The sequence below is a fragment of the Ixodes scapularis genome, unplaced genomic scaffold, assembly GCF_016920785.2.
Source record: "Ixodes scapularis isolate PalLabHiFi unplaced genomic scaffold, ASM1692078v2 PGA_scaffold0__279_contigs__length_252992795, whole genome shotgun sequence".
In the NCBI taxonomy this organism is placed as follows: domain Eukaryota; kingdom Metazoa; phylum Arthropoda; class Arachnida; order Ixodida; family Ixodidae; genus Ixodes; species Ixodes scapularis.
In genome coordinates, this window is record NW_024609835.1 from 73464346 (window position 1) to 73608524 (window position 144179).

Consider the following 144179-nt stretch of genomic DNA (forward strand, 5'->3'; position numbering starts at 1 on the left):
CTTTCAGATGTCGTCTGGAGAGAAATATGTTGATTCTAGTGTGGGACCAGCCTGACAGACATGATATACTCATGCAGAATCGTGAAAAAAACGACAAAATGCCATTGGCAATTGTAATGCTTCGTGGGCAACGAACGGCACACACAAAACGCATGTCCGAAGCACTTGCACAACAAATTCAGTCCCCCACTTAAAAATGACTCGCCAAGCATTCAAACAAACGACTATGGTATGTTCACTGCTAGGCTGACAGGGCGGTAGAAGCTACATGCTCGTATAGGACAATCAACAATAGGTCGCCATGCATACAGCTTGGTCATACTCTCCGGGTAGTCAAGGGGCATAGAGTGGATCAGGCACTGAAGGACAGGCGACTGACTGATCTAAAGACAGAGAGTACATAGCTTTCACTGCCCATCAACTTAGCAGTGAATCAAGTACAGACATTTAATACCGATCTCACTAACATGTGCTATGTGTACGATGCTATGTATACTTTGTGGGCCAATGGGAACAAATCTGTAAAACAAGAATCGTAAAAATTTGTTTTGGGTGGTATGGTACTGTAATTTGTCATTTCGTTTCGAGAAGTATTTTTTAAAATGCTTGGCTCAATCGAAAGTTATAATTAAATACGATCGATTGTCTGAAGGACACAAATGGCGTTCAGCCTTTTCCATACAACCGAGAAAGAACTTTTTCGTGCGGTGAACAAAAAGAGGAATAAAGGCGACGCAGTGATCATCTTCCTTCCTTCTCATTTTTGGTTGAAACAACCGTCAAAACAACGCAAAGACGTGAAAAAAGAACAAAAAAAGTTTGGGTATTTACAAATACTTACGTCTTCGTCTGTCGATCTCTGAATATGTTTTTTCGCAATATTGTTACAAAAACAACCCAACACCATCACATATCAAGTAAACTATACGCGCAACAAAAAGTGCGAAAACACGATGTCAGGGGATGCAAAACCGCACTTAAGCGGGAGACACATGTACGACGAAACCTTCCGATCCGACGTGCGGACTGCCGGAATGACCTTGGGGGGAGAGGGTTTTCGTAGCATCGGAGAGCGTTGAAAACCCTCGCCTCCGACCGTCGTATTGCGCGGTCGGACGTCGGATCGGACGGTTTCGTCGTACATGTGTTTCGCGCTTTACAGCGCAGGATGTCGAACAGAAGGGCGATCTCCTCCGAGACGTTCTCCCGTTTCGGGTTCTTTGTCGTCGCGCCGAAGCTTCCCGTACAGCCAAGGGTAGTTCTGGACGAGCTCGAGCAACGGAAAGCACTTGCTTTGGTCATCAAAGACGGCAGCGTCTGCGGCCTTCTGCGCAGCTTCTTCTTGCCTCTGCGCGTCCGCAGCAGCCTTCTTTTCGGTCACCTGCCTCGCGTCGGAAACGGGGGGAAGTTCATAGATGCAGCAATACAGGCCATACCGCCATACTCGCAGGCAGCTGCGAAGATAATCTGCTTCGGCCGCGGCGGCTGCGCCGCTGCGCTGGCTGCGCCAGGACCAGGGTGTAAGATAGACAGGTGGGGAAACGGCCCATAGAAACCTACCGCAGCGCCGTGACCGGATTGTGTACTCGTCTGCTTGCGGGTATCCCTGATTTGCGACAGATGGCGCTGCGGCGAGAAGAAACAAATTGGAATCGAATTTGCATGGAACTTTATGGGAGAATGCGCAAAATAAACCGAGAGCACGACAGTCCTTCATTGAAAATCTACGAGAAACCTTTTTCGTCAATTTAGCCGGTCGCCACCGGTCGCCCAACCGGAGTGAGAGTTCGCGGTGCTCCACATAGATGGCGCCACAGAAAAAGAGAAAACCGAGGGGGACACAATCCGGTCGCTCATTTGGCTCTCGTTTCCCCACCTGTCTATCTTACACCCTGGCCAGGACAGTGAAGATACGCGGAGCATGCCCTCCTCCAATTGGCCGGGAGACAGGAGCGCCCCACTACGTCAACGCGCGTTTTTGTGCGCGTTGAGAAAGAAGTTGAAATCAACCAACTTTTTCATGCGCGCCCGGAAGGAGCGAAGAACCGGCGCGACGTCACGAAATACGTCACATCCGGGGCGCGCACGACTTACAGCCGCAAAAAGAAGCGTTGGTTTGGATCGCGCTTTAGGCGCCCATTTCTAGCTCGAGCGGCGTCGCGGTCACCCTCGGCGTAACCGCGCGTTGCATTATGGGACGTTTCCCATAATGACGTCATACGTGACATCACGTGTGACGTTACGAGAGTCACGAGTGACGTCACCAAAGTCACTCATGAAGGTCACGACGAAAGTCACGACCTTCACAGTGACGGCCACGTGAAGATCTTGGCCTTCACATGACCTTCACTCGTGAAGGTCACGACCTTCACGAGGCCCTCCCGAGTTACGCCATGAGGGTCATGAGTGACGTCAAGATGGAGGGCGAGAAGGAGGGTAGGAGAATGAGAGGAGGAGGATGGAGGAGAGGAGAGGAAGGAGGAGGGAGAGGAAATGGGGAGAAGGAGAGGAGGGGAGGAGAAGAGTACAGAGGAGGAGGGGCATGCCCTCCTCTTTGCACCCTCGCATCCTCCTCCTCAAAGGCTGCGCTCTAATTTGGCATTACAAGGAATCCTAAATGTCTTTCATTTTTACTCTGAATGACGGATATCCGACGTTTTTCCGGGGCACTACTACAAGCAGCTGCTTATATTTGACAGTTGCATTCTCGAGCCTTTATTTAATATTTATTTAGTACATACTGCGGACCTTTAAGGTCCAAGCAGGGTGGGCGATAAAAATAAATAACGCTACACAAACAATAGTTGCACATAAAACAAGAAAACAAAGGGGGGGGGATGCTGCACAGAAATACAAGACATACAAAATATACATATCAAAATCTAGTAAATCACAAAGTTATAACAACCAATCAAAATATACAATGACAGATTACTCACTAGTAATATTTCAGATTACTCTCAAATTCTCTTACATAGTTTACAGAGATTGAATGCCATAGCAGTCACCATATGCCTAAATGCACTTTTTTTAAAGGGAAGCTACGGAGCTTCTTGGAAAAAATGAGTTAGAAGTGAATTCTAGTGTATTTTTACCCCGTGAACCCGAATACCCAAACCATTTGCTGCCTAAGTATTGTTAAACGCGAGAAAAACGCGAAAGACAGTCGCTGTCCGTGACGTCATCGACGGCTCTTTTGGCTGCCCAAGGCTAGGGGGGCGGGGCTTCAGCCCTATTTTGAAATTGCTCTTGTGGCTCTTTGGCGCGTCGCACTGAAATATAATTTTGATATCTGTTATTCTAAAGGCCAAATGAACGCAATTCAAGCGTTTTTTCTCAATTCTAGAAGTGCCCCATCTTCCCTTAAAGGGGTTTCCATTCAGTACCATATCATCAACAATCAGACCGACTGACTGGTGTCTTTTCGAGTCAATCTTGAAAAAGCACGTAAATCAGTTAGCAGCGACGGTGAATTCTACCATGGTATCTGAGACCTTGTGAAACAACACACAAAGACACAATCTTCCCCGAAGGTCTGTTATGATTGACGCGGAATCCAAACGTCTTCGTGCGCTTCGCCGGAGATACGAACGAAAGGCTAGAAAAACACGTGATCCTGAAGATACTCGTAAAGTAAGACGCAAAAAAAACGCATAACACACCTCCTAGGTAAACTAGCCCAACATCATTGGAAGCACCATTGCGCAACATTAGATCCTCGTAAGCCTTTTTTTCTAAAATATAGTCTTGCCCGTGGTCTAAGGAAGACTCCACAACAGCGTCACCCTTTTCACGCACTAGCCCTGCGGTTAGATCCTTCACAACTAGCTGCGGCTGAAGAGTACTGTAAAAGGCTCACAAAGAACGTCGGAAATCCAGCCATTCCACTTGTTGAATTTAACCGTCCATTGCGAGCATGTCCATACATTGACGCACTGTTCGATTTACGCGAACTAGAAAAGGCCCTTTCTGAACTAGTTTCTCATCGTCTCCCGGTCCGGACGGTATAACTTATGCAGTCTTAGTTCAGCAGGGCACCAAGGGCAAAGTGAGGCTCTTGAAACTGTACAACACAACGTAGGAAACGCGCTAGGTGCCCCGGAAATGGAAACCATAGCGCATGATACCGATCGTTAAGCAAAGAAAATCCACCCCAGACCTTTCATCGTTCCGTCCAGTTGCTTTGTCATCTTGTGTCGGAAAAATCATGGAAAGGATAATACATACACGACTTGAATGATACCTAGAGCAAAAAGACATACACGCTGAGGTTATGGCAGGTTTTCGGATGAGAGCACCACTCCCTTGATAATGTCATTGACCTCCCAACTAGCATCGAAACGCAATAGAAATTCCGAAGAATCACCACAGCAGTGTTCCTCGATATTGAGGGCGCTTTTGACTCAGTAAGCCACAAGGCTATCGGCGACGCACTCTGCTACGCCTGGATAGGAGGACGCTTTTATGTATGGATTTTAAACTATCTTGAAAACAGAACAGTATACATGGTGTCGACAGAAGGGAAAGGGGCTGAGAATATTATTGCTCGTGGCGTGTCACAGGGTGGTGTTTTCAACCCACACTTTTCAATATCACCCTCATAGGACTTGTATAAACAAACTTCCTCAAAACGTCAGAATAACTCTGTACGCGGACGATATCCGCATATGAACCTCATCAATCACGCAGTGCGGCTTTAATGTAATTCGCTTAGAGAAAGCACTCGAGATAATTTCAATTTACTTCAAAGCCGTGGATTATCACTATGCCCAACAAAGACCGCGGTTATGGGTTTTACACGAAAAGGTACACTTAGGTATCGGCTCACTATTGATGCTCACCTTATACCATATGTCCAAACTCAGATTTCTTGGCCTTATCCTAGACAATGGTTTAACGTGGACACCACACGTTAATCAACTGAAAGTAAAGCTTACTTACATTACCCACCTCTTACGATTCCTAAGTGAAACTACGTAAAGTGCATCTGCAGCTTCACTTATCCAACTATATAACGCTCTTTTTACCGGCTTCATTTGATACAGTCTGCCTATGTTTCATAAGATGTGCCGCACATATATAAGAGTGCTTGAGAGTATGCAGGCTCAAGCCCCATGTGCATGTCTAGGGCTCCCGAAATATACTTCCAATGTTGAAACCGTAGCTGAAGCAGGGCTACCCCATACGTTTTCTTGGACTACAAGAGACCCTTCGAAGACACCTTTGTCATCTTACCAGACGCAGAGAATACTATCTTGCAGATATAGCACAAGTGTGTGTGAATTCGCTCAAATTATTCATTTTGCCAGCTTAGACACTCCAGGAGATTTTGAACCAGCAGAGTTCTCTTCATCGCCCCCTTGGGCCTATATAATAATTAACATTAAAAAATATGGCGGGCCTACTTTTGAGGTAACACTCCTTGGAAATAATTAATGTTCATCACCGTTCGCGAACGCTTGTATATACCGACGGGTCCTGTACTGATAAAAGCTCCAGTTGCGGCTTCGTAATACCATCAACCAATGAAAGACTTTACGGAAAAATAGGCCACACGACATAATCAACAACATCGGAATTAGTAGCGATTCGAGAAACACTTAGCTTTATTTCTGCAAGTGATTCACATATTCGGTAAATTCTTACCGATTCTAGGGCAGCTCTTCAGAGCCTCAAATCGACTAAAAGCAAAGAACGTCAGCGCACAGCTTATTCATCAGATCCTGAACCTTCGTCAGGAGGCTATCGACAATGGGCATTCTCTGATATTACAATGAATCCCAAGCCATTCTAATATCCAAGGCAACAAAAGTGCTGATTTATCAGCCAAGGATGCTTACGGATGTAATTCTGGTTTAATAATCCCGTTCACACAAACAGATGCTAGGGCCAGAACCAACCGTTGTTAGGACACTGATAAAATCCTTCTGGGCCAATCCACTTTAATATTAGACACCTGCGCGATATTGACCCTTTCCTTGTCTTCCGTTCACCCCGCGGCCTTAAACACTGGGTCGAAACTAATATCCAGCGAATATGACTCAACGTAGCTTCAACGGGATTCTATTTCAACCTCACTGGCCAGCTAAACTCTCCTTTCTATGAGAACTGTGCTGTCACAGGCACACTTGAGCATGTCATGTGCCGTGTAGCCTATACACAAGTCAACGAAATAAACTGGCAGACTCTCTTCATCTTCCCAACGGAGGAACTCTTTCCTTGACTCACCTGCTCGAACCATGGGACTCGGTATCGGAAAGGGTCAAATCAACGACCTCCTTCATCCGCTTTCTTCAGAAAACAAAACTGGACCGAATACGCTAAACTCGGACATACTTTTAAATCAACAAACAACAACGCACGAATTTTTCTTGTATATATATATATATATATATATATGAACGAATATGTGCAGATGAATGAACCGTACTTAATCCAATGAATCAAAGAATCAAAGTTTCCAGGAACCCGCCGAAAGCCAAAAATTGGCGGAGCCAGGCGGAGCCAGGGTGTCTTTAGTTATTCTTTCAGAAATGTTTTAAAAAAAACGTGAAACCTGCACTTATGCAGTTTGCGCAGGTGAGTTATACGGCCAAAAGGACATAGTATAGGGAGATAGTCGCAACTATTAGTCGGTTAATTACGTACAATTTGTCAATTAACTTTCTAGTTAGTGCAAGTAGACATATAGATCCAATTAAAAACTTGCTGAGCATCATCGAAAACCACTAAATAAACTCTTTTTAGAAGGATATAATGCCGGGGCAGAATGTTACGGCGTTCTATAAAAACGCTTCCTTTGTACTCGTTACTACAGTTCGGTTTCTTATCGGAGTGCGTCTTCACGCCCACAGTCCTACCCCCAGTGGCTGTGACGCGCAACACACGTCCGCCCTACTTCCCTCCATTCTACGAGGGAGGCGAGGGGGTGGTTTCGCGCCGCGAACACCAGGGAGCAGGACCGCGGGCCCAAAAATGTGCTCCGATAAGGAACCGAACTCTAGAAACGTGTCCAAATGGAGCGTTTTTACAGAACGCCGTAAAATGCTGCTAAGGCGTTATAACCTTCTAAAAATAGCCGATATAGTGGTTTTCACCACTAAATTAACCGTGATCAATCAATCAGTGGTCAACACTAAATCAAGGTGGATCATCACGTTGACGTGATGATGAACTCCGAGCACCTGCCATCCACGGGAACTTTCTGCCCTAAGAACCCGCAAGTCTGGTTTACCGAGGTCGAGGCCCGTCTACACCTGAGAAGGATCACGTCTGGGTCACCAGCCTGAAGAAAAAACATCAGGCGACTCCGATGTCTCGGGTGGAATGTCTTTAATCACGCGCGCTCGCGACCATATCAGCGTTTGTGCATGGCGATGGTGCTGCGAGCTAAAAGAGAAAATAAAAAAAACAACGAAGTGTCTAGCACGGGGCCCCCAATATATGTATATATATATAGAGAGAGAGAGAGAAAGAGGAAAAAATAAATAAGCATAAGCATATATGTAGGTATGTTTGTGTGTGTGCGTACATGCATGTGTGGACATGTGTGTATATATATACGTATACTGCTTGTATATACATAATTTTTAGAGCACAGCTCTTAGGCGCCCGTTTGCGGCTTGAGCGGCGTCGGCGTCACCGTCGGCGTAACAGCGCGGTGCATTATGGGTAAATTTCCCCGCTAAATCTAGCGGAAAAAATTCCCCGCGAAATCTAGCGGGAAAATGTCTCCACTAAATCTAGCGGAAAATTTCCCCGCTAAATCTAGCGGAACATTTCCTCGCTAAATCTAGCGGAAGCATTTCCCCGCTAATTTTAGCGGACAAATTTCCCTGCTAAATCTGGCGGAAAAATTTCCCCGCTAAATCTAGCGGAAATATTTTCCCGCTAGATCTAGTGAAAAAACTTCCCCGCTAAATCTAGCGAAAAATTTTCCCCGCTAAATTTAATGGAAAAATTTCCCCGCTAAATCTAGCGGAAAATTTCCCCGCTAGATTTAGCGGAAAAATTTCCCCGCTAAATCTAGCAGAAAAATTTCTCGGGGGGTTCACGTGACCCCCGAGGTCACGTGACACCCCCAGTTCATGTGACCCCCTTAGGTCACGTGACCTCAGGGGGGTCACGTGACCTTGTGGCCTTGGCTCCTCCTCAAGAGCTGTGCTCTAATTCGGCGTTCCAGGGAGTTGTAAACAGCTTTCATTTTTTTCTTACTCTGATAGTTACCTCCCCTCTTTCCCTCCCCCAAGTGTGAAGTAGCCATCCTGCCAATCTTCGCGGGATAACCTCTTAAAGGGATGGTGAAAGGAAATTTGTATTTCAAAAAAACAATGCTGGAGATGAGGCGGGAAGCTACAATCCCTAGAACACTACTAGTAAGGCGATATCTCAAATGGACGGCCGTATTTTTGGAAAAAGAAGTCGAGATTGAACCAGGCCGACGAGGCGCATGACCGTCAAGATACCTAGTTTCCTCCTCTCTTCGCTTCGCTCCCTCAAGGCCGCGAGGCGGAAAAGACACGAGGTCGTTCCCTCTCCTTCTCGGAGAAACATGACGTCAACATTCCTGCCAAATGCGCCTCTCTTTTCTTGAAAAATACGGTCATCCGTTCGAGATATCCCTGTATGAGTGATGTTTTGGTGTTTGTAACAACCCGTTGCACGCTTTTGCTGCGTGTTTTGGTGAATCGAGATTTCGGTTCAGCATCCCTTTAACCTTTCCAATAAGCAAATTTTTCTTTCAACGACATAAGGGATAATTTAATAATACACCCTTTTCAACAGTTCATCAATCAACACTGGCGGAAGCCTAACTTTGGGTGCTGCTTCGTGCGCGAAACGTGGGATTGGGCCCGAGTTTACGCCAAGCGCTGACGCAATACTTCTGTCCAATACATGCTCAGGAAAGACGACCAAGATGAGACGGCAATCGATAATCGACGCAGCAGCTTTTGCACTTTTTAGCGATTTATTTTCAAGCATGTATTTAGGAATATGTATTGCTCTTTTCTAGAGACAGAGTTTGCTTTCACGACTGTAGCTTGGCGATGTTTTCTGGAATCCAGAGAGTGTAGGCCGGCACCCTGGTGTAGACTCCTGGAGTAACGGCACAGCCTAGGCCGAACGAGACCACACCGACGAGGATGGATGAACCGCTTTCCTTCTGCACGGCTGGACCGCCGGAGTCACCCTATACACAAACCCGACATCATAGCTTTGTTTGCATTGTACTCACACAAGGTAATGTCAACCTAAGTTATACCGACTAAGTTGCTGGCCCACATGAGCTCATGCAATCCGCCGTGTAGTTTTAATAGGAATATTAATTTATGAGATAAAAATGCAAACCCTGGCCAGTATTTGTGCGATATGTCCTACCTAGGCCTTCAAGTACTAATCGCTAGTGACTCTAGTGAAGGTCCCCCGGTTCTCCTGCTCAGTGGGCACGGCGGAACTGCTCGTGATCATGGCTCGCAAAATGTCATTTCCGAATGCAAACAACACTCTTCACTGTCCCAACGTTGTGCTTCAGTCGGTAGGGGATTGTACCTTATTAGAGAGTTTTAGTATTGCGCATAGAGGCAAACGCAAACACTGTTACTTTGCGTTAGAGTTGCGTGCTCCATGCTGTGCATGCGCGTCGTCGCCATACTCCACCCCAAGACCACAATGTTGGGCAAGCGCATTACGGAACACGCAACGCTAACGCAAACACACATTGCGTTTGCTCACATGCGCAGTACTAAAACTCATAACTGGTTTATCGGTTTTCAACGCCAACGAAACGTGCTGCAGTGAGCAGACGTGAAAGCGAGTAAGCGTTCCTTCGAACTGGAAAGGCTGAAATTGGCAAAACGAAGGCACGTAAAGATTGAAGAAACGAAATAAACTAAAAAATTCAACAACAAAAAAAATATCCGTTCTTTTTTTTTTTTGTTGTTTTTTTTTGGGGGGGAGAGAGGGCTTTTAATTTGGATGGATTGCCATGACTTTGGAAGTTTTGCCAATTGCCAAAAGTCGCGACTTCGATAGCTTTATCCTTCTCCAGGGATTATTTTCGTCCTATTCTTGTCCAGCTCGCTTGCAGCTTCGCATTTAATTACATTATGACCCATTGCAATTTGTTTAATTGTGCATGGATTTTTCAGATTTGCTATAGAATGTTTTCATTTATTTTTTAGTTTTTATTTTATACATTGTTAATTAAAAGTACTGTACTGATGATAAATTGCACATTTTTGAGTGCCATCCTCCTTCGCGCGTTTAAAATTTGATCATAAGCGACACTTTTTTACTAGGTCTTGAAAAACTATGTATTAAAATAGTTTAAGTGTATTATTATTGATAGCACAAATTGCGTCAATGTAGACTTCCAATAAATGCACAACCACAAAATATGCCATTTAACCATAATAGTCTTTCCAGGAAGGTCTGATTTTGATTCCTTTTTAGCATATAAAAACTCTGACATCATTATCAACATAAAGAAACAGTCATAAACTGGATGTAATACAAAGTTCTGTGCGTCAAGCTTTGCTTTAAGGACACACGCACACACACACACACACACACTTTTGCTGTCTGATTTGGATTCCGCCTTTGGGTATTGTATTGAGAACAGCGTTTCTGACTTTATATGTTTTATGGGAATATTCTAAACTCATCATCCGAGACAATATTTTGTAAAATTGGGTTAGATTATGTAATGTTTGTGCTTTGGAATAATGTTAAAGCAAATAATCATCTAAATACCTGCAAACCCAACAGAAGGCCCGCGGTTCATTATTTCACATGACAATTATTCAAGCAAGAAAGGGTAACAAGAACGCACATATATCAGCACAGATTTTTTCAACAAATGCAATATTTTATATTATCTCTAAGGGGTATAAAAGGACCTGTTTCTAAAGGTACACTGGACTCTCGCAAGATATTTTGGAGTGCTTAAATCGGAGACGTACGTCACAAAATAAATTTTACGCGAACAACTTTTTTAGCTCAATAATTACGCTGTGAGACACATCTTGAGTTATGAAAGGATCCGAAATTAACACCTATATCGAAAAATTAAATTCAAAATAGAGGTTCGTTTTGATTTTGTTTCAGAATTGAAATGTTTCTCCTGGCATAAATAATACGATAAATACAGTTTTTGTTTTCAAGATAAGGATGAGACCTATGCTCATAACGCCGTAGTTTCCTCGTATAAGCAGAAAAAATTTGTCTAGCTCAGTGAAGCTAGCAAACTAGACAGGCTCAGCAACTGGTATACCGGCACGCATCTCCGACCCTCTCTAAAACCGACATTTTAAAAAACGAGTAGCGCCAATAGTGAATTGAGTCGCGAATAGGTTCATGTGCGCATTTAAGAAAAATATGATCTGCGTAGTGCGTACATCCAGTTCACCAACCCAGTTGCGTCACTCCACGCATGTTTTCACCAATTTGTCCAAGTCAATTCATGACTAACGAGTTACTCAAAATTGTATCATTGCATTTAAAACCACATCTAGATATTAAGCTTTAATCAACAAAACGTGCTGGCTTGCAGTTAGATGTGTCACTCAGTAGCCGATCAGTTGTGTGAAGGGCAAACCGTCGTAGTCCTCACATGGGAGTTTGATATTTCATTCAAGGGAGCTTCAAGAACCCTATACTACTGGAATTCGCGCGAGCCAAGCCTGAACCTGACAGATGTTTCTCACCTGGCACGAGTCCTTCCCGGGGCTTCCGGCGCAGAACATGGTCTTGGAATCATAATTGCCCATAGTTCCAAAGGTACAGATGAACGATGATCTTACCGGAACTGATACAGCGAGCAGATGCGAAGAACTAGGCCCGCCTGAAATAAGAAAACTCAAGATTAGATTTTCCCGTACATTCAGAAAAAAAGTGCATGAGAAGATATTGTTGGTTTCTATGCTAAAAGGTCAGCCAAAAAAGTACATACGTCAGACATACCTGCCAAGGAATAGCCATAGCTGGCAGAACATCTCCCTAAATTCAACCTTATATTTAATTATCTCATAACGCTATCAATAAGAATTTACGAAAATGCTTCACGAAACTGCATTTTACAGCTGCTGATACATTTCGTTGCCTCTGAAGGAAATTGTGAAAGCAGCAATCACGCTTATCAATACAGTTCGGTCTAACATTCATGAGATAGGAATAGATTTGTGGAAACCAAGAACTCCCAAATACCTTCGCCAGTACAGCCTTAAGGAAATATAATACACTGCGAACGATCAAAGGATATCGAGCGCTCAATTACTGTTGGCTCGCAAACTGAAAGACTCTCCTTCTTTGCTTTACTTTTAATTTCTCAATCGCCAGCGTTCTATCTGCTGTAAGTAAGGTTCTGGAAAAATCAACGTTCTATGAATGACGAAAATGATTGTTTATTCTGTACCAGCGACAACGAATGGCTATGTCTCACGAAGCAATCCAAAGGTGAACGATATATGACAGTGAGCGATGGAAAACCCAGCTGGTCAATAAAAAGGCTCGTCACGGAGAACGGACACTAAGGGTGTGTCAGGTGTGACGTGTTTGTTTTCCTTATTCTATTGCTGTTATTCAACAGCTTGACCAACACTCAAACTGACAACAAAAAAATCAGCTGCGACACACGAAATGAACACAAAGAATGAGCATCAACGAAGCGACTTTTCTTTCTCTTATGCACATCTTCAATAAACTAAGTAAAGGTATAAACGAGTGGGGATTGCGTAAAAAAGTGACAGATAATTTTATTATCGCATTTATTATACATTAAAACGAACCTAAAAGCACATGGGTCTACGCAAAAGCACTCCTTAAACAACTCCCGATATGACATGTAAAAGAAAAAAATGCAGAATTCTTGGAGGACAAATTTTAGTCTATAACGTCAGCAAAGCAAAGCTGAAAGTTAATGCAAATAAAACATTCCAAAGATGTAAACTCTACAGCCCAGATCAGTCCGCTTCATCAAAAACGCGTGAGCAATCGCTTGATATAGAAATAGTTATCGCAAACAAATATGGCCCTAGCGCGAACAGCAGTAAAGTTTTCAGTATCACTAAATAAGACTGTGTATTTTGGTCTAAACGAACACGGTTACAGTGTTTCCTTTAAAATTTCTGACACACGTATTCTAGAGCTTTGAAAGCTTGTATAGTCCACGTAGTACTGTGTTATACAAAAAAAATCCATTTATAAAAGTTTAAAAAAACTGCAAAACATAAAACAAAATAAAAATTACAGGAAGACACTTAAGACTCCTTACGTGTAGGAAGGCGAAAGCATTATAGTACCGCGGGTGAAATATTTTCGAGTGATATGTTTCTAAACGTATTAAAGTTTAGGACGACGTAAAGGATGACGTCCTAGAGATGGACGTCAAGTACGGCCTCTAAGACGACCTCTAGGACGACGTCGAAGACGACGTCGAGAACAGCGTCTAGGACGACGCCAAGGACGACCTCTCAGACGACCTCAAGGACGACGTCCGGGACGACGTCGAGAAACGACGCTTAGAGGACAACCGCTAGGACAACCTCAAGGATGACATCTATTACGACGTCTAGGATGACCTCTTTTACGACCTCAAGGACGACGCCTGGAGACTCCAGGCGTCGTCCTTTATGTCGTAAAAGAGGTCGTCCTAGACGTGTAAGCGTTCTACACGTCGGTCTCTAGGCTAGAGAGCGACGTGTAGAATTACCTCTAGGACGACACGAAGAACGGCGTCTTCTTCGAGCATACGACTGATGGCGCGCGCTTCATTAAGTATTTTTATGGCCATCGTTGGGGCACAACGCCGCCGCCTTTTTGCGAAATGGGACAATTAAGGCTTTTGCCTTAATATAGAGCACATGTCATTCTACTACGACGACACACACTGGTAAATAATATCACATTACTTCTCATAACTTCAGCTCTCTACCCAAGTCACCCGCAAAAGTGACACCATATGTCTCTCCCTTAATTTCTGTGAAAAAAAACTAATTTGACTTGTGAGCTATGTTTATAGTCTTACGTCTTTCCAGAAAACAGATGATTGATTGACTGAAATCGTGTCTATATTGATGAGAAATGTTCTCCTGCCTATGGTCTGGTGGACCTGAGGCAGGAGGGAGGTGGGTTGTGAGAGTTGTAGGGGAGAGGGGATTATGACGATGATTAGGTTAGATGAAGTGACGGATCCCGGATGTCCTGATAAAACGTATGAGTGAATTCAGGACTTGCTTTCTGTGTTGTGCCTGTTCTTTTGGGTGGGTCCAGGCTTCTAAATTCCTTGGTTTCGCCTCACTCGTTAGCGAGGCCCATGCGTTTTGTCTGAATTTCTCCAAACTCTTGCATGTGTGTTGTTGTCAGCAACCCTCCTGCGATGCATTTCTTGCACACAGGGTCGTTGTCTTCATATCCTTCTTTTTGTAAATGTTGCTTTTCTTGCCGGTGTTAAGGCTGTACCGGTCCCAATTCTCCGTAATCGCACATTCTCCCACCTCGTGTGCCCTTGCGGGATTGGGTCTTCTACTGTCAGTAGAAAGCCTTTCAGGTAGAGTTTTCGTTTTAGAGCGCAGCTCTTAAAGGCCCGTTCCCGGCTTGAGCGGCGTCGGCGTCGCCGTCGGCGTCGACGTAACTAAGGTCATCCCAAGGTCACGTGACCCCCAAGGTCACGTGACCCCTCCAGGTCACGTGGTCCCCAAGGTCACGTGACCCCCGAGGTCATGTGACCCCCAAGGTCACGTGACCCCTCCCAAGGTCATCTCAAGGTCACGTGACCCCTCTGAGGTCACGTGACCCCTCCAGGTCACGTGACCCCTGAGGTCACGTGGGGGTCACGTGACCTTGAGGTGACCCCCATGTGACACCCAAGGTCACGTGACCCCCATGTCACGCCTCCCCGAGGTCACGTGACCCCCTCCCCGAAGTCACGTGACACTCCTGCCCCCCCCCCCCCCGAGGTCACGTGACCCCCCCCCCCGCAGCATATTAAAGAATGAGGGGAGGAGGAGAAGGAGGAGGGGTCTACCCTCCCCTCAGTACCCTTCACTCCTCCTCCTCAAGAGCTGCGCTCCAATTCGGCGTTACAGGGATTTGTAAACGGCTTTTTTCTTTTGTCGATTCGGCTCTTTCTTCTGGGTCAATGGGAGGAGTTTCCTCGGTTGCTTCTTCCCGAAAGGTTAGGCCAGTTGGAGGGCTGGTGCTGCTAGCTGCCTCCACGGCGGCCTGTGCCCTCTCGTTGACGTGGATGCCAGCGTGACCGGGTAGCCATTCAATTATCAGTGTAAAGCCTTGTTTTTTCAGCCCCTTTACGATTATTTTGATGTTTTTTGTTCTATTGTTTCTGCACGCTTTAAGAGCCGGCTGCGAGTCTGTGAATATCCGGGCTGTGTGGCCCGGCTGGAGAGTTACTTTAATGTCTTCAGCAGCTGCCAGTTTAGCTTTCAGTTCGGCCTCTCTGACGGACGTCTGTTTTGAGAGTTTTGCTGTTTCAATTTTGTTCCCAGTTTCACCTGTCCATGCTATAGAAACGGCCGCGGTGTTCTTCGCGACATCCTTTCTTTCTTCTTCTGTACGTTGTTCCAGCCACTTGTTGTGTTTCTTAGCTGCGAAGGATCTTCTGCCCGTCCCTTTCTCGGGTATCGGTACAAGTGAAACAGGCTTTAGTGTCCATTCTCCGGCATCCACGCGGAATGAATCGCCGGATGTTACATTACTCACGCCGCGTTTTGCGGTGTAACGAGCCTCGTTGATTTCGCTGAGGACACTGAAGTAATCAGACATTGCCAGGAATACGTAGAATCAGCAATTCCAATGCGAAAAAGAAAGCGAGGACTCATACCGACGCCGAAAACATTCCATTCCAATGGTTTGTTTATGGGCGACGGCGAGCTTCTCGCCCACACCCTCATCGCGCATCGTCGGTGGCGTACGCTAGGGGCGCTCCGGTTTGTTTGTAAACATGAGTTGGTGTGTTGCGTCTTCTTTGGAGAATGGTACCATCACCATTTCTTCTAAGTAGTTAGTAACCTCGTCACATAACACAGATGATTTAATAGCAAAAATATAATGTTTTTGTTGCTATTGTGGTTGTCGTTGCTGTTGTCACTTTTGTGGTTGTTGTTGTTAAAAAAATTTAAAAATTGTGAAAGCTCTAATAATGCGGTTTGTGAGGACGAATTTGCAGCCAAGGGGGACAAAAGATAGGGGGCTAATCGTCACGGTAAGTCGAATAATTATATACAACGTGTTCATTATATTTCTAATTAGCGGAAAATAAGCATATGGTTGCAATTAGAAACTTGCTGAGCGTCATTAAAAGCCACTATAGATGCCTATTAAAAAACTCTGGCAACAGCGAAAATCTGCTGAACCAGTCTTACAACATTGGACAGCCGATGCCATGGTGAAGGACTACGTTATGGCCGGTACAATTGTTAACACTGCGTCGTTTTTGCGCTTCCCTTCGCGTCGGTATGGCTGCAGGAATCGTGTTTCCTGTCACGGGCTTGGTAAACCACATTTCCTAACTCCCAGCCGTTAGAGATGACGAAGTACGTAGCATCTACAAGAGCCGATCGGAGTCAAAGCGCTCCTTCGATAGAAGCTAAAACTTCCTCATTGAGCGGTTCGTGTTCAATTACGTAGACCCAAATGAACCATCGTTAGTACACGGCCATCGTGGGTTTCATGTACGACAAAGATCGTGCACAATAAATAATACTAATACAAGTAAAACCTTAAGTTGCTGGACAGGGTGCTCCAAAATCAAGTTTTGACTCTAAAATCGCTTGCAAAAACCAGGTAAAAGACGTATCAAGTAGAAGCTTACCTCGGATACGTATTTTACTGGTCGGATTTACGCACTGAGCTTTTTAGTCCCAATTTCAGACAAAAAGACTGCTTTTAATAGGGTCAGATTTTTTCTATTTATTTGAAGCAGAGACTTCAAATTCTAATGTGTCAATTTGACTAGTAAAATACGTATTCGAGGTAAGCTGTATAAATGAGATTAGTAAAATAGCTCTCAGGGGTAAGTTTCAACTTGATACCTTGAGCCCCTTATTTTTGAGTGTCTGAAAAAAAAGTTACAAGCTACAATTAATGGCCTGTCAGAAATTAGCGACTGAGTGTATCAAATTGAAACTTGCCTCAAAGACGTATTTTACTTGTCCCATTTTCGCAATAAAAAGGAAAGTCTCTATTTAAGAACAAAACAAATAAAATATAACTTTTGAAGGCTTTTTCTTTTTACTTGTAATTAAGATTTAAATTTTCGAATCAAATCAAATCAGTTTATTTTCACCTTGTACAAAGATGAAGGAGCTGTGGAAAAAAGCTGCAACATTGCAGCTTGACGAGTCCACAGACCCTTAGTATTGGCAGCTAAGCAGCGTCCTGCTAAAGTACTTATAAAAGAGAAAAAAAAGAGAAAAACAAAAGAAAAAGGCGGGAAGAAAAGTAATCTTAACAATACATTGCAACAACACACTCACCAAAGAACAAAACAAAAAAAAACATTGTGATCATAAATGTTTAGGGCGCACACAATTAAACAAAAAACAAACCGTAAAAATCATACTCTGTCAGTTCCATGCATTCTACGGAGTTTACTGTACTTACAGGTAAATAAATCAAAATGCACAAGATGATATTGGCAGTATGAAATTTAGGCAATCTTTTCCATAGTTCGAACGAGGTGTATGCACTACCCAATTTTCTCTATGTCTTGTTGAGTAACTAATTATGTTCTTTATTTGAAGATGAGCCAGATCACGTAAGTTAGTAATATTGTTTCGTGTTTCTAATTTATACCTGGTACTTAATCGATATCTATACAAGTTAAATGCACTCATCACATGGGAGCGGTGGAACAAGTTAGTACTTGGTGCTCCATAAGGCTCATTGTGAATATGACGAAGACATTTTTTTTTGTCATATATGAACACGTTGAAGGTTTGAAATTATTGTTGTTCCCCATACCAATTGACAGTAGTTTAAATGAGAGTAGAAGAGCGAATTATAAAGGAGTAACTTACTTTTTGTGGAAAGAAGGTATTTAATAGGACCTATAATGCCTGTGATCTGGGCTATCTTAGTTACTATATGGTTTATGTGGCTATCCCACGACATAGTGGAAGAAAATACGAAGAATATTTTGCATGCGCAAATTCGACCATTCGAGGTACGTTTTTACTTGATACGTCGAGTCCCTGATTTTTGGAGGCAATTTCGAAGTCTAAACTTTATTTTGAAACACCTTGTACTCGTAGAGCACCAGGTTTGAAGGGAAGCGGAAGGCTGCAAACACGTGCGTGTTGCTTTTCATAAAGCATGCGCTGAACAAGTGTGTACGCGCTACAGGCAGGTTAAAGCGTAAGGTCGTAGAGCTTTGTGCGTATCTGACACATAATTTACACGCGCAAGTTGGAAGCAACGCGCTCACGAAGATGTCATGTCCGCAAGCGGTACCACGAGCAACATTACATTTGTATTTGACGCTTTGATTTCTTCAAATAAGCTGGAACCTAAGAAACTCCACCACACTCAAACGCCCAAGCAGCGTTGGTTGGGAACCGTTCGTGTTCCGTTCTTGCACTTGAGGAGGCAAACGTCCGCGCTGCTACGCCGCTGAATATCCCAACCCGACCGGCGCACGAGTACAATTACGAATATGTACCTAACTTGTCCAGATACCCACTTTGCTTGCAGATGGATACGTAGCACTATGTTGGCATCGTGAGCCGTAGAACTGATGTAGTCAGATAAACATCCGCCGGCGTTGAAAATACAAAATCGGTTAAAACCGAAAAACATCGTTTTTTTTTTATATTTTCGAGCAAGCGCTGGTTTTTTTCTCCGAAAAATTGCTGTATGCTTCCCAATTTTAAACGAAAAACAACAATAAACGTCCGCCGGTGTCAGAAATAAAAATCGTTAAAAAACGCCGATTTCTAAAAAAAAAAATTCATAGCAATGTTTTTTTTTTATTCTCATTTTTACTGAAAAAAAAATCCTACAGAAATTTCCGCCAAACACATTATTTTAGTTGGAATCATGCACTTTGCCTGCCTTTCTGTTGTGCCCTAGGTTGTCTTGAGAGTAGCTTTATTCCACTGTTCTCCAAGGTCAGTGGTCCTCCCGGGCCGCCGAGCTTAAAGATCACTATCAGTGGCCCGAGAGGCCAGTCACAGGACAGCTGGCCAGTACTGTCCCAAGCCTCGTAGGACGTCTTGGGGCTTCCCGTGTCCAGCGGAAATATTGAGCGAGCATTTTGGAATTTATACTACAATAATCAATAATGAAAGAGATTGTGCAAAAGATGTAAATAAATTTCGGACTGTTTTTCGTCTTCAGTGGTTGCTGACATTCACAATTTTCCCCCGATAATCTCCGTTTTTAGCGTCTGGACGAGAGAATTCACCGAAAAGCACCGGTACCGGTGAAATGAATAAGCACCGATAAACATCCGCCGATTTTTGCCATAAATAAACACCGGAAAGTATGCACCCTACGCCGATCTACAAGGGGTCCGCGAAACATGAATGGTAGAGACCCTCTGCCCTAAATTATGTCCCCCTGGCCCTGGCCTATAACTTACCTAAATAGGTCGTATTTATATATACGGTATTCACGGGACGCCATTTTGTTGGACTTTCCTCGCAGCGCATTCTCAAAACGATGATCGCGGACAACTTTGTCTGGCTTTTCAAAAGAAGCGAACATCGCGCCACGTGCTCAGGTTTGATCGGGGCTCAAGTTCCGCGAGCGCACAGGTACCCATAGCTTTGGCTTCACTGCCGGCTAAGAATGCAACAGTGTGCACGTTAGCCGTCCATACTACACAATCACAATCGTAGTTTTTGGAAGACGATAAATGGGAGTGGCGTCCGAAAGACGCCACCATGTTATGCTGTCTGCACCATTTACGCGATACGACCATGAAAGCGGCGCGTCCGATTATGCATGTGCAAAGTTCGAATACAGGCATGTCAGCATCTGTAAATAGACGATAACAAAATTCCCCAGAAAGCAATAAAAAAATTATGCAGCTCGCGGCCTCAGCGTCTCATCATTCCTTTCATGCTTCATTATATATGTTGTTTTCTTTCATAGCCTCCGTGAGCACGTATGTTTCACTTTACGTGAGAGCGAAGCCGAAGCTACTTGCAAAAGCGTGTTCCCCCGAACGATGCTCACAATGCATGAGCGCGAGTGCTTGGAATGGGACACTGAAAGCTCGGAGTGGCTCAGAGCTCACTCTTGTTAAAGTCAATAGATCCTGGGAAAGTAGCGTCATTGACTTCCCTACCTGCTAGTCGGACACAAACAGATACTAAGATACAGACGACCAAATGTCGCAAGGCGACTGGCTAGTACGACTACGTTAACATGAAAATCGCCATCCGTCCATTCAAATCTTCGAAACTTTAAGATCCCAAAGGATCGTTCTAAACCAATCCCGCCAAGATCACCATGGAGCATCATCGTACTGGAAGCGTTCCTCACCAATATAAGCGTCTTTGGCAGTGTGTATGCAATCAACTTATCAATCATGCCCATCTCCACGGATCTTTTACAATTAAATTGTTCATTTTGCGTATTTCAAAACAGTAAACTCATTTTTCAGTGCCTCCAAGCACCGACAAAGCATGTGGTGGGGGTACGAAGATGTACGCTTGCTTTGCCGGTGTGTGGCTAGCGAAATCTCGATATACAAGAAACGTCTCCATAAGCTACTCGTCACCAGCGAATTTAGATCGGCTCACCCAGAACGGAGGGGTCAAGGAGAAATTGCGCATTTCATGGACCAAGATGAAGACCATACGGAGAGCTTGGAGCTGCTTTCCAAGGATGCATTGACTTTACGCGGCGCTGGCACTTATAATGGAACGGAGTATAAAAACAAATATTGTGGGGAATCGTAATGACGCATGTTCGAAACGCGAGCTGCAAATATTCTATTTTGCTCGCCTGGAGCGCCGCTCAAAACTTTAGAGCTACGGACCTACAGCTTTCAAGATTTTTTTTTCATTTTTTTTTCTTTTTTTTTTTAGGGGGTAGGGGGTTATGAAACAATAACAGGTTGGAATGTTCATGACATTGCAAAGGCGTACTGGTCCTAGTCTGGCCCAAGTACACTCGCACGAACCGCCACTGATTAGAAGCTTGTTGATGCGGTGAAATTTCGAGAATAAAACGAGACTTTTTCGTTCACTCTTGCCCTTGCAAAGCTTGATGACGTATTTGTGGGATCAAAACCTCCCGCCTGACGACAGTCGAGCGCGGCTCAAGGATTGGACACGAGAACTGCGTGCAGCACTCAACTTCGGCTCGTAACAGTCAATGCCTCTGCGGCCATCTCAGTTAGTGAGTGGCTCGTGTCCAACCATTGCGGTGATGAGAATAGCCGAACTCTACCAATGTCAGCTCAGCACGCCCTTTCTACTTTGCCAACTTAATTATTAATCTTGGCGGCACAGGATAGGCACCAGGCCACGTGGCCGCTTGACTCTGGCTCCGAGTGAGGGGATCAACGACGCTCACATCTTTCGAATTTTTGTGTCGACTGCCATTGCCTACAAAGAAAAACTAAGGCAAGATTGTTCATTTATTACCGTCACAGAGTGATTTTAAGTAGTATTTAGCGAAAGTATTAAGAACATTTCACGGCTCCTGTAATAAATCTGTAAAGCGTGAGGCCGCGACGCCGGGCCTCACGCGATGTTTGCCCTCGACGTCTTCTATTTGGTTAACTGCTTTTGTTTGTTCCTGGATGTGCTAGCTGTCATGAGAGGGATCGTTGGCCAAAAGAAATTGGGTTGTGTGTATGTTTATACAGCCTAGAACTTGGTCTACCTCACAGGACCGGTGGCCGAGTGGGCTAGCGGAGCGCACACCAGCTCGGAGCACGTGAAGCGAAAGCGCGCGCTGCAGAACCCAGAGATCCTTAAAGCCTCTTCACGCTCTGAAAGTAGCGCAAGGTGCGTCGATGCACAAAGCACGAGCAACGTGCAGCCCTTGGAAAGATCATTGCGGCACAACGTAGCACTGAGCTAGATTTCAAACGCCATGTCCTTCCGAGAAGTGTCTCGAGCATTTCCACAACAATGAATGCCGCCACTTTTCCCAAGATAGAGGAGCTTCAGGGACCTGAGTTCAATCCCCAACCCTGCCCACTTCGATCGGTAAGAGCGTCGTACCAGCGTGCGGTCGTGTATCACTACTGCGTGGTGCAGGTTAAAAACCCCAGACTTGCGTTTGTACTGCACAGGCTAAACTGCTCGTCTACAGCTGAGAGACAAGTCGCCCGTTGAGGCAGTCTAACTTCAGGTTGTATAGTCATACACACAAAAACTCAAAAACACATGCTGTCATGAGTACTTGAAGGTTCCTAAAGGGCTGCTGCTTCTCAACGCGTGTACCATCCTTCTCTCAACAATACTGAATTTTTAGTGTTTTATCGGCATCATGCACCACTGAAACGGGAGGTGACCAACCGATACCCAACCCGCGTTGGTGACAGCTATACTTCGTTTCAGCTTAAATCCACTGGTCACTGGTCTTTTTCTGTTTATGATTAGTTCAGCGATGATAGAACGCGGACAGAAACATAACGAGCATCATGATGGGGCGCTTTTGACGCGTTCTGATTGGTCCCATCAGCTAGTAGCATCGGCCGGAACACAGTGCTGACTAGAAAGGACTCTCGTATGACTCTAGTAACGAAGGGAAGCGACCAGAGCAGGCAGCAACAAAACGTAAAAGTTAATTGTGATTGCATCGAAATGCAACTGCCTAAAAATGACCACACCCGGAATCAGCTAAATTGAGCGTGAGCCTTTGCGTCGCAAGTTAGCTCTGGCGAAATTTTATTAGTCACTAATTTGCTTCAAATAAGTGACTTTATACTGCTTCAACACATTTATAGACAGACCAGAATAAGTAACCTAAATTTTAAGCTACTATATTTCATTTTCGAGAATTTAGTGGTTTCCAACTTGGTCTGAGAGGCTGAGAGGATCTACCGCTGCGTAATATGGGGCAATAAAGGGGCATACCAGCTTCTTTTCGACGGGTTACAATATGTTTGGTGGTGTAAAATGAATGATAGTTAAGCTCAAGTCAGCAAAAAAAGAGAAAGTAAAAACACACGTGCAAAATGTTGAGTTTTTATGGGACTCCTGCTCAGCATGCAAGTTACGCAACATCATCTTACTGGAGAGCGCGGGAAAATTGCAAAGTTGGCAAGCAAGAAACGTGATCAGAATAGTTCACTTCCAGGTTTATTTATGTTGTCAGTGACTATACTTGCGTGAAGACCTATAATTTTACATCAATAAAATCTTTCCAGTCGCACAACTGGGAAAATCGGAAGTCCTTAAATGTGAGAATTGTGCACCTCACATTCCCAAGTTTGTAAGATTAAAAAAAAACGTTTTAAGCAAAATGTAAAAACAAAAAAGATTAATGGTTAGTTTTGAAGGTGCTAAAACTGACCACAGCACTGTCTCAATAGGCACCAATCCAACAGCTGCAACAAGTCAAGCCTCCGTTACCGGATGATGTGGTTCCCCAGCCGGTGACTTCAACGTTGTTCTTCAACGGGCGATCCTTGGCGGGAAGACAGACAGCACCGATGCGCCCCTGGCTCTCGGCAAAGTCAAAAGGGGTAGCTAACTTGAGAAGAGCTATATCGTTGGCCAGGTCTGCATACGACTCGTGAACGGCAATTTTTTGCACCTGCGTACAATGACAAAAACGGACAATTTATTCTTCACAATCGTATAATTCGCATCAGAGTCTTAATTGATTTATTCGTTCATAAAAGTTACGTATCGAGAGCCACTGCAAGTGCCAATAAGAAGCTTAGCAACATATCGCTGACATATATGTACACGTTACCACCAAAAAGTAACTGAATACCATTACCCGTTACGCAAACAAAAAGTAACTAAATACGTTACTCGTTACAGATTCAAAAAAGGAACGTGTTACTTTACCTCAAAAGTAGCGAGTTACTTTTTTGGTTAATTTGACTACCAAATACACAATTGCTTTTGCTTCATTGTTTATTACATTCTCTTCAGCGGCTGTTGCACTTAAGCAGTAGCTGCCTCTCTAAGTTTTCATCAGTGATGTTTCCCCGCATCTTTGAGAATACATCTCCGGCGACGCTGAAGAGTCCTTCTACTGACGCGTTCAAATGAACGGCAGTGTTGTGCTTCAGCAAGAGCTGGTGAATCTGCGATTCCCTTCTCTCTTTTGTTCTCTTTGCTTTAAAAGTTCGAAGTTGACAATGGGTCTTGTGGCTCCTGCTTTGGCAACATCCATGTTTACATTCGATCTGTACACGATTCCAGAAGGTTCAACCAATGAACCTTATTGTTCTCGCTGTGTGAAGGACATTCCCAGCTGTGGAGTTCTACTGACGTGTTCAGCAATTAACGTTGCTATATTGTCATACTGTTAAGTTGTTTTTATAAGTTGCCCATCCTGCCTTCGCCGGAATAAATATATACTCAGGTAAGAAATAAAAGGAGGATTTTAAATTTGGTTGTACACGTTACTCCACAAAAGTAACGAAATACCATTACTCGTTACTTGGCTTTAGAATTAACTAAGTGCGTTACTCGTTCCTTTTCTAAAAAAGTCACTAAATACTTCACTCATTATCGAAAAAAGTAACTCTATGTAGAAGTGACTCGTTACCAGTAACGCGTTGTGTATTGTGTACATATCTGATCACTAGTGTGTAGTGATCACTGATCACACATGTATAGTGATCACTAGATCACTACACATGATCCGTTTCAAATCCTGGAGCTGCTGCTCTCTTGTATAACATGCGAGCTCATCCACATGTGAATAATAAAGTGAGCGACGCAACCTTTGAGCGACAACCCTTGCTCAAGCTTAACAAGATCTAGAACCCCCTCCGCTCCCCACCCCCCACACACACAACACACAGGCGAACGCCCAAATCATTAAACGTCTTCAAACGAATTCTATGCTTGTGTCCGCATTGTGAAGGTGCAACGACCACGAAGAGGGAGCCAGTTTTTCTTCTTCAATACTTGTGCAAATGTGAAATATAGGTTGGAAGTAGTTCATTGTTACGAGCGCTAAAGATGTGTCTTCACACAATAAAGTAATCGGAAAAGTAACGATTACTTCTTTAAGTAATGTCCAATTACTTTTGCCGTTGAGTAATCAAGTAATCTAATCGAATACTTTTTAGCCAAGAGTAATAGTAATTATAATCGATTACTTTTTTTTTAGTCACGTGTACAAGACTGCGACGAGCCCACGGAGCGCTAAGCTGATTCGAGACATCGGAGCGCTGCGACCGTGGGAAAGAGCGACGGCCGCCGGCGCGCGAGCCTCTCCCTTTTACCTGCGCGCGGGCCGCAGCGCCAAGGACAGCGCATCTCTGTGGGTGGCGTTCATTGGAACTATGACGCGCCGCAGCCAATGGGACTTTAGGTGCCGTTTCGTCCAGCCAATTAGGAAATGGGACTTCAAGTGCCGTTCCGCTCCGCTAATGGGAAAAGTGGAATTTATGTGCCGTTTTTCCCGGTTACAGGCGCCGCCGGCTCCGCCCAATGAAACAGTTATTGATTTCGCATTAACAAAAAATTCCGTCATTTTTCTAACGGAGTTATACTTACATCGCGCAGTTGACTGTAGCTGGGCGGGTTATTGAGGTCCAAGAGTCCAGCTCGGACTACTATATCCGCTGGATCGGTCCTGGGAAGGAAAGCACACTGCTCACCGCTTTTCTCTTACCAACCAGAGCGTATACGTGCCCGTTTACACAATGCGCAGCGGTCACAACGAAGTCCGGTTCGATGATGGATCCTCCACAAAAATGAAACTTGGAGTTCTTGGTCTGGATAGACACCTGCAATGGAACAGAGTGCCAGCTAAAGGCCTTTTCACACACGCAGTGGAGCGGCACACGCATAGCGCTGAACTCGCGCCAAGCGCGCGTGTTGACGGAAGCGTCCACCAGCTTTGTATCGCATCGTCAAAACTGTTGATCATGGCACACTATAACTAGCTGACGACAAGAGACCAGCGCAACATCAGCGCTTCGCTGCATGTGAGACCCTTGAAATAAACAGCTCCCTCCCTCCCCCTCCCCCTCCCGAAAAGAAAAACAAAGCGGACATAATGTGAGTTGCTCGAATAACGAGTTCGTCCCCATATAACGTGTAGGAAGTATTCACTAGGCGCCATATTTGTGGGTGTTGTTTAGAGCGCATGCTCAGAACGAGCTCACATCAATAGGCTGCTAAGACCGGCACTTTTGATGGTGTGGAATGCACGTTGCAAAAGAACTGTGGAAGCTCGCCATCAGCACGCGCTCAGTATTCGCACACACAGCTATGGCCGCCAGTGAATACTCCCTATAACGAGTTCGTTCCCTACAAAATAGGAGAAGCATATTTCATTCAAGATGTATGAACGTGACTTCTGTAATCCAGGGGCTGCGCGCAGTTGCACGCTTTCACTCCATAATTTCCGAGTAAACTCTATAGAAGTTGCCGGTAATTGAATTTTGTCTTTTGTTTTGCATTTACCTAGTAGCTTTAACAAAATATTTAATTCACTAATACCCATTCAGTGTTTTGGTTTCATTTCGTATAGACATCGTCGGTCAGTTTCTTCTCATTTCGACAGAAAACAGTCACCGATAGAAAGAAGTGTACGCGTATTGTAGTCAAGACTTGACTATTGTAGTCAAGAATAAAGCAATCATTGAAGCCTCTTATCGGTCAGGCAGACGACTGTAACAGCCTTAAAGCGACGCCCAATACCCGTCGTAGTACGCTCACCTGCCAGGGAAATTCCCCTTCAGTGGCATTCCGTCCTCCAACAATGCGTCCCCCTTTGGCAAGGCTCGCACCACATGCGTCACCTGGCGTTTCAGCCGATGGAAACAAAAATAAAATAATGACGTGGCCGAAACTTATTCAATATTTAAAATATGTTTTAGGTACATACTTGGCCTAAACGCATATCTCATTACGGTGCACTGAGGGTGCACATCTCACAATCTAAAGAAGGTCGGTCCGTCTACTTTTTCGCAAAAGAATCGGCAAGCTTTCAAAAACCCCCATGGTATTGTTCTCCTTAATATGCTGAAATCATGATTTATGACTGCTCTTCCTTTAATATTTCTTCATCCTTTAAATGCTAGCGGATGCATGCGCGCAATGTCTCACGCAGAAACAGACTCTGTAGAGAGGTCCTATTTATTTCGTAACGTGTTTCATAAGTCGCGGATAGATCGAACATTAGTGTCGCCGCAATCTTAGCCATGGACTTAAGATAGTAGTAGTGTGATGTTTAGAGAAACCATAATACAAAAGTATGGTCTGTCTCCCACGAGGGATCATCTTCGTCACCCTAATCTCGCACAATCGGCTTTTTGAAGTCAATAATAGTTTTTGTTAAATGATCGGGTAGCCAGCTCCGATTACCTTCTTATAACTGCGCAGACTTTCATTTTAAATTATCGCTTATGATAGCAATAGGAATTAATCGGGAAAGCGGCGGACACAACAATAGTTTGCCACATCGTGCGATACCTTCGTTGTAACAGAAATAATTACTGCAAGTGGTGATTGCCGCACTACATTTTAAGTTCTTGCTAGTCTGCACGTAAAAAGCAAGTTGGTGATAGGTGCTTCTTTTGATCTGCAGATGTATTTACCTTTAGGAATACTACCTGGTTTATGCTCTGTCCTCCATGTGTGTCATCGGTTTGTGATAACAAGGCGGGATTACGCCATCTTACTTTGCTGACTACATTTGCTCACACTTTGTTTCACCGAATAAGAATGCATGACACAAGTGAGTATATGCGCGCTGATAGGGTACTCCAATTTAAGGTACTGACCACGTAACTTCTTCGTATAACTTTACACATGAATACGAAGCAATAACATTACCGAAACTGGCGCACGAAAACTATGACCAGAACACTCAAATATGACACGCGAACCATGTGTTTTACAATAGAACAAAATAAAGACGTCTAATCAATTCCTCTCATAGGTAAGAGATAAATTAAGCCGCTCGGATGCTCGTTCGCTTATTAGGCAAGTAATCTAGAACGAAGTAATTATATTCACAAAATTACAAGAGAAATGAAATTGAAGCAAAATATAAAATGGGGTAGAGGTCTCAGGATGCTAATTCCTTTTCGTTTTCAATTTGACTTTGCTAAACATTCGTCATTACCTTTCGCTTCCAACGTTAGCGTCGCAACAGCCCAGAACAGGATTATGAGAACCATCTTCGCAAAAGTGACGGTCCGAATAAGGAGTGCCGCTATATGTCGACTGGAGGGGCAACGAACCTGCTTGCCGCACGTGCGTGCACACCGGCATGAGGGCCATAGCGGCGGCAGCCTTCTGTCACCGATAACAAACTGTACCGCCCCATATTCCAAGATGTCATAATTCACGAATAAAATGAGACATTCGGATGCGTAGGCACGTTCATTACACAGTGAGTACAAGAGAGTGGTCATAAAAGCATCGGCACATGACACAATCACTCGAGTGAATGCGATGAAGCACAAAAAGAGATACAACGCACACCCGAGAACAACATATCAACATATAAAACTTCAGATGGTTGAAACTCTGGCGAAAAAAAGGCTTTGTAACATTTTGTTTCAAAGCAGGGGAATCTGCATTTTTGAGCAGGTGGGCAGCAGAAGCATGCATAAGGCTGAGGAATCCGTGGCGTTAGCAGAATCTTACTTCGGAGTGTACATAATACCGGACTCGCGAGAAGAAAAGAAATGAATAAAACGTGGCTAAATGTAAGAAAAAAAGAAAGAGAGAGCGGCGATTGACAAACGAAAAACAACCCTATCTGTCAGTTCCCGCTATTTGTTTTTACCTGACTTTAAACTTCAAATAAAGACCGTTTGAAGTTACTTGGGAGCAGGGAAGAGTTAAGTACAAAGTGTTGGCGTAAATTTCAAACAATGAAACAGTAAGAATAGGCAAGCTGATAAACGACTGCCATACTTCAACCCGAAAAATACCAAAAAAAAAAAAGAAGAAATTAAGGAACATACAAGTAGGCATACCGTCTCGAAATCAGCAAATTTGCTCAGATTGAGATAATTTCTCTGCCTGTTTTTTTTTTTTTTTTTTTCGTTTGTTTGTTTTTGCGTGTTTTTTTGTTTCTTTCGTGTCTTGGGGGGGAGTATGAAAAAAAATAAAAGACGTTTACAATTTTAATGTAAGGCCGAATTAGAGCGCAGCTCTTGAGGAGGAGGTGGGGAGGATACGGATGCATGCCCCCTCCCTCTCCCCTCCATCTCTCCTGCTTTCCACCCATTTAGCGGGACATTGTCGCTAAATTTCACGAAAATTTCACCTCTAAGTGTAGCGGGGAAATTTTTCCGCTAGCGGGGAAATTTTTCGCTAATTGTTTTCTGCTAATTTTAGCGGTAAACTTTTTCCGCTAAATATAGCGGGAAAATGTTACCGCTAACTTTAGCGGGGAGATTTCCCCGCTAAATTTAGCGGGAAAACGTTACCGCTAAATTTAGAGGGACATTTTCACGCCATTTTAACGGGAATGTTTCCCCGCTAAATTTAGCGGGGAATTTTTACGCTAAATTTAGCAAGAAAATGTTACAGCTAAAGTTAGCGAAAAATTTCCCGCTAAGTTTTGCGGGAAATTTAACGAAAAATGTTTCGCTAAATTTAGCGGGAAAATTTAGCGAAAATTTTCCCACTATATTTATCGGGGAATTTTTTTTCCAAAATGCAACGCACGGTTACGCCCGCATGCATTATTCCCATAATCCAATGCGTGCGGTTACGCCGACGCCGACGGCGACGACGACGACGCTCAAACCGGAAACGGGCGCCTCAGAGCTGCGCTCTAATATTTCCAACGGCCGTAGCTTCTAGTTAGCGGCGATCATTTCTTGCCAATTCCTCTGACCCACCAATATTCATGCACTGCAATTTTCTTGATGGCTCTACAGATTGACGGTGCAAAAGCTCAGACTACAGCTACTTTTTATATAACGAACGATTAACATAATGTACATTTACTCGCTCCAGAAACATTCGAAACGCAAGGACATTGCGTCTCCCCTCAATAACGACAGAACCATTGTACTTAAAACTGAATAAAAAAAAAGAATAATATTAGGAGCACTAGAGTCATATGCGTGATTATTTTCGATTTGCCTGAAACTCTAGGGTCGGTTTTCAATTTCTATTGCTCCACGGACGCCCAAAAATTATTTTACGCATGAGACAGGTCACAGGTCACATGTCCCACTTAATGCCGAAGAAGAATATAAATATTCAAATGAAGTACGAACATTCATATCCTATTTCAACCTTTAGCTCGCACAAATCTCGTTCTCCTTCCGACGAGACGGTGTTGCCTTGCGACGTACAACCGTAAAAAAAAAATATATATATATTTTTTTTTATTTTCACTTTCCTCTTGCCAGACCTAGCTAGCTTCGGCAACGGACTGAAGAATGTGAATGTGCTCTTTTGCGCGTCTATCATGCAACGACGGCTCCGTCATGTCTGGGTTAAACTTCGAACTGAGCAAATATTTGAAAAGAACGAAAGTACCGTCTGTTGCAAGTTTTTGTTGTTGCCAAGGATTGAGTGGGTCGGAGGGGACGGGGGCAGGGAGTGTGGTTGTTTGCCTGGGTTAGATGGCCTTGACGGAGATTCCGATTACGTTGTCGGGTAGCTTGGCGGCGGTTATCTGCTGGTGGTGTGGTGTCTTGGTGGAGATACGTCAGTCTGGCTCGGTTCCGGTAACTTTGCGGTGGCATGTATTTTTGTCTTCCCTCTTTCCTGTCCGTGTGGACGGCTATAAATTGTTGTTTCCTTGCGAATAAACACCCCTGCGTTTGAGATTGTGTGTCGTTGTGTAGGCTATTTTATTTCTCCTTGTCTCAGGGTTCAGATAGTGATATAAACTATTTGAGTCGGCTCAAGACACTTTCCAGCATCGACCCGAAATCCGAGCACTGTGATTTGCCAAGTTAAGGTGCCACACGAACGTAAACCTATTTTTTTGTATACAAGCAAGTGTCCCCTGGCCTGACTGTCACTTTTCCGTACACGACGCCTCGGTTGCAAGAGCGAAGTGAACTATGCAAAATCAACTGCATAAGAGGCTTCGTTCAATAAATATACCTGCAACATTATGTATTACCGTGGGAACTTTGCGTGGGTGCGACATATGCGAACAGTGCTTGACAAAAGGTACTTCAAAGAAGTTGCATAAGGGGTTGACCATTTGTGGGTTTTTTTCACTAAGACGCTTTGTCGCTGATCGTCTTCATATAGAAAAGCGACCGTCTGTGTGACTCCGATACACTCCCCCCCCCCTTCCCCTCTCCCTCTTTCCCTCCTGAGAAGCTTAGGCTCCCTTCGCCCACTGAGCGGAGCACCTATCCAGTTGCGATTTTTCTCGAGAAACGTTGAACTTGAATAAATGCCGACACTTAAGCGACACGGTAACGACAATGTGCTTGCTCTCGTCTTGTTTTATTAAAAAATGCAAGCACGTTAGCGGCGCGGTGTCAATTTCAATCTTGTTATCACCCCAGGGATGAGCCCAACGTAGTGTCCTAAAAACGCCCAAGTGTAGTCCGAGTGTAGCACCGAAGAAGAAAAGGGAAGAACGTGAACCATGCGATCCCCGACAGTCAAGAAATAAGCCAATTTTTGCCTTGAACGCCCTTACAAAAAAACTGTAGAGGTTTTCTGTCGAAAGACTGTTGAAAAAAATCCTCAGAGCTTATAAACTGTCAACAGTTTTTCACCTAACGTTCTCTAGCTTTTCTGTTGATTTTCTTTTGAATATTGGCCCACTTTTCAATAGAAAGTCAACATACATTCTGTCACCTACAATATGCTATTTCTGTAGCTTTTCGTTCGCAAAGTTACAGCTTTTCAACTGAAAAGCAACAGCCGTTTAAAACGAAACAAATGTTTTACACTTTAGCTAGTCATTCAACAAAGTTTTGGAGGCTTATTATGGCTTTTCACTCTGCTACAGATAAGCTGCCGCAAAATAACGTAAAAACAACCTCGCAAGTTTTTTTTTATTTATTCATTTTATTTTGTTAGGGCATGGTGTGCCTGTGATATTTTAACGCAATACCTACATCCCACAAATACACACAAGAAACGAGCACGAACACAAACGCCATGAAGCACTCCACACTTGAATCACATTCCCATTGACAGCTCTAGAGCCTTATAAAGCCTACTGATTAAAGGTAATCATTTGGCCCGTGACCACCTTAGCATTTATTAAGGTTCGAAATAACCGACCTCCTTTACAGGAGTCTGTCAAAGGGGAAAATAGTGCTTCGAAGTTCGTGGACTCTATCTCTTTTTAAAAAGCATTGGTACAACTAATAATAATTGGTCGCAGTCGCTAAAACACTATTCACAAAGGCGGCTCATAGAAAAAATCTTATCACTTCTCTGCATAGCGCCACTGAGGATGAAGCGAGTCAAGGCAGTTGCTCCACTTTAAAATAGTTATTTTGCTTTTCTCTACTAGTTGACTAGTTTAATAGGGTCAGTAAGGTCACTATAGCCGCTTACAAAGTGAGAACAGCAGGGCGCGTCTTTCGAACGCTTGGCCTCCAGCACGCGCGTCATGCATTCAGCCGTGCTTTGTCTGCGCACGCACGCTCGAGGTGCGCGAAACGCCGAAGCGTTGTCGATGGTAGAAAGCTCGCGCTGGAGGCGGGACAACTGAAGCTCCTTTCTACCGTTTTCACCTTGTCAGAGACTTTCGACATCTAGTGAAGATGTACTTTGTTCAATTAAATGTCAACAGGAATTCTGTAGCGTTTCTGTTGACACTGGCTACAGAGTCAACTGAATATTTTCAACACGAAGTAAACAGAACGTCTGCAATATTTTCGATGACACTGTCAACAAGAGGTCAGCAGAAAAAAATCAAGGTAGAGTTAATGTCAACAGCTTTTTTTACAGCAAAGCCGTGTATACCTAGGTTCTGAAAATGTTTGCGTGCGCGAACAGGGCGCGTAGATCAAGAATCCGCGGCGCGGTCACCGCTCCTCACAGCACTTGTGCGCCGGCGGCGCTTCGCTCCCGGTTGGAGGGGCTGAAAAGAATAATAAAACGTCATAGTCTCCCCACCAATCGCAGTGCCTCGTTCTCTTCTGACGTAGTCATCGCCCTAGCGACGTTATCAGCAGTTGCACTTTGGGCTTGCTATGGGCAGGACGCGCGTATAGTTCGCTCTGAGAAAGAAGAACGTGCCCTCAAAGAGCGACAGCGAGAGCATAGCGCGAATGGGCACGAAAGCGACGAGAAGCCGCAAGTGGATTGTGTCCTTCCTGTTGGAACGGTTTGAAATGAGTGCTACACGGACGTTAATGTGCCGACCACGCGCCAGCGGTCGTGTGTAGATTGAAACTTTAGCAAGAACATGTCTGGCATAACAGTACAACCGATCGTGGTGTACCACAGCGACCGCAAAGCTATGGTCACTTTGGTAACGAATGAGAGAAAACTTAATACGATAACAACCACGAAGTTACGTGTATGTGTTTTTATTCAATCAATATAGCAATAACCATATAAATAATTATAGTTGTCAATATAGTCATCCCAATTCCGTCCCATTCCCATTCCGTCCGTCTTCACGCAGAGGGAAAAGGTACAAAGTTCTTGTTTTTTTTTTTTTTTACTCATGTTGAAGAAAATTATTAGAACAGTTTCACAATAAAATCAACAAGCTTCATGTTTACCATGTCAACAGGAAGTCAAATTCAAAAGAAAGTAATCAGAGTCAACAAGTCAAAACGTTTTCAATAAAAAGTCAAAAATAATTTATATAGGGGCGCTACAATGGCCCAAAACTTAAAAACCAAACGAGGTCTCATCTCTAGAAAATCTCAAATGTGCCACTGAGAGATTCGGCTACTTTACAACGCAAAAAAAACTATTTGTTTTGCTTTTTATGTTTGGACTGCTGAGCAACTGTTACTGTCAGAATGGAGCAGAATGGGCTTCTCCACAAACAGTTGTACTGGGCATCTGCTACAGACCACCAAATTATAGTACCGAATTTTCCCGTAAACTAAACGACCTACTATGTCAACTTTCTGCAGAGTACCCAAATGCACAAATTCTTCTTTTTGGTGACTTTAATTTCCCAAATATTAATTGGATTGACCCATCACCCTTAACTGTAAGCAACTCAGAAGAAAAAGAATTCATTGAGGTTTGTCTCAATTTTAATCTCACCCAGCTGGTAACAGAACCAACGCGCGTCGCTCGCGAATCTGCAAATATTTTAGATCTCATATTAACCAATCAACCTGACAGTCTATCATCCATAAACTACCTTCGACAGATTAGTGACCACAAAGTTATTCATGCTGTCTTTGAGCTTACTCCTGCAAAACGTCATATCGAAAAGAAAACAATTCGCCTGTACGATAAAGGAAATTATGAAACTATAAATAACGAGCTGAACACCTTTTTTCCAGTTTTTGAAGCAACATTTCACAACCAGTCAATTCATGAAAATTGGTTGATTTTTAAAAATAAGTTAAACGAACTAGCAAATAATTTCATCCCCTTGTTCAGTTTCCACGCAGATCAACATAAACCGTGGTTTACTAAAAGCCTCAAAAGATTAAAAAACAGAAAAAAAAAACATATTTTCCGCTCAGCCAAGCTGTCGGCTGGCCCTAGTGCATGGGAAAAATACTACGCGGCTGAGGATGCATATTTAACCGCAATCCGAAACGCCAAGTACTCTTTTTTCCACGTGGACCTACCAAATATGTTGATTAAAAACGCCCGAAAATTCTGGCAAGTGATAAACCCTCAGCAAAAGCGTACTGTTGCCATTATCAATGCATTGGGCGAACCTGTGAATGATGCTGAATGTGCGAACGTTTTCAACACCGCGTTTTCATCGGTTTTCACTGCAGAATCTGATGTGTCATTTACAATGCTCCCTGCAAACACCGAGTATCCAATGTCTCCCGTCACTTTTTTTGCTGATGGTATTGCGTCAGTAATTGATAACATTAAACTGTCATCATCAGCCGGCGTAGACGAAATTAATTCCAAATTTCTAAAAAATACTAAACACATCTCTGCAGCATATTTGTCCTTGTTATTCTCTCAGTCACTTTCTACAGGTAACATTCCAGAAGACTGGAAGGTGGGAAAGGTCGTTCCCGTCTACAAATCAGGTAATAAAGAACCCCCATTAAATTACCGCCCTATCTCTCTAACGAGCGTGCCTTGTAAAATCATGGAACACGTCATTTTTTCTCAAGTCATGCATTTTCTGGACTCGATCGACTTCTTCCATCCTTCGCAGCACGGCTTTCGTAAAGGATTCTCCTGCGAAACTCAGTTAGCCCTCTTTCTTCATGATCTGCACATTAACCTCGACTCTAACATACAAACTGACGCCATATTTTTAGATTTTTCAAAAGCATTTGACAAAGTACCTCATCAGCGCTTGCTACTAAATCTTGCTCAGTTGAACTTAGACCATAATATCTTACGATGGATCAAAGAATTTGTTAACAACCGCTCCCAATCTGTCCTAGTTAACAACCAGTCTTCTAATCTCATCCCAGTCACATCGGGCGTCCCCCAAGGGTCTGTTCTTGGTCCGCTTTTATTTTTAATATATATTAATGATTTACCGCAACATTTATCCTGTAATATTCACATGTTTGCAGATGACTGCGTCATCTACCATTCCATCACTAACGTATCGGACCAATCTGCTCTCCAAACCGACCTTAACCGCGTGCTGCAATGGTGCGACCGTTGGTTAATGTCACTTAACTCTACTAAATGTAAAGTTATGTCCTTTCACCGCCGCCGCAATCCCCTTTTCTTTCCCTATACCATCACTACCACCCCTGTAGAATTAACCGAATCATATAAATACCTTGGTGTCACCCTTTGCAGCGATTTATATTGGCGTACGCATATTACTAACATTACCTCATCTGGTAACAAAACCCTGGGATTCCTTAAACGTCAACTACGCCACGCCCCTCAGGAAGTAAGACTACTCGCCTACAAATCACTAATAAGATCAAAGCTTGAATATGCATCCGCCGTCTGGGACCCTCACCAAGTATACCTCATCAACGCAATCGAAGCAGTCCAAACTTCGCGCAACTAGATTCATTCATTCTTCATACTCGTACCATACCAGCGTATCACCCCTGAAAGGCGAATCAGGTTTACTTAGTCTCGCTTGTCGTCGCCGCATAGCTACCCTCTGTTTGTTTCACAAGTTATTTAATTCCCCCCTCTGTATCTCACCTTACATCGTACCTCCCACACGCATATCTCACCGCACCAGTCATCCTCTCCAGGTTGCTCGCCCACGCGCTCGCACTCTCACTTTTTCTGCGTCATTCTTCCCCCGAGCAGCTCCAGACTGGAACGGCCTTCCCCACCACATTGCTGCCATCACCTGCCCATCAATCTTCTTCGAAAATGTTACCAATCATCTCTCATCCTGAAGACCAGCACCTATGTTTGATTATTTTTGTAACCCCACCCCTTATGTAATACCCCCTAAAAGGGGGTCTTTAAGGTAATAAAATGAAATGAAATGAAATGAAATGAAAACAATAGGCAGGCGATTTTTACCTCCAAAGATCTATAACGCGTGAAAAGCAGATTTTAAAACGCAATCATTTAATGCTGTTAAGAAGATATGAAACAGTCGTTTCAGGGGTTGAAGAAGCTATATTTTATCAATATAGCGGAGAAACGGACTTGGTGCTTACGTCGCGTGACACGAGTTTCCCCGCTATATTTAACGCGGAAACTGAATATGTGACATGTCCATGACGTCAATTTTCCCACTAAATTTAGCGGAAAACCGACTCGATGAAATGGTCCCGTGACGTCAAATTTTTCGCTAAATTTAGCGGGGACACTGGATTGGTGTATAGGGCTCGAGACAGGTCAGGTGACATCAACAATGACGTGATCAGTCGGAGTCATTTCGGAGCACCTTTTAGTGCAGCTGAAACTTTATTTTGAAACAGAAAAAATAACTTTTAAAGCAAAAGCACACACTTCTTTTGCATTCATACCGCTGTAAATATTGTGTTAAATTCCGTGTATTGGCCTGTAAAAAAAAAAAAAAAAAAGTCGACTTTGCTTTTTTTTATTTTTGTGAAAGCTTTAGTTATCATCAGTTGCACGGAAGGTTTGATTTCCTCGAACACAGAACAAACTGCTCAGTTATGCGTAGAAGCAGGTAACACTCCCAGAAGATGCTGAATGATGAAGGGCAGAATGAACTGCGGGGTGCATAGTTATTTTAGGTACAGATCAATTGTAAAGCAAAAAGTATATATCGCTGAAATTATGTTAAAATAAAATCACTTGGGATAACCTAAATAGAAGTTATGTTCAATTTTCGAAGGTTCTAATAAACCTGCAAATTTTAAATCAGATATAAAACAGCTTTTCTATTTGTTTATTGAAAAATGACGGAGAGACACCGTCAGTCTTTCGCGGTGAGGGCCATTGCGCACTGGCGCTCACTGCCCACTAGCCTCACCTTGTGCCCGCCCACGTCACGCGAAGAAATGGAACTCTTCCATCGAGAGGTGGCCAGTCCACCTCCGCCACTAGGCACATTCGAGTAGGATGTGTTCGGCCCTAGCTTGGCGGGTCCCGGGCTTCGGCGTGGCGCTGGGGGGCGTCGGCCTGCTGTTCGCGTTTCTTTCCGCTCCCGACTGTGTATAGTATTGTTGTTATTAGAGCTTATTGTTTATCTATACCCCCTCCACCTTTTTTTGTAGTTATTAGTATTTATTGTTTATCTACCCCCTCCCCCCCCCCCCCCTTTCTTTTTTTTTTAGTTTGGGTGTTGCAGGCTATCTGGTATGGGCCTTCAGCCTATCTGCCGCACCCCCGTCTCTTCTGACCCGAAGTAAATTAAATGAACTGAAATGAAAACATCAATAACATTGGATATGTAGAATGATAACATCAAAATCACCATGTGAATGATAAATTTGCTTTCCTAAAAACAATCCCATCGAACTCGTTAAGGTTGTTTCAGAGTTTTCATCCGCTGCTCCAGCTAATTTAGTTTTATAGTAATATAATGACTGTGCCCTCAATTAGATATAAAGCCGTATAAAGGTAATAGCCAAAACAAAGGTGAAAAACCATACCAATATTTTAAACCATAGTCAATTATTCTTGCTAAATTTGTAATTTAAAAGAAGTTTATAGTCCGAATATTGCGCACCAGTATATATATGTAAATTGCCACGGCTGGATTCAGAATTCGTGTGAAACATCCCACACTGGAAGGGTGCTTTCCCCTTAGAACACAGTTGCGCTGCGGCAAAACAAGAAACGCGAAATCGCGATGTTCTTTTTGCAGGGTGTGGAACCGAAACTCTCTTCGGTTCGGCTCAGGTCACGGTTCAAACAATTCGGTTCGGTTTACGTTCAGCTCCGGAGCGGAAAACATAACGGTTCGAAAAGGTTTAGACTGGTTCATACGGGTTTGTATACCGGATCAATGAAAAGGGAAAAGTTCAACCGAATATGCGCGCACCTCTACTGCCATGAAGTGGATTACTACGGTGCAAAAGAAACGCTCATTTATTGTTTTTCTGTTCTTGGTCACTAAACACAAAAACAAGTAAATCAACTGCAAGAATGGACGAGGGCCTCTCCAAAACATGCACAGGCAATATGAACTTTACTGATGTGTACGCTCTCCCTTGGCTGCGTGAAACGACCGAAGAAAAAGGATATCATCTAGTATATCCAGGCTCAGTCGCGTTCGTTGGCATGATAGAATGTATTTTAACCCCAAGAAGGACCTCTCCAATTCTCCAATTTAGCGGCGGGGAGGAGGCGGAAGCACCGCGCCGGCGCAGCGTTTATTCGGTAACGGTTTCCCTCTCGCCGCAGTGGAGATGAAGCATGCGGAAGGCATGCGAACATTTGTGAAAGGCCTGTAATTTTCCATGCTAGAACCCTAGAACGTTCTTCGTCTTCCTCCAGGCGTCAAGGCGGCTCTGCCGGGGTCAGATGGTCGGATCTCCGCTCTGTGAAGTCATAGCCTCCTCTATACTCACAAAACCTGACAGTTCGACGGCGGAGCCATAGAGTGCCCGCTCGCAGATTTGGAGAACGAGGATCTGGTAGCACAGAGCATCAGAGTGTCATTTCTCCGGGAACCTGGACGTCAGCGCACAGTTTTTGCAGCGGCGAGTACTCGAAACATACTTGTTCGCTCGGGAGAAGTGTGTTTCGGAGTCTCACCGCAGCGGGACGCCAGTCACGTGGCTCTCCTCCCATCCGATGTCTGCCGCTCCACCTTTTCCATTACGGCGGCCGCTTCTCGTGGCGGTCTGCCCGGCTTTGTCAGTATATAGGAGGCTATGGTGGGGCTTATTTCTTGCTTTTGTTGACCGGCGTCTCGCGCCCTCTCCCTCTCTCGTGGGTGTGCCACATGGGGTATCTAGGTAGAATGTCCAGGTCTTTCCCCGCCGGCGGGTGCGCACCGGGGCTAGGTGAATTTGATCGGAGTCATGCGATTTAGAGAAGCTGGCGTTAGCGAAACGCCGTTTTACCGACCCCAATTTATTGAATCGCCTCATAGAGAAGCTCAGTTTAGAGGAAAAGGCGATGAGCCTCCTTTTAGCGAAATCAGCCACCGCGAAGCGGCGTGTACGTGTGGGCCGGGTGCGTTAACATTTTTGTAATGAGCCGCCGCAGACTGTCGCCGCGAATTAAGCGCGAAACACATGTACGATGAAACCGTCCGATCCGACGTCCGACCGCGCAATACGACGGTCGGAGGCGAGGGTTTTCAACGCTCTCCGATGCTACGAAAACCCTCTCTTCTCAAGGTCATTCCGGCAGTCCGCACGTCGGATCGGACGGTTTCGTCGTACATGTTTTTCGCGCTTTAGGCTTTAACCGATGAGAGGGGGGGGGGGGGGGGGGGCGGGGGGGTTCACACGGGCCTTAGTGACACACGCGCAAGCCATAGTTCGTTGCAAGTCAGGAAAGTGGGGCGAGGGTAAGGCGGTCCGGGGAGGAGAAAGCAGACGGAACGCTGGAAAAGAGAGGGGAAACTTTAGCGCTTCGTCTGCTTCCTCGTCCTCGGCCATCCTTACCTACCTTCTTGAGTTGCGACGGACAATAGGGGAGCCTTTTAATGCGAAAGCAGTAACTGTCCCATGGAGCGAGCCAACGTCATCAGCTTTGAAGCCGCGCCAAACGGCATCTAAACTCCTTTCTCCCAATGGAGCCAAGTAAAGCCGCGACCTGATGGCTCCTAGCTTTGAAGCTGCGCGAAAAGCCTATTCAAACGGCACATAGTTTCCCCGCTCCCAATGGAGCGCAGTGAAGCAAAACTGATGGATAGGTCCCATTGGTCGGCGCGCGTCATTGTTTCAAGGAACGAGGTTCCCATTGGCCGCTGCGCGTCAGTTTCAAGGACCGCCACCCCATGGCGCTGCGGGTCCGCGCCGCCAGCGCGCAGGTAAAATAAAATGTCTGGCCGCCGAGCGAGGCAGCAGCTCCACCGCCGGGTCAGCGCGGCGAGGAGGGTTCGCGATCGGCCATCCACGCCAGTAGGCCGTAGACGAACTAAGGGAGCGGAAAAACGACGTGCTTGGCTTTAGCATCCACAACTCAAAAGAAGTGCTTAGGTGTACCTTCAACCTTTTTTTAAACAGCTTCGATAAAACGAGCCCCACAACATTAAAAAGTCTCTAGAGACTTTTTAGTGTTGTGTCGTTTACCCGCAGTCTCGGGGGGTTTTCAACCATTTGATGCTGCGTTCTGTTTCCGCGGCAGCTCGGTGCGTCATCCCATCAGCGCGTGGCGGCGACTTATGCCGGGCGTGTCGGTGCCATGACTTTGAGCGGGTCAGACCGATTTTGTGGCGGTCAGTAAGAGCGGTTATTGGCCTTCGCATTTGTGAAATATGCTTACAAAAAGTTGTGCATAAATGGAAACACCTTACTCCGCAGCACTAAGCCTCAGAATTTCCGGCGCACAGCGCACGGACTAGTATCGCAAATTCGCAGCCGAAACGTTTGGCGAACCAGTTCGGAACGGTTCTTTTGTTTTGCTCCGGTTCAGGCTCAGTTCACGAAAGGCGCCGAACATTTCTGTTAAGCTACTGTTCCGGTTCGGGCAAAATAAGCGGTTCAATTCCGATTACGGTTCAGTACCGGTTACGTTTGACACACTGGATTTTGCGGTAGTTGCTTCACTGCAGTACACCAGTGCGCTGTGAGAAGCGCACGCAACGAAGCTCGCTGTCCAAGTAGGACACACATAAAATCGCGAGGCGACAAAACTCCGGCAAAAATCGTGGAAGTTAAAGCGTCCGGCAGTCCGGCAGTGTGATTGATGTCTGTTTGAACAACACCAAGCCAACACCCAGATATTCCTTCGCGCTTCCACCGCTTTTCGGTGACCTCGGTGCTCGTCAGACGTGACGTCAGACGTCACCTGCTAATGCTGTCCATCTGTTCTGCCGAAGCCTCGTATTCTAGAACGTGTTTCAAAATTTACTCGCTCGTACTCCAGGGTAAGCGTTTTGTAACTGCGTTTAAAAACCTACCCGCGTCCAGCGTCGCTCTATCTGTGTTATCGAGTAACACGACTCTCCGGAGTAGCTCGGGTCTATTCAACACCACCTAGACAGAAGGCCTCCGCAAGCGCCATCACAGTCAGATCGATCAAGGCGTGAGATTGGGCACGAGTGCTGTGCCAGTGTTCGGCTGGGGCCCGCGTCCAATCAGCGCGTCGAAGGTTGGGCGCGGGCTCAATAGCCGAGTTAGCGCGATCCGACTCTGATGACGTATCATAGAGGGAGACGAGGCCATGCGGAGGCCTTCTGTCAAGGTGGTGAAGATTTCGAACACAGCCCCTCCCTTTCCCGTTTTCCCGTAAAGAGCAGTGGAGGCCTTCAGCGATTGACCGACAGTCAACAGAGCTTGTTAGTGGCTGTCCGAACTCATGCGATAAGCATGATCAAGGCAGGCACGTAGCCAGGATTTGTTTGTTTGTTTTTTTTTTTTTTGGGGGGGGGGGGGGGACCACTTATGACAAAATGCTATGAGGGGAGGGGGGAGAGGAGGCCCCAGCAAAATGGACGATTTCGGGCGGGGGGGGGGGGGCGGGCCCATGGGCCCCGCCCCCCCCCCCCCCTCCCCCCCGGCTACGTGCCTGGATCAAGGCCCCCGTGTTGGACAGGGGTGAAATTTGACGGAGGAAACCCCCCCCCCCCCCCCCGGCAAAAGAAATAAAAACAAATGGAAGCGGACTGCCGCACGATTTATGTTGGAGTCGTGTCCCCCCACAATTTTTGAAGTATCCTGTTTTGGAAGGGCCTTAAACGACAACCCCGGTTGCATCTGGCAAGTATGACGTTAGGTATGATGGCCCAGAGCTTACACTCTCGCCCAAGGGGAAGAATGCATGTGTACCCCCATTGAAAAAATATTTTTTACAGAAATGTCATTTCCAGTAAAAGCCTATTTTACTGGATTATGAGCCTGTTTTCACTTCCAGTAAAGTTGTAGTTTACCGGAATGTCGCCGGACGTTTTACTGGAATGTCACCGGTTGTTTTACAGTAATGTTTCCGAATTTTTATCGGAATGTTCCAGATATTTTACCAGAATGTCACCGGATTTTTACCGGAAGATTATTTCCAGTAAAAATCTATTTTACTGGATTACTGGACTCTTTCCACTTCCAGTAAAGACAGAATTCACCAGAAGATCACCAGATTGGCCGAAATTTACCCTTGTCAACGGAAGACACTTAGGAGGAAGCCTGTGAATTGTGGTTGGTTATGTTTACCAGATGCTGGACGATTCGGTAACAACTAAAGTGGCTAGTCCATATAGACCTGAAGGTTCTATGTATGTATTTAACAGGGTCGATACCAGTGAAACAATTTGCACAGCTGTAGACAAAAGCAATCAGACCAAATAGGAACAACCAAGTTCTTTGCCGCAAAAGATATATCATTCAAGGTATACTCACAATGCCGCTGGGTAAATTCCTAGACGTACGGTAGTTCAACTAATAAACCCGCGCAGGTGCACCACACGGACACACACAGGTATACTGTCAGCAGCGCGTTTAGCGAAAACCACGAACACGCGGAACGAACATCCGCCGCCGATGAGAAATCCCGGGCACACTCACGATGTCGTCCCTGATGCCGTCGCCGCGGGTGCACCAGGCGTCAGTAGCACGCTTAGCGAAAACCACGAACGCGCGGAACGAACATCCGCCGCCGTTGAGAAATCCCGGGCAAACTTCCGATGTCGTCTCTGATGCCGTCGCCGCGGGTGCACCAGGCGTCAGTAGCACGCTTAGCGAAAACCGCGAACGCGTGAAACGAACATCCGCCGACGTTGAGAAATCTTGGGCAGAGTCCTTTTCGCTCGCTGGATGCTTCTGAAGATGGACGGACAATGAGGCGTAAGAAACAGGTCACTGAAAAATATACTCTTTTTATCTGCACACCCAGCTGCTTTGGAAGATACAGGTCGCACACATGGAAGGAGAAGCCGAGACTGAGCGTTCGTTCCTGGCCGGCCGTTGCCGTTGACGGACAAAGAAACCGGTTTTCTTTAAAAAAAAAAATAAGTCAGCAAAACGACCCTCTTGCATTTTCCCCACGAACCCAATGCGAGGGAGAGAGGGTGCGTGGTGACTCGTCCTTGGTGCGAGGCACCATAATTACACACCCAGCCCCCGGCTCGTCTCTGCTTCCACCTCCTTTCGCGTCGGCTTCGAGTAAAGGTCAGTAAACAGGGAAGCGAGTCACCCGTTTCGGGTAAGATTTCTAGGAAAACCGGGTCGTCTGCATGGTATACGAAAGGGGCTGCCGGTGACATTCCAGTGAAATCTGTTTGCCGGCAAATAATCTACCAAAGACTGGTAAACTGGTTTCGGATGAAAAAGGGTGAAAGTGCCCTCCTTTTTGGATCGTCAAAACAGTTCACTGCACGCACTTCTTGAGGATTGCAACGTCGTCCCGAGCTAAAACTCGCCCTCACGAGCAAGCCGCTCGAGTGGTCTCGTACCTGCTCTGGCCCAGACTTTTGCCTGTCGCAAATATCAAGTTGCCAGTGATCGCTGCCCACCTTTTTGGATCGTCAAAACAGTTCGCTGCACGCACTTCTTGCAGAATTGCAACGTCGTTTCGAGCTAAAACACGCACTCACGAGAATGCCGCTGCATTGGCGGCCGCCATTACAAACACAGTCCCCGGCTCGTCTTGGCTTCCTTGATTTTAGCCGTTTGCCTTGCGTCGGCTTCCAGTGATGTTCGGTGTCCGGCAAACAAGGAGGATAGAAGGGTAGGAGAGGGCACGACGTCGGCTGCGTAGCCTCCACAAGCCATGCTCCCCTGACGCCTCGCCTCTTTCTCATTTTCCTCCTTCCTCTCCTCACTTACCATGCCAACGTGACCACATCATGTGACCGTAGCTAGCCTTCGTCTTGCTATGGAGTTAGTATGTATGATCTCTATGTGCTATGGGGTACTAGAATACACCACAGTCTAGCCTATGATCTGATAAAACCTACCGGACGGAGCGCGCGCTAGCTTGCAAGGAGTCCTTCTACAGTCAACCATCCATCTCACACGTGACATGTCACGCACACCAATCGCCAGACAGATCTGCGGTCACGCTGGGCACAAAATCGTTTAAACTTTTTATGACTAGGCTTCACCAATATTGCAACGTGCCCCCTCCTAGTACTTCTAACCTCCTTGCCGGCAAACGAGAGTGGCTTCCGGTAGGATTCCAGCGGCGGGTAATCGAAAGTGGCGCTGGTATAACTTCCAGCGAAAGTGGCTACGCTGGTTTCTGGTGAAAATGAGTGGAAATTAACCCGTTTCCACCGAATCTAACTGGAAGTTTTTGCCGGATTTTAACCGTAAGGGGCTCCGGTAAAAGGTCCAGCGAAATCTGGTTACTGGAAGTGGCGGCCGGTAATATTTCCACCAAACAACTGGTAAACTATGCTGGTTTCTGGTGAAAATGAGTGGAAATTAACCCGTTTCCACCAAATGTCACTGGAAGTTTTTGCCGGATTTTTCAATAGGTACTTTCGATTTTGGGATTATGGCGGTTTTAGCGCAGTAAGCGTCCCTAAACTGCAAGGTATTTTTTTTCTCGTTATTGTGCGTACTTTTAAAGATATCGACGGCCTCAAAGTTTTGTTTGGGGCACGGCCAACAAAACCGAAACTAGCCGATCGAGTCCCCGGCAACACTAGAAATCAGCCGCTAAGTGAACGTGACGTCAGGATCGTTCTCATTCAACGAGTATGCAGGCCGAGCGGCACCTACCTCTGTTGCGCTAGCCGTGCAAAGATAGGAGGTAAGCTGATTTTGTTTTAGTTCTGCATATGTGGTAGTTATCCAGCATATGTAGCAAGAGGTAGTATACCCAAAAGCTGGCGACTGGAAAACCCGTGAACTCGTTAGGTGCCGTACTCGGCGGCCGCCACCGCGCGTGCGCTATGCCGTATTTGTTGCTTGTCTCCAAAAGCTAGCGACTGGAAAACGAGCGAACTGGTTCGGTGCCGTACTCGGCGGCTGTCGCCGTGTGTGCGGTCTTCTGTACTCGTCGCTAGGCCTGAATTGTCATTGGGGCTCCGTGAATGGAGCGGCGTTGCTCTACGCCGCGCTGCCAGTGACACACAGTACTGGGGGCCCTCTCGCTTTCGCGCTGCGGGTCAGTCCCAGACACGAAGCTTTGAGGCTTTCCGGCGCGGTGCCCGAACAAACGTGTGCTGGGCTGTACACATCCGTTTTTTTTTTTGTTCTTTTTTCGTCGGGCGCGTAAAAGCCGAAGTCCAAAGTCCACTCATCGAACAGCGTTCTCCCAAACCTTTTCCAATTTCCGGTCCGTTGGAAACTTGAGAAAAAACAGCTCCGTGTTGCGCAGCGGGTTGTTTGAACAGCCCACAGCGCTACAAGTTGCACTCGGCATCTTTCGAGGAACAGTTGGGGAGTCTTGGGCGCACCGAGTTGCTCGCTAAAACGAGTCTTGGAGTCCTCACAAGCAAATAAAAAAAAATGCTATACTGAAGCTACACGGGCTACAGATAAAAGCAACGGCTAAACATGCCAATCCCAAGCCGAAGTAGCATTGGTAGCGGCTCAAAGAAGCACACTCCGCGCAACGCCCGAACCGGAGGAAACAAAAAAAGAGAACGATACTAACGTCACGGCCCAATGTTGCTTTAGCGATTGGCAACCCGCTGGCCACCTGCTAAGGAGCAGCGGCTCGCGGCAGGTCGCATTTTTATTATCGGCATTAGTTGAGAATGCGGCGTCCCACGGACGTAATATTTTGGCTGGGGCCGTATTTTGTGTCACTATAGCGATACCAGTAATTTATGATAATGTAGTGATTGCGCAGGCGAGCTGGTGGATGTTAACCATTTTGTTCTTAGCCCGAGACTGAGGCAGGAAAAGAGGAAAGTTTCAAGAGACGTGTCCTCGACTGTTCATTTTTCTTCTACTTTGAAACTTTCCTCTTTTCCTGCCTCAGTCTTGGGCTAAGAACAAAATGGTTACCAGTAATTTATTTCATTCTGAGTAGGGGTGTCGCGAACTTTTGTCGAACCAGATTTTTTGGTCGAACTTTCGAGGTTCGACCGGGTCGAACCGGTTCGACGAACCTTCGAACTTTTCATCAGATTCGACCGGTTCGACTTTGTGGACAGTGTGGCCAGACCTTGATACAAACATGTCTAGGTTTGGAGAATTTTTTTTTTTTATGCAAAGGGTTATTTTATTTTGTGAACAGCTGCAATTAAAATAAACTAATTCTAATCACTGAAGAAGTTAATAACTTAATTTTTAGCACTTTATTGACTAAAACAGTCAATCAGCGCTGCACTTAATTCATCTCTTAGCCATTACCATCCAATCCGAAGCTAACTGGCCAGCCTGTCGCGCATGCGCACACGAGTCGAACCTCAATACAAGGTTCGTCGAACTTTCCACTAAAAGTTCGAAAAAGTCGAACCTGGTCGAACTCGAACCGCGGCCGGTTCGCGACACCCCTAATTCTGAGTTTTGGCCAGAGTTGCCCTTTAAAATATGACACACTGATATTTAGTTACTTTCTTCGTGACCGCTGGTTTGCTCGAACCCCAAGAGACGTGGAAACCGCAAAAAAGGTAGACGCTTAAATATGATTGATATTGACCTTTGATGCAATATTGGCGCAAATTCTTCAGATGTTGGCACAATGCAGCAGGATATGCACTTTGGCACAGTTCGTGTCTCACCAGAAAAGGTGGTGTTAGACTGGTGGCAGCTGATAAAACCCATTTGCTCCACTGACGTCTAACCCCTGGTTAGCTCAGTTGGTAGAGCGCTCCACTGGAAATGGAGAGGTCCCGGGTTCGATACCGGACCAGTCGGATTTTTTCGGCCACGCACCAGTCAGTCATCTAGCTGTTTGGATATTTGTTTGTCCTTTGTCCCTCTTGCTCCCCTCCTCCAGAGATTATTTTCGTCATTCTTGTCCAGCTCGCTCGGACTTTTGCATTTAATTGCGTTATAATCAGCTATGACCTCGCATGTCCCATACCACATATCGCGGCTGCTGCAGATTCGCGTCTCATGCGATAGAGATGGGGAAACCCGCTGCACACTAGCTTGTCCCACGTAACGGTATTGCCGATCGCGCGGTTGATGCGATTCATGTCGCACATCGCGTGATTGATATCCGGCGACAATCGGGGAGTGGGCGATGTTTCAAAATTTTTGTTATGGGATATTCAGCTCCAAAAACAGGATGGGCGATTTCTCAGAGGCAACCGCTCATAAGGGATTTTGCGGAAGATGACCTTGGCCTGTTTGTTGGTCAAGAGTAACGCTTGACCGTAACGTGTCACTTTTCTCATCAAACTCAGCCCTAGAACATGTTCTGCGTTAAAACTGCATCTTGGAATGAATGCGCCGAGAAACTGAGGGAGAGGAGGAGACGAGAGAGCGCGCGGGGGCGTCTAAACGTCAGGCTCTGGTTCGAATGATTAGTGGGTAAAGCTGCCTTTGTCTCCACTGCACTCATTGAACACGTCCAAATGCGAAAGCCAAACGCCGGACGCCCGCGTTCGACAAGTGCAGTGGAAACAAAGGCTGCCTTTGTCTCCGTTGCACTCGTCAAACGCGTTGGAATGTGAAAGTCGGGCGGCTGACAGCAGCAGCTAGCTTTAGGCCCACCCAGTCATTGGATCCTGGCAAAGTGGCGTCAAGCTCCCCATGGAGTGAACAATTTTTTCTTGACCTTGGTGAGCCGAACCCAATTGCGGGTGACAGGTTGCTTCATAAAGACATTTCTTCAATAACGAAATTTTGTTGTCCACACACCGGCAAAACTAGTTCACACCTTTGCACCACCACCACGTGCGGCGTCGGTGCTCGGTAGCATTGAAAAATAATTTTCGTGTCTTGAAATATGCAAGAACAATAAATGCTTTGCACCTGACGTCATCCCGTCAGCTCTCCGGCCAACACCAGTGACGAGGAACTCCCCTCTCGTTGGGACTCTCGTGTGTGTCCCAGACATACCCACACGTCGCTATTCTCCCTCTAGATGATTATAGTCACTCACAATTCATGCAAAAGCAGCTCCCCCCTAACTCTCTTCCGTGGAGGTGCGAAATGGATAATGTGACGTCTGTGCATCTGCGGAGATAACCATGAATGACAAGTTGACTGCATGCACGGTGCCACCATAATGATCATGGCGAGTCTGGTTCAGAGCGACCGTTTGGAAGTTTAGAATGGACCGAAATGGCGATTCCTAGGGCACCCGAGACCAATCAGTCCTCAAGAGTTTGGGTCATCTGTATGTTAGTATATGTTTCTGTCGGATTGGGAGGCAGGGAAGGCAGTGACACTACTTTCCCAGGATCCTGCACTTTTAGATCTACCCGCTAGATCTACCGCGCTATCGACTCCTCCTCTCCCAGTTTCTCGGCGCATCGAGACTATTTCTTAGCTGAAAAACATCCTCCCGACGCACATAGACATGGGCAAGATCATACTCATTATTTGCCCTTATTTTATGCCCTTGTTTCCAGCCATTATGATGCACATAAAAAAAATCATAACACAACTAAGATAACTGCATAGGCTCATCCATCTTTCATGTTACAAAATATGTATCATTGTAAACACTGGCCACGACAGTTCCTGAGAAAATATTCCTTTTATAAGTCATCACCAAAAGAGATAGGCATTTCCAAGTGACATTTATTTGTTTCACTGTCACACAACCGTGTACTGAGACAAAAACCTTTGATTTCATTTTCGATGAATGGTGATTAATATTTGAAAATACAGCAGCATAGTGAGATTGTTCTTGCAATTTCCAGAGATGATGTATGTGTCGGTGGTTGCCACAGCAATCAATTCCCACATTAATTGAAAACTGGCAATGCTCACATGAAGTAATTTCTGGCACTATGAAAAGGCCAATATGTATATCAAATCCCAGGGAATTCACCCTTGATATTCTAAACGGCTGGCAATCTCTCGAACTGAAGAGATGAGTGCTTCATTTTCCTGAGGATTATCCAAGATGATGCCATGAAGTTTGGCCATGTAGCTGTCAATGTTTTCCAAGCTGGGTGTTTCACCCGTACCTGCCAAAAGGGAAACAATGACAAGCAAATCAGACTGTACAACAGGGCAGGGGTGGTCAGACGGACATATACAAGGAGCACTAAAAATGACCCATTTTAAGAGCCAGAATCGAAAAGAGGCAAGGCACTTTTTAAAAACTTTTTCTCAGTTGGTGGCCACGGCCAATTCCACTCTTAAAAAGATTGCTTAGTCTGTTTCTTTCACATCTTTGCGCCACAAATTCAGACTTGTACCCTATTTCGGACCTAACCGAGGAATCACAACCTAAATGGTACAAAGAGTACCGTATTTTCCGGACTGCTGTCCGCACCCGGTGTGCAGTCTGCAGGGGCAAATTTGGGATAAAAATATAAGTTTTAGTTTAGATAGTCAGCACCCGATACGTAGTCGGCACGCCGTACATAGTACACATGAGTCTTCTCAAACACGGCACACCTAGACAAATGTCTGCTTTCTTAGCTCGCAAAAGAACTTGTAATATACATAAACCATCATTAACATACTCTTTCATTCACAAAATCCGTAACGCCTTGTCACAATGAACGATTTTGAAAAACAACATTCCTGTATAGTCCACACGTGTAGATAGCCCGCACAGCCTAAAATTTAAACTTTTAAACATGTATAGTCTGCAGAATATAACACGGAAAATACGGTACGTATTTAAGACCAATTTTTCAGAGAGCCTGGAGGAAGTTAGATTTTTAGGACTTTATAGACCGGAAAAAGTCTCGTGAACGGTCGTGAAGATAGCTGCAAAAGAGTCGTCATTGTTAATTCTACTTTGGCTTAGATTGGCTTAGCAGCCAATCCAAATGCTGCTAAGCGAAACCGCTAGGTGGCACTATTTTTTATATTTTTATGCTCCGCACTATTACAGTAAAACCTCGTTATAACAAAGTTGAAGGAGCGGTCGTAATTATTTCGTTATAACCATTAGTTTGTTATAGCCAATGTCCATTTCTTCCCACTATTAGCAAGCAAGGGGAATTATGATTGCTTTGTTATATCCATTAGTTTGTTATATCCCGTTTTGTTATAACGAGGTTTTACTGTATTACAATTGCCATTTGATTTTGTCCGTTTTCTTCCGTTTTCCAACTGTTCCACAGAAACATGGAACAGTGTAAGCACACGCTGTTGGACTATGTGAAGAACAAGTCAAAGATATTGTCTGCTTCTGGAAATTTTAACTGCAACTTTGCCGCCATTGGCAACGAGCTTGAACCGCACGCAGAACTGACTGATGCCATATCATTGCTATTTGATGTGTATGACAAGAGCATGATGCTCACTCAAATCCAAGCATATGTCATCAGACACGAGCAAAGCACGAGGCAGGCAGCTCTAGGTGACTTTTTGAAGCCAGTTTAAGCTCAATAAAGTTCATTTTTTGTAATCTGCATATTTTTCAATCTGTTCTATTCTTACTTTTTTACCATCCCCAGAAAGTCCAAAAAATCGGTCTGCGACTGCACTAAAAGGTTTTAGCCAATCAGTAGAGCACAAACAGGTCTCTCCAGAAGCATGCAGTGTCGCAGTCACAATTGGAACTACAGCATGGATAACAAAGGCTCATGGTTCACATACTCCGCGATACTGCTAAGTGACTGGGTTTAGCAGCATCTTTCTACACATGCTTGACTCACACATTCTTTCAGATACATTTTAAAGCATGTATCTCTAGCATTACAAGAATAAAAAAGGAATGTTGAGCACTAGGACAGCATCAGGTGTGAAACAGAAGTGCAACGTTTGATAGAATCCAAACCCTACAACACTTTCTGGCAAGCAAGATGGCAAAGACTGTTCCAGATTTTCTTTCAAAACTAAAAAGTAGGGGTGTGCGAATACCGAATAGTACTTATCGAATCGAATTAAGAAAAGAAAGCCGAATATCGGATTGCGATATCATTTGTAAGAATTTTTCAGCGTGTTGTGAATGAGGTTATTATATGTGCAGAGTATGCGCCTGGTGCAGAATACGCACCTTGTATGGAACAAAAGCTTAAATGTATAAAAGTTCCAGTGAAAAAAAAAAAAGAAAAGGCAAGCAGCTGCTGATGGTCGTTGGCCACTAAAAATCCAATTTTATGGTGCAAACATACTCTATCTACCCTAAGCATCACAAAAAAACCAAAGTTACAGCCACACGTGCCTTTTTTTTTTTCTCACTAAAAGCACAACCCAACACTGCGACATGCCCTTTCTTATATTTGTATATCTCAGAAAAGGGGCATTTTGTGATTTTTGGTCTCCATTTTAAGATAGAGAAAAGGGCAACCGGGATTTTATTTCATATAAATAAACAGATACCTGTTAAATCTGAGTAATCAGGCTTAAACAATATAATCTGAAGTAAGAAAAAAAACATGTGGTTAGGTGGCGCAGGTCACCCTCTCTGTCCATCTATCCCGTTTTAGAGAGCCTAGATTTAAAAGAGGGAGCAAGCGACGCTGAAAGCACAGAGACTGCTCCCGCGCAGATTGGTTCTCGGCTCGCAAGTGTGCTTGTGTTGTGTTGTCGCGTAGAAAGAAGGCGAGCAAACGGAAGGGCGGCGACGCCTGTGCGATCGACACCCTCGTCTTTTTGTCACCTTCTCGCAGTTCGTAATTCGAATGCAACGCGGCTATCGAACGCTCGGAAACCCTTTCAAATCTAGGCACACTATTTTTCAGTTCCGTTTCATTCCGAATCAGAATATGCGGCTTGCCGTTCCAGAAAAACGACGACGACAACTCTACCGGTTTCATCGACATGGTCAACGTGGTTTTCTTTTTGTGATGTTGCAGTCGCTGATTTCTGCGAGTGTGGCAAGTGTGTTGTACATCGGTGCATCAATTCGAAACGAGGGGCTTTACTTGTGAAAAGAATTAGGCACGACGCAGAATTCCGGCCTCCCAACCATTCCTCTCTGGAAGCGGCGCAAACAGGATGTTTCGATTGTGATTCAAGGTTAGATTGTCTCACAATCATGAGTAACTCTGCATGCTATAAAGTTTGTCGCGTTCGTTACATCTCCTTTTTCTAACCTGTGCGTAAGATTTTTATGGAATGGTAGGACCAATAGGTGTTTCTCGCAAGGTCGGTCTAACATTACGGCGCTAACATCGGGAGGAAAAACGGCTCTTTTGTCAGCTCCGCGCCAACCGTCCGTCTTTGGCCGAATATATTGAATATTCCAATAACCGAATACCAGGAATTCGATTCACGAATCAAATTATTCGGGCAGTTGCTATTCGATTTGAATTCATATATTTGAGTATTCACACACCCCTACAGAAAAATTCAAAACCGAGTCACATTTGCATTTTATACGGCCTTCTGTGATTGCAAGCAACGGTCCCTGACATTTCCTCGGTGCCTGGCAGCTGCTTTATCCTTTGTTGGCACCACCAGCTGCCAACAGGCAACAGGCACAGCTGCCAACAGGCACTTACCAAAATCTTGATCGATCCTTGTATTAATAAAGTGCATGCACCTAGTTTCCTGCAAAATGCATGTTGAGCCAACTCATGGACGAGCAGAAAAGTATAAGGTTGAGATTCAAAACCAAGATCAGCACTCTGATTCTGCACATGTGAGCATCATGCTAGGTGTGCTAGAATGGGCCACCTTTTTAGGAAGAAGTGTAATCGTCCCTGGCCTACTTCTGCAAACGGCAGTAATTACACTCTCCGCATGCTCCACAAAAAAGCGGAGGCACGGGTCTTGCTAATAAAAAGGTCAGGCTAGATTCGATAAGGTCGACATTCTTCCTCGATTTTTCCTATCCGGAGAGCAAGTCGTCTGCTTCTTGTGCAGCAGTTGCGGGGATGTCAGAACGACGCCGAGCTCCGATTGAAAGGATAGTGGTGCAATTCCATGAGAGATTGAACCTGCATGCCCGCTCGACATTTTTGTTTTTTCTGTTTCTTTTTTATATGCGATGTAGACACAAATGAAACGCACGAAACTGAAGCTTGTGTCTCAAAAAAGTGTTTTCACTACGAGAAAAAGAATGCTTTAAGGTTGCGCGGCGGTCCTGCTCTCTCTGCAGACAGCAATAGTTGCCAACTTTGCAATCCTATGGAAGGCAGGTAAAGAGTAGTGTGCCAAAAATGTTTCCTGTTTCATATAACGTACCACAGTTTAAGTCAATTGGACACAATTATTGTGAGCTCTATAAACTAAAATAAAAATATAAAAATTTCTAACTTTAGACTAGGTGAAACAAACACACTAACTTTGAGGCCTTCTACCTCAATATGTATGGCATTAACGAGTTTGAAAACTATACATAATATAGGCCAGGACATCTAAAATATTCCTACAACTTGTAAACTTCCAATAAAAATACTAACATAAAAAAAATTGTTTGAAACAATAAATTTTAAAAAAATATCCATAATGAAAAACAGTTGTAAATGCGAAAGCATGAATGTCGTTCTTCTCCCTTATTTCGTCTGCGGCGTAGTCACATGGACAGCCACGTTTCGTCGGCCGACGACCGAGCGCGCGCTCTCGTCACGTGGCCGCACTGCGCTGAGCTCAGCCGTGCACCCTCTCCAAACTACGCCACACAAGAGCCGATGGGAGCCTTGCTCCTTGATGACGCGTGCCAGCCAATGGGAGCCTATCCATCAGATTTCTGCTACAGATGACATTGGGACAGTGGAAGGGGCTGTTTGGCATGGCTTCAAAGCTGATGACGTTGGTTCGCTCCATAGGACCAGTTAATGCTTTCACATTAATAAAAAAAAGTTCGAGGACACTTAAGCACTTCTTACGAGTTGTGAATGCGAAAGCATGAATGTCCTTCCTCCGCTCCCCCAGTTCATCTGAGGCGTAGTGGCGTAGACGGCCGAGCGTGCACTCTCATGAAGTGGCCGTGCCACACTGAGCTCGGCCGTGCAGTCTCTCCGGAATTTGCCCAGGCGGGCTGTACGGCCAGGACCGCACTGCCGCACCTCTTACCGGCGGCCAGGGCACTGCGTGCACTGAGCTGCCATGGAGAGGGCTTCTCTGGTGGCGCCTTGGAACTACGCCGCACGTGAGCCAATGGGAGCCTATCAATCAGATTTCCGCTACAGATGAGAGGCTTCGCTCCATTGGGACAGGCGAAGTGGCCTTTGGAGCAGCTTCACAGCTGATGACATCGGTTCACTTCATGGGACAAATAATGCTTTCGCATTAAAGAAACCCGGTCTCGACTTCATTAATACTCAGGGGTACAACTCTTCTTAGGCCAGGCAAAAACAACATACAAAACACGTTGCACCATTTGCTTGGTAGAAAAGTTTTAAACGGTATAATTGGCGGTTGCAAAGCTTCTTGACTCCGGTGTATTTCGCCTCTCCTTGCTGCTGGTATCTCTTTTTTATTTATTTTTTTCTAAGAAAAAATAAAATTTTTTGTCACAAATAAGAAATTTTTGTGTTGTAGCTTCCTGTCAGAGAAGATATCTTTCCGGATTTTCTTTTGCTTGTGGCTGTCTACGGGCACTCATGGAAGTTTATGCTCATGAGTGCACGTTCTGGTGGAGAACTGACACACCCCACTTCTGTGTTCACATCAGTTTTGTAGCTGCCCCGGTCACTTGTGAGGAACATATAACGAGGAAACCATGATTCCTGTTTCGGCGCCTTGTAAGCGAAATACGAGCTCTTGCTTGGTGAACCAATGTGCGTGTGTGTGTGTGTGGGGGGGGGGGGGGGGGGGGTGTGGAGGGGAGGGGTCTTGGCAAGGCAGGACTTCTTGAACCTGATTGCACTTGGACTTCGCATGCAGGGCGCTCATGTTACAGGGGAGCCAAGGAGGAGATTTACGTTTGCCGCGGGGTATACGTGGTTCACGATGGCTCTCGCTGTCAGCAGCTGGTAAGATATTTCAGCTCGCGTTTATCGCAGGGCAAACATACACATCCTCCTTGACTCTGGGATAACGTAAGCGCCCCGCACCCCTGTGCCTGAGGCGTCGTTCCTCAATTCTTTACAGTTCTAATAAACGAGACTCGAGTAGTCTTCAGATTACCTCTGGCACGAACAGTTGTCCATGCGCTTCTTTCCTTACGTTTAAAAACGTAACAGCGACCTAAAGATGACGGCTCGTCAAAGCTTCCCCTTGAAGGAGATTTGGAGAATCCACTGAACTCTGAGCGCATCAAGGTGGATTACTGCGACAGCTCAGACTCTTTTGGAATGCACGGGGACAGAATTGGTGTCAGCGCGTCAGTGATGTCATCTGGACACCTGTGAGTTTGTGTGTGTATGCCCAGCAAATGCACAGAGGCGGAGCTTCACTGCACGTGAACCTGGACTCTGCTTGGTTCGTGGCCACTGGCGTTGGTCATCAGCGGGGGAACTCCTCGATCGCAACAGCGTTGCGAAACCTTCGGGCTTCAGATGGTTCGGCGGCACAGACGAAGCAGCGGAAGAAGCGACAGACGTCGCTGGGATAAGTGAGCTCATAGCTCACTCAGATTCTTTTTGCGCCAATTACCTCCAAGAAGATATCTTCCAACAAAATTTTTGCGGTGTCAAGCTCCTAGATGTTGAATAACTGCAGAAGCTGCTACCAGGATGTGGTAATTTGCAGGATACAGACCAGGTCTGCCAGCACTGCTTTGGGCACCTGAAGGCGCTCCTGTCCTGATCTGGAGGCACACCTGATGAAACCAACAAGACATTTCTTCAGGAAGAAGAGCTAATATCCTCACCTGCCGGCACACCTGAAAAAAACCAATGAGGCATTTCTTCAGGAGGAAGCAGCAATCAATGACCTCACCAGATATATCTAACTTTCCAAAGTTTCTCCATTGAAGCCAGCATTTTTCTTTTGGAAAGAGCTCAAAAACTTTTATGGTAAGAAAAAACAGGCAGAGATTGAAAAGGAAGTGTTGGCAAAAATAGCTCAAGTTTAAGTACATAGGCAGTAAACTTGAGCATTCTTTTGTCGACACTTCCTTTTCAATCTCTGCTTGTTTTCACTCCCCGTAAGATTTTTTGAGCCCTTTCCAAATGAAAGATGCTGGCTTCAACAGAGAAAATTTGGAAAGTTGGTTGTATCTGGTCAGGTCATTGACTGCTTACTCTTCCTAAAGAAATGTCTCGTCGGTTTCTTCGTTTGTGCCGGCAGATGAGGATATTAGCTTTTTATCTTCCTGAAGAAATGTCTTGTTGGTTTCATCAGATGTGCCGGCAGATGAGGATGGGAATGCCTTCAGGCGCCCAAAGCAGTGCTGGTGACCTGGTCTGTATCCTGCAAATTACAGTCGAATATCGTTAATTCAAACTGGAGGGGGACCGAAAATTTGTTTGAGTAAAGCAAAGTTTGACTTCCCAGGAGTTTTCTCCCATAGAGACGCATACGATGGGACCTGCATGTTAGTTTGAATTATCTGCAAGTTTGAATTAAGAAAGTTTGAATTCACGAGATTCGACAGTACCAGATCCTGGTAGCAGCTTCCGCAGCGATTCAAGATCTAGGAGCTTGACACTGGGAAAATTTCTGTTGGAAGCTATCTTCTCCTTGTGAATGCGGAGGTAATTGGCGCAAAAAGAATCTGAGTGAGCTACGAGCTGCGTGCATTGCATGCACGACGGCGACGTCTGTCGCTTCTCCCGTTGCTTCGTCCGCGCCGCTAAGCCAACTGGAGCCCGAAGGGTTCGCAACGCTGTTGCGGCCGAGGAGTTCCCCCTCTGACGACCAACACAAGTCGCCACGAACCAAGCAAAGTCAAGGTTCATGTGCAGTGAAGCTCCGCCTCTGTGCCTTTCCTGGGCATACACACATACACAAACTCACAGCTGTCCAGATAACATCACTGACGCGCCGACACCAATTCTGCCACCGCACGTTCCAAAAGAGTCTCGCTGAACTGTCACAGTAATCCACCTTGATGCACTCAAAGTTCAGTCGATTCTCTAATTCTCCTTCAAGGGGAAGCGTTGACAAGCCGCCATCTTTAGGTCGCTGTTACGTTTTTAGACGTAAGGAAAGAAGTGCATGAACAACTGTTTGTGCCGGAGTTAGGCTAAAGAAAACTTGAGTCTTGTTTATTAGAACTGTAGAGAATTAAGGAACGACACCTCAGGTACAGGGGTTTGGGGCGCTTACCCCCAGAGCCAAGGAGGATGTGTATGTTTGCCCCGCGATAAACGCGAGCTCAAAGATCTTACCAGCTCCTGACAGCACTAACGACTGCGAAAACCGGCGTAGCAAATGTAAACCTCCTCCTTGGCCTTGCTGTAACATATGCGCCCTGTACCCTTGCATTCGAGGTGTCATTCCTTTATTATCTACAGTTTAAATAAACGAGACATGCGAAGTCCAAGTGCAATCAAGTTCAAGAAGTCCTGCATCACAAACACAAACACACACACTGGTCCACGGAGTAGGAGCTCGCATTTCGCTTACGAGGGGCCAAAACAGGAATCATTGTTTCCTGTTTGTATGCTCCTCACAAAAGCCCTGGGCAGCTACAAAACTGATGCAAACATAAAAGTGGGATATGCTGGTTCTCCATCAGAGCGTAAACTTTCATGAACTCCCGTAGACAGTCACAAGCAAAAGAAAATCTGGAACGATATCTTCTTTGACAGCAAGCTACAACACAAAAATTTCTTATTCGTGGAAAAAAAAAAATGTTGCTTCTTCCTAAAAAAAAATTAATAAATACCAGCAGCGAGGAGAAACGAAAGATGCCTGGTCAAGACACTTCGCAACCACCACTTTTACAGGTTAGAACTTTTTTACCAAGCAAATGGTGCAACATGTTTGCGTACATTATTTTGCCTGGCCTAAGGAGAATTGTACCCCAAAGTTTTAATGAAATCGAGACCAGGTTTTTCTTCATTGTGGTTGTTTTCCAACGCAGCGGAGGGACGCACGCACGTGAACGACACGTGCGTGCGTCCCTCCGTCGCTATGGCAACTGAAGCCTCTCTCTTCGCTTCTCCCCGCTTCTTCGAGCAACCTCCTTGCCCCGCGAGTATTGCTTGCGGCTTGCGCCGTTATCTAGTGTCGCACAGGGAAGTGTGCTCTCTGCATCGGTCAGTCGGCGCGGTCGCCGGGCTGTTCGTAAAACCGCACTATAACCGGTATATCCCTTCGCGTGCCTGCATTTTAAGCGGTATGTAAATACATGGAGTTCCATGGGAGGCGAACCGGTGGTTTAAAAAAGCCGCGTTATACCCGGTCCTGCACTATAAGCGGTTACGTTGTAAGTGGTCTATACTATATGTTTCTTTTAATGCTTCACATAAAACATATCAATGAGGTTCTACTATCTTAGACATTTGCGGTAATGATTTGGAAAACACTTGAGTTATACAATCGACTCTCGGTAATTCGAAGCTCAAGGGGACAGCAAAATGCTTTAATTAAACATAATTCCCATTAGAAAACAACCCACTCAAACCGTACATACTCCCTGGGAGAAGTTGATTTTTGCTTGCCTCCGCTAACAGAGGAGCAGTATCCCACTAACAAAGGCACGCAGTATTCTCTGAAAATTGCAAGCCTTTCTTAGAATGGAAAATTGCACTTTGTAGTGCTACAAGGGGTTTCCACGGCAGTGGCACTCAGTCACACGGCAAGGAAAGCGACGCGATCGTTCCTAGGCCTAACCACCTGCACAATGTCACTGCTCGAAAGCGAACTACAGACCATGGCATGTTTGTTGACATCAATATATTTGGTGGACAAAATGTCTCATAGAACTTGGTGATGCCTTAAACCAAGCTTTGTTGGCCGCACGCGCTGTGCAGCTGTGCTTGCTTCCGTAATTTCTGTGGGAAAGATGCCATGACACACGCCCGAAGCCATACTGGCTTGGCTGTTTAATTGCAGTGACCGCCTGGCAGCTTGTTCGCGTGCAAGGCTCATTTCTTCTTTTTCCCAACTGCGCACACATTAGATAAAAGCAATGAAGTGTGCACGGGTTACATTTAAGCTTGCTCAGCATAATCACGAGGCTTTTTTATGCTCCTAGAGTTGCCAGACCTCTCGAGCAAGTAAAAAGATCTTTCGAATTAACCGGTCCCAGAGTTTAAACTTCAAATAACCGTGCATATTTTCCTATAGCCTCGTATGTTTAACTGCCAAGACAGCGCCCTTGCTTCAAACTAACTGAAAATTCAAATAAAGCGACTTTAAATTACCGAGAGTTTACTGAATTTGAACTGGAGTATTTTTGCACCAGCAAACAAAAACAATGCTAAAGTTAGCTTTTAAAAATTTTATGTCAACAAGAACACAAGCAATGTGGAGTGGCTTGGATGGATGTAGAAGTTCCACTTTGCAACCATCTAGTATGGCAAAGCATGCAGCTGACAATTATCTCACTGAAGAGACAATCATAAAACAATTCACTAAAGTGAAAACAGTGGATAAAAAGTCACAGCTGGACAGCTTCCTTCACTCAGTTATTTATAGGCACAATAAAACATTGACATAGCAGGTCACACTAAAGTGTAACACCAAGTAATATGGTCGATCATGACAAAAAAAAACGTTGGAAAATACAGTTATGCTCACCTGGCAGTGGCAGGTTGCAGAAGCTTGTGGTAAGGGTAGATCTCAAGCCGGTGAGGTGCTGCTGCAAGGCCAGATTGTTGTTCTTTTGCTGCACGGTTTCCACCTCGAGCTTCTCTATGGCTGCCTTCATGGTATCAATGTGCTTGCTGAGGATGGCATTCTGCTCCTCGTACTCTGTGTTTGACTTGCGCAGTTGTCTTAGCTCTGCCTCACAGACTGTCGGTATGAAGCAAAACAAACAGCAGGTTATTTCGCAAGGCAGGCACAAAGAGCCAATGAGAAATTTGTTTATAATTGGCTGAAGTTTTCATAGATTTGCATACCATAAAATGCCAAACAAATGCCTGTATAACAAAAAGAAAGTTAGTCATATAATTCAGGTGAGCTTTATTGAAAATAAAAATGGCACACTTCCGATAAAATGCCCAATCCTTTCAATCCTAATGTGACCAAACTGCTTAAATAAAATGGCCCGTCAAAGTTTTGAAAAAATCTGAAGTGGCACAAGACAGCTGCAGGTTAGCTCTTGAACAATAAACACCTATTGCACAGTGAAGCCTTGCTACCTTGCATGGTATCTACAGATGCCAATTTAAAGGTCCAGGCAAAACTCACTTAGAGCTCATTTCTTTAGTATGTGCCTCCACTGATTGTTACTTAAGCAGGGTGTCTAGCAAATTATTGTTATGAATTTCCCTGGCTTTTCCAGGTTTCCCCTGAAAATTTCAGGTGAAATTCCCTGATTACTGTAGAGGCAGGTAAATATATAAGACCATTACGACACAAGGCATTGAGCATTGAGCACTGTGAGGATCATTTTTCATGGGCTTAATCCAACATGCATATTCCGAAATATTCGGGTTCGTCCAGTCCGGATTAAGCTAGCACTTTCTTGCCGCTGACATCGTCAGTGAAGAGGCCACTTCCGGAAACACAATGAAAACACGACACTCAACCACACACGTCAATAACCGAATGGCAGCGTGGCGGCAGATGCACACTTTTGGATACTTTTGGCTTAAGGCTTGGATTGGATTGGATTCGGGTAGCACATTCTACATCGGGTGAGCAGAGTCCACGCTCCACTCTAAGCAGAATTTGTTGCCTATTTTTCTGCCCCCAAGTCCTCAAGTCTTTGCTCAGGGCACTCAATGGCATTTCCGTCTCATTTTTCCTGACTGGGCTCGCTTTTTGACAATATCCCTGACAATTCCCCGATTTTTCTTGGTAATTAAAATTTCCCTGACGATTCCCGGTTTTCCCTGTCGCTAGACACCCTGCTTATGTCAAAGGAGCAGGGCAGAGGGATGTGCCAGCTCACTTTAAAAGCAACTTCAAGTAAAACATGAGACCAGCATGTCAAAGGACGTTCTGGCCAGGTGAAATACGAGGTGTGAAAATTTAATTGCTTAATTGCCGGAAGGGCCACAGCTGTCATGCTGGGGCACTACAAAAACAGATCTGGACATGTTCGACTTGTGCTTATCTGAGACACAGACAAAGTAAACCATTTGCTGCTTAGCAACAGAGGAAGTTGCACATGTTTGTGAAACACTGTTGGCCATAGAGCAGTGAATTGACATCAAGTTTTGTGTGAAGATTGGTAAAAGTGCCAGTAAATTGTAGGCCCTATTAACAATGGCATATGGTGAACATGCTATAAATAAATTGAGTGCTTTTAAGTGGCATAAGAGGTTCAAGAAAGGCCGAGAAAATATGCACGACGACGTAAGGAGTGGATAGCTCTCGACCGAAAAAGCATACATGTCTCACCCGCAGTTCAAGACCATGTTTGTGGGCTTTATTCTATCACGAAGGAATAGTTTACCACAAATTTTTTGAACAAGGACAAATGGTCAATCAACACATTATTTGAAATGGCTGACATGGTTACGGGAATCAGTTCAAAGGAACAGATAAAAACTCTGGCCTGACAAGTGGATTCTTCCTCATACAATGAACTTTCTCATGATGCATTAAGAGCTTGCAAGCCTCTAGCTAAGAAATCCATTAAAAAAATCAACAATCTGCCCCATTCACCCGACTTAGCCCCCCAAGTTTTGGAGTTATCCAAAATTTAAAAAATGCCCCAAAACGAGGAAGATTTGTGGGCATTCCTGACATCTAGCACAATGCGACAATGTTACCTCAAGGTATACCAGAAAACTAACTCTAAGGATGTTTCCGGCAATGACACCATCTTCTCACGAAGTATGTAGCTTCACAAGGAGAGTACTCAACAAATGGACGCAGCTGCTAGTGTACAGATGAGCAAACTGCTCTCACTTTGCTGAGAGCTATGTCTTGCAGTAAACGAGGCAAGCGAAAAACACGATTTTTCGAGCTCTGTAGTTTTTTTATTTATAAACATGCTCTGCTGTTTTCAACAGCAGAGCATGAATATAATTGATAAAAATTAAAGACGTCGCCGGCTGTTAAAATTAATTGAGGAGACAGCGAAAACTATCGGCGGCTGCACAGATCGCCAAAGTAATTTGGCGGGGAGTTGCCTGTCGTAAAGCTACGTCACCATTCCAAAGACACGGACGATGTAGGAAAAGAGGTCGAGGAATTGCCTTAACTGAAATAAATGATCTGTCACTGCTTGCTCATGAAATGGCATGTGCACTTTAGAAGTCGTAAAATTCAGGGAATTTAAAGACGCATCTGCTGATAATTAAGAATATCTTGTCAGTCTATCCTGCAACGAAGATACTGGCTCTCAATGCAATGTCCACTCAAAGCGAGACCTTTGGATGGGGCCACCCAGAAAAACAATATAGTTCCTTTGTCAAATGCTCGACCCATACCATTCTCCCTTCTATCTTCTCTGAACCCCCCCCCTTATTTCCTCTCTTTCTTCACCCAGGCCATTGTCCCAGCCAATGAGGTCGGCGGAATATTTCTTCTAGCTGCCAGTTGCAAAGATGTTTTGTCCTGTCCTCGTTCTATAGAGTATATTGCTTTACTTTTACCCCTGAAATGGAAAATCGGCGTGTCTAACAAGCCCCCCGAAGGGGAAAAGGAGAAGTGCGTGGGCCCCGTAGCCAACTGAAGTTAAACCGACTATGATTGGCTAGAACAGGAAGAGGGCAATCTTGGTGCGTGACATTAACAGCCTCTGAATTCGCTGATTTGGACGGATCCCTGTCAACGAGCTCGGAGCTATGCAGATGTCGTTGAATTTCTTCTCTCCATCCGACTTCTTTTTTATCGCTATCTCGTTCTCTTTCTCCTTCTCCGTATCTCTCTCTTGCCCTCTTTGTATGTCCCTCTCTTTCTTGATTTTCGCATTCTCTCTAGATCGTTCTTTCAGGCCCATCGAAGCACTAAAATTTCTTAAGCACCGATGCCGTTCACTCGCTGCAACTTTTTGCCGAGCTTGATTGCTGCTGAGAAAATCTGAGGGTCCAAGATGAGTTAACCACCGAAAGCTGCTTGAAGCAACAGTTAAATATGATGCTTACCTGCTTCTCAAAAAAAGTCAAGGTTTGGATTCAACAACACCGAAATGTGCAATTCCAAGCATCCGTGAACCGGTGATTCAGCAGATGCTATCGTCTCCAGCAGACTCATCTGATCAATCCGTCAGTGACGAGCCTTTTCCTATCCTTGAAGCCACTCATCCAAATGATCACGGCATCTACGCCGGCAAGTCGGTAAGTGGGACTACTTCGAAGTCATTACCCTTCCGTTGCCAAAACTAGTGCGCTGAATTCATCAGATTAGATTACACTTTATAATTATTTAAGAATAATTATAACATGTTTTCAATGTTTTCTCGTCCTTCCTGCTGAGTATTTAGGTCAATGATTTTATTAATTTTCAAATAATTACATTACTAAATTATTTTTTTCTTTTTTTCAGGATTACTCAAATTATTTTTGTTTCTAGATAGCAGAGTTTTCTTCTCACACACGATAGGGAGGCGCGGCCGTGCGGCAGTACAGCACCGGGAAAACACGTGGTTGGCTCTGACAGCTCGCACTAGGTCGCAGGAGCCGAATCTTTTGTCGTCTGCCAAGTTACGTAAAGCGGGGGGTACGATAAACAACTTGGTGTTCATAAGGACTTATGTTTCGCCGATTTCGCAATTTGAAAATAACCACAAACAGTTTGTCCCGCGAACTATTCACCCCATGGTAGAGACTACATCACGGATCAGGAAAATTTGTGCCGGTGAAATAATTTCGAAATTGGTTAATTTCCTAGTTGAACATGCAGCACGGCAATCTCAACACAGCACGTCAAAGATTGTTTAATCGCAAGTTATAACTTGGAAATAAATAAATACAAAAATTTGCATAGTTTTCCTGACCCTCCTCACCCTCCTGGGGCCCGCCGCAGATCAGTTATCAAGTTTTCCAGAACCCCCCCCCCCCCCCCCAAAAGTGAAAAGCCTGAGGGCGCTAATAGTGTGGCTACTATTTATTTTTTTTATTTTTATTTCACAATACTGCAGACCCCATAGGGCCCAGGCACGGGTGGAGAAAAAAAAAAATAAAAAGAAAGCGATGGCAGAAACACAAACAAACACATTTTCAACACAACACTGATACTAAATAGCATATATCATCAGAACCTCGCAAGAAAATACATTATGGGTAAGGCTATCAACAGTGTCTTTTTCTAAGCAATTCCATTCTATTATGGTCATAGGAAAAAACAAATTTTTAAAAATACTGTTTGCACTTTGGTATGGCTCTAAAGAATACCATGATTAAAGTGTGTATTTTGGCGTGTGAATATGGTAAGACAATCTGTGTAGCATTAACAGACTCACAAAGTTCTACGGTGCTGCAAAGGGGGGATGTTAAGTTTTCCTTTCATTGCCGAGACGCTGCTTTCTCGTTTGAAGTCTTGGAGCATAAAGCATGCATCTTTGTTCTGTACAGACTCAAGCATATCTATTAGGAAAGGCTCATGAGGGGCCTACACTGACAAAGCGAATTCCAGCTGTGATTTGACAATGATGTTATACGCACATTGTGTCCTGAGAAGCAAATTTTAAATGCCGTTTAAGTTATTGATCTGTTTCCTTTGGTGACTATGCTCTTCATCCGTGTTTCCCATGTAAGCTTAGGTATCAAAAATATGCCGTCATTTTAAATTCGTAACTTTGTCTATTTCGCTGTCGTAGAATCGAGAACTTCATTAGTTTTTATTAGGGGTGTACGAATACTGAATAGTAGCTTTCAAATCGAATACCGAATCAATTAAAAAAAAAAACCTGAATATTGAAATGAATATCGAATAGTGATTTTATTTGTAGGAATTTTTCAAAGCGTGCTGCAAATAAGATCATTATATGTGCAGAGTATGCGTCTGGTGTAGAATATGAATCTCGTACAAAACAAAAGCTAAAATGTATAAAAGTTTGATGAAAAAAAAAGGCAGCTAATGATGGACGTTGGGAACTAAAGATCAAATTATATGGCCCAAACATAATCTATCTACCCTAAACGTCACAAAAAATCCAAGGTTACAGCCAGGCGTGCCTTTTTCTTTCTCGTTAAAAGCACAACCCAAGACCGCAACTTTTTTTTTTTTAATATTTGTATATCTCAGAAAAGGGGCATTTTGCGATATTTGGTCTCAATTTTAAGGAAGTAGAAGGGCACCTGGGATTTTATTTCCCGTAAATAAACAGATAGGTGTTAAATCTGAGTAAACAGGCTTAAACAATATAATCTAAAGTAAGAAAAAAAACATGTGGTTTGGTGGCACAAGTTACCGTCTAACCGCCGCTATGCATCCATTCCTCCGTCCATCTATCCTGTTTCAGAGAACCTAGATTTAAAAGAGGCAGCAAGCGAAACTGAAACCACGGACACTGCTCCAGCACAGATTGGTCGTAAGTGTGCATGCGATGTATTGTCGCGTGGAAAGAAGGCGAGCAAAGAAAAAAGCGACGACACCTGCGCTGCCTGCCCAATCCCGATGGACACTTTCGTCTTTTCGTCACCTTCTCCAATTCGTAATTCAAACGCGGCTATCGAACGGTTGGAAACCCTCTCAAATCTAGGCACACTATTTTTCCGTTCCGCTTCGTTCCGAATCAGAATTTCCAGCTCCAAAAGAACGACAACGATAACTAGGCTGGTTTTATCGGCGTGGTTAACATGTTTTTTTTGTTTTTTTTATTGTGCAGTCGCCGATTTCTGTGAATGCGGCAAGTGTGTTCTACATCGGTGCTTCAATTTGAAACGAGGGGCTTTACTTGTGAAAAGAATTAGGCATGGCGCGGAATTCCGGCCTCCCAACAATTCCTCTCTGGAGGCGGTGCAAACGGGATGTTTCGATTGTGATTCAACTTTCAAGGGTAGATTGTGTCCCGATCATGAGTAAATCTGCGTGCTAAAAAGCTTGTGGCATTCGTTACTTTTCTTTTTTCTAACATGTGCATTAGATTTTTATGGAGTGGTAGGACCAATAGGCATTTCTCGCTTGGTCTATCTAACATTACGGCGCTAACATCGGAAGAAAAAAAAACGCTTTTTTGTCAGCTCCGCACCGGTCGCTTGTCTTTGGCCGAATATATCGAACAGTCGAGTGACCGAATGCTAGGAATTTGATTCGCGAATCAAATTCTTCGGGAACTTTCTACCCGATTCGAATTTGTATATTAGAGTATTCGCACACCCCTAGTTCCTATTTCTCATAAAAAAAATAATAAAAAAGTGTTTTCCTATCGCGAGAGAGTGTTGTTACATTTCTGTTGTAATGTGCACACGCGTTTGTTTCTTTTTCTTAATTTGGAGTATCACAATTGTTTATACGCAAGAATTTTTGCGCTAATATTGTTATATCAAATCCAAATTTGGCATAAATATGCTTTAGGACCTGTAGACCGCAACTATGAAAAGGTCTGGTTATGATGTATGCATATATAGTTAAGAGAATTTAAAGATATGTTTGTCAGCCCTTGAAAATAGCTTTTTTTGTGATTTCCAATTATTTTACATTAAAAGAGGCCTAGCCCTCACTATTTTTGTTGTTCATTAAACCAGAGTAGCTCATTTAATGATGCTCTTTTAGGTTTGCGGCCATGCCCCGTGTGTGCACAACCCACTTTTTTTTTTTTTGTACATTGCACATAGACCATCAAAAACAGGCTATTTAAATAAAAACAAACACCAGATTTATTTATTAAAATGAGATTAGGCATTATAATCTGTGAAATTTTCCTTCAGCCAATATAAATATTAAAAATAAAATTGTTTTCCATTGCACATGCCCCCTTAAAAGAGAGGACACTACCTGGGAATGTCAACTTTTAAGCCACTCTCTCCACCAGTGTGGTATTTGCAGGTGGTGTTTGTAGCCATAAAGATGGCGGGCATGCTAAGTGTCAGCCCTGTGAACCAATTTTATGAGGTACTAACTCCCAGAACGAAATAAAGCATAGTTTTGCATGGAATCTGCTCAATGAATCTATCGTTGAGGAATGGTGTTGATAACCACATATTTTTCTGGTGGAATGCATGCTGAAAAACCTGTTGCTGGTTACTATAAAAAGAAATTTATAAAAATATGCATTTTCTAAATATAATAAAAATTATGAAATAACTTCCTTTTTTGATGCATTTACCAAGTTTTGCAAATTACAATTTTTCCTAATAGAGAAACACGAAAATCCAAAATCTAAGTTAATAGTAACCGGCTCCATAAAATTTCGGCATATAAGCCGCAAATATTAAGACTCGATAGTTTCATACTGAAACGTTAGTTTTATTAAAGGGGCACCGACACCCCAAAGGTCGTATTTTTTTTTATTGTCTAAAGCGATGCAAGTTGTAGTCATAGACTTTAAAATGATGCAAGTTGTAGTCATAGACACACAAAAAGAACTCATTGTAAAAAAAAATTTCCTTGCACGAGCGCGCACCTTTTTATTTTTGCCGCTGTTCTCCCCCACTGCTCACCTCCTTGCTTCTTTTGATTGGTGACGTCAGAAATCAGGAAATTTAGAAGCTTTGTAGGCAACATTTCTATAACATTTAATAACGGCAATTGTAAATCAGGTTTTTTAACGCAATTTCGAACGCACTACGGCCCCTATTTTTGAAATACCATAAATCAGAGTCCGGTGTGATTTCGCTTCCTGGATTTGTATCCTCCGTCGGAAAACTTGGTGGCGCTCTAGCAGAGGATGATCGGCGAGTCGGGGAAGAAACCGGTTTTTTTTCCCACGCCAGCGCCTTTCTATACCGCCTCCTCACCTCCTCTTTGCTTCGGGTCGCGGTGGAAATGGCGCTTTGCTTTGTAGCGTGGAGCGGAGGTCCGAAAGAAAGTCGACTCGCAGAAGATTTTCTTAATTCACCAATACTGAATTCCCAAGTTTCGAATTTTGAGGGCAATGTCCCGGCATCATTTTCTATCATTTCGGATAACAAAAAAAATATGATTTTGATGTGTCAGTAAGGTGAAATTTATGCAAAAAAGTGTAACAGGAAAAAATGCATTCCAACAGCACCATCTAACCTCTACCTTCTCTTTATCATCGGTGGACCGAAAATAATATATAACAAATTAACTATCCAGTGTAAACTAATGAAACTTTCTGGGAATACTCTCTAGGTGTTGGTGGATGTAATTATGGAAATTTTCGAAATCAACAACTTTTGCAGAAATAGTTTTTTTCTGAGCAGTGTTCCCCCTCAAAGGAGGGTTGCAACGACTTTAAGATTAAAAGAATTTGCATCTCGTCATTTTTACGTTGTTTATTGTGTCTCGGAGGATAGAGAAAACATTTCCTTCATAAAAAAAATGTCGCTATTCTACTGCATTACCACAAAGTCAAAGTCGAGTTTTTCCCCGACCTGCAGCCGTGAGTGGCAGCCGAAAGAACCTATGGCGAGAAGATGACGTGACATCACTCGATTCTAAGCTGCAGCATAACACCCGCTAATGTCAGCAGAGAGAGGGGAGAGTCCTCTGAGAGAGCACACAGGAACCTCACCCCTAATTACGTTACTATGAGTGGGACCAGGTGTAACCCTGAACAGTGGGAGGGAGTTGAGGGGTGCCAGAAATGCCAATACGGTATCTTTTGTTTTACACAACTAGGACACGCAGGCAAAATCGGTTTTCTGTTCTTTACAAGTGTCAGAGGGCAACTTCCACGAATTTTTGATCGAAGTCCGGAAATCGTTGCACCCCCCCTTTAAATGAAGCCACAGTAAAAAGGGGGCACGTAGACTTTTTTTTATTTCTTTTATCTCGGTTGGTAGCAGTGATGTGATTGGCCTAAGCCATTTTGGAGCACCTTTCGGAACAGCCAAAACGGTGTTTTGGAGCAGCAAATGTGGCCTTTGGAGCAACCAAAACACTGTTTTGGAGCAGCCAAGACGATGTTTCGGAGCAGCAAAAGTGACTTTTGGAGCAGATAGTCTTAGAAAAATCAAAATATTTGTTTTAAGTGCTGTGCAAACGAAGGGCACTTCGTGTTGTGTTGTGCTCTGACGTGACTTGTGGTGACGGAACTCGCTGCTTGTGGTTTTACTGCCGAGACATCCCACAAGTGTACAGCGCATTGCTGTATGCATTGCCGAGCAATTCCGAAAAACCGCTTGCCACCATTTTACTGGTTCCCGACATGCCAGATTTTCGTCAAAAGTAAGCAAACGTAAAACAATGGATTGCACACATCCTGGCTGGTGCCTCTGTCGTTCAATCATGTTCGCATGCACGTGAGGGAAACTTCGGCAGGCTTGCAGTTGCGCGTGCTTCGTCGGGCGAGAGGAGACAACGGCTGTTCGATTGAAACCGCAACCATTACAAGGGCGCTGTTGGCGTTCAGCGTGCAGACATTGTCTTCTTTGCTTTAACTCACTTCTCTTCACCAACTTTCTTTCGCGGTAATTTTTCACGTACCGGGGTCCCTCTCGAAAGAAAGCCCACTGAGAGAAACCTAGGTAATCAATACTTCGACAAAGCAGTCTTTGACTTAAAGAGGGATTTCTGTAGTAATGTACGATCTGAACAAGGACAGGAATGTTGATGCACATGCGGCGGTGCTTAGTTTTATTTTCGAAAGCGCCATATCTGCAGCGACGTGGGGACGGCAATACCCGACGTCGCACGACCACGGTGACTGGAAGCCAGGGACCAAATATAGTTTTCCCATGGCCCTTGCTTTCAGGAGCAAGTGCTTCAGCTCACAAAGTAACTCTTGCCACGCAAAAACATAGTTTTGTTTCACAGCATGATTGCGTGGCTGGTACCCGGCACACTAGCATCGAAGCGTCTGCACACACCCGCGTCTATCGTTGAAAATATTTTAAAAAAGACACGAGGCGAGACCCACAAGACGACGAGAGCGCGAAACGCGAGACGGCGGGAAAACCATGCAAGACGGGATGCAGGGCACTTTGCGTCGGGCGGTCGCTTGCGCCACATAACACACGCATGCTCTGTTACGGTACTCAGTTTTGGTTTCGAGGGGCGACCGAATTTGGTCCTTTGGCGCAGGCTTGGCGCAGATTAACCATATTTTGGCAAAATGTAGCAGGGCTAGTCTCTTGGTGCAGTTTGGCACAATTGGCGCAGAAATCACATCACTGTGGTAGGCATAGAGAATTCCACCCATGACGCAACTGCTCACTATTTCACTGACCCGGATGCCCTTTATCTGGCTGGTTCGATGTAGCCATAAGAATTTTGGGAGGAGACACGCGAGCGCGCTTCCCCGGTACGGGCAAAGCAGTCTGGGCGGTGCTATGCGCAATGTCACAAAAGTGCAGTATGCAGCTCTAGGAGCTCTTTAAAGGGGCCCTGCAATGACTTTTTCACTAATTTTTAATTTGCACCGAACCTGAGCGCACTGAACATAGTAACTTAGTAAAACTTTTCTTTTCTCGAAATTCCCTTTATTTTAAAAGTTATAAGCAAATTAAAATTACAAAAACAAGCAAAAAATAACCTCCCTCATGACGTCCTTGGTTGCTTCAGAGTGGCCGTGAACTAGAAGAGAAGTAGTGAGCTCATTGAGTGCTCACGGCTGCCGCACTCCGTGTCGACGGTGCGAGAGGGCGCCATTAAAGCGTGTTCTGGATAGGCTGTATGCAGCGGGCAGCCAGAGCGGCCCTCATTGCATTTTCTGCGCGATTAAATACTCATTCGGCATGACACTTCATCGACCACAAAAGACAGCAAACACAGGGTAAAGATCACTTTAGAATGGGAGCTGCTTTGCGCTGCCATACCGTGAAACAGCCAAACCGCAAGACAAAGCTTCTCGCCGAAGGCCTTCGGAACGCTCGGAGCCGGTCGCCGCGTACATCCGGGACCTTTTAGTGTCGGCGCCTGATCCCACTGTTCCTTTCTAGTATGCGCCGTCTTTTCCACCGCTTGGTGGCGGGTATGTCGACGGGTCATTTCTTGTTTCGGTACTTTATGAACTGCATTCGTTTCTTTTTTGATCTAAAATACTGAACAGAAACTACTTTTATAAATAACTGAAACGGTTCGCGCCACTTATATTTTGTATTTCGACTAAAAAGAAGCATTTAGCGGCTCTGACCAATGGTAAGCCGAGGACCAAAGACGTCACATTTTGCGCGCTTTTGGTACCGCGGGTCGCCCTCGTCAGTGGAGGAGTTTTCCGCGTAGTTTGGTTAAAATATGACGCACTGATATTTAGTTACTCTCTCCGTGCCCACTGGCTTGCCCGAAGCCCAAGAGACGTGGAAACCGCAAAAAAGGTAGACGCTTAAATATGATTGCAGGGCCCCTTTAAGAACGGGAGGCCTCCCCAGCTTAGACTTGCTTGTTGCTTGCTACACTTGCTGCTGAAAGCAAAAGGGCACATACCACGATAAAAGCGTGCATGCAAGAGCCCTGTTCCATTGCCACACTGAGAATCTTATACTCCAACTTAACTCTTTGATGTCAGGCCACAGCAATGGCGCTGCTGTTGGCACTGCACACAGGGCAGACGCTTTATCTCACTCCAACCTGGCTTTTTGTGCACGCACAGTGCCCAAAACTAGTTTGGGTAAATGTGGGCTTGTTTGTAAACAGTGTGTTGGTCTATAGTGTTTTTCAGTCATTAAACTCGCTTCTCTGTTTCAACAGAAAAAAAAAATGTACAAGCTGCCTTGCTTACACCCACAGTTGAAATGCAGAGCCAGTTTATCAGAGCTCGCAACAATATAAGAGGCTTGACCGGTAATAAAGACGGTCAATGAATGCGTGGTAGAGAGATTATTGGGGGAGGGGGGGGAGGGGTATGCTCACTAGGGAATTGCAAGCCACACTTAGACCCGCAAAGAGCCACAATCTGGCCACCAGTGACATAGGCCCTCGGAGGAGCAAACATAAGCAGGAGTCTTATTTCTACAAGGTGCCTGAAAAGAGCACTAAGTAATGAGCATAAAGCAGACATCAGAGCAGCCAAGTTGCAGTACCTTTGTTGTGATCCAGAAACTCCTCCGTGAATATTGGAATGTCAAAGCCAAGGCCGTCGTCCTTCCGGCTGTCTTCACTCGCTGCCTGCATGCAGAGTACGATACGAAACATCATTGCAGATTTAAAGCTTCCGCTGTTTTCTTTCTGCAGTACGACTGATCCGGTAGAGCAAACATTTGATTGTGGGCAACTGCCGTAATCTGAGCACTGGTCACATGCAGCTGGCATCATGCTTAGAAATGAAACAAAGAGGGTTTCTGGTAACCTACAGTCACTCACCAATTCACTCATCACTTTATTTGAGGGCTTCTTTTACATAATCCTCGCAATATCTCTCAATACGAAAATTTACTGCTTGTTAAAGCATGCCCTGAGAATGATACTGGGCTCACCTAGCAAGATAACATTTCAATAAAAACCTTTGGGCCCTCATGCAAGCATCATCACAAGCTGCACAATGCACAATGCACAAACTCTAGGTGGCTGGCTAGCAGACGCTCCCGTGTGCGGGCCCCCGCCTATCTGCCTAGCCTTGCGAGCCACCCAGAGTACCTCAAGTTCAGCTAATAAAGATGAATGAATGAATCAATGAATGAAGACTGAGGTGCTCGCTATATTACCACGGTTTGGTCTGTACAGCAGATCAAAATGCAATAAACAAACTAAGATTACACGAGATACTGCCCAGCATAGCATTCTTCATAGGCCCCAACCCCCCTGTGCACTCAAAATTGAAAGGATGTTAAGTCTCGCAGCCACGTTCAACAAGCTGGCTTTGAAAAGGTAAGATGCACTGCTTTGTTCACATTCTTCATATGCTTTCCGAGTCTTGTGCCCCGTTTCAGGGAACCCAAGGAACTCAAGAAACTGCAACAGCACCGATTCTTACTTCCGCACAGAACTGCTTTGATGGACATGAGATAAAGCATAAAGCTGTGGAGTGAGGCCTTAAAACATATGGCTAAAGATTGCAATCTCAAAGTAATGCATAATCAGAGAAACGAACACTCTTTGCGATCCTTCAACATTACAAACAGGCAGGGATGGGCAGTATTTCAAATACAAGTATTTGAAATACGTATTTCAAATACTTTGTGTATTTTGCATTTGTATTTAATTACAAATTGGGTAATGTATTTGACGTGTGTATTTAAATACTAAAACATGGGTATTTCAAATACAATTGTAATTAAATACAATTTTGTGGGAGAAAATACATTACTCAAATTTATTGTCACTGTCCAGAGCAGGAAGAAAACTACGTCCTGCACCGAATGCGGTGTCTCTCTATCAAGCACAAGCGTTTGGTGACTTTGCGATTACGGTGCTAGTCCAGGGCAAGAATTGCGACGAAATCGACGTTCACAGGCAGACTGGCTAAATAAGTGCCTGTGACAACTTGTGATGCTTTCCAGCCTGATTTCCCTCCATATTTTTGCCTGGAACATTCTAAATGCGGGGGTCGTCCAGATTTTTGTAAGTGGTGCGAGTTGCAAATAAAAAATTCTCTAGCTAGTGCTGCGCGTCTTGGTCGTCTCGGTTCTTTGTTGGTCTATGCCAAAATGTAATCGACAAAAAAAGCTGCTTGAAGCTCTGTACTTTTTTCACCTACTACGTCCAGGCTGATTATGTTTTTTTGTGATCATATTTCTATTACGTTACTAGAGACTCGCACACTAGCTCCCGAGTGTGCAATGCAAAATTATAATGCGATGCCCAGAAACCCGTTGCAGGTGCCTTGAAGTCGCTGACGCAGATTTTGAGGAATGTATTTGAAAAAGTACTTGGAGGAGACCAAATACATTTGGTTGTATTTGTATCTTGTATTTAAATACTTATTTGTAAATGTAATTAGATTTGTAATTAAATACATTTTTGACAAAGTATTTTGTATTTGTATTTTGATACATATTTGCATGTATTTTGCCCATCCCTGCAAACAGGCAACAAAAAAATGCAAGTACCATAATTAAAAAAAATGGAAAATTTACAATTTGGTATTTGGTTAGTGTGTTAAAAACTTAAAAAACAAGGAGCAAGTACAACACACCATTCTTCCAAACATTTCAGATTTACGATGTAGTACCGCTTGAACTTACTAAGTAAAAAAATCAACATTAAAGAAGAGAAAGGAGGTTCCTTACTTCAGCAGCTGGTCCATTTGCAGCTGTTTCCTCCACTCCTGAAAACAACAGAGCGCAATCATGAGCCCCAAACAAACATTTGTTGGAATCATAAAAGAAACACAAATCAAACAGCTAAAATAGTGCCATTTTTTCCAGTTGACATTAGAGCTTACTTGGTATATTATACTAATTCAAAGGAAATGGACCTTTTTTCAGTAGTTGTCTTCGAACTTCAAATGAAGGGCAGCCCAACTTGCCTCCGCCTGTCAGAATACATTGGCACTGTGCCATTGTGTTGATATTCGCCGCCTTTTATGTACCCCATGCTAGCGTATACTCAAACAAGAATCGCCAAAAAAGACTAAATATGCACAAAGATAGGTGTTGAATATGTTGGTCGACCAGAACTTTGCTCTGCAAAAATGATGACAGTGGGAAGCAAGGCCAGGGGAGGTCGTGTACGCATGTGCAGAAGCTTACTGAAAGAAGGTGCATTGTTATATGCCTCAAGGTAGACTACAATTCATTAAAAGGGTATGGAAACAAAATTTTAGTGTTTATTTCTTTGCCTAAATATGGACTATCAAGAACAAAGACCTCAGAAACACCAGTTGTTCGTTGGAAAGTGGAAGAAAAGATACTTTAAACCAAATTAAAACATAAGCTAATTTCACCCAGTGGATGGATGCCTCTGAAGCTTCGTTGGAGGGTCCTTATGTCATTGGCCTCATAGGGGCAGCGCTGTGTTGCGGGGGTATGGCGTACTAATATACACAAATTGGGCATGTACACAAACGTGAGAGACTGGCGGAGAATGCAACCGTTGAATAGGCCATACTAGGCTGCATCTGCAAGCGGCATTGACAAGCCATTCCCGTTTTGACTGAAGCTAATGGCCGCGAGGTCGTCTCCTTCAGTTTGTTTGCTTCGTTGGATGGATCAAATGTTTGCAAACATTCTGCGCTATTTTGCCATTTTGTGGCAGAGGACTGCGGCAGCAATGTAGTGTACCAACCATCTTGAGACGCCGAAGCTGTTTGTATTACCCGTTCATTGGATCCCACACTTGTGCAGCAATCACTTCTGTAGTGAAGACTTCTACTACAAACAGAGTGCAAAGGCACTGAAGTGGTATGTAGACATGCCAACAGCATGGCTTGACCGGATAATCGAATCACTTGGCTGTGACCTCGCTACAAGCAAGCCGATGCACACGTTGTGGACAAAGCTCGTTATTTTAGTAATAATCTTTGTGTTGACATGGTATTCTACATGCACAACCACAGGTAGCCTGCAGCTCGAGCACTCTGCAAACGCGGTGGTGGCAGTGAGACGATTAGGACGTTGGGATTGATGAAATGGTGTGGTCGTTCAATCCTCAGGTACTTCAGCTGAACGTGCTTGTAACACACTGATGCCACCACATGGCAAAGCTCATAACTACAGTATGCTACCCGAGGCGCAACGCGTTCTTCAATGGCTGATTTTGAAGCGTTTGCCAAACTATGCCATTTAGAAGGATATAGCTATCCCCATTCAAATGTATGTGTGCAACTATCAATTACAGGTATTACTGATCCTATTCGACTATAGTTTGCATATAATAAGTTTCAATTAAGTATCCCCTTAAGACAGAAACAATAAAGATAACATAAAACTTTCAGCATTTGTTCCACAAGCAGATATGAAGATTGAACATAGGAAGCCAATCATACAAAAACCAAACTTCTTCACATTCTATTCAAATGAACCCTCTTAGCATTCCTAGGCTTTATAAATGTATGCTCCATTAAGTGACCCGCTTGGCCCTCAATCTTTAAAGTGGCAAGAAAGCATGCACCAGTACCTTTTGTTTTCTTCTCGTGCTTCTTTTTTGTGAAAAGCTTATAGGCTTCCGTTTGCTGATACTGCTCCATTTCTTTAGTGTATCGCTCTCTGTCTTTTTCCGCTTCATCCAGGTATTTCTGCATTATCCATGCGAGACACAATGTACACTCAGCAGGGCACAGCCAAATTGTGGCGGCATACTTGAATCATGTTTTCAAAATACACTTCTCATAGTACAGCCAATTTCGATAGAAAGGGTTAGCTGTTTTCAAAAACCAAACAAGCCAATGGAGATATGCCAAATTACTTTTTTCTAATGTGAACTGAAAACAGGCAGTATGGAAATGAAGAGCAGTATGATACAGTTGAGGAGAAGAGGGTGTTTGCCATTGTGTGACCTCATGACACACGTCACTATAGAGTTGTCGGCCCATCGTCGGGATTGCCCTTCGTCATTCTGGGTGGGGGAGGAATCAACAGCAAGCAGCCTTTTTTAGGGTAGTGTTTATACTTGTTTTGGGGGAATAAATTCCTGCCCTCTTTTGTGACGGAGTTTTATGTGTCAAGTTTGCCGACCTTTGAAGATAGGGTTTGGATTGTTTCATTGTCTGAAATGTTTCACAGCTTTGAAATGAATAAGGGTATTTTTAAACTTGCTGTCGCAGCCAGTGACGAGATTAAAGCAGTGAAACCAGAGTGTTGTGAAGGGTATGCAGTGCATTTGAATATGGTACTGAATGTCTTCTTGGCACTCACATTAAACTGATTGGCTAGCTTTAATTACTGAAGCTTAATTAAGCTAACTTAATTACTGAATTAGTTAATTACTAATTAAACACAATCAGCATGCCAGTTGTGAGTGTAAAGGCTGAACCGCATGAAAGCGATTTAGCGAGCGACAAGACAAGCAACAGCGACAGTGACGAGAGTCAGCAACGAGCAACGGGGATTTCTCACTGTCACTTGTCGCATTGCTTATCACCTTGGTCGCTTGCTCTCATCGCTTTCAAGCGATTTGACTCATCGTGCGACTGACCGAGTGACAGCGAAGCAGGTTGCCATCGCTTGTCTCATCGCTCTCCAAATCACTTGCATGCAGTTTATACTTAAATGTTGAGAGGGCATTTTTGGAAATCATAATTGTTGTAAAATATAAATGCACATTACGTAATGCTTTTTTTTTTTAATGCATGCGCGGTTTTTACAATCCAATATAGTAAGCCCAATTTAGATGACCAGTGAAATTCAATGTTCCCTGTTCTGTTAAGAGGCCGTTTAGAGCCCGTCAATATCTGCTTCATCATACTTGTTTCTTCCTTTTATGTTGTGCATGTTGCCTTGCTATACTTCTTGTATGTATCTTGTCATTGCATTTTAAGCCATAATCATTTAAGTTACAGATCGCCACGCTTTCATATGGTAGCTGCTTGCTCTTTGCAATGGCACCACTGGCGTAAACATCACTTGTTACTATGCTACAATACAGTAACTGTGCTGTGGTCACAAAGAGAAAAGCAAACCAAAGAACATATGGTCTTGGCTTGAATGGAGACATCACATATATCACTGGAAAGAAAGGTAAACTTTTACACATAGTATACATTAAAAAAATGTTTTTCCCTTTCTAAATAAAACCAGTAAAAGTATGCCGAGCTAAAAAAAAAAGTGTGTCACAGTTCATAGCTCAGATTGTGTTCATTTTTAACAAGCTAAGAAAGTTATAAATCTTCCAATTTTCTAAAGGAAGAAACTGAAAACATAATTGCCTGCTTGTCCGTTGGTTCCAGCTTGCTCCATTCATTTGCCAAAATCTTGGTGATATCCGGGAAATTAGCAGTTGGGTTGTCTGCCCTCACTCTTTCACGTCTATCATTCAAGAAGCGAACATATCCTGTGAGCGGCTTCTCTGGAGCATTCACATCTCGTGCAGCCTTCTTTCGCTTTTTGACCTTGGGCCATTTGGATTTCTTTTTCTGCGAGTGAAAAAAAGGACGAATTATTAAAAATGGGAGGATAACACACAGCCACTGTTTTTCAGTCAACGGTGAAGAAAAAAGATCTTTGGTAGGAAAATTAACAGTGCAAAAACAGAGAACTGAAAGTATTCTAATGTTAGCACTTCCCTATCCCTTCGTTAGGTTATAGCAAAACGTAACAATGGAAGTAACAACCTTGAAATGAAGACAATTAAGAGAGCTACTTTGCATGGAAATTAAATTGTGTATTGTTGCTGACTGGCAAGTACAGCTGGGTATTAGGTCATCTGCCATAGACAATGTATCTATGATGGTTTGCTGGTAACTCGTAAAGTGGCTGGGCCATGCAACACAAAAAAAGTGGGCTTGACTACAGTCCTCCGAAAGTCAGGTAGTCCACCCGTGATACCTAAGGTCCCTACGTACTAAAAGGTAGCGTGAACAATTCTCTGAAATGGGGAAGAGAAATTCCTCCTCGCCCATGCCCCTCATCTACAAATATTTTTTTCCCCTTGCTTAGTTGGACTGGGTGCAACACATGACTGTTACCTTCCCATAATCCCGCACAATTCGGTCGTCTGCTCTGAATCGGCACCATTTTCGTGCGAGGTATGGCGGTGACTCCGTTGCTTACAGTCCGCCATAGGTTGCACTTTTTTTTTTGTACCATGACCTCGGAAACAACGCGATGCCATCTTGCTGCAATGTGGATTGTACAAACAGCATTGCAAAAGGGAAGCTTTTTATTCACCTAACGGAAAAAAAAAAAATCTTCAGCAACGAAGACAATGTAGGGACAGAACGAGCGGGTTGGTATGGATAGTAAACTTGAGGAAGTTTGTGTTTGTCCGTCCTTTCTCGTTTTCTTCCCCAAGTTTACGAAGACAATGGCTCCACCGGATCGGTCAAAAAAGCTTTGACTGCCTCCAAGGAGACAAGTATTTGAGGCACTGTATCATAGGGGGCGAGGGCACCCCTCCCTCCCTCCCCCCTCCCCCCCCCCCCCCCCCCCGAAATCTTCCATTTTGCTGGGGCCTCCTCTCCCCCCTCCCCCTCATACATGGACAATTGATGCAGGGTACTTTGTGACTGGCCGGTCATTTGCGCCATATAACACACGCATGCTCAATTACTGTACTCTGTTTAGTTTCGGTTTTGAAAGGCGACCAAAATGGGTTTTGTGGTGCAGGCTTGGCGCAGATTACCCATATTTTGGCAAAATGTAGCAGGGTGTAGCAGAGTTAGCCCCTTGGCGCAGTTTGGCACAATTGGCACAGAAATCACATCGCTGCATTTGTCGATCAAGACAGCTTCCGGTACTTTAAACTCCAATAAAGGTGTACAAACGCTAGTTTTCTCAGGTTAGAAAACAGAACTGTGTTCATATTTAAAAAGAAAAAAATTCTCTAGTCCACCGATGCAATAGCAACAAGTACGGCCCGGCACACATAGGCACGCACCTTGTGGGCTTCACATGAAAATGGCGGCAAGGGGCATAGCGCGGAAAGAGGGTGAGGAGGATCATCCACAATGGAGAAGAGAAAAACGCAGAGGGAGGAGGAATTTATTTATTATTTCAAAATGTTGTTACCTTACAGGGCCCCTGAAAATTCATTTTTCAACACATGTGTCCCAACCAAACTGTTAAAAAAAATTTTTTTTCTGTTTTTTTAAAAAGGGCTATTGCAGGAGTGGAAAAGAATACATTGCACATCAATACAACACAATAAATTGTATGAAGTATGCACCCTTTAGAAAACAATACCAGCAATTAAAAATGCCTCAACAAAACAACAACATATACCAACAAAAACCTAGTACACTTATAATATAAATTTCTCAAGTTCAAGTGAATGAATAGCTCCATCAATGCTGTTTTAACTATTGATGGTTTTCGGGAAAAAAGAATATTTAAAACATGTGAGGTGACATGTATACGGTAGAACATCTAGAGGATGGAAGCTGCGAGTGCATGATTGAGTAATGAAATCAATATACTTTTCTCAAATAACTACACAGTTCTTATTCACTATTTTGTGTAGCAGCTTTAGTTGTTCCACAACACGTCTTGAACCTAAGGCTTCAAGTCCAATGTCTGGCATTGAAGATGTAGGAGAAAATGTATGATCATATCGATTCAGAATAATCTGGTTGCCTCAGCTGGTATTGCGCCAAGCAGCTTAAGCGGTTATTTTAGCTTTCCGAGTTGAAAACTTCAAAGTTCTTTTAATGCTACCTTTCAGTATATAGGGGCATTCGTACCTAGGGTCACCGGATCCTGGGAAAGTTGTGCTATTGAGCTGCCCTGCCTGCTAGGAGGACACAGGTACTAACACACAGACGACCAAAACTTTGCAAGGCGATTAACTGATCAGTCTCTGTTCCCATGGCAATCACCACTTAGGTCCTTTAAAATTTTTGAAGTTTTGAAAGGATCATTCTAAATCAGCTGTGCCAAGATTGTTATAGAGCGTCATAGTACTGAAACTTTTCCTTGTCAAGATGAGCGTCTTTGGCACTGTGTATGAAATCAACTTATCATTCAAGCTTGTCTCCACAGATCCCTTACAATGATATTGTCCTTCTTGTCTATTCCAAGACAGAAAAATTATCTTTCAATGCCACCAAGCACCATGCCGATTGTGAATATTCATACTTGTTTCGCCGATGTGTACAAGAAAAAATCTCGGTAAACAGAAAATGCCTTTAGAAAGCAACCTGACGCCACAAATGTAGACCGGCTCACCAAGAACGGAAAGGTCCCCCAAGGAGAAACTGCTCATTCCATAAATCAACATGGCGACCATGCAGGGAGCTTGGCGCTACTATTTCATGACTCAGAGTCTTTAGTGTTACCCAGTCAAGTAGGGTGGCCATTGGGGTGAAGGTTAGTTGCACTACTTCTTATCAACACTTTAAATCCTCATCCCTATAGGCTCACACCTAGACAACCATCCTCCTCTTATATTGTTACCGCTGTCGATTAAAGCGTTGCTTTCCTTGTTTAACCCTTTCAATACTGTAATGATTCTGAAAAAACATGCCCAAAATCCTGATATTTTTAGTGGTAGGAAGTGTTTAATATGGTTCTCAGAGTGACACCATAAGCAATATTTTACCAAAAACATGTGTTAAAAAATTAAACAAAAATATGCAAAAATATGAAAAAGTGAGCTTCAGTGCTTAAATGAAGTTTTATACCACCCACATGCTCACAAAATGTTTGGCTGAACATCAACATAAAACAGTCACAAATAAGGGAGTCTTTTTTTTTCCTATAGTGCTAAGCTTAATTTGTTCCAAGACTTCAAGCTCAGACTTGTTTCCGAGTGTTAGAAGTTTGTCTTGGTGTGGTACGTACTAAGCATGCTATGGCATGCTTAGTACGTACCTAATAATATTTATTTATTTCATGCACACGACGCATTTTCTTGTCGGGCTCTTTCTTCTCAGTTGGTAACAGATAGTTGGGAAAATGTCGCTCCATCAGACTCGACAGGCTGTTGTCAGGGGGTCTACCTTTTTGAGGTCGGCTCTGAAGGTCACAGTTCTGTTGGATGAGTGCTTCCACCAACTTGACCCGTAACTTAAGATGCATGATACTGTCACCACTCTTCTGGTAGACCACGAACACGTTATAGATGGCCCTTCCAGCAAATGGCAAAACACCTTTTTGTATATTTTTGTCCATTCCTTGCACAAGGGTAGTAGGACAAGTTTTGGTCGCTTTAGTCAACACCACACATAGTGTTGTTGTATTCCATCACTAAGAGTAGCTTTGACTCCACCTCGCCTCTCTTGTTTGTTACATCAACCATTCCCACAAAGTGCAGCATGCTGAGGAAGGTTACGACCTTCTTATCCTTCCATGGAAGTGATAGACACTTGCCTTTCTGATAAGCATATGTATGACCCTTCTGGAGCTGTTTTGTAGCAAAGTTTGGCATGTTCCTGCAACCAGGTCGTGCTGTCCCATACACATGTGTCTTGTGCTCAATCAGTGCTTCGACTAGTTCAGGCAAGTCGTAATACTTGTCCACGGTTACACAGTGGCCCAAATCGAGAAGGGGACTCATAAGGGAAAGTAGCACGCGTGTATCCATGGCTACTTATGCATTATCAACAAGAGCACCTTTCCCGGTGTACATAAGCATGTTCCAAATGTGTCCACTTGATGACTCGTATAAAACAAAAACCTTTACGCTGAAATGGGCATGTTTCAAAGTCATGTACTGCTTCCATGATAACTTGCCCTTGAAGCGAAGGTAGCTCTCATCCATGGACACATCTCGCTCCATCGTGTAAGGAGTCTGAAACTTCTCGGTAAGTCTGGTGAGCACGGGCCAAAATTTTCAAAGCTTTAAGTTTACGTGCCCATCGACTGGTGCCTCGTTATCGGTTAAGTGTAGAAACTTCATGATCAGTGTGAGATCTCTGTCCATCACGTCCCCAAATACAGGAAACCATAGAACTTCTCGTGTCGACCAGTACAGCTTGACATTTGGCTTCTCAATGACATCTTGCAAGATGATCAGGGCGAAGAACGTCATCAGCTCTTTTCTGCCAATCTCTCTCCAGGTTTTAAATGAGAAGCGTGGTGCATCCGAAGAAACTGGATTGCATACCAGTTGGTCTTTTCGACGATTAGGTCGATAATCTCCCAATCAAAGAAATACTGCGGAAAGTACTTCACAACCCCAGCTGATTCGTCCAGATGGACCTTGAATCACGGTGATCCCACGAAAAAAAATCGAGGTGGCGCACAAGGAACGTTACTTGCGTCGATCTTCAACCACACACGCGCGAAGTCCAAATCTTTGTCAATCTCTGTCTCGCTCTCGTCGGAACTAAAATAATGCATCGACGGCTTATCCAAATCAGATTCAAGGTCATAATCACTGTCGCTGGAAGAACTTTCTGAAACTGTGCGTTTTTTACCCTTTTTTGCGACTTTCACGCCACTTGAAAAAAGGACAAAGTTCCCCACGGGCGATGCCATTTTTAAAGTTCAAAGTAGCCAGCAGCTCCACCAGAAAAATGCTAAATTAAGCTACATTCGCCTGTTCTGACATTTTGCACCATCTATCGGCCATTCTGTGATCCTTCGAGAGAAATACAAGCTGAACACTTCCTCACGAACACTACACAAATAAACGCTCTGGACAAGCTGTACTCGACTTCAGGAAAATTGATACATATATGGTAGACAAGCTGAGCTCGTCTTCAGTATTGAAAGGGTTAAGGTCTTTCCGTAAAAGTTTTTAATGCTCTGGCTGTAGGCCACGACAACTTAGCTAGGAAGTTCTTAAGTTACGTACATCGTAACAAGTGGAAAAATTGATATTCACGGACGCAAGAAAGGAAAGTTCTCGTGTGCGAGAGCGGGCTGGTGCTGGACAACATCGGCTTCAGCAACACAAACAACCAAACAGAGAGCTTGGCATAGTTCAAAGCACGCGAGTTTTGAATAACAACAAATACAGGTGGCGTTTCTGCCAACGCTTGTCTGGGGATCGTGTCCGTGCAGTGATATGTCGACGTTACCTTGAATTAAATGGGCCCGAATGCTGAGGCCGGGATAAATGCCTTCGTCGACAGATGCGAACTCAATCGCTATGAAGGCAACACAACTTTCATCATTGCTAAAAGGAGACGGCCCGCGCCGCTCGTTTACAAAGCGGCACACATGCAAACAAATCGCCACAATGTTTTTCGTGGCCTCAGGGATGCAGGAGCGAGCCGATGTCCAAGAAGATACGTTTGAACTACGAGAATATCAGCAAGGGCCACGTAAATACCTGTTCACACTAGGAGCAGACATGGGAGTGTTTGATCGAAGCAGTGGAACCACGCTGTTGGATCACGCCTTAGTAAGTGCTTCGGGATTGATCTTTTTCAATTGCAACTCGATGCTGACGTGGCAATCGGTAGTGGAAGGTTGGACTCGCATCGCGTAGCTCCCACGAGCTACATTAGCTCAACAGTGTTGACGTACCGTCATGTCGGAATAAAAAGGACATACTAATAACAATGTGAATCTGCCATATGTTGCAAAGAGAATCCGTACGGCATTTATTTGAACTCTATATCAAACAAAACAAGAAGATGGAATCAATGAAAGCTGTCTTTTTTTTGACAAGAGCATTTGCCACCGCTGCCTCTGAAAACAGGGCAATGACAAGGGGAAGATACTGACCTCTTAACCGAAAATTGAGGTAAGCGATCAAACTATTTTTATGGGAAGGGTACATAAGGGTCGCACGGGCATATTTTATTTGGCGAGCCAGTCGGTCGTGGGTAGACGGTCTTGGCCATGGAACGTCAGACCAACACTGCGTCGGAGTGCCTTGCTAGGCCTAGTGCCGAGCTAGCCCTTGGCGGTCACTTGGTCGGCAGGATCATTGCTGTCGTAGCTTTTTCCAGATAGCTGTGGACTCAGCATTCATCTCTGTCATAGTCGGTTTCAAGTACTTCTTTCTTTTTTCTTACTGCTTGACGTCGGGATGCGTGAAGAGCATGTAGAAAAATAAATGTTTATAGGTCCTCACGACAAGCAACTGAGCGACGCTGTTGGCCATGCTGATTTGATTGTAAAAAAATGTGTAAGACACCCCTGAAGCTGTCGTAGGATTCTGATCTAACTCATGCAACACTTACAAACATTTTGCTTCGTGAATACGGATTTGTGCGTGTTTTGTCGTACGCACTGTTTTGGGGTAAGATCATTTTGTGAATCATGCCTCAGATATTCTGCTGTCACAAACAGGGAAAGAGCTGCTCAGAGCCTCCACATTTCGTTGTATGTAGTCAAGGAGGCAGTAACAGTAAAAAAAAAGGTAATGGGCTGACCCAATGGCCCATTAGTTCTTTGAAGGGACTACATAAATCGGGTTTTTGTCTTATTGTGCTATGACTAGGGTTCGGAGTTTTCGGTTTAAACCGATAAAAACCGATAAAAGTACGCCGAATCCATTTTTGGAAATTCGGTTTTAACCGGAAAAGGTCAGTTTTTAGGTTCGGCAGTTTCGATTTAAACCGATAAAAACCGATAAAATTTCGTCGAATCCATTTTTTTAAATTCAGTTTTAACCGGAAAATGTCACTTTGACCGTCCAGTCGTACCGCAGAGCCGTGGCGAGCGTGTTTTCAAACTCGTTGTGAGGAAGACTGACTAGATGCAAGCTCTGCATGTTGCATTGTGCTTCAAAACGTCGCACCGCGTCTCTTTCGGCGATTTTGGCTCAGGCAGCGCGTCATCTCCTCAGCCTGCCAGCGTCCAGTGCTAGCGTTGAGAGGGCGTTCTCGAAGCTCAGGGTCATATATTAACAGGAAAGAAATAGTGTGGATCAAGAAGGAGAACCTGGGGAAGTACATGTTTGTGTGTACTATAATGAGATCACGTATTCCTGATGTACAGAAGGTGAGGTTGCATGTTTTGGGGGCATAGGCTTCATATCTGACTTGTTTGTACTTCTGCATTTTTTTCTTGTTTCTTCTACAGTTGCACACATTTGCCAAATGAAGTGTCCATTTCTTTTTCAACGTATCTGCTCCGTTATTCTTTGAGTGATCACAAATATCAGAGCTACGTACAAGGATCATCTGATCCGGTGTCCGTTGGTGTTTATTTTAAATTCACCGAAAAAAGCCGATAAATTTTTGCGGGCATAAATATACGCCGAAAAAAAACGAAAATTGAATTTTAAAATAAACACCGAAAAAAGTACGCCGAATTTTGAAAAAATAGAAACCGAAAACGCAGAACCCTAGCTATGACTTACAACACAAAAGCCTGTAGGTGCTGCATTTTGTGTACCAAAATGTCAAAGAATGCACTCACCTGAGAAAGAAGTAAAATTATAAAAATGCCTTTTTTCCCTACATACATCATGTCTGCAAACGACATACATCTGATTGTGGTTGACACAACAGCAGACAGATGGCGGCAGTGGTCCCCTTGCCGTAAAGCATTGGATACTTTGTTGCCAGGTGCCACCATTCTTTGATCAGCTGCCGGCACCCCCATTGGTTGCCAGCAATGCATTACCATTTTTGGATCGTAAGACATCCCATGTGCGCACGTGGTCTGTTTTCACTATTGTCAACACAGCACCACAGCACAACACAGACAGAAAGAATTCTCTCATTAATCTTTGGTAGCTGCCAACGATGAGGCTCATTTGCAGAGACTTTACTATTTTTAGCTAAAGCACATCCCATCATGCACCACCTTGGTGGTACTTGTATAGTCAATAAAATTAATCCAGTGCCTTACCTTGCCTTAGGGGCACTGGCACATCAAAATCATTTTCTTTTATTATCCAAAATGATTGAAAACGATGCCTCAAAATTTGAAACTTGGGAATTCAGTATTTGTAACGTAAAAAAACAGTTTCCGAATAATAAATTTGAAGCTCCCGCACGATCCGCGCCAGTGTAGTGACGTCAAATATTGAACCGTCCTGCGAGTCGAGTTTCTCCGAAGCCTCTGAACTGCCACCACCCGAAGTGTAGTGATCGCCGGCGTCCCGCGAACAACCAGCTGCGAGCAGACGATAATTGACTTTTGAGTTTTAAGTTCTTTTAGAGCCCTTTCAGCATTCTCAAATTCTTTAAAACAGTGTGAGTTTGAAAAGAACGCACAGTGGACTTTTGTGAACGACGTGAGGGGCCATGTCGTGCCGATCCTGCATGAAAGGCTGCCCCGGTGTGGTCACAACCCAAACTACAATACACAGCACCAAACACGGTTGTTTTCACCATTTGACGATTTCCTTTCTGAAGTCTGAGACGTCGTCGGGCTCCTAAAAAAGACAACTTCGTCTGATTCCCCGACTCACCGATCATCCTCTGCTACATGCGTCAAGCGCTGCAATGTTTTATGAGGGAGGATACAAAGCCAGGAGGCGACATCACTGCAGACTCTGATTTTCGTTATTTCAAGGGCCTTAGTGTGTTTGCAATGGAGTTAAAGAATGTTTTATGAATGGAGTCATTAAATGTTATAGAAATGTCACTTACAAAGCTTCTAAATTTCATAATATTTGACGTCACAAATCAAAAGAAGCGAGCAGGTGAGGAGCGGCAGGGAAGGGCGCCAAAAATAAAAAGGTGTGCGCGCGCGTAGGGAAATTCTTTTTTGCATTGCAGTATATCTTTTTGTGTGTCCGGCTACAACTTGCACCGTTTTAGACATTAAAAAAAAAAATACCCTTTAAACAGATTATCCTTTTGAGTTAGAACTGGTATGTACTTTTTTATGTTAGTAGACAGTACATGATTTTGTCATTTTTAGTAACAACACATATTGAATAAACACAATACCAAAAATAAAGATGGTTTGTGGGGTAATTTCAGCTACGCAGACACCCTTTCTGAACTGCTGCCATCATCTATCAGCCGTTGCACCAGCAAGAGGTATTTGCAGACGAACGCTATAGGTAAGGAAAAATAATTTCCTTAATTTTATACTTTTTACTAAGGTAGGATCATCAATTCAAACTTTTAAACACCAAAGGCACCACATACAGGATACTGTAGTCATATGTTAAGAAATAAACTTATAGGTACTCGTCAGGGTTCCAGAGCGTGCCACCGTCGGTTCATCATCAGCGCCACCATGGCCAAATGAGGCAACACTGGGACGGCTAAAGTCGGCAGGGCTGCCGGCGTTCTTTCACGAGATTATGTTATTACCGACTCTGGGCATTATGTTGTGGAGCACTACACTGTTAACTATTTTAAAAATGTATCAAACATTAAATATACTCACGTGTATGTGTGTATGGTTCTAGCTTTAGGGAGTTTTTGTAGGAGCCTTCTTCGATAGGCTCAGCCAACCCAAAAGGGAACTAGCAGAACCAAATTGAACATCCTGATATTACGGCCAAATTTAAGTGAACGTAAGTAGACGAAGGCCGTTCTCTTTCTTTTTACATTGTTTGAACATGCCTCAGAGCCATGAAAGTAAAGACTTCGTCGAGCTTCCTTCCTTTATAAAAGAGAAACTAAAAGCGCCCCCCTCCCTCCCTGTCACCTAACCATTTTTTCCAAGTGAACTCTTCTCGCATGAAAAGCTAACATCATTTTGTGGATCAACTTGTTTCCCGTCCCCTCATCGTCGTGTTGAAGACGATTCTGCTGTCCAAGGAATGTGTTTTTCGAGCAAGCTGGCTGTAGTTATGATGGTGTCATACACAGTTGCTCGTCGCAAGCCTATGCTCGTTCTCGTCGATTGAATATTTAGCTGTCTTTTGCATAGAACACAAATAAATGCCGCATGGATAACTTTTTCTCATGAGGTACATAAATTTTTAATTCATGAGCAGGCTGTTTTCTCGCAGCTTGGAACGAATTTAGAACTGTATAGACACAAGTCGAAATAGAGCAACCATCTTGGGCAGCTACACGATCACGCTCAAGGCACGAACGACAGTCCGCTGTGCAACTGGCCTAGAGGAGAAAACGCTCACTGCGGTAACTACGCTAGAGCTATTAAAAAACATTGTTAGATCAAGATATGTCAGCGGAGTAGGAGGCAGCAAGAATGTCAAAGGACTGATCTGACTCCAGAGAGTCATCGCATCGAACTCAAAGACAATGCCGGGCTTCATGCGCATTAATTCCAAAAAAAGTCAAATTTGGGGGTTTTACGTGCCAAACCTACGACGGGCATCTGGCACGCCCCAGCGGAGGACTGAGGATTAATTTCGATCACCTGGGGATCTTTTGACGTGCAACCGAAAGCTCAGTTACACGGCACCTTCCCCGCAATAAGCCTCCGTCGGGTGTATCTCAAAACGTCCCATTCGCATTTGAACCTTGCACATTTCGTCCTATTCTTATTTGGTCCTTCTCGTTTGAACCTTCTCATAAGATCCGAATCGTGTTTTTCGCAACTGGGCCCATTCTCATTTTGCCCGTTCGCCCTACGACCGAATGGCATTACTTCGGCATGCTTCTAACGTTGTTATGCCTTCGCGGCTTTGTTGATGAGCCTTACCTTGCTTGAGCCCCCAACATACCATTAGGTATATGTTATGTGTAGAGGTGTGCACTGAGAATCGTACAATGACGCGTCCTTCCCTTCCTCTAAGCAAACGAAAAAAAAAGCGATGAACATTTAATTTGGAAACTTTGTTTGAACAGAAATAGCATACATATTAGCAGTGGTTCTCAACCATTGATGTTTCGCGGACCCCTTGTAGAAAGGCGGAGATGATGGAGGACCCCGCTCGGGGTGAGGGGAATAGAGAGGTATAGGCTATTATGATAATGATTTAATAAATGGATATAACTAATTGCTAGTGTAAAGTAGACTTATCTCATTGACAAACGCACGAGAGTACTCACCCAAAAATTGGAACATTTCTTAACGACGTGAAGAAAGACAACTAATATTGTCGTGCTTGACTGATAAGACATGGCTTTGCGGACCCCTATAGATGCCTTCGCGACCCCCATTTGAGAAACACTGCAATATAGAAGTGGTGGCATTGTCCCAGGTCGGGAGACCCCAAAAAACGTGACATTTCGGAATATGATCTGGCTGCGATAAATACTTGGTCTGTTTTATTGTCAGCTAGTAGCTTTTCGCGACGATCTCGCCGCACTGCTAAAATCCTTGGCAGAGAGAGTATGCCTGCAGCGTGGCACACACACACACGCACGCACAAAATATATCAATGTACTTATTAATATAACCCCCCAAAAAAAAACTATTTTCGTATAGAACGAGTCAAGTGCGACGGGTCAAAGCGAGATATTTTTGAGAATGGCTGTTTTGAAAAGGGCCAGGTGAAAAGGGCGAAACGAGAACGGACTCAAATGAGGAGGGTTGAAATGCGAAGGACGAAACGGGAAAGGACCAAATGCGCCAGGTCCAAGAGAGAAGATCTTTTTGAGAATGGTTGTTTTGAGAAGAGCCAAGTGAGAAGGGCGAAACGAGAACGGGCTCAAATGATAACCTCCCGCCTCCGTCATATTGCGGGCACCTCGGTCGGGATTCGAACCCGCCACGCGGGGATCCGTAGGCCGGCGCTCTCGCCTCGGAGCCACCGAGGCGGCTGCACATTAATTCCAAATATTGAGTCAAATAGCATGTTTCGAAATCTATATCACATCATGTAATGTAAACGGAATGCTTATTTTACACCTTTTACAGCACTTATTAATCTATGATGGCATTGTATTTCACACATCCTAGACGGGAACCTGCGGAGCTTCACGCCTGCTAAACTTCCAAGCTGCAACAGTCCGGTATGCAACAGTGCCTTCAGCTTCGACGTTTGGTCTTCTGCGACACCTGATAGCACTTCAAAGTGATGCGTGACCAGCCCCACGAGCAAGCAGGCTGGCAAAAGGGCCTTCCCAGTGTTGCAAATATCTTGAGCTAGATGGCACCATGTGTCACACCACACTTGACTGCCCTGAGGCTATGGAATCGTTTTGGAAGACCAATGTGCAATCAGGTTCACGTGATAATATAGAAAACATTGTTTGCATTTAGAGCTGACCCATTTATCAGTGAACAGTTTGGTTTCACTCGTAGTCCAACTTCGATTAAGGTCCATTCAGACACTTGCGTTTGACTACATCCGACTGAGACAAGATTGGCTTGCCCCTTGTGGCGACTTACAACCAACTCCGCAGCAGTGCATCCAGTTGTAAGCCGTTGCGAGAGGCTTAAAAACTGATCGTCTCAGCCGGTCATACTCGGTTGCAAGCACGGTGGAAGATAGAGGAGGTGGCTCAACGCACAGCTCTCCCGGCAGAACGGGCATGTCGAATAAACGTTCGCGGTTCGTATGCATTCCGACAAGTGGCAGAGTGCAGTGCAGGCTATCGTTTCGTCTGGTTTCACCTCGCTCACGTCGTTTGGCTGCGATGGTACGTCGTCCGAGTTGTCGGTTGTCATGTTTTCAGTTGTTCAGCACACGTTTCTTCTAACAATGGGAAGAAAGTGCTTGGGGCTGCTTTGTAACACCGGCTACAAGTCATACCGGCAAAAATTTTCTTTCTTTTCGACCCCGAAGAACGAAGCCCGCCTGAAACTTTGGAGGCACGCCATTCCCTGCAAGGATTCAAGAGTTGGATAATGTCTGCGAAAAACATCTTGAGCTTCATTTTGTTTTGAAAACCTGGACTGCAGAGTACAACGCAACGTCCTTATGAGTGTGCCTCATCAAGCATCTTTGGCCGGCGACGCAGTACCGTCGATATTTCCCGATTGTCGAGCACACCTCTCCAATATAATTGGGGATGCTGCAAACTTTTTTCGAATCGAAGTTTCGATGATTGAATCAAAAAGTTCGAAAGGTTCGAAAGATCTAAAATTTTCTAACTTTCCAAATCGAGAAATTCGACGGAAGTCGAATTTTCGAGTTTATTAAACTAAGAAGTTCGACGCTTTTCAAATTTTCGAACTTATTACGCTCCAAAATTCGATGCTTGTCGAACTTTCGAACCTGATAGACTAAAAAATTCAATGATTTTCTAACTTTCAAACTTCTTGCACTAGAAAGTTTGAAGCTTTTCGAACTTTAGAACTTCCTACGCTAAGAAATTCAATAATTTTCGAACTTTCAAACTTATTAATCTAAAAAATTCGAACATTGTCGAACTCTCGATTCTTGAAAAGTTCGACGAACTTCGAACTTTTAGGGTAAAAGTTCAAAGTTTCGAAAGACCGGCGGGCAGTTTCATTTGGATTCAAGCAGTGAGGTACATCCATATTTTTTTTAATTTTTTTTTGCAGTTTTACATGGGGTGTTGCATTCCTTGCGAAAGACAATGCCGTTTATTTCAATCATTTGGCATGCTTGGTTTTAGAAAAATAGATTCCCGAAGGAGCGAGGAAGGACGACGGGTTTTTGACAATTGTCGTTTGTGCCACATTTGAACCGCGCTATAGCCGAAGCTATTTATGGTAGAGATGTTAAACTTTCTAAGAATTATCTATATATAGCCTAGGTGAGTGTTGTCTTAAGATATGATTATTGTTGTTCAAGACGAGTTTCGAATAAATATAAAAAAACATGTACCTACGGACAATAGACCGATCTCACCAAGCATTCGACGCATGCGCGAGGCAGCCATAACTTTAGTTCACAGGAGGCAATCGGCAGTGCACGAGACTGTTCGTGCGCTGCACGCGCAGAGCTCCAGCCAGGTTGTTGCACGCGCAGAAAGACCAAAGTTCCCTCAATGCATCGCGGCAGCGGTGGCGTAGTCAAACTGGCTGGTGAGATCGGTCTATTGTGCCCTAAACTTGGTAACTTTTTTCGCCTACATTGTTTGGGTGTAGCATTTAAATTAACACCAGAGACAGTACATATCATTACCATCTGCAGAATACAAAATAATGTATTTATCGTTTTTTTGACGTTGAGGAATAAATTAACTCATGGAAAAAGATTTCTAAAATTGTTCAAGTTCAGCGCGTCATAGAAAAAAAAATTTTTTTTTTCTCATTTTACGGTTTTGGGACGTGTTTCTTTTGGCTTGTACACTTTTTGGTAGGAGAAACTTGTTTCATAGTTCTGGGCCTCTGAATATGCAAGAATACAACACTTCTGGCGGGTTCTTGATAGTTTTTTTGTTTTTTTTCCAGCTATTTATTTTTGTATTTATTGTTATGTTTATTTATTAATCATTTTTTACCAATGGCACAGTTATTTAGGTCGAAAAGACATAGCTTTGAACTTTCGAGCCACCGAGCATGTGACGAGTAGTGCCTCCTAACAACGAGTTTCTCAAGGCCTGTTCACACATGCAGCGGAGCGCTACAAGCATAGCGCTGACCTCGTGCTAAGCACGTGCCGACGGGAGCGTTCACCAGCTTTGTATCGCACCATCAAAACTGTTGCTCATGGCATACGATAAGTGCCTGACAGCACGTGAGCAGCGTTACATCAGCGCTTCGCTGCATCTGACAACAGGCCTTAACAATGACCATCTACGCAATCTTTTATGCAGTGAAGAGCGACAGTAGCTTTAAATATGGATAAATAATTTCAGATTAAAATAAGCTCGGCCATGCCCTCTTTCCCCGTATTGTTTTCTTTAAAGTCCAAAATATCTGGGAGGGGGGTGGGGGAGACTGGAGCTCCCCCCCCTTCCCATCCCTTCTTTCTTCCCTCCCTCCCTCCCTCCTCCTCTCCTCTTCCCCCTCCCGCTTTTCCTCTTCCGACGCCAGTGATATGATAGAACGCTCCTCGACCTCAAGTTGCGTCAGCTTCTGTGCTTTTGTCAAGGTGCAGGCGAGTTGTTGTATGTTGATCATTATGCAAAATCCCGAGACTGGGAATGAAATTCGAAAGAAATAGTGTAAGAGGAAAGAAAAAAGGGGACAGGACAAAGCCTCAAACTCAGTTGAGTTGAGTTTGAGACGTTATTCCTGAGCTGAGTTTGCAGCCAAGTTGAGTTTGAGACGTTGTCCTGTCCCCTTTTTTCTGTCTTCTTACACTTTTTTTTCAAATGTCAGTCCCAGTCTCGAGATTTTGCACCATGTACAAACTAAACTTACTATATGCCAGCGTCACTCGGGCGGCGTTCGATCGGATTACTACCAGCGTGAAAAGGGGTAGGGGGGCAGTCTGCCAGATCACTTCAAGGTTTTTCTGAACCTCAACCACCTGCCTGTCCCTAGCCGTTTCGAACTGGATGAGTATTGTTAAACAGTGCGTTCGTAGGACCACTAGTCACAATTACTGATCTATTGTTACACGTCACTGCACTGGCAAATATTCCAGCACATCCGGGGCACTCGTCGTCTCATTTAATTGCCTCACCAACTTCGTCAGTCTAAATATTACACCCAAACTTTTCCAAACCTGATTTCGTGAAAACCAGTGAGGCGTGAAAACGTTATTTGAAACTGAAACTGTGGCGATCATGAAAACCGGACTTCGAACTTTCCGCACTTGGACTTCAAAGAAATCAAACCCTTCAAAGTTGTTTGTTTTTTTTTGTTTTTGTTTTTTCTTTTTTTTAATTTAGCATTAAAACATAATCGAAACCTTCAAGCTTTATGTAGAAAGAAATTCGAAATCTTCGAATTTATCGAACTTTATGTCTTTAAAATTCAATTTTCGAATTTTTCTAATTTTAGATTTAAAGAAATTCGAAACATTCGAATCTCTCAAATTTGAAATTAGGGAAGTTTGAAATCTTTGAATTTATCGAACCTCAAGTAAACAAATATTCAAAATTATCGAACCCGAACTTTTAGAAACCGTGAAAGCTTTGAACTTTTTTAATTCGAAACCCCACGATTTTGGAAAGTTGCTAATTTTTCGAATTCGAACCTCCATACGGTCGAAAATATCTAAACTTTTCGAAATCAAACATCAGTTCGGTTCAAAAATATTGAAACCTTTCGAATTCGAACCTAGGGTGGTTCGCGGCATCCCTAAATATAACCAAACGTCGGAAGGGACCAGCGGTCAGGCAGCCTGCCGACATCCTAAACGAAAGCGCGTTCATCGCACTAATAGGGCTGGAAGTACTGAAGAGGCAGATAACCTGAAAGACAGTGACCGTGATCGAGGAGGATGTTCGTCGTATGTAAACTTTGATCTGGCTTCCCTCAAGGTTGACGCTCCGGAAGCTCCGAAAGTCATCCCGTCAGCCGAACGGTCTCGGCAGCAAGTCTTCAGCGACTTGTTCGAGCTGTTGGCGCCCGCGGTTCTTCCGACCATATCATGGGAATATCACCAGCAGGCCATGAACGGTGTCCGAAACATTGCTTTTACGGAGATGCAGGGGAGCACAAGCCCAAAGTTGCGTAGAATGACCACAAGCGCCATCAGTGGTGCAGAAAAAAATCCCTTGGTCACAACAAAGCTTGTTGACATTGACCATAAAATGCAGGTCTCTGTGGTTGTGATGGGAAGGCACATATCCATAGATGAGCTTCAAATGAAGGATGACAATGCTACAATCGAAGGTGTCAAGTCGTTTCTGCAAAGCTTGCATGAGATGCCTATTTGTGGTGGAGGACCAAAGACAAGTGTGTATCCACAGGCACATCGCGAGAGTGCATCTGTCGACGAATGCAATCTGTGGCGACACAAAAAGTGCCCCCTCTTTGTTTGTGGAAACAAGAGCACATGTAAGTGGTGCTCAAGTCTGTCTGACACACTTCGGATTCACCAGAAGGCGACCGACAAGAAAAATGGAACCAGACCGACCAAGCACTTCGTAAAGGCTTCACATCTGTACGAAATAGTGACAGCATGCTTGCTTTCCGTAAGGCTAGGTACGCGCTGAAAAGGTCTAAGAAACATCTGTTGAAATTTGTCAACTTTCTCAGTGAACGGCTGAAGCACGCCCAAGCAAAGATGCAAAACATGTCCACTGAAGCGCTTGGCGAGAAACTGGAGGCACTGAACCTGCCTTCAGCTCAGCTGGAATTAATTAGGAAATGTGTCTCGGCTGCCAGATGCCAAAGCAAATAGAACAGTCGCTACACTGAGCACTGGATTTTGATATGCCTGCTACTACATATTCACAGGTCACTCATTTCTGAGAGACAATGAGATCTTGCAGCTGCCTTTTATGACCACAGTACGAAAGTACCTGTCAATGATTCGGATCAAATGTGGATTCAACTTTCGTTTCTTTGCGGCGTTCAAGAAAAAGACAGCCACGAAATCTAGCTCTGAGCGTCATGGCATCTTGGTGTTTAATGAAATTCAGGTATGAAAAGAGATGGGAGTTCACACTAAGACAATGACATATGCAGGGTTTGCGGACTTTGGTGAAGCGGCAAGCCCTTCAGATGAATTAGCAGATAACATGCTGGTGTTCCCATTTCGTGCATTTGATTCTACTATTCCCAGCCAGTAGCTGCTTTTGCAAGCAAGGGACTGACAAAAGGGCAATTCTCGCACAGTTAGTAATGAAAGCTATTCTGTTGTTTGAGGATGCTGGAGTGTTCGTTGATGCCATTGTGTGTGATGGGGCTGCAACCAACAGAGCCATGCGGAAGCAGTTTTCCATAATGGATCTCTAACATGCACAAGAAACTCATTTGTTCACCCTTTTGACGACTAACGCAGTGTTTATGTTTCCTCTGATGTGCCACATCTAGTCAAATGTGTAAGGAACTGCCTACTGAAAGAGAAGGTGTTGTGGACAAACGTGGGCCATGTAATGTGGGCACAGTATGACAAGCGGTACGTTGAAGACAGCAAACTTCCTAGCTACCTTAGGAGTGTTGAAAAATTGCGCTTTGTCATTTGTACCCATCGAAAACAGAGAAAATGCGAGTTAAATTGGCCACACAAGTGATCAGTAGAAGTGTCGCTAAAAGTCTTCTCAAGCAGAGGAGTGCCAAGCCTAGACAATGTGAAATCTAGCGTGGATTTTACAGTTAGAATAAATGACTTGTTTGATTCACTCAACTAAAGTTATCCAAAAAAGGGCCTGAAGCTAGACAGTAAAGATCTGAGGGTGCTAGCGTCTGCAGTGTTGTTTGTTACCCGGCAGGTGCCTCTCTTCACAATACTAGCCCGATTCTAACACACTATCATGGAGGGCACAACCTCACTGTTATGTTTTGAATATAGGTCATGAATAAAGCCTGCCGCGGGTCTTTGCCAATGCGGCCCAGCTTAGATTGTCTGGTCCCGGTCTCTACATGGTGACTGGAGTGGGTCGCTAGGCTGCCTCCTACGGCAGCGGCCGCAGCAAAGTTTGGCGACCATGGCTACAGGCAAGGCGGCGGGGTCCGGAGCAGGACCCGTAACAGTGGGCATGCCAAGCCTAAGCCCGCTGCCGCAGTTTGACTTCAGTAACCCCCAGAGTATAGAAACAACTGCGGCAGCAATTCAAAGACTACTGCTACGCATCAGGCCTCTACACCGCCAGTGACGAAGTTTGATTGCGGACATAGCTGTATTGCATGGGACCAAAGACACGCGACATCCTGAACTCGCTGCAAGTAGAAGAGGTGGACTTTAGCGAATTCAACCACATCACCCAGAAGTTTGACGACTACTTCATCCATCCTGCCAACGAACTGTATGAAAGTGCACGCTTTCATCGGCACATCCAACAAGCCGGTGAGTCGGCCAACTCCTCTTTCACGGTTCTGAGAAACTTTGTAAAAAAATGCTACTATCCTTCGTGCGAAGTGGAGGAGCGTTTGATATGAGACCGCTTCGTGGTCGGCCTTCGAGACGTCAAGTTGTCAGACAGGTTTGTCGCAATCCAAGACTGACACTCAAAGAGGCCCTGATTCAAGTCTGTCAGGTTGAAGATGCCAAGAGAGAGAGGAAGTTTAATGGTTCTACTGGAGCCTCGGCGGCATCTGCCGAAGCGAAGGCGATAAGCATCGACGCGGCGAGAGTCACGGGGAACCGCCCACCAAAATCAACTGCAACATTTCCGTCGGCAATACGAGCTCCTTGCCGTGCGGGTTTTGCGAACGTACCTTTCATCCATGTTCCAAATACCCTGCAAGCCGGGCACTCTGCAGAAAAAGCCACAAGAGGGGCCAGTTCACAGCAGTATGTCGCTCCGGGACAAAGCTCGAGAAGTATAGCAAGAGGCTCGCGTCAATTGAGTTGGGTGCCGTCAGTTTGGACTGCAGCACTTGGGCAAAGTTTGCCGAGGTGAAAGTTGACGGTATGCCCCTTAGTTTCAAGGTCAACAGCACAGCCGAAGTCAACCCCAGCACATTTTCTGGGATTCCGACGCAGCTCGAGCGTCCGGATGGACAGCTGACCAGTCCAGCAGGCCAGCCTTGTGAACGAAGGTAAAGGAACGAAGGCCTTCGGCCTGCGTTCTTTTACCTTCGTTCACGAATGTGTGAACGGGCCATTACAGTTCAATCCACTTCGGCCAAACATAGTGATTTTGTATTGGTTTCAAGTTCAAATTCAGAGTGAGAGCCTGATTTACACAGATGTGCTTTTTGTTGTTGATTTTTAACGGTTTTCAAATGGTTAAAGTTTGTGCTAGAATGCTTTATTGTTTCAAGGTGGTTCATGCCAAGTAGGAAATTATTGAAATAAGAGTTGCGGCACAGGTTAGCTGGTGAACATTCATACTTAAAAAAAAACCGAGAAGTCTCGAACAATTTGAGACTTTGTTGTGCTCGTCCCTTCCTTTTCCATTGTCTCAGGGTTTTTTCAAGTATGATAGGAAATTACATTGTTTTTCTGTCACGATGCTGTCCCTGTTTTTCGAGAAATCGCGTCCAGCTTTGTCGAGGAGTGCGGTGTCTCAAGGCTCCATCCACCTAACGAGCCAGCAATGATACGAGCATTCCCATGCGAGCTAGCCAAAAGCGACCCTGCATTACTTACGTCATTTGTGTCAACGTTATCAGCCGTGGCCGCAGCACCACTGTCCTTGGTAGCTTCTGGAGGAGTGAAAGAGCAAGCACTCTGTCAATCGAACCGCCTCGTACCATGATCCGAAGCTTTGACTACTCGGTATTTCGATAGCGTCGTTACTAGACGAGTCGAACTAGCGGACATTGTAAAAATGTTAGCGGCACGACAAATATTTACCTAAAGAATTCGAAGCCGCAGCGTCCTCAGGCCTCGCTTCATCCTGGGCCTTTTCCATCTCTGTGTGCTTGTTCGGGGCCGCCGATCGCAAATTCGCACTGGAAATGTCGTTTTGGGACGCAAAGGCTGAGGAGGAAAAAGCTGACGCTTCAGCACCGCAAACAGACGACTTTCATCGATCAGGATCTATTTTAGCTATATAAAAAAAAACGCTTAAAATCGAAGTAAATTAACTCACCAGCACGAAAAGTAACGTGAAACCCTCCGAAACCCTGTAAAATCACGGCAAAATGGCACAACAATAACCAAAGCACCTAAGCTGACCCAGAAAGCCGCCACCACCGAAGACGCCGTTGTACGCAAAGTGGATAGGCCAATACAAAACAATAACTCCTAAAATTAGGCGGTAACTTGCGTCACCTATCGGAAAATAAGACGTACCACCTTAGAGAAAACATGGCCTCCGAGATTCCGCGCGCGCACAAAACCCAGACTCCGGGAAAACATAGATGAAACCATTACCAAACCAGCGATAAGTTGTGTTACAACCTCCTTGTTTGATAGGAATGCTTAAGTGTGTTTCAAAATGACTTTCACCATCATTCTGGCATACTGAAGAGGGAGACTTTTCTACACAAATTTTTCAAGGAAATGAATGTGGGAATGTTTAAGGGAAATAATATCACCTAGTTTGAGAAGAGTATTCTTTGTTTAGCTGAAGTTTTTCTTGGAATTGTTAATGTTGTCATGCAAAATATTTTACCTAAAATCTCAACCTGCGTTAGTTTCGGTTTCGCTAATGTCACTTTCCTGGCGTTGGTTTCCGTGGCCAGCGATTTTATTCATAAAGCGTGTTTCAGATACAGCGATTTTGGCCCTAGAGTGGCGCGATTTCTGTCGTCGCGGCGCTCGTGCCGCTTAACCGCTGGTGCTGGCCAGAGCGCCGCGACGGCAGAAATCGCGCCGCTCTAGGGCCAAAATCGCTGCAATCGCGCCGACGGGGAAAAGAGGTGGAAGGGGGGGGGGGGGGGGAGTTTACATAATCCGCACTCCCCTCCCCCCCCCCCCCCCCCCCAAAAAAAAAAAAATGCTCCTTTTTTTTTGACGTTGGTAGGGTAAAAGAAAAAAAAAATTACATTTCTGCCTGACGGGTTGACCTTTCCGAAATTCAGCCTGCTCACTTCACTCGCTATCATCATCGGAGTGTTGGACATTTCTAATGGCGAATTCGCGTGGTTCTTTCTGCGCGCTCTCGAGCGCTCTTTCCAGAGCGCGCGAGATCGGGTGGTTGAAAGAGAGTGCTGCGGCCTGATCGGGTGGTTCATTCCGAGGACGCCTCTCCCTCTCAGAGCGCTCTTTGGCACTCCGTATGTAGCCGTCGGAGTGGGGAGTGGCGCAGGCGTCACGTGGTACTTGGACGGGGATCACGTGGTTTTGTTGACGATGGCCGGCAGTGGTCTGTGGTTCGGTGGTGGTGTCCGGGGCACGGCATGACGGCGGTTGAAATGTGGTTCTACGAAGTGCTTGTGAATTCGACGGTGCGAGGATTACGACGGACGGGACGACATTCCTTTGCGACCGTAACAGAAAAAGTCTACGTGTGAAGTATTCCCAGTGCTTTCACGAGATCGTTCATCTCACGGCGGTGAATCCGCTAAGCCTAACCGACGAAGAAACAGCTCGCAGGGCTCGCCGCTGTTTTACCGGGTTTTGTGGTCGCTTCAAGACATTTTCAGGTTTGGTAAAAGTGCGTTCAAAGGTTTGTGTTCTAAAATAAAGGGAGAGCCGAATATAACGCACTGTGATTTTGGCCACATGGCGATGCTTGCACGATATTTCGCCGTGACAAAAATGCGGTTTGTTAACCCTTTTATATTAGCCTGTTCTGTCGCACGCATGACCGCTATCGCTGCGCGTTCACGGACGAAACCGCGATGAGTTGACAACTCTTTCCAAGCGTTGGCTTTCGTTCCGTTCTGCGAAAATCAATTCGCATAATGCCGTTTTCTTCTTTTCTTTTTTACATGTTGATGCGTAAATTAATTTACGTCCCAACACATATTTCATCACGTTGCGAGCGTAAAATTTGCTCAGTCGTCCACCGTACGCTGTAAGATCGTGTTGTTTTTAACGCATTACCAATGTCAAGAAATATTGTCACGGGTGGTGACCAAAAGAAAACAGAAAATGAACAAGAAGAAATAAACGTTTAATGTGGCGAACTTGTGCCAAAAATAAAAGGGTACAAAAGAAAACAGCAGAGTGTCGCGGGCGTCGATATCGGCGAAACCGCAGGATCGAGTGCAGAGGCGAGACCGACTCGACAAGGTCGCGAGCGGCGTCTTATCTAGAGTGAGTCACTACCTCGAAGATTCGGCGGAGAAGGTTCGAGCGTAGCGCGCTCGCGGCGAGAATGAACACGCACTTTCTAGAACAACATAAGCAGGGATAAACGACAGAAGTTATGTCCGGAGCAAGAATAAATGAGAAAGTTCTAGAAGTCCGTGACCCTGCGCGCGGCATTATCCCCCCCTTTAAAAGCTGCATCGTCCCGATGCAGCAAAAAAACGAAAAAAAAAAACAAACAACACAAATCCATAACAAAACGGTAGCAAAATCGCGAGCCACAGTTCACAGTTCAGAGTTCTCAGTTCACACGTCGACAAGAGTAGAAAGTTCTATCGTTCGTAATACGGCTTCAGCCGGACGACGTGCACCACCTCGGGTCGCGGCTGACGTCTTGCAGATGGGCGCGTTCCGTCGGGAAGGACTTCGTAGTTCAGATCGCCGAGCCGTCGGATGATCTTATAGGGCCCGAAATAGCGTTTCAGAAGCTTCTCGCTGAGACCGCGGCGACGGATGGGCGTCCACACCCACACCCTGTCTCCGGGCTGGAAGTGAACGTCCCTACGACGAAGGTTGTAGCGGCCCGCGTCGACGCGTTGCTGGTCTTGAATCATGAGTCGGGCGAGCTGGCGGACTTCTTCGGCGCGTTGAGCAACCGCCTGGGCGTCGTCGCTCTCGTTGTCAGATGACTCATGGGGCAGCATGGCGTCCAGCATGGTCGTTACCTTCCGACCATGTACCAGCTAGAAAGGGGTGAATCCAGTGGTCTCTTGAACCGCCGTATTGTAGGCGAACGTGACGTAGGGCAGCACCTCGTCCCACGTCTTGTGCTCTACGTCGACGTACATAGAGATCATATCGGCGATTGTCTTGTTGAGTCGCTCCGTCAGCCCGTTGGTCTGCGGGTGGTACGCAGTTGTACGACGATGGCTGGTATGACTGAGTCGGAGGATTTCTTGGGTCAGTTGTGCCATGAACGATGATCCGCGATCTGTAATCAGAACTTCTGGAGCGCCGTGCCGGAGGACGATGGACTCAATGAAAAACTTGGCAACTTCCACAGCAGTCCCCGAAGGAAGAGCTTTCGTTTCGGCGTACCGTGTGAGATAATCTGTGGCGACGATGATCCAGCGGTTCCCCGACGTCGAAGGCGGAAAAGGACCGAGTAGATCCCTTCCGATCTGCTGGAAGGGTGCAGTTGGAGGAGAAATAGGCTGCAGGAGTCCGGCCGGCCTCGTCGGAGGTTTCTTGCGTCGCTGGCACTCGTGGCATGATCGTGTGTACAGATGGACGGTCTTGGGGAGCTTGGGCCAGTAATACTTTTCACGAATACGGGCCAGTGTCCGGCTGTATCCAAGGTGTCCGGATGTCGCGTCGTCGTGACATGCTTGAAAGATCTCCCCTCGAAGGTCGGTCGGGATTACCAGCAGCCACGGCGAGTTGTTGTCCCCGAAGTTCTCTTTGTAGAGTACACCTTGTCGAATGGCGAAGGTCGACACGGCTCGTGAGAAAATACGGGGTACGGTACCGCCGCGCCCTTCTAGGTGCTCGATTAAGGCTCGCAGCTCCGGATCGTCTCGTTGACGTCGTGCCATGTCATCGGTGTTCACTGCCCGTAGAAAGCACTCGTCATCATCGTCGTCGCTGCTGCCGGAAGGTGTTTCGACAGGGGCCCTGGACAGGCAGTCAGCGTCGCTGTGCTTGCGTCCTGACTTGTAAACCACGGTCATGTTGAACTCTTGTAGCCGGAGGCTCCATCGAGCGAGGCGTCCTGACGGGTCCTTGAGGTTCGCAAGCCAGCAGAGCGAGTGGTGGTCCGTGACTACGCGGAACGGGCTTCCGTACAAGTACGGACGAAACTTCGTGATTGCCCAGACGACCGCAAGGCATTCTTTCTCAGTCGTGGAGTAATTTCTCTCTGCCTTGGACAGTGTCCGACTTGCGTAGGCGATGACTCGTTCGGTGCCTTCTTGTACTTGAACTAGTACCGCGCCAAGTCCTGCGTTACTTGCGTCAGTGTGAATCTCGGTGTCCGCATCCTGATCGAAATGTCCAAGAACCGGAGGCGTCTGGAGTCGTCGCTTTAGCTCGTCGAATGCCTGCTGCTGTTCCTGGGCCCATTCGAACCTCTCGGCGTCCTTCGTGAGGTTTGTGAGCGGTGCGGAAATCCGTGCGAAATCCCGAACGAAGCGACGATAGTAGGCGCAAAGTCCAAGGAATCTTCGCACGGCCTTTTTGTCTGTCGGCGCTGGAAATGACGCGACGGCGCGAGTCTTCTCAGGGTCTGGGCGCACGCCTTCGTTGCTAACCACGTGACCTAGAAACTTCAGTTCGTCATAGGCGAACCGACACTTTGACGGTTTGAGGGTGAGTCCAGCGGTCCGTATGGCTTGAAGAACAGCTCGGAGTCGTCGCAAGTGCTCGTCGAAGTCGCTGGAAAATACTACGACGTCGTCGAGGTAGACCAGACAGCTCTGCCACTTCAGTCCTGCCAGTACGGTGTCCATAACACGCTGGAAAGTTGCTGGAGCCGTGCACAGTCCGAAGGGCATCACCTTGAATTCGTACAGCCCATCTGGCGTGACGAAAGCTGTCTTCTCTCGGTCCCGTTCGTCGACTTCGATCTGCCAGTAGCCGCTCTTCAGGTCCATCGATGAGAAGTATCGAGAGTGGCGCAGCCGGTCTAACGTGTCGTCGATTCGGGGGAGTGGGTAGACGTCTTTCTTCGTCACCGCGTTCAGCTGCCGGTAGTCCACGCAGAACCGAAGCGTTCCGTCCTTCTTCTTAACCAGTACGACTGGAGAGGCCCACGGACTGCTTGATGGCTGGATTATGTCGTCGTTCAGCATCTCTTGAACTTGCTCCTGGATCACCTCCCTTTCTTTAACGGAGACTCTGTACGGTGATCTATGCACAGGGCGCGCGTCGTCCTCGGTAATGATGCGGTGCTTCGCAACGGCTGTCTGGCGTACCTTCGACGACGTCGCAAAGCAGTCACGGTATTCGGCGAGGAGGTTAATCAGCTGCCGTCGTTTCGGGTCCGGAAGCTTAGGGTCGATGTCGAGTTGCGCTGGCGACGTACCGTCTTGCTGAGGTGGCGAGGATTCATCAGTAATGGCGGCGATTTCGGCGGAGTTTCGGAGATCCTCGACGTGGCCAACGGCTGCACCTTTTGTGAGGTGTTGCATTTCATTCCGGAAGTTCGTCACGAGGACCACAGTGCGGCCATCCTGAAGTTCAGCTACTCCTCGTGCGACGCCTATTCCTCTTCCCAGGAGCAACTGGAGGTTACCTTCCAGAAGAACTTCGCTACGGGTAGCTGCATCGGTCACGACGGGTACGACAACACTTGATCGCGGCGGCAGATTCACGTGGTCGGCAGCGACTCGGACGGCGGCTGACGCAGTTTGGAGTTTCTCTGAAGGCGGAACAGGTGTCCGCAGCGTCAATCTGTTTTCTCCAAGGTCGATGACGGCGCCGTATTCACACAAAAAGTCCATGCCGAGAATGACGTCTCTGGAACAGTCTTGTAGAATGACGAATTTCACAGGACACGTCTCGCCGTGAATTTCGACGCGAGCGGTGCACCTTCCAACAGGCGTGATGAGGTGTCCTCCGGCGGTTCGTATCTGCGGTCCATCCCACGGCGTCGTGACTTTTCGAAGGTGGCGGGAGAGCCTCCCACTCAAGACTGAGTAGTCTGCTCCGGTGTCCACCAGTGCCGATGCGTCGTGGCCGTCGATGATGACGTTTAGGTTGTTGGACACCGTTTCAGGAGCGTCGTTTCGGTCTCCGGTAGCGTTCGAGTGGGGGCCCTCCGACGTTCGTGGAGGATCTTGGCGTCGGTCGTCTTCGGCAACTCCACCTCCAGGGGTTGCCGCGCCTAGTTTCCCCGGCGTGGAGCGAGGGGCGACAGGCTTTCACGTCGGGGTCGGTGCATCGGCGAAGCTGGACGTCGTGGTGAAGGCGATCGGAACTCTCGGCGGGACGCAGGCTCGGGGGACTGGGGTCGTCGCAGGTACTCCTCGATTTCCCGAGGCCGTTCGCCATAACGGGGTCGCGGGTCGTTCGGGTGGAACCCGCGCAGCCCGAGTCGACGGTATGGGCATCGGCGGTAGGTGTGGTCTGCTTCCCCGCAGTGGAAGCACAGAGGGCGTCGGTCGGGCGTTCGCCACACATCGGTCTTCCGGGGTGCACGGGGCTCCTGACTGGCGTACTGGAGCTGGTCGTCACGGCGTCGGTCGTGCTGCGGCGCAGGAGAGTGACGTCGGGGTGGCGCAACATAGGCTCGAGGAGGAGGCGGTGGCCGTCGGGCCACTGCGGCGTAAGTCAGCGTGGGCTCCTCGGTGGCTGCCACGGCGACGGGAGCCTCTGGTTGGATGGCTCTCTGAACCTCTTCCCGCACAACCTCGGCGATAGAGAGCGTCGCTGGTCGGTTTGCAGCTGGCAGCAACCGGTGGATTTCCTCCCGGACGACCTCCCGGATGATTTCGCGGATGTCCTTACCAGGAGCGTTTTCGCCGCTAAGCAGAGCGGTTGCAGTGACGCTTGGATGCCGCTGGTAGTGGGAAGCGCGCGCTTGGAGGGCGCGCTCGATGTTTGTTGCCTCGGTGACGAAGGCGTCGACGGTTGCCGGCGGGTTGCGGACGAGGCCTCCGAAAATGTCGTCTCTCACCCCGCGCATGAGAATTCGTAGTTTCTTCTCTTCGGTAGCCCGAGGGTCGGCGCGGGCACTCAGGCGCAGAACGTCTTCTACGAAGCCGGTGACGCTCTCGTTGGGGCCCTGGGTTCTGGTTCGTAGTAGGTCCTCGGCTCTCTCTCGGAGGTGGTGGTTGCTGAACGTAGCCTTGAGGTCGGTCTTGAAAATGTCCCACGACGTCAAAGAGGACTCGTGATTCTCGTACCAGTGCTTGGCGGTACCCTCAAGCGAAAAATAGACGTTGTGCAGGCGCTGCTCGTCGGTCCAGCAATTGTGGCGGGCAACGCGTTCATACTGGTCAATCCAGTCTTCGACGTCTTCGTATTGCTCGCCGTGAAATGGAGCAGCCGTCCGTGGTGCGACGGGCAGATAAACGACGGCTGGAGCGGCCGGGGTCTCCGACTGGTTGGCCATCGTCGTCCTTTTGGTTTGCCTGGTCCTGGGTGGCAAGGGTCCTGATTCCGGGGGTAGGCCAAGGTTCCGGCGACTTAGTCGGATCTCGGTCTGGTCTTCGTTGGGTTCTTGGGGGCTTGTGTTCGGACTTGCACTGCGAGAACTCGGGGGGGAGCGCTGCACGGGCATGCGGTTCCCCGGCACCTCCACCAAAATGTCACGGGTGGTGACCAAAAGAAAACAGAAAATGAACAAGAAGAAATAAACGTTTAATGTGGCGAACTTGTGCCAAAAATAAAAGGGTACAAAAGAAAACAGCAGAGCGTCGCGGGCGTCGATATCGGCGAAACCGCAGGATCGAGTGCAGAGGCGAGACTGACTCGACAAGGTCGCGAGCGGCGTCTTATCTAGAGTGAGTCACTATCTCGAAGATTCGGCGGAGAAGGTTCGAGCGTAGCGCGCTCGCGGCGAGAATGAACACGCACTTTCTAGAACAACATAAGCAGGGATAAACGACAGAAGTTATGTCCGGAGCAAGAATAAATGAGAAAGTTCTAGAAGTCCGTGACCCTGCGCGCGGCAATATGAATTCCGTGACTGGTCTGAGAATCTCGGAGCGCTCTGAAGCCAGCAGTTGTGATCGGCTGAAAAGGATCCCGAGTAGCTCTGGCGGAGAGGAGGGGGCGCTCTGCTGAATCGAGGTCAGAGGAGAGAGGCGACCACGCGAATTCGCCATAAGAACAGGCAGCATATATTCGTAGTACTTTGTTTTGTAGCATGAAAGAGCGTGTAGAAGAAAATGGATAGGAACAACTAATCCCAAGTGCAAGGTAGAAAAAAAAGCGTTCCCACTATCGCAGTGAAAATAAAGTACAGCCAAGTGAATTCATCGAATACAAATATAAGCTCCCTCAAACAAAACAAAAAAAGCAAAAAAACAAATTGTTTTAAAGATTTTACGTTGAGCCTTTTTGTACGAAATTATCGATTGGCAAAGGTGTAATAAAAAAAAGCACAATTTACTTAGATATCCTCTTCAGTTTGTCAAAATAAGCACGGCAGTGACCCAAAAATCATTTGCTGTTACACGCAATCGAAGTATAAAAATTTTAGGTTTTGTTTCCACGCTCCATTCGAAAGTGAACAAATCATTATATACTTTTACTAAACAAATTGCACCACCTTATTATACCTGCGTACTTATTTACACTGAAATTGGTTGGAAAAGTCGATTTGGCGCTCAATTTAATTGTATGGCCGCCTTCAGATTCTTTGTATAGTCCATGTGCTTCATTTTTATTCAATGAATGTTTATCTAATGGATAAACATTTGAAAACTGCTAATCTGGAACAAGTGAGTGATGTGTTTCAAATTTTTTTTTTTTTTTTAATAAGTGTTGCGGGGACAAATAAGCAGGTGCGGCGAAAGGGCCAAGTATTTTCTTTTATTTAATAATTTAAAACATTATTTCGATTGAAGTTCTTGCTCAAAAAGAAGTCTAGTAAAGTTTTAGGTTTCGAATATGCTCTGATAAAAGTCACCTCTCATTTCCGCTCTTATTTCTTGTCGGAAGTCATCTACAGCTTGCATGTATTTCTTCTTCACTTCCAAAAAAAAAAAAAAAAAAAAAAAAACATAGTACATGACAGGCAGACAGATATGCTGTATTCTACCGCACGAGCAAGTATATGATTGATGAGGATTAAATGTAAAGTTCTACCTAGAGCTCTGCATGAGCCCGGGAACAACACGAAAGGACGGACCCGACCTGGCACGGCCTGCGAGCTGGGCAGCGCAGCCCACGTGTTCTCGCTCTTGCTCGGACTGGTTTTCTTGCGTTGGGCCGCTGTGGACTCTACGTGACATTCCTGCCAACCCAGGGCAGCGAATGTGTCACGTGATATCGTTCACCGCGCATCACTGCTGCGCCTCTCCGGAAGGTCATGTGACATCGAATGGCTGGTAGCGTCCGCTCCAGTCCATCGTAAAGGCTCGTTCACACACTTGTAATCGAGTACGACCGAGAGAGACAAGACCGGTTTTTAAGCCTCTTGCGACTAGAGTCACTAAATAAGCTACGCTTTCAGAGTACCGCATTCATTTTCTTTGGCATTTTGCCGACAATACAGTTGCTCTAGTCAACAATATTCTGGTTAGCTGCGGCATCGTTGGACAGCGGAAGTCACGTGAGTTGCTATCATCATCATCGCGTTTTCTCAACACCACCATCTTGGGTCCAGCGATCCGCAGCCTGCTGCTGTTTTACTGTTTACTGCGCGCGCATCTTGGCGCGCACGCTGAAGTCCGTCGCTCAGCATGCATTTTTTCCTTCTTACGTCGAGATACTAACAACACGACCTTGATTCGCTGCCAAAGCTGCGGCGGCGGCAGCTGGCGCAGGCGGCGGCTACGGCTTGGCTTGGCTCAGCTACAGTCACTCCTCCATCTGCGCGTGGACCCAAGATGGCGGCGCCTGACGCGCTTCAGGCGCGTCGTCTGGGAGTTTCGGACTCTGAAAACGTAGCTTTATTTAGTGACTCTACTTGCGACTTCTTAGGACCGGATGCGCTGCAGCGGAGCTGGTCCATAGACGTCGTAAGAGGCTTAATAACCGGTCTTGTCTCTCTCGGTCGCACTCGGTTGTAAATGTGTGAACGGCACTTAAAGGGAAACGGAGTATTCACGAAGCAGCAAGTGTCTTCCGAGTTTCCGAAACGGGAAGATCATTTTGTTCTAACGCCGGCGCCTGGGGCACGCGACAACACGCCCCGTTTGGGGAAGTTAAAAAAGGCCCTCGCCGACCTTCATCTGCGCTCCCTGTTTTGACGGCGTCCCTCTCACGGAGCTTTGTCTGGACAACATAGCGGAGCAAATACACACCGATGGTTGAAGATGCCCTCATGGTCGTTGCGCGTTTGAGGGATCGCGTAAAAGAATGCCATTGTCGGCTCATTTGCTGCATATGTGTCTGATTAGTTATCTCTCCCTCCCCCCCTCCCACCAAAAAAAAAAAAAATAATAATAAAAAAAATAAACCGTGTTTGAATTTGTGGGGTCTCGTTGTCCGCCATCCGTCGTTGACCAGACACCGGTGCAAGACTTAATCGCCTCCGGTGCGAAAACGGCTTTTTGGGTGTCTGAATGCCGCACTCGGGACCCGTCTGGAGCACGATGACGACGCCGTGCGGCGGCGTTCAACCAAGGACCCACTTCCCAGATGGCTATTCGCGTGGATCTTTCTGCGCGCTCTCGAGCGCTCTTTCCAGAGCGCGCGAAATCGGGGGGTGAAAAGAGAGTGCTGTGGCCTTACCGGCTGGTTCATTCCGAGGTCGCGCCTCTCCCTCTCAGGGCGCTCTCTAGCACTCCGTCGGTAGCCGTCGGAGTGCGGAGCGGAGTAGGCGGTATCTGGTACCTGGACGGAGATCACGTGGTTTTGTAGCGTGAGCTACACTGGCCGAGGTTGAGCAGTTTCGCGGGGCTTCCAAAGAGCCGTGCTGCGCATGCGCGAGGAGCAGTGACGTCCCCGCCGCCGCGCGCGCCTCGCCGGTCTGCGCATTCCGGAGGAGTGACGTCATAGCCGCGGCAGACGCACTGGCGCCGCCGCGTGCCCAGCTGTGCGCCTCCGTTGCCCAGTAGCCAAGCCTGACGCTGCACCGGAGCTGCTTGATAGCGCCTCTCATTTTGTGCGCATAAGCTCACGCTACGTATATCCTGGCATAGCCGATCTAGGAGAATTCGCCTGGTTCTTTCTGCGCGCTCTCGAGCGCTCTTTCCAGAGCGCCCGATTTTCTCAGAGCGCTTTCTGGCACTCCATCTGTAGCCGTCGGAGTGCGGAGCGGCGCAGGCGTCACGTGGTAGCTGGACGGTGATCACGAGGTTTTGTTGACGATGGCCGGCAGTGGTCTGTGGTGATGTGCGGGGTCCGGCATGACGGTGATTGATGTGCGGTTCTACAAAGTGCTTGCGCATTCGACGGTGCGAGGATTACAACTGACGGGACGACATTCATTGGCGACCGTAACAGGAAAAGCCGACGTGTGAACTGTTCACAGTGCTTCCACAAGATCGTTCATCTTATGGCGCGTTCACACTGGAAGCGGATCCGCGTTCGCGAAGCGGATCCGCGCGTTCTCAACCGCAAAGCGGCTAGGATCGAGCGGTTGGAGCGCGTTTTTGCCAACCGCTTCGGGACCGATTTCTCCCAACCGCTTTCACGGACCGCAAAGCGGCAACCAATCACAGCGCGACGCTGACGTGACGTCAGTGAGTTTCGAAACAAGATGGCACCTGTCGGTGGTGAGGCGTCCAAGGCGGTGTAGTCCTAGCGCTGTAGTCTTAGCTTTCGAGAAATCAACGGAGAAACTTGATGTTCACATCCGTCACTCGAATCCGCCGCGAAAAGAATTGACTCCTAATTTTAACGGGCTTCGCACCGGTGATTTGGTTCGGGTAAGAGTTTGTTTATTATTCCGGGTGCCACAGCCCAAGCTCGCTGCCTTGTTAATCTCTGCCTGTAGAACGTCGGAACCCGCCCCTGATCGACCGAAATGTCAGCCTTTTTACCCACTAAGGTAGTTGCGTGAGCTATCGAAAGCTTTCGACACCGTGCATGACCACCACGAAGGCCGATAGAGACGTCGTGAGCTTGATTGCGTAGCCAACGCACTATCGCGGAGGGGGCAGGGTACCTGCGCTAGCTCGACCTGTAACGTTTACTACTAATAAAATAAATAAAGGGAACCTACTCAAGGAATAAAGTGTACGTACCAGACAATGTAGAGGTAATCCATAGGGCGTTTATTTGAGCTTAATGTCAAACAAACAGTAGACTCGATCGACGTGCGAGTGACGATGCGAGTGACCAGCATATGTCGGACAACTATGACGTCATGCTCAAGCGCGTTGGTGAACAGGACGAAGAAATAAAAAGTTTAAATAAAAGGGTTACAAACTTGGAAAAGACGAACGCAGAGTTGGAAATAGAACACTTAAAACAAAAGGTGCACGATCTTGAATGGAGAAATCGCAGGCAAAACCTCGAACTGCATGGGATTCCTGCAAGCGAAAAAGAAGATCTTCTGTCTAAAATAAATGAAGTGGCAAAGAACCTGGATGTGCCTGATCTGACATCGGATCAAATTATCGCAGCACACAGACTTCCCTCACGTGCAGACAAGATCCCCGGAGTCATTGTTCGCTTTGTCAGCCGGGTGACACGCGATATGTGGCTAGACCGGCGGTCACGACTAAGGAATGCTCGGAGTAAGACATATATCTTGGAAAACTTAACGCAGCAAGATAAGGCACTACTGTGGGAAACGAAAGAATGTTCAAAAACAAATAGGTTCCAGTACGCTTGGTATAAAAACGGCAAGATTTTTGTCAGGGAGAGGGACGGAACTCAAGCACATCTAATAAAGACTAAGGATGACTTGCAAAAATTGGAGTAGTTTTGCTTTGGGTATTGCATTTTTTTTTATCTTCACTCGCAATGACAGTTCCTTCTTACTTATTGCCAAACGAGGTTGTTAAACTTTTTAAAGACCAACCAATTGTGCCCTTTTCGTTATTTCATTTAAATGTTCAATCAGTGCGAAACAAGTTTGATGAACTTAGCATCTTTCTGGACAGTTTTACATTTTCTTTTGATATAATAATGCTAACTGAAACATGGTATAACCAGAGTGATGAAGTGGACCGACTAGAGAAGTATGCAGTATTCAATTTAAATCGTAGCAACAAAGTAGGAGGAGGTGTATGTATGTACGTTAAAAAAGACCTTGAATATAATATTGTCAGTGATTTCACAGCGACAACAAAGGACTATGAGATTTTAACTTTACAACATGCTAAATTTGTATTTTCTGTCGTCTATCGACCGCCATCTGGGAATGTTGCGACCTTCCTTGAATTTCTTGAAAATTTTTTAAAGGTTGTTGGTGAAAATAAATCATGTCTTTATCTTGGCGGTGATTTTAATATAGACATGCTAACCTCCTCTAAACATCAGCTTGATTTACTGTCACTGTATCAGTCATATGGATTGTCTAATGTTATTTCACTGCCTACTCGTATAGCGCCTCTACATGACACGTTGCTTGATTTATTTTTAACGAACGTTCCCACCACAGAGATACTTGCTGGCGTGATCGGGGTAACGATTAGCGATCACCTGCCGATCTTTATGTTTAGTCGTGTAAATTTCAACAGCAAAAAAATTTATGTTGCTCAGTCTTTTTTTAGAAATATCAGCACAAAAAACTTGCAACATTTTGAAGAACAGATATTTTCTGCGAACTGGAGTGCGGTGTTGTCTAGCGTATCAGCTGACGAAGCATTTGATTACTTTCTCGATAAGTTTATTATGATATACGACCGTTGCTTCCCCTACCAACAGCGAAATATTTCCCGCAAATCACGTAAACCATGGGTTACGTAAGAAATAAGAAAAATGATAAATAAGAAAAATACTCTTTACCATCAATTCGTACGTAGCAGAGACGTTAGCGTGTTGGCTAAATTTAAGGAACAAAGAAATCAGTGTACCAGGGCCTTAAGGCAGTCAAAGCGTTCTTATTTTAACAATTTATTTCAAGGTGTAAACAGATCTGATGTTATATGGAAAAAATTGAACGGTATACTTAAGAATGGGCCGCACAAGGAGATAATCACGAAAATCAAAATTGAAGGCACCGATATAGAGGGGGAAGCTTTAGCTGAGAAATTTAATGAACATTTTGTTAAGCCTGCTCAAAGTGTGTGTTCTATGAGTGCCTCTAAATACATGCTTAGTGTTTCTGACAGCTTATTTCTTACCCCAACCGACGAAGAGGAAGTATTCTCAGCGTTTCAAAACTTAAAAAAAACAGTAAAAGCTTCGATATATATGACATTCAAATAAAACCAATTAAACATGTATTGCGGGCGATTTTACCCTATTTAACGCACATATTCAATTTAGCACTTAAGTATGGTACCTTTCCAAAAAAAATGCAGATAGCAAAGGTGACTGTAATATATAAAACCGGTGATAAGAATGACTTAGGAAATTATCGACCTATTTCGGTTTTACCCATATTTTCCAAGGGATTAGAGAAAATCATACATCAAAGGCTTAATAATTTTTGTGAGAAATTTTCAATCATGACGCCCTGTCAATATGGATTTATGAAAGGTCACTCGACTGAGATTGCACTTTTAAAACAAAAAGAACTACTTTTAGGCAACATCGAAGCGAAGCTGATAACACTCGGCATATTCATTGATTTCACAAAAGCCTTCGACCGCATAAATCATAAAACGCTACTTAAGAAACTGTTCATTTATGGTGTTCGCGGGGTCGCTTTACAAATGATTACTAGTTACCTTCAAAACCGCCATCAGTGTGTTGAAATAAATAAGAAACGATCAAATTTCAGACCACTAACCGCCGGTGTACCACAGGGCAGTATATTGGGGCCACTCCTCTTCAACTTGTATATTAATGACCTAGTAAATATTAATGGTAATGTGAACTGCATTATTTATGCGGACGATACGAGTATATTTTTTTCCGGCGTTAACATAGATACAATTATAAGCAATGCGAACCATTATCTTTATCAATTAAATGCTTGGGCACTATCGAATTCCCTGCAAATAAATGTAAGTAAAACAAAGGCCGTGGTATTTAGATCTCGGAATACAAATTGTAGTCCTAGGTCTGTACTTTTGCTTGGTACAGGCACTATTGATATAGTTGAGAGTGTAAAAGTCCTGGGGGTAATCTTTAATCAGTACATGACTTGGAACGATATGGTGCAATACACATGTAAAAAGCTATCGAAGGCTGTGGGTATAATATACAGATATCGCCATATGATTCCTAGTTCGGCCATGATACTCGTTTACAACTCTATTTTTTACGCTCAATATAACTATTGCTTTTTGGTATGGGGAAATACGACCTTGACTAATATAAATCAAATGCATATTCTTCAGAAGAGAGTGATTCGTACGATATGTCATAGTAGCTAGGACAGTCATACGAAACCATTGTTTAAAAAATTTAATATTGTGCAAATTACAAGTCACTATAGTTACAAATTAGCCCTTGCCTATAAAAAGTCGTTTTGTACCAACCGTTTACTTTTATCGATCTCAAATCTTCAGTTCAGGGAAACGCTCTACAACACTCGTTCTGAAGATGCGTGGGCAGTACCGCACTCCAGGACCAATTACGGCGATCAAATGCTGAGATATGCACTACCGCGCCTTTTAAATTGTTCCTGTGAATTGGATATAAATATTTTAAGTGGAACTCGGAAGGACGTGCTTTCTGTATTTGTTAATGATTTTCTTAAACACGTTCTGGAATAGTTAAAGTATGAATCGATTGTGCGATTTACCTCACTTTTTTTCTTTTTTTTTTTAATGGTGTAGAGATTGTGAATTTGTAGGAGTTTGTGTACGTGTATATATTTTTTCTCTCTCTGCTGCGGTAGGGAGGGGATTTAGCTCACTTATTTTCGTTTTATTGGTGTAGAGATTGTCAATTTGTATGAGTTTGTGTACGTGTACATATTTTTTTTTTCTGCTGCTGTAGGGAGGGGGGCAGAGGCTCGTCAAGCAACACTGAGTTGCTTTTTTCTCTGCCTCCCCTCTCCAAACGGAGAGAAAATAAAGACTTTTGCTTGGTACAGGCACTATTGATATAGTTGAGAGTGTAAATGTCCTGGGGGTAACAAAGAGGGGAGCTCCTTCTAGAGAAGAGGGGGAGAAGGAGCTCCCCTCTTATCAGGACCCTCCTTTGTGCCTTCCGGATTTGCACAGGCGTCGCTATTCTCCTCCCAGAAGATTATAGAAGATTAACCCGTCACTCAAAATTCTTACAAAAGCAGCTTCCCTCTCCTCCTTTTACTTGGTGTGCAAATGTGTGCGATGTGACGTCAATGCAAGGAGCCTATAAGCCCCACGGATTATCGCCGAGGAACAAAATGGCTGCTGGTTTGTCGGCGAGTGGTGTTACAAAGGGTGGCATCACCCTAGCAAAGCGCACATGAAGGCACTCTAGGGGCGACCACCCGAATTCACCAAGAGACTGCTGGCTCCTGAGGGCCAGTACATGCGGCAGAGACGGGCGGCGGGCTCCGGCGGCAGACCGCCCACGTTGGTGACGGAGACTCCCGCCTGTCTGGCGCGCGGCGGGCGGGACAATGGGAACGAGGGTAGAACAAATTGTTGACTTTCTTTCCTCCATCTCTGTCTTTCATATCGCTATCTGGTTCTCTATCTCTCTCTTTCTCTCTTTGTATCTCGCTCTCTTTCTTCATTTTTGCTTTTTCTCTCGATCGTTCATTTCTGCCCATTTAAGCACTAAATTTGTTGTGCACTTTTTTTTTGAGCTTGATTGCTGCTGCGGAAATCCGAGAGTCCAGGATGAGTTTCACCACCAAAAGCTACCTGAAGCGATAGTAAAATACGATGCTTACCTGCTTCTAGAAAAAAAAAGAAAAAAGGCGAGATTTAGATTAAACGGACCTCTAATCAACACCGGAATGTGCAACTCCAAGCATTCCCGAACCGGTGATTCAGCAAACGCTATCGTCTTCTGCATAATCATCTGATCAATCAGGCAGTGCCGAGTCGGTTAGCGGGACATTTCGGGATCTTTAGCCTTCCGTTGCCTAAACTTGTGCTATGAATTCGTCAGATTAGATTACAATTTATAATGATTTAAGAGTAATGGTTTAGACGTTTTCTAGTCCTTCCATCTGGGTATTTAGGTCGATGATTTTAATAATTTCCAGATAATTACATTACTGAAAGTTTGTTTTCTTCTTTACGAGTCTGCCTAAATCACTTGTGCCTCTATGAAGCCAAGTTTTTTTGTTTTTTTTGTCTCACATTCGATGGCCCACGGGAGGCGCGACCATGCGGCAACACAGCCCCGCGGGAGGACACGTGATTGGCTCTAACCGTTCGCATTGGGTAGCAGGAGCCGTAGCTTTTGTCGTCTGCGAAGTTACATGGAACAGGGAGGGCAGTGGCGTACACAGGGGGGGGGGGGGGGCCGAAGGAGCCGCGCCCCCCCCCCCCCCCGCCCCCTTCCAAAATTTCCGAGGGGGGGGGGAGGGGTGGGGGAGTCGGCGAGGTTACTGACTCTCGGGTTTATCAATATCAAACTTCGTGGAGAAGTTGTAAAAAAAAAAAGGAAATAAAAAAGGAAGGGAATGCAATATGCCATTTATGACATATTGCCGATCGAATAGTGTTCGGGTAGCTGACAGTTATTCCAAAGAGTTTTTTTCAATATCAGGCGTGCCCCAGGGTTCAATTTTGGGTCCTTGCTGTTTTCAATTTTTATAAATTATATAGCGTCATGTGTAAAGAACGTTGAACTGCTTTTATTTGCTGACGACATCAAGTTGTTCAAGAATGTTCACTGTCCTTTATATTGTGATCTGATACAACATGATGTGTCTAATATAGCACAGTGGTGTAAACAAAATCAGTTATTTCTTAATCATTTAAAAACAAAAGTGATATCTTTGTGCAGACGCCGTGCGATCTTAAATAACACTTATCATCTTGAGAGAAATCCGATTGAACGAGTGTCAATTGTAAGGGATCTTGGTGTGTTCATTGACTGCGGATTAACTTTTAAATATCATGTCTCTTTTGTTGTCAGCTCTGCAATGAAAGTTCTAGGAGTTATATCGCGTTTGACCAAGCATTTTAAAAAGCCCCATTGTTCAATACATCTTTCTCATTCCTTAGTGGTTTCAAGGCTTGAGTTTGCTTCTGTGATTTGGAATTCAATTTCTGTAACACAGGCTTTGATCATAGAACGTGTGCAAAAAAGATTTTTTCGAATTGTTTATGATAGATGGATTGGACGACGCGTGTATTAAGACTATGAATGCTTACTGAATAGATATTCGCTGAAGCGTTTATCACACAGAAGAACAGTCCTTGACTTGGTGTTCCTGCATAAGATCATTAATGGTGCCATTGATTCTTCATGGCTTATTAGTAAAATCCATTTCCATGTTCCTTTCCGTGCGACGAGACAGCTCACTTGTTTTGATATTTGCTCACCATGCCGTGTGTCACCTCTTTCTCGTTTACAGACATTATATAACAGCATTGTGCCACCTCAAGTTGACATCGCCACACCCCTGCCTACATTTCTCTGTCAGTTGGACGAACTTTTGGTCACTTCATAGCGCGTCAGTGTATATGCATATCTATTTCTTTTTAATGAGTAGAATTTTTGTTTAAGAGTTTTTATTGTACGAGTTGGCGTACCTAAGAGAAGGCCGCTCGGCCGTTTTAGGGCACCCGAAAAATAAAGATTATTATTATTATTATTATTATGACATAGTAAAAATAATAAAAAAATGGGTAGTTTTAACGTCTTTTATCTAATATGACTGGAAAATAATCAATTAACGAATATCTTTCTTTACTTCTACTTTTATTGTTTCTTATCTTTCTTTACTTCTACTTTTATTGTTTCGCGAGTGCCCCATGTCCCTCTCGCGGAGCTGCAAGGGCTGGTTTGTCGTCGCCACGGAGCGGCCCGCTCTGGGTGCGTACCATGCGCTGTGCCTCGCTCGAGCACAGCGGGACCCCTCGATGTTTTGTAGCCTTTTTTTCAGTTTGAGAAGAAGCGTCGGTACTGCTCTTGCACCCCGACGAGGGTTTTTTCCCTGAAGCGGTGTCCGGCTGACGGTTGACAGTTAGGGCGAAGGTTTTTAGGAGTTTTCGGGGGTCTATGCACGTGTCCTTTCTTAATTGGATCCTGTATTGTATGTGTTTGTTTTGTACTGCGTTGCTTCCATTCGTCTAAAAAGAGCGATATCTGATTGGCTCCTCGGATGGCGGGAAAAGTCTTAGAAAAGCGAATGTAGGCGCCTAAAGGCGCGGGATTTGCGGTTCAAGGTTCAAATACGGAAGTTGTCATCAGCAGTTTGAGAACCGCGCGAGATAGGAGCGCGAGTGTGCGACCTGTTGCTTCAGGACGAGAGCCAAGTGCAATATGTGAGTGTGTAAACCATTTTACATCGTCCCTTTGTTGCTTTGTGTGACTTCCTTGACTTTCTTTTGTGAGCGGACTTCGGAAACCTTAGAAATCGACACCAACGAACAAATCACGTGAGATTTTTGTTGGTTAGATCAGGTCAAGATAGGGAGTACTTTGTGGTGGAGCAGCTTTCCAGTGCTTATCGTCTATCCATCAAGATGTTCCGCGTTTCTACTTATGCATCATTGTTTTATCAGCACCGATGACTGGAGGCTTTGTGCATTGGAGTCGTGCTTCATAAAATATTTGTTTTTATGATTCTCGTTTTCTGCTTACAATGGTTCCTTCTCTCAACGTGACTTGTAAATAAAAAAAGTAAAATGCAAATGCCTTCCTGGTGGGGAATTTCCGGGGCATCATTTTTATGTATCATAATCATCCCAAAACCAATATGACAACTTTATTTTAATTACTTAATAGAATAATGCCTAGTTATTAGAAAAAAAAATGAACATGCTTTTATTTTCTCTTGAAGTTTCTTTTCTTTTCATCTTGTCCCCTTTTACTCTCGTTGGTCCGGCCCCCCGCGAAATGAAATCCTGCGTACGCCACTGAGGGAGGAGATACGGTTAACAACTTGGTTTTTATAAAGATCTACGTTTCCCCAATTTCGCGATGTGGAAATAATTTTGAAAGATTTGTCCCGCAAATATTAGACTTCTTTCTAAAATCGCTGCATGCAGCGCTGGCAACACTGCGTGAGTGTTGCATGTTGGGAACTAGTCAGCCAGGAGCGGACGAAGTGGCAGACCGCAATGCTTTGGTTTGGAAATTGGATCAACACATCGACGCGTGCGGCGCTGACGGCGAACCGTGTCCCGGAACCGATCGACATCTTGATTTCACAAGGGTATCAGCGCTTTTAGCGCTTGTACGCGTACATGGCAACAATGTACACTTGTGCCAAAATGCTTCCCTCTGACGAAATTATCTTGCAAGCTGCAGCGGAGAGTTTCTGTAAAATTTAGGCTGACACTGGTAGCGGCCGTTTTCGATCTCCCAAGCAGTGTGCAAACAGCCGTGAATGACAGGATGTTGCTCACACAATCGCATTTTCTGTTGCATTGCAAACCTCTATTTAAACGTCGTAGTGCAAGCACTTAATAGAGAGTTTCAGATCGTCTTCAGAGGCCCCCTATCGCTCCGGACGCGCACTTCAGAGCATACTTCGAAGTGGGCAGCGCGAGCTCCCGCTTCAGATAGCGTTGACTGAAAGCACGATCTACTAAAACTTCCTACTATGCATTGCGAATTTATACTTCGTGTCATTCTTACGTGGATAAGCGCGGGGGATCGGTGGCCGAGTGGGCTGAAGCGCACACCCAGCTCGACGCGCGTGGAGCGAAAGCTCGCGCTGCAGAACCCAGGGATCCTGGGTTCGAGCCCCACCCCTGCCCGTTTCGATCTGGATGAGCATCGTACCGGCGTGCGGTCGTGTACCACTACTGCGTGGTGCACGTTAAAGACCCCAGGCTAGCGGTTGTACTGCACTGGCTGAATTGCTCATCTACAGCTGGGAGACTCGTCGCCCCTGTGAGGCAGACCAAGTTCTATGCTGTATAAACATACACACAACCCAATTTTTTTTGTGGATAAGCGCGAACGCTATGAGCGCGAGCTCCTCGAGTTGAACGACGGCTCGGCTGCACGAGCGCTCGAGCAGCTGGGCCAGCTGCCAATGCTATCCACTTGCGCTTGCGGCATTTGCGCTTAGGCCATGTTAAAATAGTGAGTTTTAGTGGATCGTTTTCAGAGGCCCGCTATAGCTCCGGGCGCGCGTTTCGGAGCATGCTTCGAGCTGGCAGCAGCTCCCGCGAGAGCGAGAGCTCCTACACATGGGGTTGCCTGAAAGCAGGATCTGCTAAAACTCTCCAGTGACACAAAGTAGAGATATGCTGTACTATTCTCTATTTCACCTTATGATGTACCGCAGGAAAGGCTACAAGCGCGATCTCCTTGCTCTAGGACACGCCTCGGTGGCACAAGCTCTCGTGCATTTAGGGCAGCTGCCAACGCTATGAGCTTGCGCTTCGAGCCTTCGCTGCCTTTACTTCAGCATCAATACAGATGTGGCTCAAGCTCTGCTCGTTTCCGGGGGCCTCCGCAGGACGCTTTCGCTTCGTGGCGCTGCTAGGCAAAGCGGGGTAGGGTGCCTACATGTCTGTCTGTCTCTGGGTGAAGACATCCATTGTTGCCCTCAATGTGCCAGCGCGTGACGCTCTGGGGCGGTAAGATGGCGTCTATGTATTAGCCAAAGCTAAGCGCTCGAGCTGAGTGACACCGGATTGCGCACACTTCAAAATGCATAAACAAACGATTGGGCGGAAAAAAGGCTGATATGTCACCACTCAAGCAAAAGCGCGTGAAGGCACTCTAAAGCGGGGTAGACAGATAATAATAATAATAATATTAATAATAATAATACTAATCTTTATTTGGCTTTTTCTTAGAATGGATAGAATTCAGCGTGCCGCTGTATTCTATCTATTCTATCGTGGCGCTGCTAGGCAAAGCGGGGTAGATAGCTGCGCGCTGTATTTTATGTAGCAGCGACGGAGCGGCGGATTCCTACAGAAGATCCCCTCTTTCCCTACGCGGCGACGGCGCGTTTGGCACACCTCCCCTCCTAGTACACCATTGTATACAGACGCGATCGGAAAGTAATAAAAATAAAGTTTTAAAATAAAATAAAAAACGCTATTTGTGCGCGGATTGCAGTTGTACGAGTCCAGTTCACTGTAGGCTGCATGATTTCAATAGTCTGGAGTGGGCGGCTTATAGTGACTTACGACCCGTTCAAAAGTAGCAGACCTAGAAATAAATTGAAAAAAAGAAATAAAAGGACCCAGGCGGTGCTAAGCGGCCGTCTGCGATGTTTAGATGGCATCACGAAGTCGGGATTCTCAGCGTATTGGCACAACACACAATAAGCATGTACAGTCCAGCTTTCCTTTTACTTTTCGATGTCCGGCATGTATCGAGTCTACGCGACGACACCAACGAGTCCACACGGCACACGGCCACACCGCCCCGCATGTCCAACGATCGGAACCTAAACTCCATGACCAACTAGTTCCCTGCATGCATTCCGTGGGCTTCGTTGCGATGAGGCGCTTCGTGTTTGGGAGAAGTCTATTCACCCCCATGGGTAACGACTACACCACAATCATTAAAATTTATGCCGGCGAAATAATTCCAAATGTGGTTGATTTCCGAGTCGCACGTGGTGCACTGCGATCTCAACACAGCACGTCGCAGTTCGTTTAATCGCAAGCTATCGCTCGTAAATAACTAAATAAAATAGATTTGCATAGCTTTCCTAACCCTTCATACCGGGCCCACCGAAGCCCAGTTACAAAGATTTTCCAAAATTCTCCCTTCCCCGCCCCCTTCCCCCCCCCCCCCCTCCCCCCTCTACCAAACGAAAATCCCGGGTGCGCCAATGCATATACTAGTATAAAGACCGACGACCAGCTCGCACTTTCCACTTCTATCGCGCTTCCTCCTCTTTCCAACTCAACCCTGTCCACCGTTCCCTGTTTCCTCCTTCCCCATGATGAGGAGGATCTTCCGCCTTGCAGAATCTCGATTCATTGCAACTTTGAATATTTCAATACCTGGAAACGAGAATTGAAATATTCAAATTTCGTTCGGAAATGAGTCAAGCATGACGGATAATAACCGTCAATGATAATCGCACGTTTGCACCTTGAACGACTGGCTATATTTTTCTTTCCAAACGCTCCACTCGAGCAAGCGCTCGAAGGGAAGTGAACGGAGAGCGCTATGCGTCATGGGATATTCGGCGCAAACAAAAACAGAAAGAAAAGATTCCCCGCATTCGTGACGTAGCAATGCTGGTGTGGTTATGAGCTTTGCCGTTGGTGGCGTTGTCAGCGTTGTGGCGGTGTCAATAGCGTCAACGCGTTACAACTGAGCCGTTCGAAGTACCCGTGGGGTGACGAGCGTGTGGCTGAATTAAGGAGAACGTATCTTCCACAACACTGCAGCTTAGGACTGAACGGGGTGGGAAAAGTAACTTTTGTCGGAGTTAAATTTGAGTGACGGGCTAATTTAATAGGGGGGGGGGGGGGGGGGGAATGACTGTGGCCGGGTACACAAACGAGGGTCCGAGAAAGGGGGGAGTCCCTGCTTTCCGTCTTCTTGGACTGTTTGGTACAATGAGCGATTTGTGAGTTTAGGAGGAAAGCTAAGAAGGAAAACTTTGAAATTCCAAAGAGCGGCGCTGCTCCGATGGAACTTGCTACGCCATGACTACGTAAGAAGTTCCCCAACGTTGCTAGATTACCTCCCAAATAGGCTCCACGTGCATCCACCCGGTGCGCATTGAAAGATCGTTTAATTAGCTTTAAAATTAGTTCCCTCCGACTTCCGAATGCGTTTGACTGGCTGTGTGCATGTTACATCGCGTTTTTTTTTCCGTTTTTTCTTTTGCTTTTTTAAGCCCATAGGTCTTATCTATGATCTTATCTTAGTGTCATGTAGAGTTTTGTGCTCACCCGAAAAATCTAAAAATAATTGCTTCACTTCCTTCTTCGCTCTCACAACTTTCAGGTACTCTAATTTACACCACGAACATAGTATTATTTATTGGGCTGGGCAATTGATCTAACCTTTCAATTAATCAAATAACGCTTTAATCGCGGTTAATCTTTTTAATCTGTTAATCGGTCCTGTTCAGGGTAAGGAATTTGGAGCGCAAAGCAATATTGGCTGCTTTACTACGTGGATCGAATTGATGGATTTTAAGTGACATGCATGATGTATTCTATAGTAAAGGACTTTAACAGGCATATGATCGTCTCCCATGTGAGTATACGATTCCAATCAAAATGTAAAAAACAGTTAATATTTTAATATTTTATGCTTGGTTTTGGTATGTTTTGCTTTTGTTGTAAGCGCAGCGTCAAGTTTCAGATTAGGCTGTACATTCCGCCATTGATGGCATAGCAATAATAGTAGAAAATGGTTTTGACACGGTTTTAATACATGTCTAAAGGTCAATGCAACCCATTATTTGAATAAGAAATAAATTAAAGGGTAGCGATTAATCGTGTAAAACATTTTCATCGACGCTTAGCCCTAATCACTTAGTAAGCCAAAGTGTTAACTTTGTTTGAAGCAGCTGCTGTTGTCTAAATTCAAATTCTTCATCTCACAAAAAGGTGGGAGGGATTTCTTTCGGCGTTTGTTTCGAGAGGAAAAAATATATACGAAAATAAAGGTAGAGGTTTCAGGGGTGAGCTAACTCTCAGATTGTTACTGAATGTGAATGGTTGGTTCTATCGACTTGGGGAAATTCCAAAACGTGGCAGCCTCTTCTGAAAAGTGTGTTTCTAACAAACGCCTGGAAAAAACCTGAGGCCACTCGTTATTATGTTTTTAAAGTAAAAACAAATCCTTGCTGTTCATACTGGCAGTAAGCAAAAGTTGATGTCTTTGTTACTGTCTTTGAACCAGATCACGCCGAGGAGCGGAGCCTCATTTTTTCTTGATTAAGATCCACATTATCCAGATTCTTTCCCGGGCGTCTGTTTACAAATACATGGAAGATTTGCTTCGTTTGTTTACACCGTACCACGATCAAGTCCGGTCAAATGTATGCTTTGCGCGCATAGTGCCAGTCCTGGTGTAAGTTTGCGAGCAGCGGCGTCCTGCGAGACTTCGTAAAAAAGAAAATACAAGCAAACGCGACATTGCAAATGGAAGAACAACCAATTTATTTACACTTTTATCTACAAAGGCTGAAATGCAACCTTGACTCCTATAGACAACGCTTTTCGTCAATAACAGAAATGTGCCACCCACTGCGGGAGCACACTCAAGGGAAACGCTTACTAATTGTTGCCAGTGAACTTTGCAAGGAAAAATATCCCACTGCAATGCGGTGACAAACGACACAGCAAGTAAGAAAGGGACAAGGGAAGGCGACACGTCCAATGCAAACTTTGGCTAACTGAGCCATTTTTAAAGTGAAAAACATGAGATACATCACTCTTTGGCACATCTGAAATCAGTGTTGCTATAAGGAATGGCGAAGTGACCCCATCCCAGAGTTTTGTGGCGGAAGGTCGCGACGTGACAGTTGATAATTTTTATTAATAACGATATCACACTCTCGCCTTTAATTTTTTTCTTTTTATAATCTAGGAATGTAATTTTCCAGATATTCGAATACATTGATTGATTCATATGCATCTGTGAATTTCTCTCATACATGTTTATATATATGACAGCCAGATGTAAAACAAGACTCCAATAATTTGAGCATCGCCTTTGCATGCTACAGGGTAACAAAATTGCTGCGCACCAAAGGAAGTTTCATCTAAACATTTACTTATCCACAGGTAAGTAAAGACTTATTCACAAAAACAACAAAAATCCCAAACCAAGCTTGCGCATCTTCTCTTTCCTAAGCCTCACACACCCACCTTTCCTGTTGAAGCATTCGTAAACTAGGGATCACTGGAGACGCACACATGTATACCTTGATGAAAAGGTCGATCTTTTTGCTTCGTATTCAACTGAAATACCTAGTGAATGAGGCATTTTTGGAGATTTTATTTAATTGATTCCTTTCATTTGCTCATGATGCTACTGATTTAGAAGACGTAACTATAGATTTACACAAATGCGAGTCCTGAGCAAAATTAAAACAACGATTATCGTTTATAATGCAAACAAATGACCTACATCACAATGGTTCTAAGATATTTATTTCGTTATCTTCATTGACGGAATAACTAATTAATTAATCCTTCCTCAAATTTTGCGGGCGCTCGTAATGGGGATGTATATTTGGTTGATTTCTACAAATCTCGCTTATTTAAGTTCATGTCTAAATAAAGTATGTGCCACAGTTAGCGCGAAAACGACGACATTTTAATTCCGCGCGTTTGTATCAAACATCATATTTTACTTGAACAGATGAGCGTGTTGGTAACATAGACCGGCAACAGAAAAAATAAAACAAACTCGAGACGAGGGACGAGTTTGTTTTATTTTTTCTGTTGCCAGTCATATTTTACTACCTGCAGTTTCTTCCCGGATGAGCGCATTTCACTGCACCGGTAGTCTTGTAAAAGACCGCCGAACCCTATATGAATAAAAAAACCGGGCTTTGTTTTTCCTAACCGTCTGGCGCTCTGTACCTTTTCCTAACTACGTCTCTAGTACGCACTTTTGCCAAGACGTTGCCACATCCATCGCTGTGCATACACACTCAGGGTTTCAGCGCAAAGCATTGAAACTCCAGACGCCTTCAAACTAGTTGAGTCTTCCAAGATGGCGACATAGCTTCCAAAAACTCAAGAGACAATCGCTAATTTGAACAAGTTTCACCTAAGGCAGTTCGACACCTTCTCCACAGCTTCAACGAGACAGTTTGCACAAAGTCTGGCATCACGAGTCTTGCTACTGTTTTCACAACCAAGTCATTGACCTTGAATATAAAAATAAATGTATTGCACACAACTTGTTCAGCAAGAACGATGGGCACAATTCGCTATTTCGCAAGCGATGACTCTACGACGACGTGCAGAAAAATGGTTCATTCAGACGACGGACCCCGGTGACTTGTCCGCTGATGCACACACAATCACGCACGTGCCGCGGTCGAGGCGTACGGCCGACGTTGGGCCGCCGATGCGACGCTCAGTTGACGTAGATTCCCACCCAGTCGACGTACTCGGAAATTCTGGTGTACACCCCCGGAAGAGACGGCAGGGCGCACTGGACACCCCAGGATACCAGGCCTATGAGAACCATTCGGTCGTCCTTCTTTATGGTCAGAGGTCCTCCGGAGTCTCCCTGCTCAAAATAAGCGTGGTTATGTGAAAAAATGTTGCATCAAACGGCAATAGGTAGATATAGCATTGAAATTACAAACTATTGTATAATAAAGTTTATATATCTATGCATCATATGGTCAATGGAAATGAAATCGACCACAACTAGTGTACCTTGCCCAAGCTTTCCATAGTTTTTCACTAGCTAGAGTGTCACATAAAGCTTAGTCCCTAATGTCTCGAGCACCAGAGATCATGATTCGGTGAACGCCCTAATGGAATCACACAGAGAGCTGAAATACCACGGCGGGCATCACCGTCGAGCTGGACGTGAAGTATACCCAAGAAACCCTTTGCGGTTTCTAACCCATCAGCATTAAACATCTCACAGTTGACAGAGTTGAAATTCATTAATTTGAGATAACATTCGGGAATCACATTGCCTTTCATAAATTGTTATTTACGGAACAGAATCTAGAAAAAATCACAATAGCATATTTTAACTTTCTTTTCTTCCTGTGAGCATTTTAATCGTACACTTTCTGCTTCGTTCACGGGAATTGAGATTTATTGAGAAGCGGTTGGTACCTGGCAGGAATCTCGGCCACCATCCTTGTAACCGGCGCAGAGCATGGTGTCGTAGATCTGTTCCCTGCGGCCCTTGTCCTTGAACCATGTCTTGCACTTCTCATTTTCTAGAACCTCCACGCTTACTTTTTGTAGAATGTTCGGGATGTAGGATTGACCTGCATATCGTAGTTAAATGTTACGACTCTGATTGGGTCATGATTTCAACGACATTCTTCGTTTATTTTGCATTGACCTGTCATAAGACCCTAGAAACTCACGAAGCCATCGCTTGTCCTTCTTTTTGTTTTTCATTCTGACTTGTTATGAGCAAGGGAGGGAAATGCCAGGCGTACAAAGAAAAAAAAATAGACTACGGAGAAGAGAATGAAAGTAGATGTAAATTGTCGCCCGTATTAGCTGAAAGAAGACATAATGACTTAAGGAGCTTAGTTTATGTTACTTAAGAGGCAAAAACGACAATGCAGTAAATATAACTAAACTAATTGTAAAGGCCGGTAAACTCATCAATTAATCACCTCATGCTTGCATCTCCTATATTCTACGTTCTTGGCATTCTGCTATTCATCTCTAACGGCGCACTGATTTAGAGGAGCGCTCCAACCTCGTTCGTGTAACATTAATCTTTGTAAAGCGAAGCAGCGTTGACATCGACATCATCATTTTATGTTTTGCCGTACGGACACGTAGTTTTGCCAACGACGTGAGCGTGAAACCCCCACCATGCCTTTTTTGCACACTTGAAAGCATCTACACCAACGAACAGTTTTGACGTCACGGCGCTGCGGTGGCGCTGCTGTCGGAGCGGCTCATGCTTGGACGTTTTACTTCACGCGAGTCTGATTTCTGCTCACGCGCAGAGCACACTCTTAACTTTCTGGTCTGGGCAAAGGGAAGCATGTATGTACGTAAACAGTGTTTTGAAGTAGAAACAAGCTATTGTCTAGATCAGGCGTCTCTGAACTATTTGGTTCATGGGCCGGATTTGGGATCTGACGCAGTCTCGAGGGCCCGAAAATAAATAAGTAAATAAAAATCAAGTAAAGCTAAATAAATCAACCTAGATAAGGATTTAAGTACAAACATTCTGGTTCGAGTAAACAAAAATGTGAGGTTTTTATTTTGAACTTATGTATTTAGTTATGATATACAATATCTTTAAATCAGGAAATTCACCGGGCAATCAAAGTTTAGTATATTCACACAGGGCAGAATACTAATGAGAATAGTAGAACTGGTGATGACACTACGCAATAGTTATGACACAGGACACTAAACGTGTACACATAAGAACTCAAAGGAATTTTAACATAGCTACACAGACATGCGACAGGTGGCTAAAAATAGTGGTGCTGGTGATAACAACCTGCAATATACGTATATACATGACACAGTACTATCAGCTAGCAATCAGAACGGATACGATCGGTTTGCTGCACGTCGCGGCGCCCTTTCTTTACGCGCGCTTATTTGCGCGCCAGCAGCAGGCGGAATGCTAGAAGGGGACATCGGGCCGAGCGTCATTGGAAAGACTGCGGGCAGCTGCGGGCCGGTCAGAAGGACTTCGCGGGCCGGACCTGGCCCGCGGGCTGGGGTTTAGAGTCCCCTGGTATAGACCAGGGCTGGAAAACAAAGTTTAGGTTCCAGTCCTTGAATCTATGTGACAAGCCAGGAGGAAATGCAGCATCTGGGATTGTGGGGACGGTAGTCGTAGCAAAAAGGTTAGATGGAGAGTTGTACGTCGCTCCCATTGTGTGAGGATGTACCATATTTGAGCCTGCCCCAGCCCGAGACGGTGGCGAATCCTCCGGTGAAGTTGTCCCCCTTGGAAGGCAGGCAAATGGGGATGATGTGTTCCCTGAAGACGACCGGGTGCGAGAGCTCCAGGAGTGCAATGTCGTTCTTGAAGTTTCTCCGGTCGAAGCCCTCGTTGACGATTTTGCGGCGCACCGTGTACTCCTCGTGCGGGTAGCGTTCCGTTGTGTCTCGGATGCTGTGCTCGCCCAGCCGCACCCGCAGGTTCGAGGCCGGAGTCCTGCGGAAGGGAAGACGATAGACCTCAAGGTTTTGGGGTTGTGCGACGACAGTTATGATGAACTAGGGAGAAAGATGATGAGAAAAGAGAAGCCGCCTCGGTGGCTCCGAGGCGAGAGCGCTGGACTACGGATCCCCATGTGGTGGGTTCGAATCCCGGCCGAGGTGCCCGCAATCTGACGGAGGCTTATTGCGGAGGAGGCGCCGTGTAACCGAGCTTTCGGTTGCACGTCAAAAGATCCCCATGTTGTCCAAATTAATCCTCAGTCCTCCGCTGGGGCGTGCCAGATGCACGTCGTTGGTTTGGCACGTAAAACCCCCAAATTTGACTTTTTGATGAGGAAGGAGAAGAAGAGCAAGAGTCTCAAACACCGCTAAAATTATTTGACAAAAAATGTCAATAAATTTTAGCTGTGTTTGAGACTCTTGTTCTTCCTCTCCTTCATCGTCGTTTTTCTCCCTAGTCTCAGGGTCATAGTTCATCAAGTTTAAACATCACCAGCTCGTTTGCGCCCTAACATTCTGGTCAACGACAAGTAGTCGTCCTTGTAACAAGTTAAACACCTGAGACGTATGAACAGAAAAGTTAACCAATGTCCGTTGTCCACGTTGTTGTTCCAAAGTCTCAGGTGTTCAAGATGCTCTAAGTTCACCAGCTCGCCTGCATGACCTCCGTTATGTCATCAATGTAGTTTCTTTTTTATCGCAGGCGCCAGCGTTATAATGATCGGCTTTCAGTGTCCAATACATTACTTGCATGCAGTAACATCACACCAACAGCCATTGTAATGGCCTTACTGTCGAGTGCGTACCTTTTGTAGCGTAGGTTTTCAGATCTAATTTGATTTCTTGGTAAGAGCAAGTATATTACCAGTTATGTGGAGTGTGGATACGTGTTATTTTCTTGATCATTGTTTTCTACAGGTCACGTAGCGGTACTCTCGCGCTCAAAAATAAGAACCAGTGCACGCATCCTTGCAAATATACGTATGGGTCTCAATAAGCTAAGAGCGCAGGTTCTTAGCTCTGAAGTCTGTTTTTACTTCACGCTGACGCGAAAGTTGGCCGATTTGAACATAGTACATATATTCTTTTTTTTTTCTCAAGGTAAAACGTAGATTAGTGTTCTCTATTCATTGAAGTGCGCGTGACGGTAGAATCTTGCGGGCGTGTCTCCATGTCGAAGTGCCATGGGCAATAAATATGAATTCTTCGTGACGTATGGCGTAAACTAATTTTCCTCTTTGGTGGGGACCTTGCTTCATGATGTTCATAAAATAATATTGGTAATGTAACGATGAAATACAATGTACTCTTCGCAATATGACAACTTTATTTTAGAACGGTAACTGGTGTGCGTTGTCCCGGCAAAAAAAAAAATCTAATTTACGAGCGCAAAACCCTACTTTACGCAAGAGGCACTGCTCCCTCTCTCCCTGTCGTTCCTCACACACGGCAAGGCCCTCTCTCGCTCACCCCTCTCATTCCCCCTGTCGAAAGCCGCTGTTCTTGCTCCGGGCGACGCTCTCCCTTTCCCTCCCCCCCCCCCCCCCTTTCCAGCAGCCGCCGTTGCGAAATACCGACGTGGTCGCGCAGTGCGGACACGCTCCCTCGCCTCCCCACTGCCGCCGCCCAGGTTCCGAACCTCTACAGAACAGCTCACGGGCGCCTCGATTGTGAAAGAGCGTTTCGGCCAAAAATAGCACGTCTCTGTGTCCTTCTCCAACATATGCGACGACTGGCACGATCGTTACACCAAAACACACACCTCCTAACACAGGCATCCTACATCAATTCCAATGAAAGCGAAGAGCCTATTGCAAACATTGTACAGCACACTGCAGCTGAAGACAAATCTTCTTCAGTACATCTCTCCACAACGCAGCCGCTACCACTACCAATCGCACAACAGCTTGTGTGGTCGCTTTTTTGTTTTCGTTGTAAATTTATTACCTAATCCAAGGTGTTGGTGTCGCACCCTGAGGCAGATTTGGCAGCGATAAAGTTGCGAAATAGTTAAGCTACTGTGAAGCACGCCAACCTAATCAAAATACGTCTTGCATGGAAGTGGCACCGTAATTGTAGCTTTTATACTGAGCGTTTCTGATCTGTCAGTAGGTGTTTGCACTGCCTCGTTCACAAAGAGCCACATAGTGCGATAAATCCTATGATATTTTATTATTACAAAGCCGTTGATAGTGCTGCGATAGTCAATAAGAAAATGCAGAAAACCCGGATCGTCATCAGCTTCGTTTAACTGGATTAAAATTGTGTTAAAGCTGTCTTCTTTTAATTTTTTTTTGCAGTTCGATGGCCTACATTGGTCAGTAGTTACACATGAATAAACAGCGATAAGTCTTAGATTATGACAATTTTTTTAATAATTTTTTTGTAGATAAAATATCCTGTTCTGATGCCACAGTCTGAAAAATAGCTGCATATTGCGCACATGCAGCACTTCACTCCCCCTCTCCATAACGAATGCAACCGGAGTGCGAACGAGCAATATCCCTAGTCCCTACAGTGGACTTATCCACGAGGGCGAAACGTCGCCCACATCAATCGCCCTGCACGTATAAAGTCGTCCAGCCCTCTTGCCAGTAAGATCTCGTGAAATGGGCCGCGCTTGTATCGCAAGGCTGCGTGTATGCAGCACTTTCTGAGACTGCATTCTTTTAAACTGAGACACGGAAGTAGAAAATAAGGAAAGGTAAGTAAATACCAATGTGTTAACAAGGATTGCTCTTCGGCGCAGGCCCTAGCAGCTCACTTCCCCGGCTCATACCTGTGCCAGTTTGGCGCAACTTAAGCTTGGGCCAGGATTGAGCCAAGTTGGCTAGCGCGCGCCAACCAGGCCCTAGCCTGGGCCGAGTAAGTGTGCTACATGGGGGGAGATCGGTAGCCGAGTATGTTAATGCACCGGAGCTCGGAGCACTTAAAGCGAAAGCTCGCGCTTCAGAACCCAGGAATCCTGACCGGTTCAATTCTTATTCTTGCCCGTTTCGGTCTGGACGAGCATCGTATTGGCATGCGGTAGTGTATCATTTCTGCGTGATACACATGAAAGACCGTCTTCACATGCGCAGCTCAGCGCGAGTGTTCGCAGACCCTCACCTGTCGACGCAGTGAGCAGCTGTGAGTATCCAGCGTTCGTGGACGAGCGCTCCTCCGCAGGATATCTTCTGGGAAAGAAAACTCCGCTTGACCACCGCAGCCTGTTCCCAAAGAAAGACATTACTCAAAGTGACAGAGACGGCTGGAGGATATCGTTAGCGTCTCTTGGTTCGTTTTTATTTGCTACAAGAAAGCACCGAATATAAACATCACGAATGTGAAGTAGAAAACGGCAAACTTGAACACAACATATTTTGGTTTTTATCTGCTTTCTTCTCTGCAGTTGCGCTTGCATGAACTGTTAATAAGTAAACTAACGGAAACATTGTTAACCATTTGACATAGGAGGTACACTACGCGACAAGGTTAGCATAGATGAAAGAATGATTTTTTTTTTTCATTTTACTCCACCATTGTAGCACTGAACATCAAATGTTATTACGCTGCACGGTGTCCGTCGACTAAATGCTTTTTTTTTTCGCAATTATTCATCTGTGAGATTCAGTGATCGCGCTAATTGTGCCCCACTGTACATATCCCACGATTCGCTCAGGATGGTACTCTTACGCAGCTCACAGATAGAATCGGTCATTGAATTGCTAAATCTATGATAATTGTACGTACTTCAGTAAACACTCAGCAAGCACTGCCCCTCTCATGGTGTTAATGTGTCCTCGCGCGTCGCATACGTGATTGCATCTAATGTTCTTTGGTGAGCGAGAATTGTGGAAATCATCGAGATTCGAATCATGCAATACATTGCGATGCATGTGTATTACAAAAAAACTTCACAAAGAAGCATCCTCATTCATATTTGAAGGGGAAACATTTTGTGACGTGCGAGGCATTGTAATGCCCGGAGATGAATGCGTGGGATTTGTGTAATAACCGCTTTATTGATCTAGATGCTAGTCGCTATATAATTTCTACTCATTTTGTGCCATAAAATTATTTAAGAAACTAGTATATAACTGTGGTAAACCAGATAAATGGCGCCTTGGAAAATGACAGAAACAAACTGCAATGACACTTCAGCGCCATTTTTATTTTCTAGGGGTGAATATATGATGGGAATATACACGTGATGCAACTCTGTTGGAGAGCAGAAGAAAAGAAAGGTAAAACTTCAGACGTGGAGCAAGGGAAGTGAAACATGTTTCATCGCTGTAATTTTCTGCGGAGGTCTGTCCTCTATTTCTTTTTAATAATTTCTGTTTTAAATTAATTAAATCATCATAAATCGAAAGGCTCAGTTGGCAGCTACACCTGTAATAAATGCCACGTGTAAAAAAAAAAGTTGTTTATTGCTAGAAACGACAGTTTTTAGCAGTCTTTTTAGCAGTTTTTAGCAGCTTGAAAGCGTTGATCGCTTTCAAGGGCGCGTTTGGCTAAACTAAACATAAATGGGCGTGGTTAGCTGGACTGAATACTGTTTAAATTAAAACTTGATGAAGAATATTAATTTTTTTGCCCTATTTCTTTATTACAAGTTCATATTTTGGCATTACAAAAGTTGAACACGCAGTCCATACCGTACACACATCTAATAGCCTTAGGTGAGAATTAAAAACAAAACAGGTCTGGACAGCTCTGAAGAAGTTGCCTTTATGGCAGTGATGGTGAAATGCCTTCGACAGGTGTTACAAAATCAGGCGTTAGAAATATCACTTTTTTTTTAGAGTAATCTTTTTTCTCTTTTCTTTTTTGTCATGTCAGCTACACCAGTTAAGGCCGAAATTTCAGTAAACCGGCATCAAGGTGCATTCTTTTATTCGTATTTGAACGTCACGGAACTTCTTGGCTTTGTTTTCAAAAGTTCTAATTTTATTCCGCGTGAAACATGAAGGTAAATCAAGGTACGTTTGAACATCAATGTCCACCTACACGAAGAGTAAAATTTGTTAGCAAATAAGTCCGAGTCCCAGAACCCCATTTGAAACAGCAACAGAGTCCATGCTTTTGCTCCTGTATTATGCCCAACTCTTCAGCTAGTACTTGTGGACGCAGGTTAAGATTCTAGGACATAAACGTACCTGCCATGGCTGTTGCCCAAACTTGGCGTTTTCTCCTCCGACCACTTTCGAATTTCGGAGGTAGGTTCTTCCACAGACTGAAACACAAATTATGCAAAAACTAGATTGAGCAAGAAGGAATCTTGCAGACATCACAACGAAACTGCGAAAAGTTGGCTTTCGCGGTGTTGAACAAGGTATGTACGGACATTTTGAGACTGATGAAAGCGCTTTTTTAAATCTCGCTGTTTAGGCTGGTCAGGCAGGGTTAGGGTTTTATAAACGCGCTTTAATAGCAATACTAAAGCTCACTAACAAAGTGCTCTAACTTGTATCCCAGGTGTGGTAGAGATAGTACTGTAGTATTTAAAAAAAGGCTTGGAGTTAAAGGAGCATATTATTCTTAAGGAAGCAATTAAAAAACAATGATTTTACACAAATTTATTCATACGATTTTAATATAACATATTCGGTGCAGTTCAGGATATATTTTGCTTCTAGAATTACAGTTAATACTTTTCTGGATATTCTCGGTAATCGTCAAACCAGATACCATACGCGATAATTTCCTACGAAAATTTACCCCTCGCTCACGCCTGCTGTCGTGACTTCTGCCAGCAGCAGGGAAGAATCATACACGTCGGAACTTAAAACTCATGATTACACTTACTGATGATACCGCTCTCACAGCACGACACCAAACCTGGCAAGTTCCCGTCTGCTACCACTGAGCGCGTATAAGCAGGCAGCCCCCCCCCCCCCCCCCCCCAAAAAAAAAATAAAAAAAAATAAATAAGAAAAAAAATAAAAAAAAATAAAATACATAAAACATGTCATGCAGGGCCATATGTTATCTTGCCAGGTTGTGCTTGCCCGCAGTTCTACACTTGCTGGCGCACACCAAACCCAAATACCGACCATAACTCTAATAGCAATCTTGCATTGGCGTCGGTGTGAGTCCACATGCTCTTTTTCGGGTTGTCATTGCTGATTTTACTCTGCCTAGCAATGTATTACTATTTTAGTTGCCTGAGAGAAATTAACCACGCTGGTTATACCGCAAAACTTCGTGTAAATAATGTGACTTGCGGCGATTCATTCAACGTGAACGCCGCAGAATGGACGCTAAAGCCTGATTCGCATGATGAGATTCTGCTCGCTATTTTCAGTCACGACGTCGCTTGGGCTGAAAAAGCTGCGATTCCCGACATCAACACTGAAAATCGCAAGCAGGATCGGACCAAGTGAATCAGGCATAACAAGTCGATAATGACCACTGGAAACCCCCCCCCCCCCCCCCCCCAATGATCGACATCTCCCTACATCTACTATTTACACGGAGCCTATTTACCCCACATAACCTTCAAACAAGACAAATAAATCTGACGACCACAAGTATCCGTGAATTCATCCCAGAGTGTTTCATGCACAAGAAATCGTAGTTCGACTGTGTCTGGTTTTCCCTCTTCACGGCACCTATCCACGTTCTCGGACGAACCGAGCAAGCAGAAAAGACGGGAAAACTGATCTTTACACTTTCCTGGCTCTTTTGGCACAGCCCCAGTCACGGCGTTTTGACAACAAGTCAAGTTTTATTCTGGTTTCTTTCTAAACAACACAGGAATGCTCGTCCCGCCCATAGCGACTTCCGCCCATACTTCCATATCGGAAGAGCCTCCGAAGTACCCCACCTCTGAGTGACGTAATAGAGTTGAGTTGGTGTATGTGTTTCACTTGCTTCCGTGGTTTGGTCGCTGCGGATACTGACAATAGTATGAAATATTACGAAAATATTTTTTATATAATGTGAGATTTTCCTGAGCTTCCAAAAGTGTGTCCTCATTAGATTTTTCTTCCCGTACCGCAACTGCCGCGTCCCACACCAAAGCCTTCTTCGCTTAATTAGTTTAAAATGCGCAAAGTATATTTTATTTATTTATTTATTGATACTGTCGGCCCTTTACAACGCATTTACAGGAGTGGTATTACATATAAGATGTAAAAGACCAATCATGCACAGACACTTCGGAAAAGTGATTTACCCGGACATAATAACAACTAAAAGAAATGGTTTTGTGTTATTGTATCGACTCCCACGGGTGAGAAGTATTGAGGTACTTGTGTGCATCTTACGAGCGTCCTTGACCATGCCTTCCTTGGAAGGCTCGGCGTTGCGAGGCACGCAGCAGCTCCAGATGACGCCGCCATTGCAGAGGTCCACTGGCCTTTTTCCCTGTATCCAGCAGCTGACTCCCAGACCGCACGAGTAGGCGCTGCCTCGATAGAAGCACTTTTGGGGAAACGCTGCACGAGTGCGAAGTGAAACGTATGAACGTCAAGAGCCTACTTCGCACACCTCCCTACACTTTATAAATTCAATTCGTACACCATCTTTTTTTTTTTTCGTTAACCTTAATGTTATACCATTTTTAATTTTACGTGATATCCGTTCATTGAATGTAGAAAGGTGAGACACGGGTCTCTACTCCTCCTTTTCTTCCTCCTGAATCTTTAAAAAAATTAATACGTGGCTTATGGCACGCACTAATTTATTTATTTTTTTCTAAAAGACACTGAATTTGTTTTTAGGTTATTTATGGGACTTACAATGGATTGATCTCCACCCATACAATTTTGTTTGTTATAACTGTTTGCGTACTTCGCTTAACGTGGAGCTCAGAGACTGTAAACTAATATCTCAGGGGAGTAACCCAGCCTCCGGAGCGTTCGCCCACTCAAACGCAATCGAGAGATATGAGCTCGTGTTGTATGACCTCGTCGCACTAGGAAGACAGACACCAGCCAGCTTTTTAATGACCCAAGCAGTCTTCTATATGCTTTCGTGGACAAACGAAGAAGCTTAACAGCAAAGTTGGTCACTGACAATGTGCATCGGCCTTTCACGGAGCAGTATTTGTTGTTTCTTACTTTTGTGGTACGAAGTACGAAGTACTTCGTCCCACAAAGTAAGGTCAAACCATAACAGACGAAGTATGGTAAAAAGGCAAAACAGAGATTTTAAAAAAATATGTATTTTTTTACCTTGTTCCGCAGTGAACTGCTCTTTATGCTCACAGAAGGTATTAACTTCTGTGGGCGGTACTTTAGAATTTCTCTTTCAAAGTGCGATATTTTATTATGCCGGAAATGTTTTAATACTGCATTTTGACGTAATACTGCGTCTTTCTCCGCGCTTGGAAGGGGTGCAAAGTTGCGAGGCGATATCCCAAAAACTTGAAGACGGAAGTAACGTCTCTCGAAACGTAAAGCAATGACGGCCAGCGAGCTGTCGCGTCAGCCACGGAGGCGCCGTCGACTCCTTTTTCTTTTGCTTCTTCCTGGCAACTATTTTTTTTTTTTTTTTTTTTTTGTGTTCGCACCATTGATGCGGCGGACATGCTATCGCTTCATCCACGGAGGCTTCATCGGCTATTTCCATCTATGTGTGCTTCTTCTTGAAAAAAACTGTATCGTGTGTTTAAAATTGCCCAATAGCGCGCCCTGGGGCTCTCAACTTGTCAAACACAAAGTTGGGGCCGAAGTTCACGGAGCGCACCGATTGGAGTATCACGACGATGACTTCGCGCTTTTGTTGCCAGCGTCCAATCGGCGCTCTCCTCAAACTTTCCGCTCCAACTTTGTGTTTGACGAGTTTAGAGCCATAGGTTTCCTCCGTCGCCTTACTTCTCACGTAATTCCGCACATGCACCTCGGAGATCGCAGCGCCGCGGGGTGCTGATAAATTGCCTCTTTCCGACTCTGAGCCGCAAGCATTACTTTCTTGCGCACACACTATAGTGCCACTAAATAAGCTACGCTTCAGAGTAACGACACATGGTCATATTGTGGCTTGAAATAATGGTTGCCAGTTATCTGAAGCTTTATCTGAAATCACGAGAAACGCTTTTCCGTCCTCCACAAATCTTTAAAGGGGCGGTGCAACGATTTTATGATTGAAACAATTTGCATCTCGTCATTTTTATGTTGTTTGTCGTGTCCCGGAGGATAGAGAAAACACTTCCTTCATTGAAAATGTCGCGATTCCGCTGCATAATCGCAAAGCAAAAGTCGAGCTTTTCCCCCCACCTGTAGCCCCAAGTGGCAGCCGAAGGAACTACGGCGGAAAGATTACGTGACCTCGCTCGGCTCTAAGCTGCAGCATAGCGCCCGCTAATGTACGCAGAGAGAGGGAGGGGAAGCTTCCTCCGATATAGCACACGGGAAGCTACACGGCACTCCGAATGACGTCACTGGGAGTGCGACCAGGTGTGACCCTGAAGACTGGGAGTGAGTTGAGGGGTGCCCGAAATGCCCATCTTTATCTTTTTTTTACGCAAGAACTAGGACACGCAGGCGAAATCGGTTTTCTGTTCTTTACTTCACAAATGTCAGGGGGCAACTTCCAGAAATCTTGGACCGAAGTCCGAAAATCATTGCACCGCCCCTTTAAAATTCGCGACAAAGCAAAGCAATATTACATGAGTTTCCTGACACCAAATCCGATGCTGACGAACTCGCACTTTTGAATGAAGATGGATCGGCAGTTGCGTCTGCTCCCAAAATAGCGGCACCCCCAACAATGTCGGGGAACGGTGTGCCGATACTCTAAGCGCAGCTCATTTAGTGGCTCTAGCACCCACTATCGTCATGCGGCACAAGCCCGTGAGTGTATCTCCAGCTGTCACAAACAACACATCTGGGACAAATGGAGAATGTACGGCCTCTACAATTAAACACAGCCTAGCCAAGACACCGGCGGACTGAAAACGTCTGCGGCTTGGTCACGACATTCCAATCGTGCTCATGGGTGATTTCAATGTAGACACCTCTCTAGAAACCAGAACACCGACTTCGTTGCTTTCATGCACGAGACCTTTGGTCTGCTACTTGTGTCCACCACTGGACTTACGAACCTCGGCGGGTCGTGCATCGACATGGAGATCCACAAACGATTGGACAGCTTGAGATGCACCAAACACATCTGCACCTTCTTGTACCATCGTCCTGTGCTCACTATTTTTTTTCTTTCCATTGCTCTACATATTTATCATATTTCAACACATATACACGATGACTTTATATATCCCCCAAGCCTCTGTTTTCTTTCATTTCTTGTGCCACCCCCATGTAGTTGTACGGAAATTTACGCAGCATAGTACACATATGCACCGACTAATTTTTATCATTCGATGCGTTATAGTGACTCTCTTTTTAGTGGTTCTTAGCAATAAAGGGAAGGGACAAAGGTGATTTCACGCTGCCTAATTTCCGTTCTATACTACGTATTCCGTCTGCACATGATAATTTCCCATTGAGCCTTCCTAATGCTTCCATTTAATAACTTCATTGTCCCTTTTGGAAGGGATCGATGAAGATGTTGCAAACCGGGTTGCGAATGTTTGATCGAGTATAGTGCGCGAGAAGGCATTAGCAGCAATATTTACTTTGTTGACCGATGAGCTTTGGTATGTCAGGCGTATTTACTATTCGGCAGTCATGGTCAAATACTTCTGGTCGGTAAGAGTTTGCGCAATTACTTTATCTATTAATCGTTAGATTGGGCTGCACCGCAAAAGTTACTTCTAATCAGCATCGATATCGCCCAGGTCCTTAAATTGTTGACAGCGTTTTTATACTCTTTTTCTAGGGGTACTCCGAACTCTTCACTTTTCCGGCCCTAATTTTTCACGAATTGGGCGAAGGGGTTATATTCGTGACCTTTAAGTTCCGAAATTTCTAAAGGTTTGAATTTACGTCTCTACACAGTAGCTAGAAATATTCTTGTCCTCTTGAGAAATTTCCATTTCGCAAAATTCGCAAAGATTAGAAGATCGCGAACATTAAGACTTTTACAGTACATGAAATTTGCAGTTTAAAATTACCAAGCTTAATTGCGATACATACTTCATAATCCCAGCCCAACGGCAGGCTACCTTATATAAAAGAACGACTTTACGATATAAAATTATTTTATTGAACGCCGAGTGAGTTTACCCGCAACGGAAAACAGCTAACTGATTAATTTTTACTAAATTCATTTTAGTGCTTTTCTCGTACTTTGATATATTTAGAGATATTGTAGGGTTATTTCAGGGTACCAGATCCCAAACTCCTCATTGGTAACAATTAGAAAAAAACAAAACAAAAAAACATTCTCGTGAGTAATTGTGTGGGGCTGCAAGCTAATAAGCTTCACAAAATATAATTATGAATTCGGAAGTGTTTGGCTCGGCCACCACACACTCATTGCTCGTCATCTGTTAAAGCCATTTCGGAGGAAGGAAAATCTCCCCTTGACGTGTAAGAATATTTGATGTCACCATGTTGATTAGTTCTGCCTTTTAAAATCTAATTTATAATATTCACAGTTCGGGACGATTCTCCCCAACCTAAAATCCGCCTTGTTAGGTAAGTACGCAGTAAACGGTATTCATGTGAGCTCGCATCCCCGGTTTTGTAACAACATTGTTGAATTTGGAATGAAACAACCTATATAAGGCATGCGCAACTGCTGCAAGTTACGTCTTGTATATGCTCCGTGCACAACTGTTACAGAATGAAACGGAGAAAATGGAAGAATATTAACGTCTTCAGCTCAGCCGGAATATGCTATTGGGTGTTTTATTTCCAGCTCGTGCCGTTAATTATTGTTCATCAAAATAATGGTATCTGTATTGGCAATTTCCGGAGCACGTATTGTAATCAATAGACATTGTTAGATTTGAAATTGATATTGTCACAAATTTGTATCGATTTTCGTTAAAATCGGCAAAACTTGCGCCGATTTCGAAATCGGCACTGATTTGAACATTATGACGTCGGTGACGTGGTGCTTGTGTCCAATTTATGAGCTGCAGTCAGCCGTGGCCCTTCTGTCTGAACCCTTCAGAACCGAACGGATCATGGTAAAGCTGGGAAGCATTCAGAAGAACACAAAAAAAGGTATCACCTGTTTTGGGAAATTTCTCAGCGGAAATCACGTTTCTGGTTATTTATTCTCATGGGATAGTTTTATGTACAACGTAAAAAACAGTCAATCAAATGTGAGTCCAGTATCGTTTCACTGCCCCTTTAGGAAAGAATACGTATAAAAAGCGCAAAAGAAAAAAAAAACCTTCTCTTTTTTTGAGTGTAAGAGGAAGCAATGCAAAATGAAATCGTTCGATGAAATCTCGTTACATAATCCGAGGGTTCGAAGGTAATCGTTTTATCGTCTGTTGAGCACCAGAATACAGCGCATTCTAAGAAACTGTAAAGCGGATTCCGGGAGGATTAAGTAGACGCGTGTTATCCTCGTTTTCGTTGCAAAAAGTTGACCTTGGATACTAAGGTGAAATCGACATTGCGATTTGGTTTTTATATTGAGCAGAGTGAAAGAAACAATGCTTTGTCTTCAGCTAGAATGCTGCACAGCATAATATTAATTAAGATATTTCGGTCAACTCGGAACGCTGCTAGTCTATTGTTTTGCGTTATAGTACATCTGAAAACTATCAATGTTTTGCTAAACTGTTCCAATTTTGCTCTTCACCAATGACATCAAACTGAATTTATATCCGATCGTGATACTGACTGCATGTTCATGTTGTGTTCTTGCTAGTTTTTGCTTATTCAATCATCATCAAATAAGCAGTTTTTGTTCATACACTACCACGTACATACAAAGCAACAATTCAACGAGTTTCTGCTGTACGTGGTCTTGGCGTTCTTTCTGACGGTCATCGTATACGGTTCGAGTACAAGAAGTAACAGTGGGTAGTTTCCTACATGCACTGGGCTTTATATATCACTCATGGCGAGATAGTTTTTAAAATTTTAAATTTTATCATCCCTCATTTTGGTCCTTGGTACGCTCCAGACTGGGGTTTAGTGGGCAACGCTATGTGGTGCATATACGTATAACTGTGAACCTGAACGAGCTCAAAGCATATATTTTAGACTGGCGACGACAGACATTTCAATTGCCGTTGATGCTACGTATATGATAATAAATCTCTCTCCTTCAATAGTTTTACTTGAGCGAGGTGTCTCAACAGTGAAAAATTCGTAATGTGGTGTTGTTACACAAAGTTATCTTCGGTAAAACTGACAGCATTCTTTTGCTATATCACCAGTTCATTTCATTCACCTATCTGCAGTGACAGATTTTTCTTGCCTTTTTTATTTCAACAACGCAAATTGCATGCCTCGCTCATGTCTAGAAGAATTCTTAATTTAATCAAAACGCACGATGTTAATCTAGACGCCTTCTCAAGTCGCATTATTATATTGAAGAAACAACTGTTGCGCTACATGTTTTATGCATGATCAGTGATTGTATTGGTATTGTTTTAGATGTTAAAATTTGAAATAGTATAACGGTAGCGCTCAACGTTTCTATAGTATTTGTTCATCTGGTTCGTATTGCTCAGTGTACCAGTAAGAACGTTCCAAGCCCGGTTTAAGCATTGACAAAAATAAAATATAATTATTATTAAGGCAAACCAAGCAGAGGTGGTACACGTATGTGTGACGAAGCGAGTGCCGTGGCACCCGGGAACGATAATACAGTTTACCGTGCTCTCGCATTCTCTTTGATCAAATGAAACTTCTAGTTGTGTGATAGGAATCTCTACTCCACTTTCGTCATTGGAAGTACTCAAAATTCATAAGATGTGTATCTATATATATATATATATATATATATATATATATATATATATATATATATATATATATATATATATATATATATATATATATATAAATCAAAGATGCGTACTGTCGGAGTTACCAACTCGAAGTTTATTACGACCGTTAAAAAAAAATGAACTGACTTTCAATTGAAAGTGTAAAGGACTCACTCAATAGACCTCATTCAGTCTCAATTGAAACTTAATTGACTTTTTCTATTGAGTCGCTATTGATCCGTCGCAGACTATTGGCCACTGAGTCTTAATTGAATTTTTAGCAATTGAATTTCAATTGAATTTTGGCAATAGTGTTTCAATAGAACTTTTGCTATTGAGTTTTAATAAAAATATTGCAATTGGCTTTCAATTGAATTATTGGAACGTGCTTCAATAGAATTTATTGCAACTGCATTTTAAAAAAATGCTCTGGTTGAGAATTTTTTTTCACAATTCTTTAAAGCATGCAACATGAAGGAAACAAAGCACATAGAGGAAACGAACACAAACATCGTAACTAAGCACTCACAACCCACTAATCGTAATCCCTTGACTACCCCACCGCCTTATATACCCTACATAAGAAAGGTATTCATTTGGCCGGTGACCACCTCAGCATCTACTAAGGTTCCCAGTTTCCTATTTCCTCCTTGAAAGTCTCATAGATGATAAACAGTGTTTCGACGTCATTGGACTCTATCCCTTAATAGAGAAACATTGGTACAATCAGTAATCGTTCGGTGCACACGGGTGCAGTAATCCACAAACGACCAAACTCAATTGCATTCCTAATGAGTATATTCAATAGAATCGATATTGACTTTTTTATGACCAAACTCAATTGCATTCCTAATGAGTAAATTCAATATGATCGATATTGAGTTTCTTATGACCAAACTCAATTGCATTCCTAATGAGTAAATTTTATAGAATCGATATTGAGTTTCTTATGACGAAACTCAATTGCCTTCCTAATGAGTAAATTCAATTGAATCGATATTGAGTTTCTTATTACCAAACTCAATTGCATTCCTAATGAGTAAATTCAATAGGATCGATATTGAGTTTCTTATGACGAAACTCAATTGCCTTCCTAATGAGTAAATTCAATTGAATCGATATTGAGCTCTTAATGACCAAGCTCAATTGCATTCCTAATGAGTAAATTCAATAAAATCGATATTAACTTTCCTATGATAAAACTCTATGGCATCCCTAATCAGTAAAATCATTAGAATTGCTATTGAGTTTCTAATGATCAAACTCAATTGCATTCTTAGTGAGTAAAGTCAATAGAATCGATATTGAGTTT

General features: G+C 44.8%; 3 protein-coding genes across 4 annotated transcripts in view; all 3 read right to left on the minus strand.

The window, feature by feature from the left end:
• Nucleotides 1-8949: 8949 nt before the first annotated feature.
• LOC115322145 (trypsin-1-like) lies at nt 8950-115813 on the minus strand. The gene is made up of 8 exons (XM_042292175.1): nt 115800-115813; nt 115648-115694; nt 26835-26917; nt 25803-25897; nt 25665-25743; nt 23553-23736; nt 11706-11842; nt 8950-9190 (listed from the first exon to the last, which is right to left on the minus strand). Exons 1-8 carry the CDS (start codon nt 115811-115813, stop codon nt 9029-9031), a joined length of 801 nt encoding a protein of 266 aa, XP_042148109.1. The 3' UTR covers nt 8950-9028.
• LOC8038271 (high mobility group protein 20A) lies at nt 49344-99506 on the minus strand. Its single transcript, XM_029982452.3, has 9 exons — nt 99375-99506; nt 99137-99262; nt 98930-98985; nt 78405-78611; nt 76658-76775; nt 74830-74867; nt 72685-72769; nt 60275-60490; nt 49344-49755 (listed from the first exon to the last, which is right to left on the minus strand). Exons 2-9 carry the CDS (start codon nt 99192-99194, stop codon nt 49613-49615), a joined length of 921 nt encoding a protein of 306 aa, XP_029838312.2. The 5' UTR covers nt 99195-99262; nt 99375-99506; the 3' UTR covers nt 49344-49612.
• A 9364-nt stretch (nt 115814-125177) lies between the features above and the next one.
• The window catches only part of LOC8053104 (serine proteinase stubble), an 85168-nt gene continuing 66166 nt past the window's right edge, over nt 125178-144179 (minus strand). For both annotated transcript variants that reach the window (XM_042288799.1, XM_029982450.4), the window contains exons 3-8: nt 136332-136502; nt 134220-134296; nt 132187-132287; nt 128805-129073; nt 127039-127196; nt 125178-126472 (exon numbers count right to left, since the gene is read on the minus strand). In XM_042288799.1, coding sequence (XP_042144733.1) covers nt 126317-126472; nt 127039-127196; nt 128805-129073; nt 132187-132287; nt 134220-134296; nt 136332-136502 — 932 coding nt within the window. In that variant the 3' untranslated portion in view covers nt 125178-126316. The remainder of the gene's footprint in view (nt 126473-127038; nt 127197-128804; nt 129074-132186; nt 132288-134219; nt 134297-136331; nt 136503-144179) is intronic.

Excerpts from the sequence above, each read along its gene's own strand:
- LOC8038271 (XM_029982452.3), bottom strand. The coding sequence starts at position 99,194 with ATGGAAAAGGCCCAGGATGAAGCGAGGCCTGAGGACGCTGCGGCTTCG. Across the intron at positions 76,776-78,404 it reads TGGAACCAACGGACAAGCAG|AAATACCTGGATGAAGCGGA; the intron begins GCAATTATGTTT and ends TGGATAATGCAG. Across the intron at positions 49,756-60,274 it reads CTGCAACCTGCCACTGCCAG|GTACGGGTGAAACACCCAGC; the intron begins GTGAGCATAACT and ends CCCTTTTGGCAG.
- LOC115322145 (XM_042292175.1), bottom strand. Across the intron at positions 23,737-25,664 it reads GCTACAGTCAACTGCGCGAT|GTGCAAAAAATTGCCGTTCA; the intron begins GTAAGTATAACT and ends CATTGTACGCAG. Across the intron at positions 11,843-23,552 it reads CTGGGGAACCACATCATCCG|GCGGGCCTAGTTCTTCGCAT; the intron begins GTAACGGAGGCT and ends TTCTTATTTCAG.